Genomic DNA, 102,751 nt, shown 5'->3' with positions numbered 1-102,751 from the left:
GCTAAGGGAAATTTCACCAAATGGTACCGGGGTGCATAAATGTTTTAGTTTTTCTATTTTTGGAATAGCAAAGAAAATCTGCTATAAATTTAAATTAATTTGTTTTTAAAATTCTCTAAAGTTGTTGGTTGCCTGATCATAATACCCGACTAGAGAGCTGCAAAAATAAATTATTAAAAGGCTTAGATTAAATAGCAACATGATGATGATGAGTGTTTGTACATTTTTGTTTGTTTAGTTAGGTATCTCTCCATGTCCTATCTCTGTTAGTACACACAACACACCATGAACATCCACAGCAGCGTGGTGTCTTTGAAAAATCCCAAAATTGGTAAAAAAAAAAAAAAAGAAGAGTGTTATCAGAGATACTGTTGCAGATAGTGACCCTGCTGCAAACTGAGAGGCCTGGCAGCCGTTTGATACCCTGATCTGAATCAGTTTTTTTTGTTTTTTTATGGAGCATTAAATATACCCCAGGAGGGAAAAAATTGCAGATATAATGTTTTCTCTGTGTGTGTGTCCATGTTGTAAAAGTTTTGCAGATTTATGAGATGCTTTACTTGTGGACTGGACTTTTTTCTCCCATATCCATGTCTGCTGTGGTTAGTGTACAGGGATGCACCTCTGCAGGCCTTGAAGAACGACTACCTGAAGCCATTCTGTCATCCAGCATTTTCATTTTTCTAATTAAAGCAGGCTCTAATGTGTCTGTGCATTTTTGTGGATACGCCTGTGTGTTGTGGCATGTGTCTGGACAGCTCATCCGCAACAACGTCTGATTAATGACTCCTGTGGGGGTGAGTGAACTCAGGCGGTCAGCCATGTCTGATAATTCTAAACTGACCCAGTGTGAGAGGGGCCTCTGTGGACAAACAAAGCCTCAGGTGATCTGAAAATCCTTCAACATAATCTCACCTGTATATCAGCTTTAGAACTGCTGGGGTATTTTCACTTGCTGAGAGGTCACTAGGGAAAGGATGCACATTCTTTTCCAGGATGTTTTGCCAGCACTGGTAGGCATCTGTTTTTCCAGGGTTCCTTCAAATTATAAAATTTGGTGTAAATATTTTTTTTTGACCCTGAGTAGTACAGGAAAAGAAAATGGAATAAGGACTAATATTTGTATTTCTAGACCTGCATCGTCATGTGAATATTGTGAATTGCTAAAAAAAATTCACTGAAAATCCAGATTGTTGTATGTTCAAAAAACCTCTTAACGTTTCCTGAATAGGCCTATTTCTGGAGGCAATATAGAACACGTGATAAATGGGATGTTTTTTTAAAGAAAACGGAAGAATGTACCCATCTATCTACACTACATCTGTGTTTACCTGTTTGTCCATACATACATACATCCGTCTCAAAAACAATGGATTTGTTTTTAAATGAAAAGTGTCAGAAACCTAAATTAGCCTAAAGGTTAAAATGGCTCTCAATGCCCAGAAATACCATAAACCTGTATTTGCGTATTGTAAAAAAATAACAAATTACCTGGCAATAACTGGATATAAAGTAAATATCTGAACCGACTAAAACACACACATCATCTTGCAGTGCTAGCTAATTCCTTGTGTGTAGTCATACATAAATCAAATTTGTCTTTTTCAACCTATAGGCTATGTTGAGTTATGTTTAGAGACCTCAGCAGTACTCATGCTCATTCTCCAGGGAAACCAAACCTTAATTAGTGTTTGTTTGTGTGTGTTCGTGTATGTGACTTTTTTTTCCTCTTTGTAATCAACGGTAATAAAATAAGGAGAGGGGAAATAATCCTGGATTAACAGCTTTAAAATGCACGTGTTTCAAAACAACAACTTGATTGGATCCTAATCATTCAAATTCCCTAATACAGCCAATAAGCATACTCATACACACACACCAGCTGAGCAAAGCAACCAACAGTTGTACTTGCATCAGATAAGTGAAATTTGCTAGATGTACAGTATGTGTGTGGGTGTGTGTGTGTGTGTGCACTGTTTATCCTGTATTAGTGTGTCTCACTGACTTAACTAGAAAGTTAAGCGAGGAGCTCCTCTGAAGGGATTAAGGAGGAAATTATCTGAATATGGAGACTTAAAGCTGAAGCCGTTTAAACGGAAACAGGAGGAGGGAGATCTGAGCTGAGAGGACAAAAAAGGAATGTGAGAGGCAGCTCTAATGTTTGTACATACTTTCATATGTTCATTTGTGGAAAAAGCCTCCTTGAAGTCACACTCAACCACTCGCATTTGCTTCAAGACCTATAAACAATTTGTTCAACCTTTCAATGAGGCCGTTAAGGCTGCTCTGTGAATCATGGATACTGTGCTTGGTTGCAGGAGCAGTTTATGAATATTCTCAGACGTGACAAAGAGCCTGGAAAGGAGACAGAAATTTAGACAAGCGGGACAAGAGGATGCAGAGGATGAAATTGACACCCCTGACTTGTGCATCGACAGGAAGCTTTGTCTCATCCATCTAGATTGATGTATTTTAGGATGTGGCCATGCATTCTAACTGAATTAATGGCATAATAGGATGGATTGTTATCTAACCCAAGAGGTTGACAGCCACAGGGTGAAGCCATGTATCAAATGATCTTTATCTTCTGCTGTGAATCCTTGTCCTGCAAGGAAAACTTTCTTTAAGATTAATAGTTTTTTTCTCTTTTGTTTACTCTGCAGAAACACATTGTGTCCTTTAATGAAGCACAGAAATGTTATCTTAATCATTAATCTCTGTTTTTGGTCAATAAAAGTATTTTAAACTGTCCCACTGTCCATTTCTCCATGTTCACACATCTCTGCATTTCCCCAGTTTGTGTGTGAGTTTTGTTTTTCCTTCTTTGTCTCGTGTGTGCACGCGCCACAATCTTGGCTGGGAACATCTGTCTTTCAGAGATAACACAACCAGGGAATTAGCCATGCTGTCTTACAACCAAGCATCACATCTCACTATTACAGCCTCCTTAATTCTCCTCTATTACACCTCTGTGTTTGTGCAGATGAGTGGAAGCAATGTGCTGACAGAGTCAGGTCCTTGGGGGTGGGTCCATGCCAAGTTTAAGAATAATACCATACCAAGCGTGCTACATCTAATCTGTTAATGCATTATGGACACTCCACTCACTGGTTGGTTTATTAGGTTCACATGCGAGCACCAGATTGGACCCTGTGCTTTGGCAACAGAACCTTTATTTAGATTCTACAAGGCGCAGGAAACATTCCTCACATTTTGATCAATATTGACACGATAGCATCATGCATTTGCTGCACATTTCTCAACTGCACATCTGCAATACAAATTTGCCATTATGCCATATCCTAAAGGTGCTTTACCGAATGGAGATCTGGAGATTGCGGAGGCCATTATAGCACAGTGAGCTCATTCTTGTGTTGAAGAAAACAGTTTGAGACGAGTGCAACTTTGTGACATGGTGAATTATCCTGCTGGAAGTACAGATCAGAACCATGCAGTTATAATTTTATGGAAATGGTAAGAAACAATAGTAAGGAAGGCTGTAGTGCTTAAGCAATGCTCAGTTGTTGCTGAAGGTAGTATTAAATATTCCTGTCTTGCAGTAGGGGGTTGTGATACAGACTTTTTAAATTTTTGGGTTTGCCCCCTAGTCTCGGTGAAAATAATTCATTTTCTGTAATGTATAAAGACATTTTTGACAAACTCTGTCACGTTGGGGCTTTGTAAAAGATCCAAGTGCAGAGATCGACTGTGGCAACAGAGTTCTTTCATCTAGAATGACAAGGTGAACTTAAGGGGGGATCCCAGAAAAAGAAGATTCTTGAACACAGCCAGAGCGAAGGAAGAATCCAGCAAAGAAAGACGAAAAACTAGGCGCTGAACTACTGAGGAACGGGCGGAAAATAACAAAGAAACTAGATTAACTAATCATAAAAGATGTGGAGCAGCTGTAGCAGAGGGAAAGCAGGGAAACAGGGAGAGGGAAACAACACAGGGAGCTGATCTAAGACTTAAATGGATCTACATACCAAGGGATATAGACTAACACAAATCTATGAGAATACATGAGAACAAAGAACAGAACCCAAGATTAAACAAAGAAAAGAAAAGGATTCAACCTGTATGGCAACAGGTTTCTAACAATTCTGAACACTGAGAAATTATTGTAATAGGCCAAGAGCTGTAAAAGAATAAGACGAAGTTTAAAACACAAAAGACAACCAAAATCTGACCAAACAAGTACCACAGCATTCATAACTTTGAGAATAATAAATATCTTCATTATCATTGCAACGAAATTAGGATAGAGTATGTCTGTATTACGACAGTCAGAAAGTAACACCCACACTATAAATAAACACTTTTACCCCCAAACCTTGCTTCTATGTGCTCAGTCAGTAATGAAAAAAGGAGCAAAAATTTAACATAGACATGGACAAGTTTGCTATGAAGTAATCTGTGTGGCCGGCGTAGAGTTTTGACCTTACCTGAGTTGAGCAGCAGGTCACAAATACCCTCCTGGAAAAATGACAAAATATTCCCACGAATATCTTGGAGCTGGAGCTCTTAAAGGTTGTTGAGCCAACATTATATTAAATGTTTAAGAATGGGATATTATTAAACTCTATTTGTGTGCAAAGACAAGTGTCTCAAAAACTTTGACAACATAGCCGCTTTCTACATTAGAGAAAAGTCTTACAGAAACATGTTTTGGCTCAGTGGCAGAGAGGAGTAAATAGCGATTGGATAAAAAATGAGGTGGTGTTCTGTTGGATAAGGGTATAATTCAGAGCTTTTTCTGGCTCTGAATTATACATAGTGATGCATTGTTTTGAAGTAAAAGCTCTAAACAGTCAGAATCCAATTATCTCTCCACATATCGCACCTGCAGGCAGAGCAGTGTCTCTCGACACATCAGCAGTGGCAGATTACTCTTTGAACTGTACTTTTAGGGGAAGTTCAAAAGCTCAGGAAGAGTTAACAAGGTGATGCATGAAAAAGAAATCATGGGAGGTGCAGAAAGCAACTCAAAATAACGACCCAACTAAGAGGTCATCGACTGTTTAGGTAATGGAGATGGATTTTTGCTTTAACCCTGTCATTTGGGTTCTTTTGAACTTTTATTCTCACTTATTGGTGCAGCTGCAAAGATGAAGGAAAAAGGGGATACATTGAAATTGAACAGTGTGAACAGTGTGTTTTCTGTGCATCAGAACTAAATAAAACTTTTAATGAATGTCATTGTGGGAGAAAAATAGATTTTTTTGAAAAGTGATAATGTTGTATGCTTTGCAAGTCCGTACAGTAAAAACAGCATTTAAACAGTTTTGAATGAGTGGCATTGAAGGGATGACGATTCCTTTTCTTTTGCACAGCCAGAGAACACAGTGGGAGTCCTGCTCACATGGCTGAATCAAAGAAGGTCAGATTCAAACCATAGAAAATAAAGAAAGGAACTAAATCAGAGATGTTACACAACCTCAAATACAGTACCTACCAAAATAATTGACTTCTATTAAACTTTTGTCATGCAAAAACCATAAACAATTTGCCTTTGAGATTCTTAGGGGACTCAGCAAACATGCTGTATATATGGGGTCTGCTTAAATGTGAATACTTTGCCCTAAATGCAAACACTGGACTTCTCCGTGAACTTGCCATCATGATGGTGAAACTTGGTAGTGGCACTAAAACAGCTATCAGCTACCTTAGATGACTTTCATGTCTAAAAGTCAACTAGTTTCGTTGGTTATCAAAAATGCAATCACTTTCATGGCTCATAAAACTGAATCATTTTAGGTCGAAGACAATTTCGAGGGAAAATTTGGAAGAGGAAAAATTTCTATATTACAGCAAAATTCTCCCAGCAATTTGTGTGATTTATACTCGTATATAAATCCACTCAAGATAAAAATAAGAGAAAACCTTTTGGGTCTGATTTGCGCTATAGAAAAATGATAAAGAAAAGAAGAAAAAATGTTCCTCAAATACACCTTCTGGCAGCTGCTACACCGTTTTGGTCCATTTCATAAAATCAAAATAAAATACAATTAAAAAACTGTATAAAGGATTCAAAATATGTTTGCGGCACTATGTTTAACATAGCAAGTTTGGATAAGCTGATAGCCTCAGTCACAGTGAGGGGCACTTTTTCCTGATTACAATCCGTGGCGTTCCACACTGCAGACTAACAGTCAGATGTGGTGCCAATAAAATGAATTTCTGCCCAAGCAGAGAGCTCTTTGGGGCTGCTGATGTGTCTGACTGAGTGCCAGATTTAGTTTTTATTCCTCATTAGTTCTCAGAAGCTGATTGACTGAGCAAACTGCTTCCTCTCCATCATAAATCAACCTGCTCTCTGGGAGCGTGCACACGCAGCAGCAAAACATGAACTCACCAGGGGGCAAATCTTGGGGCTTAGGTAATGGTTTAATCAGTCACTGACAGGAAGTACAGTGATATTGTGATTACTAATTTCCACATGACCGCATTGCGAGAGTGTGGGAGAGCTGGATTCTTTCTTCTATAATAAAAGTTCTCGGCACCACCTTATTATTTTCTTCTAAAGAACCCTTTTTTGGCTAATGTGTAATTTTTTCAGCATTTGCTCTTAGAATGCTGCAGTAATTTGAATTCCTATGAAGTGTGGAGAAGAGGGGAAAAAGAAGCACTCAGTTGATTTTTTATCATCTTCCTTATTATCAGTTTGAGAGCACAGAGAAGTTGCAGCACAAATCTGGTAGATCTCTAAATGAAACTTGTAGAGAGACTGAACAGTGGGTTATATATATATATATAAAAGTTTATGTTGAAACATGCTAATTAATTACTGCTCTATATTTCAAGCAGTCTGTTTGATCTCTTGTCCCATTGAGAGAGACAGTGGCTCTTTGTCTCAAACTTAAAGGGTCAGAAGGAGGAGAAAACAGACTTAGGCTCTAATTACAGAATCTCTGCAATACTTTTTGCCACCACCTCCAGGCAGGGAGTACATATTTTGTGCCTTGTCTTTTTCTTTGCATTCATGTTGCCCTCTCTGCTATACCCACCCCTAAAACTGTTTGCAAGGCTGTGCTCAGTGATATCATGGAGGGAAAATCAATTCAATTTCTCAAAGCACTCTGGGTAGTCTGAGTCCATACGCCATCTGGATGCCGCTCTGTTCTTGTCTGTGTTCTGTTCCCTGGGAGCCGGCCGCTGCAGCTATCAACTATTTGGCAAGCAGCTTTATTACCAGCCTTGAATGCATAGCAACAGTTACCATCATCCATAACCCTTGGCAAGAGATACAAGAATTAAACTCATCTATTTTATTAATGATGCAAAAGGTTGGTTTTTTTCTACCATTTAATGTATTTTCTGCTGTTCTAAAGCAGCTTGAAGTGAGGCCGGAAAAATATGTCTTTAAACAAAATCACTTTAATGTTTGGCAATAAGATGCATTCCATACACAAAATGTGTTAGCCTGTAAAGGGCAGAGTTGTCATTTGCGTTTAAATTTAGAAAATGGGTTTCACAACTTTCTAAATTGAAACTTTATGATTCATTGGTACCAAAATATAAAATATTTTACAAGTGAATAAAGTGCTTTGACCTATTTTCTGAATATATACTCTGAATATATATACTACTTCCACAATTCTACACTTCCATATAAAAGTGGCCTAACAGTTGTACAGTATAGGATCTAAATCACTGGTGCTACAATTGTTATTGCCCTGTTAATATCTTTAAATTATATGTAACTGTAAAAACAAGTTAAGTAAATGAAAACACTAAATATGAAAATACGCACCCCAACATTATTTTATTTTTTTATCCTTAATTTCTTTTGAGTTATTTCAGTTGTTCAGTGCGATCCCACATCAACCGCGAGGTGGCGTATGTCGCATTGGTGGCATAGAGAAGGTTGGGCACAGAAGAAGAATAAACCTTCCTAGATGCTAAAGGAAGTTCGACATGTGTGTTTCATCTTTTCTCAATCGCAGGTCAGTAAAAATGTATTTTGACGCATCTATATTGGTATCCTTTGAGTTGAAGAGGTTATTAAATCGAGTGTCACATAGTGAGTCTCGTTGTTCAGTTTGTGATTAGTATTGTGTACAAAATGTGACATGTTTCTGAAAGCTAATTAATTCTAATGCTAGCGGCCTTTGTACGTGTGTGAGCTAACCGAGGGGCAGCTGAGGGACTGTTGAATTGTGTTTCGTACTTCTTGAGACGGTTTCCACACTAAGGACATTATTTTAGTGTCTTCATTTGTAAAATTGACACTTCTGTATAGGTTATTGCAAAAAAAACCCCCCAGAGAAACAATATTGTTATGACATCCAGTGAGTAAGTAATGGCTGCCTATATGTGAAACTTTGTAAAGAGACACAGCATTAGAGACGAATTACACCTTATTCAGTTTTGTGGTTAAATAGTAGTTTTTGTGTAAGAAATAACACACTGTTATTGTTTTAAAACAATGAATACAATTAAAAGCTAAAATGCTTAAATGTTATAGTACGTTTTATTTGTGCAAAATAAAAGTTGTAAAAGCTATTTAATATGGTTAAATATATTTATTTTGATAATTAAAAATACAAAAAATTCTGAGAAAAAAATTTGAGTTAAAGCACTAACTAAAAAAAGCTAATATGGTTTTGAGAATTAAAAGCCATTTGTGAATAGATTTTGTCATTTCATAAAATTCATAACGTTAAATGGAGCATGTTAAGAGAATTCTCGTTTGTGATGTGCTGAATCAAAGAGTTATCTGTTGGAGTTACTCAGTGATGCCTGAAGTATTTGATGCATGAAGTATTGTATACGGATTATTTTCATTGTGCAGAAGACGAATAAACCTTCCTGTTAGGTGCTAAAGGAATCTCAACGTGTGTGTCTCATCTTTTCTATGTCGCAGAGTCGCACATTGAAAGAACGAAATTTACACTTCAACCTGAACCCGTCCAAGGTTGGTGGGTAACATAGCTAAACTGTATGCTTCAAATTTCTAATTTGTAATCCATGACTTCTTTTATTCTTGGAATATAAAAATGCTTGTAAAGTACGACTCAGGGTCTGCTGTGTTTTGGGCATGTTTTTCTTTCAAAGGACCTTGAAACCTTGTTGAAATGGATTCTAACACTGGATTCTATCTGAAAACTAAAAGCTAGTAGTCATATTGATTTATAATAGAACTTGCCAAATCTGCGCAGAAATGCTTCAAAAAGACACAAATTTAATCTTTTCTCGTGGCAATTTCAGTTCCCAGAAATAAAGAAAGCTGAGTAGAGCTGAAGAAATCATGAGAGAGGACGCAGGGTTCTGAACGATCAAGAGAGATTCTCTAAAGATCCTGTTTCCTATATACTCCAACAATGTGAAATGTTCTGAGTGCTTCTCTACTGTCAGTAGGTGGTTGCACAAATTAGTAACAGCAAGGGTGCCAATAATTGTATCTACAGTGATTGTTTAAAAACTATTATTACTTGTATGGATTTTTTTCCTTATTGATTTAGTACACTCAATTTAAAAGTTGGATCATTCTACAATTTTCAGTGGAAGATTTGCTACTGCAATACTGCCTTTATTTTATTGATTTATTTTTTACCAGGGATGATATAAATGTAGTTGGCTCTGTACACATTCACCCTGTGACAAGGAGTCAGAGGAATATCCTGCTTCAAATGAAAAAGACAAAACCAAAAGTTGGTTGACTCACACATAAAAGGTGTTAACAACCTCGCATATTGTGAATTTGTTGCTTTTTAAGCATGTTTCACCACAGAACTGATTAGCATGTATAATCTCCCATCAAAAGACTTTGTTCCCAATACAGATCTGGGTAAATCATAAATAGTCATTTAGCCTCAGTCTGATACTTCTTTAAATAATTCTCATATATGCTTGAAACCTCAGCAGCTTTAAAGTGCAATGAAGCAACACACTGCATTTCATCAGTGTTGCATGCTCTTCATCATTATTGCGATTGTGTCCCATTTAGTTCACTCACCACCACTGACGTTCCAGTTACTGCAGTCTCTCTTGTCCATTTTTATTGACAGCTACAGACATGTTGTCCCACTGGGAGTTTCTGCAGGACAGCTTTGATTTGCTGCTCCATTGCAAGGCAGGCTATGTTAAGAAAGGTAAGATATTGTTCTTCTGACAACATCTTCTAAAATGTGGATTGCTTCATTATTTGTTTCTAAAATTGAAACCACTCCAGAAGCTTCATGTTTACCAGCTTCATCCAGTTCAAATCAAGTTTTGATGTGTATTGGGTGATCCTGTTGGAACTCACAGTTGTCAAAATTTCAAACATCGATAATTAAGCCTGAATTCATACTCAAAAATGTATCAATAAAGTCATCATTTCTTTCTCAAAATGTATCTGATTCATCAGCCACAGTCTTCTGTAAATTCATATCTTGATTTTGCTGATGTTTTCATGGGCAGGTTGCTGTCATGGTACGTTAATTCTGGTATGTTTATGCTCTCTTAATATAGCTTGTTGATAATTTGTATCATGTCACATTTCAGTACTGTTTCAGTTAGCAATATGCAGACAACTTGCAGCAAAGTATGTTTTATATCAATTAGAGTTTTGCTTTGAGACAAAATGTAATGACTGATTTTTCAGCTGGACACTATATAGTTCTCCTTCGCAAAAAAACTGAGCAAACCATGTCGACCAGATCTCTCCTTTAACTGTGAATATCATTGCAGAGTCAGATGCTACAAGGCTTTCTTTGTGTGTTGGAAACAGTATGTGTATATCAACACAATAGTGGGCATGACTTCAATTCAGACTGCTAAGGTGTTCATGTGAAAATAGATTGTGATTTATTTTTAATTGGTGTGCAAATTGTGACCACATAGCTTACTGTAGTTACAGTTTACATGAAGTCTAAGACAGTAGTAAGGGAACAAAGTGGAGTTGAGCTTCAAAGACTTTTATTCCAAATTATTTAAAAATGTCTTTATTAGGAATCTAATTGGATACAGATCAGATTCTTATTTGTAGTTGTGCTGTGTTTACTGCTGTGTTTAAGTGCATTAAATACAGCCATGTAGATTAGTATATTCTGTCACGAGTGTTTCACTAATCACTAAGCAAAAGAGCAAGCAAATCCTGTGGTTCTTTGGATTTGCAACCAAAACATACTGAAGTTGGATGTACTGCCAATTAGACTTCCAATTTCTGAAGTAAACGGAGAACAGCATTAGCTACTGTGTGTTATAAGACTGTTGGGACTTCTGTGTCAGAGGGCACACATTACATAGATGTTGTTGCAAAACATGACATGATCAGCAAGAGTCAGACAGATTTTGGAAAAGCATGAAAGTCCCTTTATTGTCACTCACACTTTAATATAACATCAGCTTCATGAACTGTTAAATGCACTGTGACAAAAAGAAAACGCCATGTCTCTGATTTTAAGTTGTAAAAGGACATCTATTAACAAATGCATTAAGTGGGGATTCATTAGTGTATGAACATATTTTATTTTAATGATTTCAAATATATAAATCTGTGTCCTTCATGATGTAAATTTGTCTTTGGACAGGATTACTCCTATCTCACAGAGAGCTCACATAAGGTTAAAATGGCCATGCCACATCCCCCTCTGGTCCTTGGTATGTTATCTGTTTGTCGAAAGTCACAGCCTAACCCAGATAACCTGTATGAAATGGAGATAAGCGGGGAGTATTATCACTTTCTCTTGTTACCCTGTCTCTGGATTGAAGGGTACTTCAAAAGGCAGCTGGTCTGCCTGTAGCTCTGTAGGAAAAAGAGAGGATGACACAAGCCCAGCTTGTCTTTGAATAGCAGGTGTACCTTTTCCTTTTATTCTGGGCCTGAATGAGAAATGATGGTCAAAGCACAGAATCAAAGTCTGTTTTTTTCCTACTGTCAGTAGCAGCAGAGCAGAGGCTAACCGGAGATACAAATTTTCATTTGATATCAGTCAATACTTGTTGGTGTATATGCACACATAGAAGTGTGTATGTGAGTAAGTGTTGGCGCTGATACGAGGAAACCAATAACAAATGCCTAATTTGAAATAAAAAAAGATTTCAGACTTTTCTTTAAGCATTCCCCCTTGTCCTCTTGCTGCCAGGAGAGATTAATAACCATGGCAGCAACTCTGTGAAAATCATATTGCCTTCTGTTGAAAATGCATTGGCCATGATTGGTCTATGAAAGGCCGCGAGTTCAAGGGTTGCAGGGATACTGGGGACAGTGGAGTTAGAGGGGATGTGTGGAAAGCTGGGGCATGTGAGAGGAAGGGAATGGGATGATGGGAAAACAAGATTGAGGGAAGCAGGGAAGTGATGGGGAAAGGAGTAAAGTGAAGAGGATGAGGAAGGGAAGGAGAGAGTGGGGAAGAATGTTGGTGAAGAGAAGTGGATGTGCTGGAAGTGGAGGCTACATGGGGGTCCATAGAGAGAGCTGTGTGTTGTAAAATGATATGGTGAAGATTGGAGAGAGCAGGGGAAGGTGGAAGTGGATTGGGGTTAGGAACTCCCAGAGTCACAGGGTGTGTAAAGCTCTCCTGTGTCAGTGGGAGACTGACATGGAATGAGTGCTGAACTTGTCTTTGCAACAAATCTGGATGAATCAACTGAGGCTCCATCAGGCTGTGAAGGGGCACAGGTTTATATTGTTCTTGTGAAATAAAGCAACTATCTGTCCGTGTGCCATGTGTGTAGCTTGTCTCTGTGTGAATATCTGGACTTTCTTGTATCTTTTCCAGGACTTTCTGCATGTGCTCTCTTGCTTGCTCCTGGAGGACACGATATTTGTCCATCTCCTCTGCTGAAAAGCTGATTGGTGTAGTGGTCTCTACATCTGTGTGTTTGTCATCCGTCTTAATCTCCTGCAGACAGAGATTTTGGATACTGCTGGCGTTTGACTCAGCAGTGTTAAGAGGACATATTGAACTGACACCCTCTGTTCCAAGGGCCTCGTGGATCTTAGCTTCTTCCTCTCTCTTCTTTTCCAGACTCCTCTCCAGCAGACCCTTTTTTTCCTTTGCCTTTCTTTGGATTGCAGGAAGTTTTCCAATGAGAGGTAAAGTCAACGTCTTGGACCCTGCCTGTGGCAGAGTCTTACTAGGATGTAACTCTGGAGAAGCTGTGTCTGAGATGCTAGTTGCATCGGAAGCAGAGGGTAAGTGGTCTAGCCGTGAACTTGTCTCCTTTAGCAGTAAGTGATTTCTGTCACAATTGAGGTTTGGCCCTTTTAGCCGTAAAATCTGGGGGAATGACTGGGAAACTGACAACATGGAGGGAGTGAATTTGGGGTTGCTGTGCTTCCTTGTCTCCAGGGAGATGTCTGCAAACATTGACGATGCTTTGCATGAGCTGACAGACAACCTATCTACAGTGATTCCTGAGCAGGTACTGCTTTTGCTCCACTCACAGCTTAGCTCTGACAAGCTGGTACTGCTACAGGGGCTGCAGGAACGTGGGCTATGGCATCTACTACCCTGTGCACCTATTGCAATATGGCAGTTGGAAGGATGTTGGCTTGCCCACCACTCAGGGCTTGAGAAGTGCCTTGAACTTGACCGCCTTGAGCCTCCACACCTCCATGTGCTACATGGGCTGTCTCTGTTGTCACAAATTGACTTGGTGCATGAAATGGACCTACTTGTTTCCCTGTCTTCCCAGCTATCACTGCTGCCAAAAGTCCACCTGTCAATGCTGCTCCTGTCCCAGTCTACATCCTCTGGCTTCTCATGTCTCTTGCTCCAGCAGCAAGGACTTGGGTTAAGCCTTCTCTCATGATCCCACTCGGCTGATTTATATTTTGGGCTCCATCCAGTCCTTAACCTGCCTTCCTGACTGCCTCCAGCAGAAGCACCTCTTGTCCACTCCCTCTGTTGGGGGTCTAAAGTCAGGCCTCTGTCTCTGCAGCCTGAGCGCCTCCCTGATTTCCAGCTCTCACCATGAATGAATTCTCTGTCCCTGTGGAAGAGTTTTTTCTTTTTCATCGGGCCGCTACCACAGCTGTTGTCAGGGTAACAGAAGTCAATGAAACTCCTGGGGTTGCCATGGTGACCCCTTTCCCAAAACGGTGTTGAGTTGCATCCCGGCGACAAGGAACGAAAGGAGAAGTGGGACCGCCAGGGAAAAGCGGCTGTATCTCCTGCTCGCTCTCTCTCCCCTACTGTTTCTCTGAGCCTGGTGAAGACTCTGTATGGTTCTGTCTGCTCAGTGTCCAGCTCTGACTTGAATTTACCACAGTGGCTCCTATGAGACCTCCTCTTTCTGACAGAGACAGATACTGGCTCTGCCACACATCTCCCCAGGAGACAGTCGCTGCCTGCACCAGCCACCCCCCTCACCCTTTTCTTTCTTTGTCTCCTTTTCTTTGCCCATGTCTCTTCAGTGTCTACTGCTCTACAAACTGCAGAGACAACACTCCTTACTTTGCACTTTGCTAATCGCTGGTTTTTTGAGGACCTTTCTTTGTTATCCTTCTTCTTCTTTTTCTTTACCAGTTTGTGTTTCTTTGTGTTGGTCTTCCTCTTTCTGGGTGACACTTTTGGGACACCCACATGTGACTGTGGCTCTCTGGCAGACTTGTGTATTGTCTCACTCCCACATTCACACCTGGACGGGCTGATGCACATCCCTTGTGTGCCAGGGTGGGTGACAGACTCTAATTTACAGCTCAGGGTTGTGATGGCTCTCTTCCTGATCCCTTCTGCACCCTCTAATCTGCCTCCCAGAGGATTCTGTGAGTTTGTGTCAGAGCTGTCACTCTGAGTAGGGTCAAATGGATGGGGGGCTGCCCCCTCGCAATTTTCCTCACTTAGCATGCACTTTCCTTTGTCTGATTCTGTTTCAGGTGATGGAAGGTTTTTGTTTTCAAGGAGCAGATGTGCTTCTGTCTCTACATTGATATGTTGCTCATTTTTTACCTGTCTGTGTGTTCTAATCTCATGTCTTTCTTGTCCTTGCAAACAGGAATGTGTATCTGCTGTATGAACAGATGGCACAAATGGATTTAATTCACCTGAAAGAACACACAACAATTTTTGTTGCGACTCTCGCAGATCTTCACTGAGTCTTTCTGCAGGTCGAAGATTTGTGCAGAGCGGCTTGCAGCTGTAGGAGATTTGTGGTTGAGACTTGGTAAATTTAAGCAAACTGACAGGCCATCGTAGTCGGGTTGAACCGTCTTTGCCTTGCACGTATAGAAAATCACCTCCCGCCCTCTTTCTCAGTGTCTCTTGGTGTCTTTCTGCAACTCTGTCTTTCTGTTTGGTGTCCATGTGAGACACTGCCAGTGCAGTGCTACATACGGTCATCGAGGTCTGCGACTGTGAGTCTAATAAGTCCTGGCTGTGATTATCACTGACTGCAGCAGAAATAGGAAAACGTTCCATCTGTTCCTCTTTTCTTGCAAGCTCTCTGGGGATTGGCTGCGTGTCCCTTAGCAAGACACTGTCAGAGCTGGACTTATCCTTTTCACTTTCATCTGCTTCCCCTCGTTCTCTGCCGATATCTTCCATTATAGCCTTTACTCTTTCCTTCATCTGTTTTCTCTTCTCTCTCTCCTCCTCCTCCAGGTCAGAAAAGACAGAGGCAGAAGGCTCTAGTCTGGGCCCTCTCCGAGAGAAACAGAAGGACACTCCGAGCCTGCCTCCCATCCGCCCTGTTGTAGGGGAAGGCAGTTGGGGGCAAAAGCTGTGGCAAGACTGTGGATGCAGTGCTGGAGAGTCTGTGTGAGATGGTGAATGGATCAGTGGAGACTCTTGTAGAGCTGTGGCTAAAGATATTTGTGAAAGAGATTGGCAAGAATGATCAGACTGATGGCTGAAAGTCCTGGAGTCTGTAGTAGTGATTTGCTGGAGTTGGTCACAGGCTTTAGAATTGTCCTCTGAGCTGCAACTTCTTTGGTCCACATCTTTTTCTTGCATCTGACTAAAAGCTTTAACTGCACGCCTTAGCCCATAAGTCCTTCTTGGAACTCTGCAACAAGATAAAAAACAGAAAAATATTTTATTTACAGCTTGATTTTTATCAAGATATATGACTTAACAGTTGCTTAAAATCTAATCTATGAGCCTCTTGAATTAAATACTACTTGATGTTCACGGTTCCTATTCCTGATTCCCAGTATGCATTAAATTAAAGGGGCAGTATTATGCATTTTCCAGGCACATAGTACCATTTTATAGCACAATCAAGTAACTATGTTGCGTTCACTTGTTGTAAAAAGACTGTATATATCAAACAACTCAAAAGAAATTTGACATTGCAATTTAAAGCAATGAAATTTAGCCTCTGTCTCTTTAAGAAGCTTCTGCTCTTTCTGACAGTCTGGCTTCAACACATTTGTACATTAAGCCGTTTACAACGTTATTAGGAGCGTTGCACTGTGAAGTAGTTCTTATGATAAACTCAGCAGATGCACAAGTGTTTGCTAATTGCTGCTGCCACTAGTCTGAAGGAGGTGAGTGGCGGGGTTGCTGGGTAGAGGTGCTCTGTGAGGCTGAAGCTCGACTTGGAGACTACAGCTTAGAGTAAGAGCTATGTGGAAAAGGAGTGCTCAGTGAGAGCAAGTACCCTCTGAATGGCTGCCATAGGAGATTCAGTAATTTCTCAAGCAAGCATAAAATAATGAAAGCAACACTCCAGGTATTTTTTTTCATGCGGGAATAACATAATATGATGTAAAGCTCAAACAAGTAAATTTTACAAAATACCCCCCCCATTTAAATACAAAGCCCACCCATCTTTGACATTTATGTTTTCGTATAACATTTAAGTGAAAAATTTGCAGCAGAAAAGCAGTGGGATACAAACGCCTGGGAGCTGAGGTCTCAGAAAAAACTTTCACTGCAATCTTAGAAATAATTCTAAGAATTATTCTTTCTAAAAATTTATTTAAGGTATTTTTGTTTGCCATTAACTTAGGCAGATGGATAGTGCCCTAAGTGCTATATAGGCACAAACTCGTTAAAATAAAATGGAACTAAATGACAGCAGAGAACCATTTTAAGTCAGAAGTTTGAAATGATAAAATCTCTGGAAGAATGGTGCAGTCCAGTTAATTTCTTCGTGGTTCTAAATCAAGGTAATTAATGTCCAAAGTGATACGCCAAAAGCAAACCAGAGCACACCCTTGCAACTTCAGGACAGGCTTAACTAATGCCACCCTTGCCAAGTTATTTATATTTATGAGGGGCATGAGAAATAATCATGCTAATGTTTGGCCTGCTTTACTCAATCATGAGCAAGCATAGGAATGCATATATTATATATGAAACAATTAGAAGGTAAAAAAACTCACATTACACAGATCCCCTTTTCAATTGTGATATACAGTTGTGTTAAAAAGAAAACAGTGCATTTAAAAAGGGAGAATTCCCAGCATGCAAATCCATGAGGAACACTGCAGTCTGTTCCAAAGGGAAAAATAGCAGTGTCTGCAGTTTTTCTCACATTCTCAAACCATTAATGTATAAACTTAAAAAATTTTGACCATTCAGCTTTGTGAATTACTAATATTTAGTTGTTTTAAATTATTATTCATCTGTATTTGTGGTGAATGGGGTCAACCTGTGAAACATCCCTTGGCACGATATCTGCAATGGTTTAGATGTTCTGTGTTATTTTATGATCTTTTGGATGAGTAATTGATCTCTCTGCTCCTGGTAAGGTTAATCAAGGTTCAACATTTTCTCCATTTACAGACAATTCCTTTCACTGTGGTGTGGTGCAGTCCCAGAGCCTTAGAAATGCCTTTTAAAACTTTCTCCAAACTTATAGATGATAGTCATTTTATTTTTCATGTGGTCTCAATTTTGTTTTTTGTTTTTTTTTAGATTTGTGCAGGATGTGTTGTTTTTTGGCCTACTTCGTGTTGTAAGACCAGTTGTTATAAATGATTTTGGGAATCTACAGGTTTGGCAGTTATGGGAGATAGTTTTTGTGAGTCAATCTAAACCAAAAGTGTAGTTATTTACAGGTATTTCATGTTTTAACAAATCCTCAGCCTAATGGCATAATTGCCCAAGTCCCAATTTAAAGATATAAGACTTGGGCAATTATGCTATTAGGCTAATGAAATGCAGTTTGAAGCTGTGAAAAATGAAAGATGTAAATAAAAAATTTAAATATGCTCTGAACATTGAGGCAGAAACTGATGCAATCTCAAAGGATTAATCTGACATGAATAACAAAAACAAAAGTGCAAAAGAAGTTTTTCTTTCATAGCAATGTCATCCACGTATTTCATCTGTTTCTGAAAAAAAAACCAATTTAATAGCAAAGAAAATAAACACAATCAAGATGATTATTAAGCAACGTACACTTTCAAACCTGCAGGCAAGTTTCATTTATACACTTTGTTTGCCAATATCATTAATTTTAAGTTGCTCCACTCCTCGCTCTCCTCTAAAAAAACTACATCTCCTTCACCTACAAATCATCCACTCTCCACGTGTCAGCAAGAATGTGTCTTTATGTTATATTTACTTCACCTGTGGCCTATCTAGGCCAGCTGAGTGCTCTCAAATCTGCGCTTGCATCCATCAAGTCTAAGAATCGTTGACTGGATGTGACGCACTCTAACCCCTCTGGACTCCTGCCACTGGTCTCATTACACACAGACTGCTGCAGTTGGACACACATAAACACACACGCCAACACACACCCCTCCCGCTCACCGCTGGCTTTCTTGCTGCAGCTGTGCAAGTTGGTGAAGACGCCTGAGAGCCTTCTCCTGTTTGCGCTGGTCCTTCCATGATTTTGAGGCCACGTTGCGAACAAACTCTCTGTGCTGCAGTTCCTTTAACCTCTGTGGGAAGCGGACAAATAAAAGGGGTGGGTGGTTGGGGAGGAATAAAGATGACAGAGGGAAGGAGTGAGAGAGAAATTAGTTTTAGAGGTTCTCTGCAGGCAGCTGTCTTTCAAAGCTGTCAGCGAGCTCTGTTTGCAGATGTTCTCCCCCAAAGCTCATGGGCAATTAACTTCATTCAGCTTGCAGAAAAAGTATTTTTTTCCGTTAACACACAGCTTGAGCCCAAAACACTACCAAACAGTGAAGAGCGTCCTACAGAAGCAGTTCACAAGAAGGAGTCATTGATGCTGTTTCTGGGCTGTTTCGACGACTTTCATTTGTATTTTACTCGCTTCAAACCAACCGCACAACTTTACGTGAAATAATCAGCCACTTAGCAGCTTAGTTTTAAAAAATTTCTCCACTGATTACTGCTTTGGAAACAACCACAAATATTTGTTAGTTGTTCTCAAAAATGCCTATCAAAAATTTAAATAAAATGACAATTGAAGAAGTCCACAACTATAAAAAAAAAAAGGATGGCAAATGCAGAATAAAAAATATTTATTAAAAGCAGAACAAAAATGACATTCAATTAAAGCTAACTCGGATATGAAGTAATCCAACAGGAGCACAGCAGAATAGCAGCTTTCTGTTCCCTTAAAGTCTTGACATGTTTTGGTATTTTATTTTCTAAGAAGTTACTTTCTTTTCTTTTTGATGGTCTGCTCTGAGCATTTTTCACAGTGTGCTTCTTTATTGCTTTTTGCTTCATAATGCCACCTTACTTTGACCACAGCACAGACATTTGCACTGGCTGCCTGTATCTTACAGGATGCACTACAAAATCCTGGTACTGACTTTTAGAGCTCTTCATGGACAGGCGCCAGGCTATATTAAGAACCTCATCCAGCCTTATGTTTCGACTAGGAGCCTCAGGTCGTCCAATCTGAACTTGCTGATGGTTCCTCGGACCCTTTTTAAGACTCGAGGAGACAGATCTTTTAAAGCTGTGGCGCCTCGCCTCTGGAATGAGCTACCTTGTACCATTCGATCTCTGGATTGTATAGACACTTTTAGGAAACAACTTAAGACCCACTTTTTTAAATACTGTGTTTTATTGTTTTGTATGTTGCTTTTAATTATTTTATTTTTTACACTTTGTGCAGCACTTTGTGACCCTGGTCTGTGAAAAGCGCTATAGAAATAAAGTTTACTTACTTACTTACTTACTTACATTGTACATCTGCTGACCATAATTTAAGGGTGGTGTTAAATGATTACTTTTTTTGGTGAAGACAATTGTTTAAGCTTAAGCTTTGATGCAGAGCCAGTTACATACAGTCCATCAGGTATAACACAATGTAATCAAATCTACTTTATCATGAAATCACAAATGGCAACAGACCAACTGTAGTTCTGCTGAGATTAAATGACAAATGCTAAATACTAAATCACTGACTTCTAAAGACAACTGGTTGCCCTAAATTGTATCAAAGTGAAAGTCTTGAATACTTGAAGCTTAATTAGATTTTTATTTATATATATTTTTTAAAAGCTATCCTTTTTTCTGCTTCATGATTAGAACTCTTTGTGATAGTCTTCAAAATTGAATTTCAACAAAATACATTGAAGTTTGTGGTTATAATATGAGAAATTATATAAAAAAAGAGTTCCTTCCTTTCATTTTTCCCCTGAGGAGAGAACAATATTCTCATTATATGATTAGCTTACCTAAAAAAAGAATCTCCAGCTTTGTAAATGGTTTATCTTCACACGCGGACAGCCTACATCAGGCAGTAAAACTCTAAAAGGTCACTATGCTCTATAATGCATTTTAAAGCCATATCGGGGAATCAAAACTGTTTTTGGAGAGGAAGACATAATTTGTTCAGTGCTCTTAGAGGAGAAAAAAAATACATGCTTGCTTAAAATGTTGTGCTGTCAGGTTTTGAGGGTTTTTACGGATTGTGAAGGGCTTAAAATAGACTCCTTCATTATTCCTGCACATTGAATAAAAGTGCTAAAGGGGAACAAGTGACTTACAATGTATTGCCAAAAGGGCTTTGACAAACATCTGTATGTGGGAGTGAGATGAGGCATCATCTCTGCTTGTTTGGTAATGTCAAACAGATCAAAACAAATGCAAGAGGTGGGGGGAAAAATTAAGTGTTTTTTTTTTTTTTTTTAATGTGGCAGGTTAATTAACTTGGTCATATCTATGTGGGTGATATTGTGTGTTACAAGATTGTGTATTTATGTGAAGCTGTAGCAATGGGTGCACTGGTTCTTCCAGGGAAACAATGATTCATGCCCCTCACTCCGGTTTCCTTTTCTGACATGCTTTAATCCTTCTTTTATCCATGCTTGGCAGGTGTGTGTGTGCACAGACTTTTTGTCTCCATGTACGTTTGAAGGGTAGGGATGCGACTCAGGAGTTTGGGAATAGATGCAACCTTGTGCACTGCTTTTTCTCTTGCTTTCCAGTATATTTTATTTTTTCTTCTCTGTGAACTCAGGGTTTGTTTATCTTATGTATTTGTGAATTGAATGTTGAGGTGTAATTTTCAACAGGATTACGCCAGATGTACTTTTAGATTGTGTCACACTTATTATCTGCCCATACAATATGTATCGTACACATGCACTCATCAGATTAGCTCCTCACTCATCAGATTTATTTATATACTCACTCATTTTTGCAAGCTGGATCTAATGCAGGAGCTGACAGTTGTCAGGTTAATCTCAGCTGAGTCTTACACAAGCTGGTGTCTTTTTACATTATCGAGTGATGCTTAACCTCCCACTCTGCGCTCACTGACGATAGCTCTGTGTATATGCCACTAGGACTGCGGGTTTTAGATCTCTGATACATGTGGATGCCTAAGCGGTGTGGATGTTCGTCATTTGTGTGGCTGCGAGCGGTTATGATGCCAAGCTTATTCTTTGGCTATTATTAATCATGCTGATTTAAAGAGGCGTATATGATGAACCACTGTGGTTGGTAAAAAAAAAAAAAAAAAAAAAGGAGAAAGAAAAGATCGAAGTTTCTGCACTGTTTGTAGCAATCAGTGATTTAAACAGACCAGTCTATGAGAGAACAAATATATGAGGACGAATACCTAATGCTCTTCTCTTATAAAAACAATGCATGTAAACTAGTACTTTGCAAGCAAAAAGTCCTTTAGTAATAAGTAGAATCCAATGAAATCTATTGGGAACTTACTAAAATAGACAAAGAAGAGAAAGAGAGTAAGGTGGTTAAAGCAATAACTAAACAAAACCTACAGCTGATGGACAATTTTAAAACCAACATCCCCTGTTTTAATAAAAAAAAAGCATATAGATATGAAAAACAACATTATTACAATTAGTCACAACTTTTATGCAATGCAACATCTGAGGATAAAGCCTACATTTCTATTTTTCTTTTTTTTTTTGTTAAGCTGTTTTTTTTGCAATGCCCTTCTGGAATTTTCCTTAGCTAAAAAACATGCACAAGATTTACAGAAAGTGGTAAGGACAAATGAGTACTTTTTTGTTAAAGTCTTTGCATAATCATACACTTCATTACACAACCTTTTGTTCATTAAAGCAACGACTGATGGGGAACCTTTAGGTGTTTTTGTGGAGCTCCAACATCTAGCATATTTAATATCTATGTTTTTTTTGTTCACTCCTTACCTGTTAAAGTGGAAAAGAATGTTAGTTTTGTAGTTGCAATAACTAAAGGTTAACCTCAAGACTCTTTGCTCTCTAATAAAAATGTCTCATTATTTCTTTTAGCCATCTGGCTGATGTATGTCACCTTTCTGACTTCTGAAATAATTTAATATGCACAGTGATAGAACTCAAAGAATTGGGCAAAAGTTACACAGTGGAAGCATTTAGACACATACATTACTGGTTTTTGACTCTTAAAGAATTTGTTTGCATTATGAAGACACAAATTTGACAAATTCATTTCAAATACTTCTCCTGGTCCAGAATTTTAGATTTGTACTAATGTTTTATGTTTATGATAATTTGTATTTGTTTTGTGGTGTCAACACGTTTAAGAAATACTCAACTATGGATGACTCAAAGTTGGTTCCAATCCACTTGGAGAACATAAGGGGTGGCAGTTTTGGAAGGCATTAGAGGAGACATGCTAATAGGCTGATTGCTTTTTCCCCCCCCCAAAAAAATAAATGCAATGTATAAAAGATCAATGCATATAATCAGCACTAAAGGCTGATAGGGCCCTGGATTCAGATATATTTACCCTGGAATCGATGACTAGAAAAAGGAGACAAAGCAAACGCAATCAGCTTCCATTCACCAAAGCCAATACTCCTGCAGGGAAACTGTCTTCAACTAGAATTTCATCTGTTTGCTCTGCAGGCAGAGAGTACATGCATCCTCTTTTTTTCTGCATGTGTGTGTGGAGGTGGGGGTGTCCATGTGTGTGTTCACACAGCACCCCTAGCTGCTGTCAGCTCAGTGCCGCATGCAGCTCGTTTCATGTGCCTGCCGTCGGCTAAAACAAAGCATTAACATTGGCCTGCAGTTGCCTCAATTCATTTCCAAAGAACAATGACAGAGGAGGAAAGGCCCCTACTCAATGTTTATTTCATGATGCACAGTGTGGGCGTTCAGAAGTGGGAAGCGCTTTGGCTTGGTTGAGAGATCGCCTTGTGTTTGCGGACAAGTGTACAAGGGTAAATGCATGTCTGAGCGCTTTAGCGTGCAAGTATATGTCTTGGCATGACAAGAGATAGCTTTAGGAGAATGGGCTATCAGCAGAACCTTCAGCTTGTTAGTCCAAACTGGAGGTGAAGTGGATGTAGAAGGAGGAGAAAACCTTTTTCTAGTGGTCCACTGGCTTCAACTTGTCCAAATCAGAATAACAAAGCTGTGCTTTAGCCATGATTATTAATGATGCTTATTTGTTTTTTTCAAGAAAGCATAAAGTGATGGAAGAATAAATAATATGCATTCTTGTGTACTAGATGCATAGAAATTAGTTGTTTTAAAATTTAGGCTTGAGGGGAAGAACGGAATATTCTTGTATAATAGACTTGTGGCTTAAGAACTTTACATATTATTATGTTTTTGTATTCCAGTTGTTTTGATAACTGTTTATTTATCAATTGTTTGAACTATTTTTCATTCAAGTTTAACAGTTTACTCTTTGGAGCTCTTCTTTTCAGCTCAAGTTCATCACAAGAGAAGACTAAAGTTTTCTCTTTGTGTTCTGCAGGAAATAGGACAAACCAGCACAGTGATTATGAAAGATGGTGAAGAGCTGGATCTCAGTTAAAGGGCCAGCTCATAAAATAAGACTGGGATATATGCAAAAAATGTGCTAAAGTTGGAGTTGCCCTTTCTTGTAAGCAGCTATAAAACGGACGCCCTAAATGTACCTATAAACAATTAAGAGATGCAGGGATGGAAACTAAAGATTGTAGTGTGATGTGCTTTAGACCTAAAGGGGATTAATGTTTATATAAAGCAATAGCTTAATGTTTTTTCCCTATTTAAGGTTTGAAGATTTCAGTTGTCAAAAATATTTTAATAAAGTACAATTATAAAATATTTCCAATATGGCAATATTGTTAAGTCTGTTATGTTTTATTATGCATCTCAACTACTTTACACTTAATTATTTTCGAGTTCTTTCATCAAAGCAAAGCAAATCTTTTACTTGATTAATACAAAAAATATAAATCCTAAGAATAAATTCTGCAACACTTTGTATAGTAGATGAGAGAGAAAGAAGCGCTACAGTTGTCACACTCTTTCTGCTGGGAAACAACCAATTGGGCAGACTGTCATAGTAATAATAGCACAGCTTTCCATCAGCACGTAAAAATGCTATAGTAACACATCCAAATTCTACTCTAGGAAATAAAAAATGACGCCTATTTGTTTGTCTATATATTGCCAGATCGAGTTCAAGTGTGCCAGGTGCATCTTTCTGTACCTGCTTGTGCGCGTGGTCGTAGGAGTTGATGTGGTTGTCAAACTCCTGATGTCTCAGGTACTGCTTGTCACACAGTTCGCAGTAGAAAAGTGATTTCAGATCCTCGACCGAGCAACCCAAAGCCCTCTCCGTGCACTCCTGGAGGGAGAAAGATAGAAACATTCAAAATGAGAGCATAAGGGGTTAGAGGGGCATAGAGAGTGAGAAGTGGAGCGAATGGCAGACTGTTATCCATTTACAGCGAATCTGCATCCCAGAGACATCAGCAATAATAGCCTCTACATGAGCTCTGCATAAAACTGTTAAACGACATCCTATTAAAGAGAGTTGCCTTTACTGGCACTGCTGGAGGCTGAACAAAGACTCTGAATCCCCATGCTTATGGCAGCTCGAGCCTGGGGGTAGACATTTAACACAGCCACAATAATATTAAACCTCCGTATGTACCGTGATGGCAAATACGGAGAGTCCGACTGTGGAGGAAATAACATTGGATAGACAGGAAGCATAGCCATCTGAATAGTACAATTTAGACTTCTGTACAGCGGGAAAATCTTGGATATGTAGAAAAAAAGTTTCAATGCACACAAACGGGTAGGCAGAATAGCACAAGGACGGAGACATACACACAGTCACACATGTGCTGTGTAAATGGCATGTGGACCCAAGGGGATAAATTGCCTGTCTGCATGCTCGCATCAGCCAGCAGGCCTTCTTGGACCCAGAACCTTGCACAGTGCTGTCTGTGTACAATAGGTGTGTGCACTTGTTTGTGTACTGCTGCGTCTGTGTGTGTATGCATGTGTTGAAGTGTGTGTGCATTCATGCCATGCTCTGCTTCAGAATGTAATTTCCCTGAGGCTAGGGGCTGCCAATAAACACTATTGAATTCTGTTCTACACTGACATGATGGGAATTTAATTTGAGGTTGTCACTTCTTTCTCTCATACTGCCCTTTTTCCTTCCCTCTGTCCATTCTCTTCCTCCTCACATTCCCCAGTCTTTTTTATGCTCCTCCTTTCAGTCAATTAATTTTTTCTTTACTTCTCTTCTCCCTTTTATTTGCTCTATTTCCATGTTTCTTACTTCCTGGTGCTCTTCTTTTCTGTTTGTGAAGTCTTGGGTCATTCAGTGAGAGATTCTTTTGGCACCAATTGACTTCGGTAAACACCAGTTCAGACTCCAGAAATTGGGCAGTTATGTATCAAAAATATTTTGTACACGTGAAGCAAGCCTTGTTACCTTGTAGAATAAAATGTCTGAGAAAGATGGGTTTGTGTATTTGTAGAGAAGCATGTATGAGTGTTCAAACAACTTGTGTTTACGATATAGTCCAGTGTAGTCTGTGAATCTCTTTCTCAACCTGATCAGACTCTTGAAGGGGATGAATTAAAACAGCTTATGTTGCATTCATAGATGGTGCTGATCCAATTGAATATTAGTCTTAGACTCAGTACTGAGGTCATTTTTGGATTGGATATCAGACTGAGGCCACCAATCTACCTGCAAATCCAGACTCTGTTGTTTTATGCGACTGTTCATGTTTCGACTGATAATATTCTGGAAGTGTAGTCAAAAAATTGTTGCACTTAAAATGCATATAATCAGATGTTTCAAAGACATAAATGGAAATATATTTTTTAAATTTGACAAGTTACTGAAATTTCAAACTAAGGCAGAGTCAGTAATGGCAGCCTGCAGTGAGTTGACAATTTGTAGCTGCAGAATGAAAAATATGCTGAGCATCAATTTCTAGAATAACTGGAGATATTTTTTGTCTTGCAGACAAAACACAGGACAGATATTCGCTATGTATTTTGTGCAAATAGAGTAGAGAAAGTTCTCTGAACTTGCTATCAGACAGAAAGTGGCTTTATTTAGTGTTTTTTTATTTATTTTACTTTCATTTGCCATAAATCATAACAGATTTGGAAATATCAATACTACGGAAAACCTTTACCTAAGGTGGGTTCTTTAAAATGTTTAAATTACATAGAGATTCCTGCAAGACTAAGCGACCTTAATGGTTCTATCTATGCAATCTGGCAGGGAAGTGGCTGCAGTCCAGAAAGACGGTGCTTTGTGTGGCTCACTGATTGTTCTATGGGGTTAGATTATCCTGAGCTGTCTCTGTAGCTATGCTGCTATAAGCTTAGGCTGCTGGCAGACCAAATTATCACTTTTCTTCACTCTGCTACTTCCTTCTTCTTCTACTCTTCAATTTGTCTTATTTGCTGTTAATTCATATGCTAAACTTTACTTTTTCTCTCAGTTTTTTTTCTTTATATGTAAGATACACTGGTTTGGCATTCGGTTTTGGCTGCGGTCCTTTCCTGTTGGAGTATATCGACTGAAATAATGCTGCCAGCAACTAAATATTCTCTCTCTGCTATAAACTTTTTACCTTTCATTAACATAGAATTAACTACTATGTCTGTCAATCTGTTGCTTTTTTGAGTATTCTGCTTTGTCCTCTTAAACCCTCAATCATGGCAGATGGCTGCTTGTACAGAGCCAGGTCCTTGTGCAGGTTTCTTGCTTTTAACAGGGAGGTTTTCCTCTCCACTGTCGCTACATACATGCATGGTAGGAGGAATTGCTACAGAGTTAATGACATAATGCAAGCGATTGGCTACCGTCTACTGCTGGGTTTCCTTAGACAGAAAATGTTTTAAGCTAATTTGAATAATGAACTGAACTTAAACACTGTTTGATAAGTAGGATTAATTGAAATGTATATGATTGAGCCAAATTACTTTTGTAATAAAGTGCCTTGAGATGATGTGTTATGAATTGGTGCTGTATAAATAAACTGAATTAAATTGAACAGAATACACCAATTCTGTAACCTTAAATTCTCAGGTATTACATTCTGCAAAGCTACAAAGCTTAAGTACAAAATCCTTTTCTGCCACAAACAAGAACGCCTCCACACGTTTATCCATTTCTTTTTAACCGAATACGCACACATCATGGGAAAGACAGCTTGATCCTACCAAGGATCAGGCTGTCGGTCAGTTTCTTATAGACATAATGGGTGAAAAGTAGGGGTGGACTGACAGGACTCTTTCAGACTGAAATCAACCCTGGTGGAACTGACATATATCGATCCTTTGTCTCTTGAAGTGTGTATGTGTGTGCCATGATATTGATCTGACCTGCAAGCTTAAGTCACTTCCAGGAAATGATCCAATCACAGAGAGCAGCCTTCACAGGAGACAGACTGCAGTGATGAGGTAGAAATAATGCATGCGTTTGTGTAGATGCACATGGTTCCATGTGTACTTTCTAGAAGTATGTGAATATGATGTATTTTTGGTCTGGCCTTTCCTCGGGATATACTTTAACACCGTCCTCTCACTTCCCTGCATTCTGTCAGGATAATTACTTTTAACAATGAAATATAGAGAGGAGTGTACACACGTGAAAAAAAAAAAAAGAAAAGGTGCGAAGGCATCAAAACGGAAAGGGGTGTATATGTGTGTGTGCACTCAAGAGTAATTTGTTTGTGTCAGCGGCACCCTGGAAAACCATTTTTCTGGTGTACACTGGAATCAAACATGAAAACTTTAATTGGCTCTGAAGATGCAAACGTCTTGTGATTTCTAACCCTTACCCCGCACGCTGATGCGCTTAAACCCATTTATAGAACTACATCAGCAGTAGGAGCATCCTAACACACACTGAAGCTTGTCCAATAATACACAGTCTGTCAACCTGAAATGCCAGAGCCAAATTAATCTTGACCTCAATTTTCCTCACTAGTGTAAATCTATTCTCATCTAAGCTACATTGATATATTTGCAGGCTTGAATGGACATTGAATGTGTCATGTTTTCTGATTATTCTTGCAGGCTTCTGAATGTTAATCTGCTTCAATATTACTTGTTTTTTTTTTCTTATCTGGAGTCTGTCGAGGAAATGACACTTTAATTTCTGAAACTGACATGAATAAGAGTCATCACTGACCCTAACCAAAGTATCTGAAAAGATGCATGTCATTTAATATTTTCAGGTGATGTGTAAAAGAACGGCTCCTGCTTGTTTTACTGAGATAATCAGTCAGTCATCGCAAGTGTTGGCAGGACACTAATGACACACAGAGACAAAAATACGCTGATGTATTTCTGGGAATTTTCATAACTGCAACTGCATTAGCACTATTTAACTTAATTTAGACTAAATTAAGTATAATTTTATTTAATTTTTCAGGATTAGTAATCTTTCAATAGCATGGGATGTGGTGGTGGTTCAGGATATAGAACCACCACCACAGAAACTAAGTAAAAGATTTTTAGTAAAAATGAGAAGTTAATTGTGCTGTTAGAGAGGTTATGAAGATAATTCAGCAGCAGTGAAAAGTACGAAAACATCATAGTTGGTCATTAGCTAAGGTTTTGACAGTATTTAAAACATGCTAAGGACAAATTTTCACTTATTGTGCCTGATTTTGTTCAACTTAGTATTAGCACCTCAGTACAGTTGCTTATTTGATGCCGGTGTTGTCAGGGGAGGTTCTTTTAACATTTGTGATTATTACCTACAATAATTATAAGTTGCATCATTAAAATTAACTATATATTCAAGATGTGCTGTCTTTACATTCTTATTTTATAAAATAAATATCAGGCAAGGGTGTCTAACTCCAGTTTGTAAGAGTCTGCATACTTGTTTTAAGTGCTAACGAACCTGAATCAAATGAGTGGTTAATTATGTGGTCCCTGCAGATTTTGGTGACATACAGAGAAGGTAATTCAGCCCTTAACTCAGGAAAATTATCTGAAACATGTAGGAAGAAGGCTTTTTATGGCTGGAGATTAAGCCCCGTACTTCAGTGTTTGTATGCATTGATAAATGTTTCGATCCTTTTATAAGTGACATTACAGAGATCATGTATTGCAAAAACCATTGGGTCATTTGCCTTTCCACATACATGAACTTTATTTGACCTACCATTTTTATTACAAAGGCTTTAATATGATGTCGGCCCAGAGACACATCTACTGGATTCCCAGATAGATTGCTGCTCTAGAGGCCAGTGGCAGTGTGCTTTACACCTCTGTCTGTCACTTTGCATTGCACTTGGAGATGTATGGCTTGGATGCAGTTGCTCGGCAATAGTAACACATCCATCAAGCTCTCTACACACTGTTCCTGAGATAATTTCTTTCCTGAGATACTGTAATTCCAAGGCCACATGAAGTTTCTCCCACTTTGTTATAATACCACTAACAGGTCATGATGGGATATTTACTTGCAATGAAACTTTATGACTGAAAATATTTTAAAGGTGGTATCCTAACCTAAAATGGTATCATGCTGGGATTCATTGACACTCCCAGAGAGCAAGCCATTCTTTTGCAAATATTTGTAGAAGCAGTCTGCATGTGTAGGTGGTGCATGTTATGCATGTGTGGCCTTGGGAGGTGTAGGAACATGTTAATTCGATGATTTGGAAGGATGACCTTTGGCAATGTAGTGTTTATCTCACAAGTTACTGGACCAAAGTAGTGTGTTGGCAATTTCAATTTGAGTCTTTTAAATTTGATCAAATTAGCTAAAGCTGGGAGCTCATACCTTCTACCATTCTGAGCATTAATTTACGTTTTCCACAAGTGAACTGTAATGAGACTCTTCTGCCTAAGGTTAGGGAACATTTACAAATTATAACTTTATAGCTTGATTTCAACATAATCTAAACTGTCATATTAAGCTGTGGCAGAAACAGTCAATAATCAAATAAAAATAATAAAATATAAAAGTAACAATAAAAATAAAGTGAATAACATTTTTGTCCTTTGGGGGTTTGTTTTCTGCTTTTGGGTGTTTTAAAAACTGGTGATGTTTTAGGTCAAATATATTCCTGTAAATCCTTAGAGGTTTGCAAACTGTGAAGCACCACTGTACGCTAAGCCCTTACAAGTAAAGATGAGGTGTAATCCCTATCCCTTTCCACCCCATGGACTTAAAAAAAGGGGCTTGTGATAAGGATACACAGTATTATGTGTTCTGCCTATCAAAGGGGTCCTTGGGGAAACCTCCAGGCAAAACTGAAGTCATTCATCTCATGAAGTACCATCTTCTTTTATCTCAAAGCCCCAGCTCATATCAGAACCAGAAACCTTTGCTTTATTTGGGAGATAAATGCGCCTCCTTATCTCAGTAGGTTCATCTGTACCAGAGGCATCTTGAACATGGCTCTTTCACCATGTTAACACAAATGCGCTGATAATCAACATTTAGAGAGGATATGTGCTAAATGCCTGCAACATATCAGTTTGAACTCTAAAGGGCAGGTTTTCATTTCCACAAATGTCTCCTGAAGTATCCAGGAAGCTTGTCTTAGCATCAATCCAAAAGTTGACTAAATATATCTCTAGTTTCTATATAGGTATCTCTTAGGTCAGATGCAGTTATTTTATTTATTTGCATGCTAAATAAAAAAGATTTAAAAGGTTGTTAAAAAAGAAATACTTGAGAGTTGTAATATCCATACATCCTTCCTATACTGATATAAAATTGCCTTAATAATAGAGACACTTCCAGGCTCAGAATCACACATCAAATGCTTTGCAACAATCAATGTTTCAGAGAATCATTTAGAAAAATAGTTAAATGTTGCCAGACTGAAGTACTGTATCATCATTGAAATGATCCTGATTATCTGAAAATAGACAGTCTCTGTACTCTGAGCACGCAGAGTGATGATATGACCAAATCCATCAAAGTATTTGATGGAAATTTATTGCAGCTGTTTGTAGATTCCCTCTCGGGTTCTGAATTTGGCATCTTTGTTCTTCCACTGCTCAGATCCCCCATTGAGCGGGATCCTGCCTGGGCCCCACTGAGCAAAACCATGCTGTGGCAATCATCTGTTCTCTTGATACTAATGTCTTATCTTTCAGCATTGTTAGGACTTTCTGTGGCTTTGGCTTCGGCTGCATCCTCTCCTTCAATGTTTCTAGCACTGTGTTCCTCACCTGCTGAAAAAGATTTCATATATTTCCTTCTTTTCCCTCTTTTATTACAGTTTCCTGATGGTTGATCCATTTACTTTTAACCAATTAGATTTTAAAATCTAATTTGTCATTTAATCTTAGCTACACTCTTCAATAGCATTTTGTCCTTTTAAGATTTTATGCTAGGATATGAATACTTACACTTTAACAATTTGAAGACTATAGAGTTATCTAACTACTGCATTTTATCCTTGTTGTGAAACTCATCTTACCTTTCTTTCAAAAAGTAGATATCTTACATTGGTGCTGACAGCAGACACTCCGTTTTATTGATGAAATTGTTCAATAAAATCCTAAAAAGAACTCAAAATCAAGATTGAAAATGGAAAAATCAACAACTCAAAACAGATAAACACATTGTTTAGAAGGTTGGTTGGATCTTAATGAATAATTCACTGTATCTCTGGTTCCAAAAGTCAGGACCAGAATTGGAACAAAAGTGGGTTTTGAGATCTCCCTCAGAAATCAATCAATAAAATGGGAAAGCATGTTTATATGATTCTCAACACAATGAAGAAGAAAAAATCCAGCAGAGTAATGCTGTTTGTGCTGTCATGACATCTCTACTCAACTGTATTTCTAACATTGCTTATAGAACAGAAAGCAAAGGTCATAACTTTTGATATGCTGTTATTTTGTGGGTCGGGTTTGAAAATCACTGCAATTTATCACAAATAAACTGTTTTTTGAACTGTAATGTCAACCATTTCTCTTATTGACAGATACGACTGTAGATCTCTTGACTCCACCAATTTCCAAGTAACATTTGAACATTTTACAGGAATATAATAATAATAATACAGATTTAACTAAATGTAACCTTTGGGAAGTCAGTTAACAATTTTGTTCACTGGGGAAAGTTTAGGGAAACATTACACACAGCTGAATAACCTGTGTATTTGTGGTTAGGGGGGATGTGTAAGCTCTATGAATTTGCTGGCCCAACTTCAGCCCATTCTGCCTTAAGCATTCTGTATTATGAATAGAGAAAGGATATTTACCTAACATTATGTCATCAATGCCACAACTCACCACTTTTAAAAGTAAGAATGTAACTATAGGCCTTACACCCCGAATCCTGTATATAAAATATTACTAATAATTATGTTCTGTCATGGTTGTTTTTCTTTTTAAAGAAGGAACCTGGTGAATGAGTGTTTTAATAAACAGACCTCAGGAGAGCACAGGAATAGATTTACGTAAACAGAGTATCTGACACTGATTGACAAAACTGACACAATTTAGATTGCAACGTTTTGTTTTTAGGAATGTAAACCTTACTTCCCCTCTTTACTGAAAATGTTGATAATCTCTACATTTCATTTTTTGCTTTGACCCCTAAATAGCATAACATTCCAATAGATCCAATCAGATTTTCTGATTTTTTAAAAATAGCTCTAAAGAATATAAAATATAAAGGAGTTATTAGAGAACAATCCCAGTCAAGCTAAAAAAAACCCACAATGATTGGACAGCTAAATATAGCTTTGTAAAATGTTAGAAGCATTAAAACACTTTGCTATGCCATGCTAGTTTTTAAGGAAGATGAACGTATGTGAAGATGTTGGAATAAAGAAGGTATAAATATCCCCAATTTTTGTGTTTTCTTTCCTTTTTTGTATAATAATGTTTAACTCCTGGCTTTATATTAAAACAAAAGTGCTTAACATTCCTCCTTTGAGTCAATATCAGTGAGAAAAAAAGGGTTGAGTTACCTTTTCCTTTCCAGTCTACATGACTGAGTGAATAAATTGTTATGATTTAATCAATTAAGCCTAAATAAACAATTAACATGGCTCCCACCAGCCAACTACTCTTGAGTTAAATTGCTTCTCTCATCTCACTGGACACTCTCTTGTTGGCTGTAATTAAATATTGAACAGTATTTTCATGGATTGCTGGACCGACCTTAGAAAAACTGAGGATTCGCTCTGGGGTTTGACATGACAGATAGTTACTGCAGCACTGTATTTTGAGAGCATTTTGCCTCCTTAATTTGATGATGTTTGGATGAGACACAGAATGGGGAAAGATCATTAAAACCATTCCCTAACGCAAATTAGATGTGACTTGAGAAGAGCGAAGCAGTTTTATTTGATGAAGAGAGCAGGGAGGACAAATAGAAAACAACATTTACACCAATTACGTGATAAGATATTTCTAGATAAACACAGAATCTCATTAGAGCATCATTACAAGTAAAAAGATATTCAGAGAGAAGTGGTGAGTACAACTATTTTTTAGAAGGATGTGAATTTGCGCCTCTCCAGGCTTATTAAATATTCTGGCTTGGACATTCAGGGATGTAACTGATCAGATGGTATAATTGTTAACAGCACCCAAACATGGGTTTTAATTGCATTCTTGGTTCAGTGTTAAATTCAAAACAGAGCAGAACTAGCGAAAAATAGGACAGAACAACACTCATGCATGCATAATCAATGCAGATCGAGAGTTTGGAAGAACACAGCCAATGGTTACAAATTCTCTCTGCTCAAATATAGAAACTTCCACTGAATAAAACTCCTAAAACAGAGGGTAGAAAAGAAAACAGTAAGATCTTTATGAACATTGCAACTTTTGAAGAAACTATTCTTAGAATAAACTGCAGTTGCAATGTCTCTCTGTAGACCCTGAAGTGGATTTGGTATCAATCTAAGAGTTAAATATATGATTTAAGTATACTTTATTTAGATATTTTTTTCATAAAAGCTTGTCGCCAATGCCCTTAATAGTGCTCATTAACACCTAGAAGGGGCCTGCAGTTTGTTAGCCACTCTGTTGTTCCAGAGAACAGGAATAAAACACTGCTTGTTGTTCCACAAGCCAGCATTAACATTGGAGCACAGCCAGGTACTGCAAGAAGTTATAAAAGTAGAAGTTTGAAACTCTCATTAACCATTGCTTCAAAGATTTTTTTATGAATATTTATTATTCTTTTTATGTCATATGGCAAGAATTGTGATGCAAAATTACTGTTGTTAAATATAAGTAGGGCCAGATAAAAAGGTCCTTGGTCTGGACCTCGAAGTGTGTCGGTCAACTTCAACTTCAAGCTTTATCCCTGTCTTTTCCTAAAATGCTGCCTTCCCTTTTCTCCAGCTGATTAATGATACAGGCTTCCCTTAGATACAAATATTTCCTTTCTATAAATCAAACATACTTGTTGCTGGTTTTTGAAAGCTATTTAGGTGTTGAATGCAATAAATCTGGCATCAAATCACAAGAACACGTTACTTCAGATTCACAATCTCCTTATACAATGTCAGATTTAAAGTATAATTCTGTCTGCCCATTTTTATTACCAATCCAAGTGCTGCAGAAATGCTAGGTGTTGCAAAGATGTACCTGTTCACGTTCACATACTTTAGTGGTGCACAATTAACTGCCACTTGTTCAATTATAATTCAAGAACATAAGTCCTGAATGGTATGGATTTGGTCTCTGCCAACATCTATGAGTGTTGGCATAGATGTAGAAGAAGAAAATCTGTGTAAACATACTTTAATGCACAGCTACCAATTTAAATGTCAATTCACCAAGAATGTCTAACCAAAAGCAGTCATGAAAAGCTTGCTCCTCCCAAACCATTTATTTTTGTAGTATTAATGCTTTCATTGTTAATGTTTCCTTCGACACATTAACAATAATCTGTTGGTGGGATGTTAGACTCATTGTTAGTTTCCAAATGGTGAGGACGCAGTGACACCTAGAAGCTTTTTATTCAAATGCCTGCTGGAATATAAGCTATTTACAGGGAGCTGTTGTAATAGTTGGCTGTTAAATAAATGGAATATACTGAACCCATTTAATTGATGCATAGGCACTGGTTGCATACCTGTTCATGTATCATTACCCTTCAAAAAATTCAGTCCCAGAATCAGGCACTTTAGCAGGTGACATTTTGACTAACAGCATAACGTCACATTGCTTTGGATAGAAAATTTTTTCTTTCATTATCTTGTAAATCAAGACTGAGCTGAAAGGAATAAGGAAAAATATGAGAAGAGTCTGACAAACACAACCTGTAAACAAGAGACATTTGTCAATTCACAGAACTTCTAATTACCACTACGCCTTCTGAGAACAATTCAATAAACTATTCAGAACTGTTTATCAAGCTCAATTAAGTCTTTAATTATCTCCACCTTCAGCACTGTAATGAATAGAAACAACTCCATCTGAAGTGACGACAAAACCGTCTCCAAGCACATTTACTGTTTCACCCCCACCTGCCTCTAAAGCGTTCCTCTGATACTTTCTGTCAGACACATTTATTCACGCAAGTTTAGAGGCTGTGACAGCACAAGAGTCTGGCAGAGCAGCAGGGTTTTGTGCTATTCTTTTGAAGCTAGTGACAGTTGACCCACAGGCCAAATTGCTCGTTACTGTAATAACCTGAAGATGTCTGTGGCAGGCATACTCATGCATGCACTCAGACACGGAGTGCCAAGCAGGATAGCAGAGTGTTAATGAGCTGATATTTGCAGCCCTAATGCATCTCCCTTGGCTGCCTGTAATACGCCTCTGCGGTCTGCCCAACCCTTTTCTTCATCTGATGAATCTGTATCTGTCTTCATGCATCCTCTAGTCAGTGTTCTGGTCTATTTACAACTGTCTAGTCGGGTTTGTGTGTCTGTGTGGGTGTGATTATTTATTAAGTCAATTAGGAATTTGGTCAAAGTAAGTGCATTCAATGACCATAATCAGAAGTTTGGTGAACATATTTTTTTTTTTAAAGAAAAAAGACATGGAGACATGCAACATAATGTTGCTTTTAATGACTAAGGCAAAAATACTGTCATGAAGTGGTGCGGGTGAGGTGGTGAGGCAGAGGCAGCGGACCCAGGAATGATGAATAATGAATTTAATAAAGAATGTCCAGAATAACACAGTCCAAAATAACGGGCAGCACGGCCGAGCGGAAACCAGGGCTCGACACCGGTAGCAACCGTAAAAAGGAATGGACACGGAACAACACGAACGCACATTAGACGAGGACCCGACAAGGAACAAAGAACACAGGTGGAGTTAAATACACGGGAGGGTAATCACAGAGACGAGACACACCTGGGAACAATCAAGGGGAGGACAGGACAACGAAGAGACGCAAGGACACAAAAAACTCTAAATGAACACAGAAAACACAGATCCTGACAGTACCCCCCCCCTCAAGGGCGGCTACCAGACGCCCAAAAAAAAAACCACAACAAGGGTGGGCGGAGGGGCGCCGGATGGGGGGCCAGAGTCCAGAAAAAACAAAAACACAACAAGGGTGGGCGGAGGGGCGCTGGACGGGGGGCCAGAGTCCAGAAAAACAAAAAACTACCCACCATCGTGGGCGGAAACACAAGAAGGGCCAAGAGTCCATAAACAAACAAAAAACTACCCACAGGGTGGGCGGAGGCAAAGGAGGCGGGAACCACGGAGGTGGTCTGGCGGTCGTCCGCAGCGGCGGGAACCACGGAGGCGGTCCGGCGGTCGTCCGCGGCGCTGGAGGCGGGAACCACGGAGGCGGTCCGGCGGCCGTCCGCGGCGCTGGAGGCGGGAACCACGGAGGCGGGAACCACGGAGGCGGGAACCACGGAGGCGGGAACCACGGAGGCAGTCCGGCGGCCGTCCGCGGCGCTGGAGGCGGGAACCACGGAGGCGGTCCGGCGGCCGTCCGCGGCGCTGGAGGCGGGAACCCCGGAGGCGGTCCGGCGGCCGTCCCCGGCGCTGGAGGTGGCGATGAGTCCCGGGGGCCGTCCACAGACGGCGACGACGAGCCCCCCGAGGCAGGGTCTCTGGTGGAGCACAGGGGGTCTCGGTCGGAATGCTGGGGGTCTGGGTCTCGGGTGGAACGCTGGGGGTCTCGGTCTCGGGTGGAACGCAGGGAGTCTCGGTCTCGGGTGGAACGCAGGGAGTCTCGGTCTCGGGTGGAACGCAGGGGGTCTCGGTCTCGGGAGGAATGCTGGAGGTCAGGGTCTCGGGAGGAACGCTGGAGGTCAGGGTCTCGGGAGGAACGCTGGAGGTCAGGGTCTCAGGAGGAACGCTGGAGGTCAGGGTCTCAGGAGGAACGCTGGAGGTCAGGGTCTCAGGAGGAACGCAGAAGGTCAGGGTCTCAGGAGGAACGCAGAAGGTCAGGGTCTCGGTAGGAACACTGGGAGTCTCGGAAGGAACACTGGGAGTCTCGGAAGGAACACTGGGAGTCTCGGAAGGTGCGCCGGCTGGAACGCCGGCTGATTCGGCCTCGGGTGCGCCGGCTGGAACGCCGGCTGATTCGGCCTCGGGTGCGCCGGCTGGAACGCCGGCTGATTCGGCCTCGGGTGCGCCGGCTGGAACGCCGGCTGATTCGGCCTCGGGTGCGCCGGCTGGAACGCCGGCTGATTCGGCCTCGGGTGCGCCGGCTGGAACGCCGGCTGACTCGGCCTCGGGTGCGCCGGCTGGAACGCCGGCTGACTCGGCCTCGGGTGCGCCGGAGCGAAGCCTTGGAACCGGCCGCGTAGGCGAGCCGCAGCGAAGCCTTGGAACCGGCCGCGGAGGCGAGCCGCAGCGAAGCCTTGGAACCGGCCGCGGAGGCGAGCCGAAGCGAAGCCTTGGAACCGGCCGCGGAGGCGAGCCGCAGCGAAGCCTTGGAACCGGCCGCGGAGGCGAGCCGCAGCGAAGCCTTGGAACCGGCCGCGGGGGCGAGCCGCAGCGAAGCCTTGGAACCGGCCGCGGGGGCGAGCCGCAGCGAAGCCTTGGAACCGGCCGCGGGGGCGAGCCGCAGCGAAGCCTTGGAACCGGCCGCGGGGGCGAGCCGCAGCGAAGCCTTGGAACCGGCCGCGGGGGCGAGCCGCAGCGAAGCCTTGGAACCGGCCGCGGGGGCGAGCCGCAGCGAAGCCTTGGAACCGGCCGCGGGGGCGAGCCGCAGCGAAGCCTTGGAACCGGCTGCGGGGGTGACAGCTCCGGAAGGCGACGAGGGGCCGGGTCCACCGGCGGCTCACATCGCTGTCTCCGGGCTGACCGTGGAGGTGGCGGCTCCGGAAAGCGACGAGGGGCCGGGTCTGCCGGCGGCTCACGTCGCTGTCTCCGGGCTGACCGTGGAGGTGACAGCTCCGGAAGGCGACGAGGGGCCGGCTCCACCGGCGGCTCACGTCGCTGGCTTCCCGGACGAAGGAATCGGCGGGGGCCATATCCGGGGGGTGCTAACACCAGCCTTGTTCCCCGGAAAAGCTCCCGCTGCAGGTCGGCGAGAGCCTCCGCCAGCTCCCTGTCCTCCCTGCCGGACCTCCGCCACGGGCCGCTCTGCCCTTTAGGGGGAAACCCCACTCCTGCTGGGTCCATAATTGGGCAGCCTCACCGTTCGGTTTGGTCGGGTCCTTCTGTCATGAAGTGGTGCGGGTGAGGTGGTGAGGCAGAGGCAGCGGACCCAGGAATGATGAATAATGAATTTAATAAAGAATGTCCAGAATAACACAGTCCAAAATAACGGGCAGCACGGCCGAGCGGAAACCAGGGCTCGACACCGGTAGCAACCGTAAAAAGGAATGGACACGGAACAACACGAACGCACATTAGACGAGGACCCGACAAGGAACAAAGAACACAGGTGGAGTTAAATACACGGGAGGGTAATCACAGAGACGAGACACACCTGGGAACAATCAAGGGGAGGACAGGACAACGAAGAGACGCAAGGACACAAAAAACTCTAAATGAACACAGAAAACACAGATCCTGACAAATACAATGCTACAGTCTTAAAAAAAAAAGATTCTAGCATCTAGATACAAGTCAAAAAGCCTTCTTACTCATAGTATCTTCAGCCTTATCTGTTGAACCATATCATTTCAAATACTTTACTAATAATAGCACATAAAAAATTGCTAAAATCACCAGCTAAGACAGTTTGCCACATATTTTGTAGACATACCAGAAAGTTCTTCCAGCATGAACAAGCCACGTCAGTGTTGTTAGTGCTAAATATGGTTTACAGAAAAGCTTTTGCTTCACAACAGACACAAGTAATATATAACTGTTCCAGCAATAACCCAACAGTAACATTGCTCTATCTCATACTATCCTATGCATGTGCTCTGTCTGGATTCCAAAAGTTCAACTCATCTCCAGGTGATTTACTTTGACTAACTCTGATTAATTTAGCTAATACTGATTTGTACACATGGGAACATGTATATCCTGTTTTTTAATTTAACTTTTATCTCCAGATTCTGAAATATGGATGAAACCTTTCAGACTAACACTAAAGCAAAAATAACATACCATGTTCTCACATAAAACTATCAACATAGTTTATCAACAAAACCGAAACAAAACTATCAACAAAACCGATATATCTGCATTATACAAAATGGAGTCGCATTAAGACACAAACATTAGACTTGAAAAGATGCACCACAACATGCTCTTTCTTTTCTCACAGCATAAGATAGATTTTAGTCACTCCAGCATAAATACTAAAGTAAGGATCAGTGTGACAGTAGCTTAAATAAAACCATTATCAAACATCCAAAGCAAAGCTAAAATTTTTGTGACAGGCTCCAAGCGTGCTGCATATATGAACACAAGTTCCCAGGAATTCATTCTGGACATCTTGCAGTTAAATTGGATGGCGCACTACCAAGCGAGAAGCCTGGAATTTGAACAAGTAAGACTATGGGTGAATACAGCTGAAAATCCTCAGGAGGATTGAAGGAGTGAGTGTGCATGCTGATAGGAGTTGCTGCTTCACACTGTTTCCCCTGTTCTAATGTTGCCTTCCCCTAACCTACTGATATTGTAAATTTGTCCAGATTTATGTGATGTTGATGGCGCCATAAGACAAAAATCATTGGGGAGCCTCAGCTGCCATTCTCAACAAATAGTAAACAAACCCCAACAGCTTCTTGTGAACTTATCCCAGAAGCCACTCAAGAATTGTGGGAATGCATCTCCAGCAGAGAATCTCGTTTTATTGACTGCATATGGAACTACCTACTGTAGAGAAGACAGAAATTCTCTTTTTCTTCTGCAAATACTCTGCAAGTCCCTGGTGTTCATGCCTGAAAAGGGCTTGTGTGTGAGTGAGGAGAGATCTGCAGATGGAGAAACCAAAACTGTCAAATTATTAAATTCTCTGTCCCACAGCATCATTCTTAAGTGACAAAAAATGCGTACCAATGGAAATGTGCCATTTATATGTCATGCCACTTGATAGAAGACCACCATGCAGTGTACGCCTGTGTTTCCTATGGAAGCTGCAGGTGTCCTCATCTCTTTAGGGTGAGGAACTGGAGGATTATTCACAAAAGCAAAAAGAGAAACGTTTCCAGGTCAAATGAGTTGAAAAGTCACAAAGTTGAAAAGAGCACAACAAAAAAAACAACTTTCCTTTTGAGTTTTTTTTATATTGTGAACAGATTTTCTTGCTCTTCTCATTTACATGTCTTTGTTGCATCTCCAAGCAAGGATGTGAGAGGCAGATGTCTCAGTTTCTCCACTCTCCAGGGGCCTCCTCACTTTTCGTCTTCATGGCTTCTTAAGAGGCTCTTAAGGATTTTTGAGGACAGACGGCGATGGCAGTATAAACAGTTTTTAGGTCATTTGAGGAGGAAGCTACCTTCTCCGGCCAGCTAATGTGTTGCACAGAAACATCTGGAAAGTTGTTTGTGGAAAATATTTTGGAAAGGAGTCGCACTTTCCCAAAAAATACTTGATGAATGGTAAATGGTCTGTAGTTGTATAACTCTTCCAGAGGACCCCAAAGCACTTAAAAAAACTATGATATGAGTGAATGGATGAAGTACTAATGTAAACAAACTTTATTGAGATGGATTAATGAATATTTAATAGTTGATTTAATTGATAAACCATAGCTTCACAAAACCCAACCTGAAGAAAAGTAACACAGATTTTAAATGTTTTACTTTTTGTCAGTATTTGTGCTTTTCATCTATGAAATATGTTCTGCTGTATGTGCTTCTGTAGAAATATACTAATCAGGTTTGAAATTGTGATTATTTGCTATCAGTATGTTGATCCTCCTCTGCTGCCAAAAATAACCTAACCTATCAATGCATGGACCTCAGTAAACCCTTGATCTTGTACTATATATGACACCATGATGCCTACAGTAGATCCTACAACTCCTGTAAGTTGTGAGGCACATCCCACAGATGCTCCATTAACAATGAGATCAAACTTGCCCAACCATTGTTCCTAGAAAGCTCTTTAGATCTCACTGTTGACCAATCATTAGTTGTGCAAAACTGATTCCTCTTAGAAACAGAGTGAGATGGGCATCGACACTAGCATTTGTGTTTTCTCTGATTGATAATTATCTCTCATACAAGTTTCTGAAGTGCCACTGTCCTGCAACGTTTAATGCCTCCCTACTCCAATAAACCCGAATCAAGAGGCTAAAACTGAAGACTTGGCATATTATCAAGTTTTACAAGGGCCTGGTCATGAACTATTAATTTGATTCAGGAGTGTTGGAGAAGATATGCTTCCAAAAGTTGCAGGACAGTGGCACCCAGGGACTGGAATCGCTGACCCCTGTCTTAAACAGTCATCATTGTTGGCTGTTTTTCAAAATCAGAACATTCCTGCCATTGAGGACCACTAATCAAACAACTGCCCAGTAAGCATGTTGTGATTGTGGTTCTAGTGAGACTCCAGCTGCCTCCAAAGGAAAGCTGAGTAAAGCGTTAGTTTGCAAGATAAAAACCACTGTTCGTGTGTCTCCAGTGTTTTCCTGCTCCCTTTGTGTCTTTTTATTTCATTTGAATTGCTTTTTCTGCATTGCTCAGCTTCACCTGTGTCTCGTCAGCTGGCCCTAAGCGTGTAAATATAGACTAGTTGCTCCGCCTGCTCTTTGTCTGTTTCACTTCTTTATGGGGTCCTGGTTTCAGATTAAGCCTTGTTTTTTTAACAACTGTACAGCAGTGTAGTTGAAACTTTCCTGGGAGAATATTCTGTGCAGTTTAAGCCATTGCTAATTTCAGAAATGAGCATGTTATTTCATGCTTTTTTCATCTATAGTCTGCACTTGAGCTTCTCTGTCCAGAGCACAAGGCCACAAGTAAAAAAAAAAAACTACACAGACTAGAGTAGAGCTAATTAAAGGGGATACTTGCAGGTTGGAGAGGATATCTTAAGTGGTAGCGCTTCATCAGCAAATTAATACTATTTATCTTTATTTTATAGTGAAATACCTTTTTCTAACTTCACTTTGTCAAAGCTGCTTTTATGATTCCAGTAACACTGGATGTAACAAAGTGTAATGTTAACATTTGAATGCCCATGCATCAGAAACATCTTGTTTTATTCATAGATTCAAAATGTAAAGATGTTGCTGAGTAGGCATGCATTACAGTTTTCAGAATTTCAAACTTTCTTTCTAAACATTGGCCACTGAGATACATTTTTCAAGCTGTTTGCCATGATTCTTGCAAAGTCAGGCATTTTTTTCAGCTCCAGTGTAGATACAATAATGATAATCTCATGGGTAAATAATTTACACTGTTGCTTTGAACCCAAATGTAATAAACAATAAGCTAGGGACTGAATAACATTTGGGAAACCCTGATTAAAATAGTCTAGGGCTGTGGTTAAAAATGTGACATTGGCATCCTTCATCCCAGTACACATGCAGTATACAAAATTGTTGTGCAATACAATCAAAACATACTTCAAAAATATGACAGGACCACATGATTCACAAAATGATCATTTTTCCTCCTTTTTAGATCCATGTATAAAGCATTTTTAGTGACTCCAATATAAAGGACAAGAAACAGTGTGACAGCAGCTTTACACACTGCATGCTAAGTATTGCATTTATTTTTAATTAAACAGAGTTTTGATTATAAATCAAATCTGAATGCATTTAATACATTGCATAGCTTCAATTAAGAATAAAAAAACAGCTCAGCCCTGTTTAATCTGCAGCATATTGCATTCAAATACAAAAGAAAATGAGAATAACTACTGAATACTCATCAAAAATAATGAGACTGCTTTTGTTTGGAGGCGACAACAGAAAGCCAGGAGCATCGACAAACTGCACCACTTTCTAGCCGAAGTCATAAATCTAGGATTTGTCGCAAGGCCTGACCAAACGATCACTCAGCAGGCAATCAAAATTTAATTCCCCGTCCATCACACTGCAAGGCCGTAGGAGCGACTGTGCCGATCTCACCACCCATCGCTGCCTTCATCCCCCTCTCTCTTTCTCCTCTCAACTCAATAGGGCTAACTTGTTTTCTCAGAGTTAATCATGCACTGGACAACTGAACTACCCTGTGACACATTTAAAATATGCCCACCACTCGACATACTGTACATGCCCTGCTCTCTCCTGTCCCCATGTTCCTGCCATACTGAACACAATTTGAGCTGACTCTTTGGCCTACGTAGGACAAGTTAAGTTATTTTAATGGGAATAGCTTAAAGAAAAATAAAGATATCTGAAGACATTTTAATTTACTAGAAGAAATGTGCTGGATAGATTTATGAAAGAAAGAATGTGTTTGTGCAAATCCCATGGCAACTCAACTGTAACCTTGCTCTGGCTGCGGCCTCTGTTTTCTCTTTAAAGTTTAAGTTCCTATCACTTATTCACTGAAGTATGGAGGGACTAATGTAAGTTGGGTTGAACTTTGGGCTTTTTACTGCATTTTCTGAAGCTTACAGCAAGGAGTCCACCTTTTTGCCCTGACTTAACACAAATTCTCTAAAGGGATGAATGCGTAACAAGAATCTTCGATGGACAGATTAGTAGTATTTGATCATCTATTATCCTTTCTCTTTTTGTCTTTCCTATCATAAAACCTCCCATTCCCTGAGGTGTTTTTTTTTTCTACCACTTTTACCTTTTTCCAATGTTGCAGATTCCTCCCATTTTCTGATTTGTATCCACTTTTCTCTTTAGAGCTCTAAAAGTACTTGTCAGTTATGTGTCCTTCCATCTGAGTGCCTATCGAGCCGCTCTTCGTTCATGGTAAATGTCACCTCAAGTATTAAACGTTTTCTCTCCCGACTGGCAGATAAAAAAGAGGTATATGGAGCATTCACTCTTGACATTTAAAGTACAGACACAATTGAAAACCATGCCTACATACAGTAACAGGATTTGCAACATTGTTGAGTTACCTCATTCTCCCATCTGTCCAGAAAAGCAGCTCAAAGACAGCTTTAAAAAGTGATCACAGTGTAATCTGACAAGTTGCACTGGAAAAGACTGCAGTACTAGTTTGCAAACTTTTCAGGAAACATTAAGCTCTTCAAGTGCTACCTTAATGAGAGGCTGTAAGATGACTGATTTTAATTAATTTTATTTCCCAATTTTGCAAAAATGCTAATTGCTGCTTCATGTTTTGTTGAAGTGTGTTTCGCTGTGTTTTACTGGGGTTACTGGAGTAACACAAAGGAACTCTGTACTGTGTGAAAGAAAATGGATTGTTTCAAAAAAATTTACATTAAAGTATTTCTTTACCCTGCCACTCTTAACAAAATCTAATGTAGCCAACTGCCTTCTGCTAGGAAACATTAGTGGACATACAGCATCATGAAGTCCAAGGAACACAGTTGACAAATCAGTAATGATGTTGAGAACAACTTCAAACTTCACCAACTGCAAATATGCCAAGACTTGTTTGTTAAACTGTCTGGCTTTATTAGAAGAGCTTTTATCAGAGACACAGACAAGAGATCCATGGAAAATCTGGAAGGGTTTCAGAGATCCACAGCTTAGATGATATTATTAGTTGGATGCTGTACAAATTCAAACTTTATGGGAGAAAGACAAGAAAGTACGTTTATAAATGTCACAATCAACTGTATGGAAGAAGGCGCTCTAAACCGATCAGAAGGAAATAGAACATTTTAGTCTCGTGCAAAAAGCCCATTTAAACTTTAGTTTAAAACTTCATGGAAATCAACCTGTAAATACTTTCCTCGTAAAAAAAACTGTATATTGGTGGAAATTGAATGTGGAACAAGGAAGCTGCAAACATTCAACAAAAAGACAATTTATTTAGCATTAGCTGTTAGGCAGCTACAGTGGGTGCTGGAAGCAAACAACTATTGACTGTAGTGAGAACGTCTTTAAGTGGCTTTGCTTATGCAGTTATGATTCCCGAACACAGCTACATTTAACACTGGATTTTCTGTTATTTAAATATACCCACTTTAGTTTCTTCAGCAGGTAGTTCCCTTTGTTCAAGTCTTAAAAACATCTGAATTTTCATTTCTTTGTAAATCTCTATTAAAATAATAATGCAGACTAAATATTAAACAAAATATTGATTGTTTCCTCCCCACAATTACAAAGTTAGTTTCTAAAGCAGAACTAAAGTGAGCAAAGTATCTATGGGTACACAGCACAGTTTGAGCTTTATGAGATTAGAGTAAAAGGCAAGTTAAGCAGTAAAGGTAATCAGTTTGTGACAGCTACAGCTTTCAAGAGCAGACCTAATATAAACAAAGATTACACACAGTTCTGTTACACCTCATATAAGTCCCAGTAACTAGGAAACTAACAGACGAGGGGCGAGGACGGATGAGAGCGAGCGATGGGTTGCTGATGCCGCTGAATTGAGGAATGATTGCACCCTTTCAAGCTTTTATGATTGCAGATTCTTTTGAAGCCTTCGGGTGCGTTGCGGGTGAGCATTTGTGCCTGTGTGCTTGTTCTCTTTGTGTGGTTCATTTGTGCTATATCAGGGGGATAACACAAGTGTGTCCAATAAAGGTGAGTGATCTTGTTCCAGGCAGATTACACAAGTGCATGGATGACTAATAACACCTCTGAAGAGGAAATTAACTGCAGGCACACATACGCAGACTCTGAATTTTGTCCAACTTTGTAGGGCCTGTTTTTTTTTTTTTTGCTTTCCTGCTGTTCTGCTACTCTGTGGTGGATAGGATCTTGCAAATTTTCTCAGATCTAAATCTTCCTCTGTTCCCTACCACCCTTTCTTTTCCTGGATCCTTTACCATCATTCTAACTTCTCACCAACCGTCTGCATGGCAGCATTAGTATGTATGGCTGTGTAGCTCAGGGTTTAGAGGTTTATATCTCCTAATAGACAGAGATTTGTCCTGTCGCACTAACAGCCACATATAGCTTACAGCTCGACACAGGGGAGGAATGACTCTTTCCAGTCTGTGGGAGAAGAAGAGGCCATGAACGTTTGTGTTTCTTTCTTATCTCCAAGGAGAAAGCTTCCTTCTCCGTTTAGACCAAATGCATTTGATGTTCTCCTTACCCACTTTTGCTGCTCTCTTTTACTCCTCTCTTGCTGTCTCACGTTTAATAAGATTGGATTAAGGTTGAAGAAACAGGGTAAGGAGATGAGGAAGGGATGAGAGCCTATTAAGCATGTGAGAGGTGAGATGACATTAGGCTGCACAAGCAGAGATTGAGGAAGAGGCGTGTGTGCGACCAGATGTGCAGGCGTGCAACGGCGTGCGTGTGCAGCACATCTCCTGTATTTATCCCCATGGAAAGAAGGTAAGAATAGGGAGGAAGTGAGGCGTTTAGCGGTGGAGCGCTTTAATCAAGGGGCGAGCAATCCTGCATGACCCACTCTGTCATCCATTATTGATGCCTGCCTCAGCCTGGGCTGATGAATCATTAAGCCACTCATCAGGCCTGGGAATTCTGCCTCCTCCTCCTTTCTCGGCCGGTGACACTCATTTACATAAATCACACGCTGCTGTTTTTCACATGCCACTGCATAAACGCAAACACTCACCCACATTCAGCTATGCATGCAAAGCTCATAGATTTTTCTTTCATCATTCTGTAAAAGGAGTAGCTTCCACTTTTTCAAAAACACACACACTGGCTGTTCTGCCTCGAAGTTAATATGATACCTCTGAAAACTCATTGAAAGTGTTCATAGAGCCAAAATATTCAGCAACTAGTTCCAGACAAAAAGAGCCACATACTGAAAATACCTTGTTCCTACTTTAGTATGGATGTAGGTTTAGGATAGATTTAGTCTTCTAGGACACCAAGAAGACCGGTCTACTATCTGATATAAAACCTTTGTTGAGTAAAGATTTACAACAATATAAACCAAACCTAGTCAGGTTTTAAAACCAGCTGGATCATATGAGACAAAAGTACCAACTCTTCTTAATACAAGTTAATAACAATTTCTTTATATTCTGTATAATCAAAAGCATTAGCAACGTGTTCAGAAAAGGGCACTGCATCTCTCTCTGTGTGTGAAAGATTTATGGACATACAAGTCAGATTTTTTTGTGGTTTTCTCTAAGTCTTAAAGGCAAGGCGACCATATAAAATTTTGAGGTCAGGTTCCAACATTTTCCACTTTTCCCCTTCATTATTTACAATCTTCTAATTAAGAACAAAATTCACTTCATATTTTAACCAATCAAATTATGCCAGTAAATTTGAAACATTTTTTTTCCTCTTTCAAAATTTTGTTTTACTGCTATTTTAATATCTGTCCCACTATTGATATCTGTACAGTAGTGGGAAACTACCAAGGGTGTTTTTGTTATAAAAAGAAGCCATATTCACTAATTTCACTAAATCTTTAATGTTTTTGCAAATAAGAATAGACAGACATTAATGTTTTTCTTTCACATTTATAGCTTTCAGATGCTATAGTTATACTGAAAAACCTACAGTGTAACTCTGATGAATGTTCTAAAAAGTATTGACTGAGGGGAGCTGAATGTAAAGATAGTGGTTATATGACAACAAATTGCATAAAAACTAAAGAAGGGTTTTTGGCACTTTTACATGAAAAGAACTTAGCTGCCACAACATAATACATGAATGTCAAAATGCTACAATATGTTTTTCATGTTTCTCTTTAATTTGGAGAAGTGTTGCATATGTAGAATTATATTATTTGTTAAACGGAAAGAGGCAGACAAAAGCAGAATCTTATAGACTTTGTGTTTGTACTCTATGCCTCTGGGTTTTGCGGAAGTGGAAAAGTAGGGAATCTCGGGTAAATTGATGAGTACCCATGCCATGCATATGCTTTTGCTCACAATCCACCCACACATTGCTTCTCATCTTTGTGCTATTTCTCTCCCTTTTTTCCCCCTTCCCTCCTGCTGTTTCTATGTCTTCCCATTCTCTGTTATGACTAATCCTGTACCACGGGGTTAAGAATATACCTCACAGCAAGGGTAAGAAGGCCACCAAGCAGACTTGAGCAAAAAACGCAGAAATGCAATCACTGCAAACATACATACACAAACAGACAGCAGAGTCAGGCACTCTGCCCATATGAAAAGAGTTTGCCAAGGACTGGTGGTATAGTGGCTGGTAGCTGGAGGCTGCTTGCAGACCGCTGTGATCCTGCCATCCTGGCAGCATGCAGCCAGGACATTTCTGCACAGCGCTAACCTAAGCTGAGCTCTTGGCATCTTCAATCTGCTAAACATAGGAGCGCTGCATCTCATGGTAATTGCAGCAGGTTGTTTTTACCATGGCGGGTAATATGAAGACCGGTGGAAGCAAACAGCATGAATTATTAGTGTGATCTCGGCTCTCGAGGCTGGTGGAGGTAAAAAATTTTATAATTTGATTTATTTCTACTGATGCATGACCAGCCCTTTACTATCAGAATGTCCTAGTAGGTCCTATCTGCTTTGATACATAAAAATGAGCTCATACTAGACCGAGTGTACATGGTAATACATGCAATATCATAATGCAACATATAATTCTGCTCTGCTTGTGCTATTTTTGTTTTCCCCTTCAGTTTTAAATTAAGTAAATAATACTGACTTAGATGCAAAGAGATTTGAAACCGTAACCGTTCTGTCATGCCCATTTAATTGCTGTGAATCCTTGAACCTCACTTTGACTTTCCCAGCACCTATTTTTACTCAGGGAAGTTGGTCAGGGGTCAGAAGGGAATATGGAGCATCCCGAGTACAAGAATACAGCTGAACCAGCAGAAACATAAAAGCTTTACTTCATGATTCAGCAAAATCCCCTATAATAAATAAATTTATAAATTCCAAAGAACCTCTTATTCAGGAGGATTTTATGTGTTTGTATAATAATTTAACTTCTTAACATGATCTCCTAAAACTCCTCCTAAATTAAAACTTAAAAGGTAATGTTATGATTTTTTTTAAATGACACATTATAAAGCTATTTTCAGTTTATTAAAACACTACCTCATGGTTTCTGGCATTGCCATGAATTTTGGTTCACCTTAATGTGGAAGAATGAAAAGCATTTTGTGGAACATCAAATCCTATGTCATAAATGAAATATGTGTGTTGATGCCTCCCTGTGTTGTATAGTGGATGGGCATACAAATTAAATGTGTAAAATTCACAATGTTTTGCTCTGTCATTACTTTTGCTGTCATTACCAAGTGTGATCTGGTGATCTGAAGAGGGACATTCTATGTTTATATTATCTATGAGTGACCCAAAGTCTCCAAATTCTTCATATAATAATTATCTCATTATTATTGTTTTAACCTATGTGGAAAGAGACAGAGAGAGAGAGAATTAGCTAAATTGATAAGAAAGTAGATATTCCCTACATTAAGCATACCATGGTGACCAAATCTTCATCAGTGCAGACTGAGCGTCTATACAGCTTAACAGTACATTACGTAAATGTTTATTTTGTTATTGATATTGACATTTGTGTTGGGGTTAAGTACATTTCACTACAGTGGAACATAGGTGAAGGCTTCTTATTTACATAATTTCAGCATTGCAGAGCAACTTAAACTGAAAATAAGCAGCATTCAATGCTTTAGTAGTGGATATGAGAGTTCCACATTTAGTAAATAAGTAATTTCCATTTATTTGGACTGACTTACTGCTACCTATGTGAGAATTTTCCTGCATCCAGTAAAACCTGCTATAACGGCCTATTCTATCCAAGGCACAGCAATGCAAAACATAAAAGCCTTGATCTTATGTCAACGAACTCAGTCTCAGAGAAATAAAACTTGTTCATATGCATTAAAATTCCTTCACCGCTTTGATCTATAAATGCAGTGCCTGCTCAACTTCTCTCAGACACATTCATTTTTATAAATAATCCTCATGCACATCCAAAGTGGAAGAAAAATGTGACGTGAAGATTGAGCCGGGAAAGAAATCCAAGCTGCTTTATTCAGAAGAAGCCCCCTCGGTCTCTGATAGGCTGGGAGTATTTCCTGGGCTCCTGCTCTGCCAGAAGGCACTGTGAGTCATCTCTCCTCCGGAGAAGAGATAATTAATTTGTCTGAGCTGCTCTTAACCCCGGCCTGGGTGTCAGCGGTGGAGATACGTGGGCACTGGAAACACACAGGTGCAAATACGCGCAACGCACACACCTGGGCGTGCATGAAGGCACATCAAAATATGCAAGCTGTGGTTAATGGAGCTATAAATGTAATCTCCACAACCGTTACTATGTGAAGGCGTGAATCCAGATGGACCGAAAAGAGGAAGAAGAAGGAGCAGAATGGAGATGTGAAAATTGAGGTTATTGAAGAGCGGGAAAAAACTGACCGTCAAATAAAGCACACCCTGACTTCCCTTTCATTCCTTCAAGGACTTTTCTGCAATATTGCTACTTCAATATTAGTCTCCTCACCCACACCCAAACAGCCATACTGTACGCGCACACACCCACACATTCACACGAATGATTCAAAGGCCTAAACAGCTGCACCTTTGACCTGCTAAAAAATGAATGGGCTTCAGAGATGAGATGAAAAGCAAAAGGAGAGAGCAGTGAGAGAGGTGTCAGAAGAAAGAAGTGAGACCAAAGGTTTTGGCTAGAGAAATGGAAGTGGAAAATTATAGATCATAACTGCAAACGATAGTTTGATAGAAAAGCAACAAGAAAAAACATTTACACAGTTCAGAGTACAGGGACGAGTGGCTCCAAGAAAATAAAAGAACACAAAAGCTCTTCAGAATTGTTTATTACTTAATTTCAGTTGATTACTTAATTTCAAACATATTCTTGATACCATCAGAATTTTGGGACTATGATTTTCTTTTGAGCAAATCAGTTCATCTCTGCCTTAGTTTGTGTTCCAGATGGTTCATCGAGCATCCTGTAATTATCAAACACTCACTAATTGTGTGTGAGTGTGTGTTTATGTGCTGGTGTGTCTCCAGGTGATTATCTGATGCTGTGATCACTAATGACCACACAGACAAACATCTGTCCTGAGGTGATGTGCAAAACAAGAGGTTGGCCATCTGCTGCGCCTGCCGCGAGCGTGCATGAGTAAGTCTTTTGTTAGCTCGTGTGTCACTCAACACAGATCTAACACTGGAATGCACACTTTGTAAAGTTTAGGTTGGATTATTTGAAGAGGTTGACTGAAGCAGTCCTCTATAATCAGTACTGATGGTGGTTGGCATGCCCCCAGTCTGGAGGAAGAGGCGTTGCTGCAGGCTGAAAACTAAGCAATGTTCTGTCAAGGATGTCAGCAGAAAAATAAAACGCATTCATCTAAAAATACATATATTTTAAATTTAAATTAAAATAAATTAATAAGTAGGTAAAGGTTGGTTTTATATGAAAAATCTCCCAGTATCTACTCGGGTTATTCTGGAATAACCCATAAATTTCAAGTAAATCACATTAAACCAAGAAGTGTATTTCTGATAGGAAATGAGGCAGGCATCTCTACAATGGTAGTAAAACATTATGAAAGCAGAACTGGTTGTGAATAAATTATATTTTTGGTTTACCTTCTGAAGGACTAACAGGTTTGTCCAGGGAATGTATGAACTAGATAAAGGCTGGATGGAAATGCAGACAAAAAAAATGATTACAGAACAGTAAATGTTTTCTTTGATTTGCATTATCAGTGTGCATCCTTATTCAACAAGGAACCAAAGCTGTTACATAAGCATTTTACAAATATCAATGTCAAAAGTCCGTATTTGACCTTCCATCAGTTACAGTGACCATACTTATGACTATATTTATGATTTGCTAAGGTGTTAGAGGCTTTTGAAGAGAGCCTAATGTATTTTTTCTCACCAGAAAGTCTTGTGTTTGGAGGCAATTGAGAAGGACCAAAACGGCTTGAAGATGTTTTCAGGCGCATGGTGGGGATGCAGGATTTAAAGTTTGAAGCTTACAGAGACTAAAGGAAAATCAGCATGGCACCCAGGACCAGACCAACAGTAGAACCCAGCAGTGAGAGAAAGAACCAAGAAGCTGAAATAATGTGGAGATCTAATGAGTAACATGGACACCAGGTGAGTACAAGCAACAGACGGCAGAGCAGCAGGAAACTGTGTGAAGGATGAATGACTGATTACAGGAAGATTTGAATGGAAACACAGAGGATGTAATTAACCAAAGCTAAAGACTGACATTGTGGAAATAAACCAAAACACACATACATAAGACAGAAGAAAAACGTAAGAAATTCAACAAAAAGAGCTAAAAAATAACTAGATCTAAATGCAAACATGAGGGAGAGCTTAAACAGAACTGTGAATCATGACCGAAAACATGACTTTAAAACATGGAGTGATAATAATCTGAATGTAGATTTTAATTTTGGCACATGTTTGAATTGCTTAAATGGATCATTTTCACCTTTCCTGTCAATACCTGTCCAGTTTTTAGATTCCATGACTACATTGGCCTGATGCTGTCAGTAATCAACTGTCGCAAAGTTTATCCACAAAGTTTGATGTGTACTTCATGCAACTTCTAAAACTTTGAAGATGTTTGGACCTTTCATGATGAAATATTTAAATCAGCTGAGGCTGTCTTCATGTTTTCATGTCGAAAAATCCAGCCAACTCTCAGTCCTTCCAAACAAGTTTGCACGAAGAAACTCTGTGCCAATGCAAGTCAGTTTAACCCGTCATGAATATTTGTGGCCATTATGCAGCACCTTCCACTCTCATTGGACCACAGAGGTATGAAAATTCTCAAAACAGGTTGGGAAAAAGAAAATTATCTTTCAATAAAGCATCATAATGTCAAATAAAAAATATTTCATAAATGTTTAATATAACCATCATTTGGGTACATTTGTTCAGGAGGGAAAACAAAGCAGAGGAAAAGAATTTAAATGACTTCGTGACACAAATTTATCTTGCCACCATGCACACTGAGGAGCAAAAGATAAATAATAAGCAAAGAAAATGAAAAAAAAAATCTTGTAAAGTCTAAGGTCACAAAGTCTCACTAAGGATCAGATGCTGTCTACATGGCAACTGGTTGCTAAGGAGTTATTACATAATTAAGTTTCACAGTCTTTCCTGCTTAACCATCACCAGCATAAACATGACATTTTCTGTACTCCACTGGGACTTTAACTGGATATTTCTGCTTTGCAGATGAGGCTAAGATTGAACTTTTTGGTAACAAACATTCAAGAGAGGTCTGGTGTGAACATTTGATAAATATGTGGAACAGCACCTTTTGATTGCTGCTAAGTATGGTGGAGGATCTGTGTTGTTGTGGGCCTGCTTTGCTTCCAAAGATCCTGGGAATCTTTTTAGAGTGCATGTCATCATAAGCTCTTTTAGATAGAGTGTAACCCCGCCTATTTATGAGGGGCCGTTTAGGACAAAATTTACGTTTTGTCTCTCACACACTACCAAAAACACTCGCATACTCCAAAAAAGTAGCCACGCACACTCCAAAAAATTACGTTTTGTCTCTCATACACTACCAAAAACTCTCGCATACTCCAAAAAAGTAGCCACGCACACTCCAAAAAATTACGTTTTGTCTCTCACACACTACCAAAAACTCTCGCATACTCCAAAAAAATAGCCTCGCACACTCCAAAAAATTACGTTTTGTCTCTCACACACTACCAAAAACTCACGCATACTCCAAAAAAATAGCATCGCATACTCAAAAAAATTACGTTTTGTCTCTCACACACTACCAAAAACACTCGCATACTCCAAAAAAGTAGCCACGCACACTCCAAAAAATTACGTTTTGTCTCTCACACACTACCAAAAACTCTCGCATACTCCAAAAAAGTAGCCACGCACACTCCAAAAAATTACGTTTTGTCTCTCACACACTACCAAAAACTCTCGCATACTCCAAAAAAATAGCCTCGCACACTCCAAAAAATTACGTTTTGTCTCTCACACACTACTAAAAACTCACGCATACTCCAAAAAAATAGCATCGCATACTCAAAAAAATTACGTTTTGTCTCTCACACACTACCAAAAACTCACGCATACTCAAAAAAATAGCCACGCACACTCAAAAATTACTCACGCACATTCAAAAAATACTCAAATTGCGTATACACACACTACTAAAATGTCACACACACACACACAAACGTTAACTTTCTCGCTCACATACACTACTATCAGCTCGCTCACATACACTGTACTAACAGCTCGCACATTCACAAACGTTAACTTTCTCGCTCACATACACTACTACCAGCTCGCGCACATACACACAAACGTTAACTTTCTCGCTCACATACACTACTATCAGCTCGCTCACATACACTGCTAACAGCTCGCACACACACAGACGTTTATCTCTCACATACACAAGACTAAAGTTGAACACACACACAGTACTAAGACTCGTTTTATGTATGTGTGAGAGCGAGACTTTTTATGAATGTGTGAGAGCGACACTCTTTATGAATGTGTGAGAGCGAGACTCTTTTTGAATGTGTGAGAGCGAGACTCTTTATGAATGTGTGAGAGCGACACTCTTTTTGAATGTGTGAGAGCGACACTCTTTTTGAATGTGTGAGAGTTGTCACGGAAGAGGCGGGGCATAATTTTTGGATCAAACTGCGCATGCGTAGATCCTAAACTATAAGTTTCGATTGTTGACTCACTGTATGTTCTATTACTTAGTATATTTGTGCTTTTAAATATATATAGAACGTTTAACTTTCTTGTAGATTAAATGTGCTATAGAAATAAATGAATCTGATTGATTGATTAAAAATAGCAAAATTGCTGTAGTACAATCTGTCCACTGGGTGCCAGTATTACAGGAATTATTAACCGGCGCCAACTAGTGCCGAAGAAGAAAGAGTTTGCTATACCGAACATGGCTAACTCTAATTCGAAACGAGAGAGAATTGGTCAGGCAGCTGCCATTTTAAACACCATTCTATCTTCTCCGGAGGCAACCAGCACTTTGACAGGCGCATTAAACGATTCAACAACTGCCCGCAGTGCTACAATCTGGCACCCAGTGGACAGATTGTACTACAGCAATTTTGCTATTTTTAATCAATCAATCAGATTCATTTATTTCTATAGCACATTTAATCTACAAGAAAGTTAAACGTTCTATATATATTTAAAAGCACAAATATACTAAGTAATAGAACATACAGTGAGTCAACAATCGAAACTTATAGTTTAGGATCTACGCATGCGCAGTTTGATCCAAAAATTATGCCCCGCCTCTTCCGTGACAACTCTCACACATTCATAAAGAGTCTCGCTCTCACACATTCAAAAAGAGTCTCGCTCTCACACATTCATAAAGAGTGTCGCTCTCACACATTCATAAAACGAGTCTTAGTACTGTGTGTGTGTTCAACTTTAGTCTTGTGTATGTGAGAGATAAACGTCTGTGTGTGCGCGAGCTGGTAGTAGTGTATGTGTGCGAGAAAGTTAACGTTTGTGTGTGTGTGCGAGCTGTTAGCAGTGTATGTGAGCGAGAAAGTTAACGTTTGTGAATGTGCGAGCTGTTAGTACAGTGTATGTGAGCGAGCTGGTAGTAGTGTATGTGAGCGAGAAAGTTAACGTTTGTGAATGTGCGAGCTGTTAGTACAGTGTATGTGAGCGAGCTGGTAGTAGTGTATGTGAGCGAGAAAGTTAACGTTTGTGTGTGTGTGTGTGACATTTTAGTAGTGTGTGTATACGCAATTTGAGTATTTTTTGAATGTGCGTGAGTAATTTTTGAGTGTGCGTGGCTATTTTTTTGAGTATGCGTGAGTTTTTGGTAGTGTGTGAGAGACAAAACGTAATTTTTTTGAGTATGCGAGGCTATTTTTTTGGAGTATGCGTGAGTTTTTGGTAGTGTGTGAGAGACAAAACGTAATTTTTTGGAGTGTGCGAGGCTATTTTTTTGGAGTATGCGAGAGTTTTTGGTAGTGTGTGAGAGACAAAACGTAATTTTTTGGAGTGTGCGTGGCTACTTTTTTGGAGTATGCGAGTGTTTTTGGTAGTGTGTGAGAGACAAAACGTAATTTTGTGGAGTGTGCGTGGCTACTTTTTTGGAGTATGCGAGTGTTTTTGGTAGTGTGTGAGAGACAAAACGTAAATTTTGTCCTAAACGGCCCCTCATACCTATTTGCAGTTCAATGTTCTCTGACTCACCTATCCTCCAACTTTTAGTGGAAAGTGGCTCCAAATTATTTGAAGAAGCTACTTTTATTTTACTTGGCACTAATTGGTTGCGTCCCCTAAGAGCAGAAATAAGGAAGCTCGCACATGTTAGCTGAGTTGGTTTCCAATTAATACATATTAAATTATGTTGGGAGTTTGAACTATAAAAATTGACAGCTATATATGTTATAAGCATTTTTAGAAAGGGTAAATTAGCCATAACGTTAGCGACAGTGAATATGTAATGTTTGCAGGATACCAGAGTAGCAACTACTGCAAATTTTTTTCCCCGGAGTGATCAATAAAGCTGGCTATTAGAGTGCTTCCCTGGGAATATGCTGTGCACATGTAAAAATAAAACAGGTGACCATTATTTTTTATTCATAAAGCCACATTTCTCATTTGAATTGCATATTTACAGGCAAAAAATGCTTTGATTAGGCTTGCATCAATATTTTTAGATTACGTTCTTGAGTAAGAAGCTCCCTAGTAACGCATTGTACATTACAACCTCAATCTGGAAAAGGATAAATTTAGAATTAAGAATATTCAGTTTGAACAGTGTGCACTGTAGAGTCTGCAGTGGGTAAGAAAGTCATACAAGAAATACTCTGTTCTTTGACAGATATTAACAAATGAAGTGGATGATCATAGCTAGATATACACAGATGTATATCAGCCTAAATAGGTAACTTTGTTACTATAGCAGATTTCTCTGATACAAAACACACAACACAAGTGATGTAGAATAAAAATAATAAAATGCATCGCGATAACATCAAAGACATGAGACTGTAGAGAAGACATTAAGAAAATCAATTGTATAAAAGCTCTACCATACTAAAAGTATGTCTGATTAAAAAGGTATGCTTCTTCTTTGTAGAGAAATAAAGACTGAGTGTTAAAAAGAGAGGGAAATTAATTCCACTTTTGGAGAAAGGCTCCTTTAGTAAAAATTCCCCTGGGGTTTTAACTCTGGTCTGAGGAACTCCTTATCTTCTCTGGTTAGATGACCACAGACCCACAGAAATGTGAATTTATAACAAGTCAGAAAGATACTGGGGCACTTGATCTTGGAAGGTTAACAATAACACTTTAAAATGATTGCCGAAAATACACTGGTAACCTTGGAAAAAAATTAAGAGAGATATGTTTTAATTTCTCCAATTAGGGGTTCACCACAGATTGCCATCTGCTATGTGTTTACTATTTGCAAGAGGGTATGACAGAGGTGGTTTGCCTGCTTGTGTTGCCGTAGTTAAAAATAATGTTCAATTAAAAGTTGAAAAGGTAATTTTTTAACATAATTAAAAGTCTTTTATAAACTAAGCTTTTTATAATGTGAATTTTTATAATTATTAACATTTTTATGTTGCTAGAACAAGTTCTGACATGAATATTGCAACAATGACTAAAATATCTTCGACTATGCTACAATTTATGAACATTTCAAAAAAATTTAATAATCAGAGTAAAGTTAAATGAAGATCTTCCCAACTACGCTCATCTCCTGATACCCAATACAAATTATTTGGGAGGGCCAAACAGAGTAAATATGAATCACAACATAAGTTTGACAACATTCTCAACAAAGCACTTTTAGCAAATATGGGATTAATTTAAAGCTATGTCAAATTAAGACTTTGGGCCTGAACACAATCCACAAGAACAAGAGTTTTCTGATTTTGTTTAAGTTGCAGGACAAACAACAGTGAATATACTTATCAAGACATGTTATACCTTAGAAGAACTGAAGTGCAACTTATTGCTGAATTTTTCAGAGAAGCCCTGGAAAATAGAAGGGAGCCAGCGGGGTCAGATGTCCAGGGCCCACAGGAGAGGGTGGGACTAAGAACTGGATTTTCCAACCAACAAATTAGATCAAGATTACTTTATTGATTCCCAGAGGGATTTTTTAAATCGAAATAACAAAAACTATAGAAAAAGTACAAATAAGAGTTAAAAAAAGGAGAAAAGGGAATGGAAAAGTAAGTACCAGAAAGTATCACATGTGCATTATAAAACAGATTGTACAATACAATCAGCCATATCTAGTATCTCCCATCATTATGGGCAAGTTTTTTTTCTCCAAAGTAGGTCTGTTAGGGAATAAAAATGTAGCCTAATACTAATTCTACATAAACCTTTTTTATTGTTATTATCTTATGCATAATTGCCCTTGCAATTAGTAAGTATACCCTTGTGTGTGTCCCCAAGTTACAGCTACACTGTGACTGACACAACATTTGACTATGTGTTCATAAAGCTGCTCCATAAAAAGCGTGGTGTGCTGCTGGAAAATATCCAGCCTAAATCTGTCGCTCCATTCTGGATCAGGCAGCCCTCCATCACTTTGATATAAGTAAACGGTACCAGGTCTGTTACTAGAGGAACACAACTCAAGCCGCAGGTGCAGCCAGTCTTCGGTTTGTTCTCCAATCCAGTTTCACCTGCAGACAGACCTCCCTCAACTCTGACCTCTTCCGATAAACCCAGCAGATTTCTTTCAGTTGTGATTTTTTGTTATAATTAGACCAGATTTGACAGGAAAAGTTTGGAGGATGTTGAATGTTAATGGCTACGCTGTTTTGTAATTTTCTGTAGATTGACGTTTCTAGGTGCGTCCTCCCCTCTGCAGACAGGAGTTGTGGCTGGATATGAGTGACCAAAAATTAAACTAAGATCCTCCTGTAGAGCCTAAACTAATATGTCGCATCTGTAGAAACAATGTTGAATGTATTAATGAACACTGTTTATAGTTCATGCAAGCATGACATAAATGCTGACTTTTTATGAATAAGGGGAAGAGTAGTCATTTCTCCTTTGTCTCTAAAAGAGAAACAAGCTCAGACTGATTTGCTAAGGACAGTACAAAACAGAATATCAACATAGAGAAATTATTCTTTTCCCTTTTACCACATCAATATGCTTAGACAGGATTATAGAGGTGAGCAAAGTTTTACAAAAATAAAAAAAACATATGGACTTGTTTATCAGTAAACCTTATACAGAATCAACCACCATCTTTATAACAATCTACATTCAAAAATACAACTATATATGGATGATGTTTAAGATGTTTGTACACCTAGCATCTGCCTCAGGGCATGCTGTGTTGTTGCTGAGAGACTTGCAGGTTACATCACCTCAAACAGCAACTTTTTTCAAAAGTTATATAACGAAGCACAAACAAACGGTTAGAAAACTTTGTAACCATAGTGAAAATATACTAAAATAGAAAGCAAAACAAAAAAAGCTGACAAGAAGTAAGCAAAGGAAAAACAACTGGAGCAACAGATCACAGACAGCACCTCTCCTATGGGGAACCAGTTCACTTATATCAAGCAGAGGTTATTATGCTATGAGGCACTAATTAATTCATTAGTTAAATGAAATGCCAATAAAAGCTTGAGAGGGTTTTAATACTGATGCCAACTGTCTTTTCCCCTCCTTTCTCTCCTCCCTCTCATCATCCCCTCTCACCCATCTGTCCAAATTATCCACCTTTCTCCCCAACACACACTTGCTTACATGTCATCTCCAAGGCGCTGAGTGTGTGCGGTGATGGAGGACATTAGCCGTGATCAGCAGGAGCACTTTGCAGCGGTCAGCAGGAACGGTGCAGTCATACAGGACTTTAGCATTCAGTAGCACTTACCTGCGCTCTCTCAATCTGTTCCTCCTGGGCCTTTTGGCCAAGTTGGTGAGCAGGTGAGTGCATTGCCATTAGCCTTTATAAATGTGAACATTACAGGTGTTGACTGTGAAACAGTAACTACTCATTATTTAGCAGCTGTCTCTGGGCTGTTATGGTAAAATTCTTCTACCTTTTAAGTCAAGACTTTTTCACTTCGTTGCTAACAGGACAAAGACTTAATGAATGTCCAGATTTTCCGCTGAGAGCTTTTTGATACTGATCCTCAATCACTCATAATTATGACTTTAATTAAAAGTGGCAATTAGATGCTCAGACTGCCCTGCCAAATGGCCCTCTAGTTGGCTCTGCTTGTTTCTGCTCCTTCATAAGTGGCCTGATATTTGTAGCTTGCAACATGACTCACTCTGAACATTGTAGTCTCTTTTGCTGCTGAATAGTTTTTTCAAGGTAATTGTTTAGGGCATATGTTCAAATGAAGCCTTATTTACATAAACATTGCTTAGCTCCCTCTGGAGCCAATAAGAACACAACAGTGAAATGTGAAGGGAGAGACACACACACGCACACACGCACACAAGCCCATTTCCACTCGGTCTGACACTGTATGACATTATGAATTGAAATCCTCCTCTTCAAGCAGCTGTAGTAAAAAGTACATCAAACAGGTCTGGGGTGGCAGGGTGGACACAAGGCATGCTAATAGGGAGTCTGGTCTTCATTTGACTAAAAAAATACCATGGTTTGTTAGGGTTTCGTATGCAGAAAAGCATCCATAAAACTATGTGGTTATTATTTGACCAGCCACCTCTCAAAGAAAGACACCAATTCAGTCTTTTGACTACAAAATGCCTAGTGGGAGCACATAGTGTGTTTAAAATAAGAATACGACTGTAGCATGTAAAAACTGCGATCACTTTGTTTATGTCTGAGCTTATTTTTCAAATAAGTCATAGTACAGATGGAAGTGTCACGCCAACCTAAACGTCCCATTTAGGTTTCTGGAGAAAACTTTAAACTACTTTAAGACACTTTGGTGATTACAAACAATTACTTCTGAAAGATTTGTTGATTCATAAATTATGTTAATCTCTAGCAAAAACATTATTTAAATGCCCTACTATTGACATCGTTTTTGTTTACACCCAATTTAAAAATTAGACCTCAATGGCTAGATTTGATTACTGATTTCTGCCATTAAATGGAAACTAATTCAAAATAAAACTGTCTAATTACCCATGACCTTTGGCTACACTGGAAACAGACACCCCGCCCCACTTTCTATACTTAAATCTGACTTTTCCTGTTTTAGGTCAGTTAGCGAGATTATTTATTTGTCTCATGCCACAAAAATTGAAGAGACTTTTAAATAATTGTGCTTAGTATTTGTAGTATTGCCTTTTTAAACATTTTAGAGGTATTGTTTTGGGTGTCCTTCCACAAGCTTTTTAATAGTTTGCTGGAATTTTGACCCATTCCACCTGACAGAACTATTTTATATGGGAATGACTTTAACTTTGACTTTGCTGCCCTGAAGACATATTGTAACTAATCTGGATACATGCCTGAAGCAGCAGGCAATGAAATCAGCAGCCTGAGCAGAAAACACACATCTCCCTTTCCGCAACTACTATTTTTCCAGAGGGACTCCTGGGCATTCCCAAGCCAATCTTGAGTCGTAATCTTTAATAAGTCCTTGATCTGCCCTAGGGCTCGTTTGTGTGGGACATGTCAGAAACACCTCTGCTTGGAGATGCAGAGGTGTTATAGGGAAAACATCCCTATAAGATGTCCAAACCACTTTGATTGGGTTATATAAATAAATCTCTTTTCTGAGCGCCTCCTTGAAGCAGCGAGCTCTCAACTTGGAGATGGCAGAAAATCTTCACATCACAGACTTAGAGGCATTGATTCATCTTTAGGACAGAAAATTGTGCTTATCCTTGATGGCCCACTTCATCAAATCTAATCAGTAATAATATCTAAGGTCATGCAGGCAACACTTTTCAGAGTTGACGCTTTTACTGAGTGAAAAATACTCAAAGTTAAACCTTTTCTGCTGTCAGGTGTTTAAAAATTAAGTCAAAGAAAAACAGAAAGGTGATTGGGAAAAATCATCATGATAGTTGCATGCCTTTCAACTCTTCTAATACACACTGGAAGCATCTTACACTAGTTCACTGAAGTAGAACACATCTGTGGATTTTAGCCAAATGCATTTCTCCATTTATGCCACCAAAAGGCATAGCCTAATATAGGAAAAATAAAAAAAATGCTCATTATATTCAAATTAATTAAATATTCAGTGAATTGCTGGCTATTTAGATCTTTTAAACAAATTCAAAATAATAGCTTAGAATTCCATTCCTCTACCATATTTCTCATCAGAATAGCCAATCTCATGACAAATTGATCATCAGGCAATATTTGTCACTGACCTGTCAAGCAGAGGATGTAATTCTAGATATAAGAAACCATAGCAAAATGCAAACATAGAAGCAAAACTACAACAGAAGAGCAGCTGAAGAGCTACTATTGGCAGAGAGAATGTAGTGGCAATTATTTCATTATATTCAGAAGTTTCAACAATAATCCTGAATAGAACAGATTCGAAGGTGGTCACTAGGTCCGATATCAGCCGCTGACTAGACTCTCACAGTATGCATTTTTTCACAGAAAATAATTTAAGAATATTTTTTATGTCAGATGCTGCCAGTGTGCGTTGCACTTCAAGAGCTAATTAGAGCAAAACTATTTTACACACGTGGAGACGTGTGTGATTTTTTTTTTCTCCCCTCACTGTGATGGAATGAGAGAGAGCGAGACTTTAAGTGGATAACAGGAAGAATGCATTACCAAAAAAAATTTGCTATGTTTTACTTTTTTTTTTTTTTTTTAGCTTTTAATCTGTTATGAAACATTGTGCACTTTTGCCCATTTTGGTGGCCAAGACCTTCTGTGCTGCATTAGCATCGCAATTCTTGATGTAAATATGACTGGTGACTTATGACAACGAAACATTGAATGTTAGGGTTCAACTGACAACAGCATATCATCTGTGAAGAAACAATTGACTTCCCTTAGCTGAATGCTTAGTTTCCATCAACACAGACTTGAACTGAATGTGACGATTATGTGTGACAATTGCAGAGAGCTTTGACGTATGAAGAAATGTTCAATATTCTAAATCATTTACTGTTGGTAATTCTTCCCATTTTTAGAGAGAAAAAGTGGGTTTTGTCTAGGAAGAAAGGGTCCAAAGAGAGAATAGTGACAGAAAATGGCTGGCTGCGTATCAGGTTGGATCTGTCTGAAATTAGCAATCCATTGGACGTGAAACAATTCCCTTTTCCAACACCTTTTTCTCTACTATCTCCTCCTGTCGTCCATTAATGCTGACGCCAAGAACAAAAAAAATCCTTTAAAGTGTTAATGAGAGTTTGAAGAATGACTCACTAGTGATGATTAGGTGATAATATACATACAGAATCCAAAATTTAGACACGTCGCACAAACCTATAATAATTACTAATTAGTGGTGATAAAGCAGTCATGAGCAAAAGAAAAAAAAACTTGCCCTTGACACAAAAGAGCACACTCCAGGGAGGCTAACTAAATAATATAACAGAGCACTTTTAACATACATAAGAGAATATGTCCTGGAGTTGGAAAATGGCTGCTGTTCAGCACTTATTAGTGTCCAGTATCTTTTTTTCATTCTTCAATGTCTTATCAAAGAGAAAACACAAGAAGTTATACTTGACAAATCCCAGCTGTGAGATGTTTCGTACTTCAACAAATCAGAGAGCAACTGTCTGTTGTAGCATTTCCCAGAATTGGAACCACGGCAGCAAAAAGACGCTACTCAGCACGTTTAACCGCCTTGAAAAGATGCATTAAAATCACTCCTCCTCACTTCACCTAAAACAAGGGGTCACTTTACGACTGCTCGACCACAGGCACAGACTGTTCATCATGTTGACAGGTTCATATATCGCACCTTGTCTACACTAATACAGATAAATCTGAAAGCATCTTTTTTTCTTCTACCTTTTGACCTTCCATACCTACCCAGCCAGCATTTTACAAATAGAAAAACTTCCCATATTTACATTTTGCTTCATTAGCTCTGACAGGTCTTTAAATGTTCCTAAAACAAATAACACCTGAAAAACACAGCTTGGAGAGAGCAATTTGTATGATACATGGCTTAAATTTGTATTTTCATCTAAAGGTCAAATTCAGTTGAGCCTGCAATACCCTTGCAGGATGTCAGCATTTTTGTTGAGCAAAGCAAAGCAAGGTCAGCCCTTGAACAGAGAATCTTTAGATCCATAGCTCCTTTAAGAATCACGTCAATGGTTTTGCTTGATCGCCACTTTTACGTTTTGTTTTTTTTAATATCAGTCTATCAATTTACACTCTTCACAATGAAAATATTTTGCATACTTGAGTTAAAAACAATCAAAGGTTGCCAATATGAAATCCCCCTTTGCCAGTCTTTGCTAAGATTTTGTTTTCTTAACTAATTTTTGGGACATTTTAAAAATTTGTTCTTGAAAAGTCAGATATATGGAATAACTCTCATTGCTCTTTGAATAACTACAGCCATGGTGGGTACAATTTGGTTTTTAAATTGTGTATAAAAAGCAGTAAAGATATTTCTCTGGGTTAGCTGAGAGAGTTTCCTGTAAGTTTTGCATATGTTGTCATGTTAGAACTATCAACTTTAATTTATTTCAGTAGCTTAATGTAATAAATTAAGCTACTGAAAGCAAGAGCAGGAAATCTAGTCAGCAATCATGGGAAAATGGATGAAGCTAAATACTGGGCAAACATTGAGGAAGGCCTTAAGGCTTAACACAAACAAACTTTCATCTTCCAGTAGGAAAACAGCTCTAAACATACAGTACAGTCAAAGCAACTTTTAGAATGGCTTCATCAAAGAGCTATTTTTTGTTAGAATGGTCTAGTCAAAGAACCTGTGGCAAAACTTGATATCTGATGTTTACAACCCTTTCCAACAAACATGGCCGAATTTTAGCACCATAATCCCCTTGAAAGAGGAAGGCTTTGTTAACAGATTGATGTAAATAAAATATTTAATGTCTACTCTTTATACAGTGTTGGACATAATGGTATAGTGACACTTTCAGAAATGAATGTAATAGGCCTTGTAAATGTAAACCTTCCTGTTTTGCTGCCACTGAGCACAGATTTGACAAAAACTGGCACATTTTAAGGGAATCCTCATCTCAGAGATGCACCGAGAAGCTTCAAACAACTTTCCATAAACTTGGGAATTAGCAACTGTTTGAAAACTTTGCATCCACCTCTAAATTTAGATGTGCCACTGAGCCATAAGTGTTTAGAAATTTGACTTTCTCTGATAAATTAGGCAGAGAGGAGACACTGTTGCAGGAGCAGCCAAAAAAAAGCTTTTGATGTTTTTCAGTAGATGAAGGAGCCCTGAGACAGGTGATAGGAATGATGAAATTCAAACACGGGCCCTAATTTGCAGGAAGTGAGATATGCACTGTGCAGTGTGCATCTAAAGACTTGATATGCACCGATGGTCTAACTAGATATCGTTTTCTCTCTTTACGCATGTGTGTGTTTGAGAAAGTGTGTTAAAGTTTGCCAGGATGGTTGTGAATGTGACTTATTGGCGTGTCTCTCCGCCAATCTGACTGCGTCTGCACCGCTTGCTCATTCCCATCACACAGTCAATGCGGGCAGAACATGACAGACTGGTAATATCTCGTGTTCACGCACATACTTGTGCACACACACCCCTACACACATACCAGCTGCTTCTTTCCTCCTTTCTCATCAAACTTGTCATCAGCTGTGCCAGTTTTTTCTCATCTCACATTAAGAGCTCATGAATAATATGTGATTACCCAGGCCCCTCCGAGAAGCCCCTGGATCTACTTATGACGTACCCAGATATATTCACACAACTCACCTAAATAAACGCGGTTCAAAATATCTTGCTATTTTTTGGGTGTTTTTCCTTCTTTTGGACTTTACTCCTCCAGATTTACACCACAGACCACAGATGTGGACGCTGGACACAGTCAAGTTTGGTGGCTAATATTCCCCGTTGACACAAAAAGAGTTTCTTTCTTGCACACACTCGACAAACAATACAGACCAAAACAATAGACTAGAGGTAATTAGGCCTATTTTTGTCTGCTCAACTCATTTCCTCCTCACAGAAGTAATGTGATTTGACTCATTTAATTCCCAAAGGAGAGGAAAAGGACTGTAGCGGACAATGGCTTCATGCTTCACTACACAATTTTTCCTCTTTTTGAAATAAAAATATTCTGGTCTTCTGTCTTCCACAAAAAGGGAGGGGGAAGGGAAAACGTTATTTTAATGCTCAGGAAAAGAAATTATCACTGTGCACAAAAAAAATTCTCATCTACCCTGCAGCTGTATTAGAGTGTTACTGGGTCTGATGAGCTTTTTATTCTTATTTTTATCTCTCCTACCTTCAGGTAACTTAAAGAGTTTCTTGTGAGGACACCCTTGTGGGGTTCCTACGACTTTTTTTTTTTTTTACATCCAAATTACATACTTTTTTCTCATCTTTTTTTTTCTTTTTTAGCAATCTTTGAAGAATGAAGTCTATTTTTTACAACAGTCTCTGTAATTATTATTGTTCATATTTAAGAACAATATGACTGACAAAAAGTAACTTGAACTGACATAATAAATTTGACGTAACTTGTAGAATAACTAGGTAAGAATAAGTTACGCTAATGGTTTTCAATCCATAATTTCTGTGCTACAATGCCTAGGCTATGCAACTTCAGTGCTTTCTCATACTATACCTTAAAAAGGTTACTGGGTTTCAGCCAACTATCAAAATCCAGCTATTCAGGCAAAACTTGGATAAACAGTTTTGTTTATGACAAAGAAACTTTGGGTTGAATTTCATAATAATAATAATAATAAAACAAAAGTGTAAAGTTAACATGCAACTAAATTTAATTGATTTAACTTAATTTACTATGGTCTGGATATATTTTAAATTGAGGCATCAGTTTTTGGGGCTTTTATTTATTAATTATTGCCATTCAGAAAACTCTGAAATACAGAACTTGTAAGGATGTATAGACAGGACCTTTAGATAACGGGACAGGGCAAAAAGTCAGAAATACAATTACCTTCCCATTGTTTTTTTTTTTCCTCAATGCATACTAGAAACCCGACTTTTGCTAATTTCGTCCTTACCATGAAACTTGCAGCTTTCAGCCCTTCAGTTTAAAAAAAGACTGAAGATGGCCTCACTTACTTACTTTAGAGTACTTTACATGCCCAAGTAGTGAAAAAAGTTTCTCCACAAACAAGACAATAAAACATGCACATTTTTCCTTCACTCAGCATGCTCTCCTACCGGTGAGTCGCTGCTTCCAGTTGGACAGAGTGGTCCTCTGAAGACACCCTTGACTCGCCGAAAGTGTCCATTGCTCAGGTGAGTGGAGCTGATAACCAGGTAGTAACACGCACTACACGCCATCCCGGGGGGATCTCGAGGCTTGGGGCCCATTGAACGAGTGCCAGTTGGTTCCCCCTCCACCGGTCTGAGAGGCGGACGATGCCCGGTCCTGCCCGGGGGTGCTGCAGGTGTGAACGTCTCACTCCAGTGTTCTGATGAGAAATGAAAAACGTGGGGCATGATAGCGTTCTGTGGGATAGCTGCCTCTACTCCTTGAAGAAGAGGGGCAAAAACAGAATAGATCAAAAACTAGGATGTCTTTACTTACCAAACTCTTCTGTCTGCGTTTGGCATGCTGTCCGTCGGTCAGGCTGGAATAAATGGGTGAGCGCCTGTGGAGCGCCAGAGGAAAGAGATGGATTCATCTAGGCACACATACACACACACACACACACACACCCACCCCCCCACACACACACACACACTCTCTCCTCTTCAACCCTCCTCTCGCCTCCTCATGCCCACTCCACTGTCCAGTCCAGTAAAGTGTAGCCTATAGCTGCGGCAGCTCGCAAATCGGACTTCTCAGTGAGGAGAGAAAACAAGGGAAGCAGAGACTCTCCGCAGGTGCGCATTCTGAAATTCCACGCACATCGAAAAGCGAAGAACGTTGGAAAAAAAAAAAAATCTCATAGCCTACTTGTCTAATTCCCCTCTGTATTGATTGGCTTCACAATCAGGTGTCTTGTGAACGAAAATCTGCGGTGCGCGGTGGGAGGGACGGTAAATCCATCCAGAGGAACAGCCTGCTAGTTATTATCGGGCTCCCGCGCAGGCAGGTTGAAGTGGTTCATTCTTTCTCCAAAACACACACGCACGCACACACGCACACCCACACACACACACCCATTCTCAGAATCTCTCTCTCTATTTCTCTCGCTCCCATTTCTCTCTCCAGTCAGTGTGTGTCTGTGGGTGTGTGTGTGTGTGCTGCTCTGGACCTGATTCCTTTCTGCTGTATAATATACAGCCCCAGTTGAAGCGTGGATCTGGGATAGAGGGGGATCACTCGGCTCCACGTTGTGCTTGAGTAACTCTCAAACACACCTCCTTGCACACGCCAATTTCTTCCACCAGTATATGTTTTCATTTCCCCCCCATTGCTTACCATTGCTTGCGCACAAAGAAACTTTTCTCGCCGACATCAGCTTAGTGTGTGGCATTCTCCCCCCCACCCCCCTTCAGTGTATCGGAGTTTGATGCCCTCAATCAAAGCAAACGCGTCACACTGTTGGGCTACATCCCCGGACTGAGGAGAGGGGGGAGGCAGGGTTCGCGTTGCTGCAGCCTTAGTGATGATAAAAGGGTCTTTTTTCCGAGCGGGTTGTGTCAAAGAGCAGCTCGGAACCAGCTGCAGCCGAGTCCGTCAGGCTGTCTCGGAGACGGAGATGCACGGCGCTGTTCACCCCAACGTGGTTCTGAAACCGTTCTGCGTGTCACACCCTGCAATTTCAGCCCAGGACTGAAGTTCATTTTGTGCTCACTCTAACGGACAGCTCCGTGTTCCAGCAGTAAAGTCGGTAAAAAAGTCCACCGCTTCCCCCCCGCCCCTCTCTTCCTTTTTGCTTTTCACTAACAGGCTGACGATGTAACCACCCTGGTATAACCACTTCATTATTTTTTTTTTCTCATTTTGCCCCGATACACAAACATGAAGTTCAGTGAAAACAGTGGTTGTCTCATGTTTGTTTTTACAAAAGCTGATACACTGTGTTAGTAATATACACCTAATATGGTTCACCCACACACCTTTGGAAGTCCCATATTTAGTAAACAGAATCCACTTACTGTCATTTATTTTCACTATAGATAAATCTGCTCTAATAACATTAGTTAGGAAACACTATCAATAATACCAGGGAACAAATCAGACAAGTCACAGATAAATTTGCAGAGAGATTTCAAGCAGAGTCAGGATATAAAACAACATTCTTTGAGCATTTCACAGAATCCATCATCTGAAAACAGAAAGAAGATGGAGCAACTACATGCCTACAAAGTTAAGGGATCTGTGGAGGATCTGCAGAGATCCACAGCTCAGGTGGGAAAAATTTATGGGACTGTTGTTATTTATGAACTCCAAACATTTGTTGCTTTTTAAGAGGAGACAAATTTCCTTTCTTGACGCCTATAACAATTCTAGTTTATTTGCCAGTGGGGAACCCAGCAAACACGTGGAAGCAAGTGCTCTGGTTGGGCGAAAAAATAAATAGAACTGTTTGATCTAGAAGAAAACCATTATACGTGACAGAAAACCAACACTTTGTATTAGCCTGAACAAAGCTGTTCTCATGGTTAAATATGGTGATGAGTGCATAATGATGGGGTAATGCTTTTCTTGAGCAGAATGACAAATCATTTTAGATTTGTATCTGTAAAGAAAACTGAAAGCCAAGTCTTTCTTTTGCTTTATTATTATGCCCTGCTTAGTGTTGGTCTGGCATATAAAGTTCCAATAAAATACATTGAAATTTATGTTCCTAACATAACAAAATATGAAAAATATCAAGTCCTATGGATACTTTTGCAAGTTACTGTGTATTTCTGGTTAGCATCACTTGTAATTTATTATCAGATTCAGGAGTTATTTAAGGTTGAGGCACTTGTCACTTGCTGGGGAGATGCAATACATCTTAACAAAAATGTCAGGCTACTCATCCTCCAACTTTCAACAGATTTAGCACAGCTATCAATTCAGCCTGAGAGTTTGTGAAAATGGGCCACCCGGAGGCAGAGTAAAAACAGAAAAGTTCTGGCGTTCTTCTGCACCAAAACTGAACTTTCATAATTATTATTTTAATCTATTTTACTGTTTTGTATCTGATACACTTTAAAACATCTACCTATTCTTATGACTCTGTGGCAAACTTCTTATTCTCAGTAATGTATCTCTCTTGGTCAAACCGTTGCTTCTCTTTACCTTAGCTGCTGATTCAGCAGTCTTTTAAGTCTTTGACAAATTATTATCTGGTCCTTAAGGGCCCAGCTTCTGCCACCTCTCACTACCCCAGATTGTGGGCTGTATCACTACATAAATAAGCCTCAGAGCAACAGCATTCAAAGCTGCCTTGCATCTTTGTTTTGATCTGCTATGATGAGAAAGCATGTGGTCGTGCTGTTTTTAATCTGGATGTCCTCCTACATGAGAGGTTTGTTCCTTGTGGGATTTACACTTCTTAATGCAGAAACTGAGTCATGAATGCATAGGTCCACCTTATTCACCATGCACAGGACTGTTGCTATTATCATATCTTCCTCTTACAGATCGGCAGAGATGTTTGTACAGTGTAGGGGGAATGTGGACATATGTTGTTGAGTGATTAGCACACATCTACTGAAACATTTAGGAGGGAATTGCACATATTTTAATAGTCCTATTTAAACAGGATTGAAAGCAGGGTCTGTGAAGAATAGAAGCCCGCTGCTTTTATTTGACACATTTCATTCGTTTTCATGAGTTTGTTGGATGCTGACGTTGATACAAAAGATGAAAAAAAATATTTTCAGCATTTTTTCCTAACAAGTAGCAGATCTCTCTCTCTCTAAAAAAAAAAAAAAAAGCATTACTTTTTCTCCCTCTTTGTTAATACCAAACACATGTAATGTTCTTGCATCTGAAGTGAATGCCCCTAGGTGCCCCCGCCTATAGGCAGACTCAAATCAGCTGCAAAGGGCCCTGATCAACTCAGGACTGGAGGGATCATTTCTTCCAGCTGGCCTGAGCACAGCTGGGGATCCTCTAGGAAAGGTCGGAGAAAAATGCTGGAGAAAAAGTTTCCTAGACTTCTTGGCTCGCAAGAGCGCGCAGGAAATTGTTCTACCAAAATTGTTTTTAAACCTCAGGGGATTTACTTTAATATCTTGTTAAATGGATTTGAATTCTGGATTACAGTTCTGAATATGAATGTCTTCTAAAATATTATAGTAAAATATTTTTTAAGCTGCTCAGTGGCATTGTGCAGTTAGAACATTTAACATATTTGAGACTGAGAGGATAACTAGAAGAAATAATAATAAAAATATCAACAGGAAAAAACAGAAAGAGGATGAGAAAATAGCCAGTAGTTACTTCACTGGTTATGTGAACATCAGAAATGACCAAGAAACAAGGGAAGGAGGTGATCAGATCGAATCAGTCACTTTTTGTTTTACATGCAAACATAAGGTTCTTGCAACTGTTGATACGCTATATGCTTGATAGTTTTCAATATTGTTTTTTTTAAATATGGACTTTAAAAATTTGCCATGTATTTTTATTCAGGTCCCCAGGTTCAATACTGTACAATCAGATTTTGCTGTAATTACAGATGCAGGTCTTTTGGGGTGGGTCTCTATCAGCTTTTTAAGAGCCAGATAATTGTCTCTTTGCAAAAGCAGGTTAAAATTGTCAGGTTTGATCTTGCCGAAGATTTTCTGGACTTTGACTGGGACATCCAGACATTTATACTTTCATCTGAAACTGAAAGCCTTACTGAAAAGTGAACCTTTGCCACTGTCTCACGATTTATGTAGGATTGTCCTGTATTCAGCTCCATCTATGTTCAGATAATTTCTGATCTTTCAGCTTTCCATCTTTCCCTGCTGAAGAGAAACAGTAGCATTGCCAATCGAGAAACATAGTCCCTCCAGCGTTTCCTAGGTCTTCCTCTGGGTCTTCGCCTGGTTAGACATGGCTGGAACACCAGGGAGGCATGCAGGAGACCTATTTTAGCTGCTTGTATCCAAAATCTCATTCATTTGGTCACTACTGAAAATTTGTGACCATAGATGAGAGCAGGAACATAGATCGGCCAGTAAATTGAGAACTTCGCCTTTTGGCTCAGCTCTCTTTTTGCCACGATACACCAGGACAAAGCTTTTTATTGTTGCACACGGGGGAATTAAAAACAATACTGTACAGTTGTTAGAAATAGAAATATCAAACTCACAACATATCATCTATACCTACGCATTGTTGCCTGCCCAAAAAGTACAAGCTCTCTTTAGAGTATTGAGGATGGTGAAATGATGTGCTCTGCAAAATGTTATAGCTCCATATTTTGAGAAGCACACCAAGACTGATGTATTCAGTTAGCTCTCTATCTCATAGAACTGGTGGGTATCGTGCTAAAGCTAAAGAAAAATGATTCCATACTTAGGTTAGCTTTGAGTTATTTAAAAGCAGAAAATTTCCTACTGATCATTTAGCATGCCTGTCAGGACATGCCAAGATTTATTATAACAGTATTCCTTAAATTCAGGCCTGAACAGTTTCTTCATTCAACTAAGCTAAGAATTTGTACTATTTATATTATATAAAGTGATCGGTTTCACGATGCCCCGCTGTTCTATAGTTCTAAACTCTCTAACATCATGCTGTTGCTGTAATTTACTCCTGAGGCCATGGACTCACCCCTTCACAGATGAAAGCAAAACAGCACCTTAATGTGAATGCCTGCAGATACGTTTTCACTGTCAGATGTCTGTTGGATGGAAAACAAACTTCTTTTTTTTTTCTCTCTCATCGGGTTCTTTAGAGAACAGAAAAAGAAGAAGAAAAAAAAAATTTCCTCTCAGAAGAAGAAGGAAACCAGTTTCACACAGGAAATTACCAACAAACTGTTTTCCGACAGATGTTTTATTTAATGTCTAATACACTTAAACACCGCTAGTTAATGTACTTTCTTTTTCCCAGCGTGCCTGTGAGGACAGAAATTGTGTCCTGAGCAATCTGGTGATGCAAAAGACAACTCCAAAGATTCCTTGACGGTGATTGAAAAAAATGAGCTTCTTTGATAATGATACTGTTAAACTGTCAGGGATTTGAGAACCCACAGTATGAAGCCATGTTACATGCTGGTTTAATACCTGCTGGGTATCCGGGGTGTGTGTGTGTGTGTTTCCAAGAGGAAAAGGTGTGACGGGGCTTATTTGCACTGATCATCCACTTGAGGAAAACCGTTGTGTGTATTTTAAACACTCTAATTCCCTAAAGTACTGCCCCCCTCTCTTTGCTCCCTCCTTGCTCCTGATGCACTCATTACTGTTAGAAATGATGCAGTGATACAGAGAGGAGAAGAGGAGAGCAGGAGTCAGAGAAAAACAGAGAGAAAAAGTGAAAGAGAAGGGAAAAATCTTGGTGGTATCTGTTTTTCCCAGTTGTTGCCTCTAGGTCTCCTTTCTCTCATAATTCTTTGAAATATTATACTTTAGGTGTTTGGCTCATATTGCTGTCTTTATGCACAGTGAAAGAGGTTGGCTCTGAATGCATTGTAATATTTTACGAAACGGTAAGCTGGTGAGGAACTCTAGAAGTTAGTTTCTCTTCCAAATCCACTGTGCCATTATGGTGAAAACACTTCCTGAGGAGTATCACACTCCCTGTGTGGTCAAAGATGACTGCAAGTTTTACAAAAAAAATATTTCTGCAAAGTATACATCAACATGACCAGAGTTTCACAGAGAACACAGTTAAGGCTGATTTTTTAAGAAGATGAGCAATGTACAGTTAAAAGTACAGCAACAAGAGTACGTACTGAACATTTACAAAGAGGCTAACGTCACATCAGATGTCCATGACAACCTATAATAAGCATGTAAAGATAAACCAAAAATAAAAAAAAACTTTAAATTATGTGCAATAAAATAAAATAACAAGGTATAAGGGTTGAAGAGGCTTTCTGAAATACATAACATGTTAAATACATAGTAAAAAGACCTTTGTTGATAACTTCAAGATGTCTCCTGTGTTTAAAAAATAGATGATGATGCACTGCTCAGCTGGGATTTTGACCCATTCTTGCAAGTAAGCTGTCTTAAAATTTTTATGGTTCTAGGGTAATTTTTTTAATGTATTTTCCCATGCACCCTTCCTCTAATAAATTGAGTCTCTCAGAACCCTACGCCATGATGTTCCTAACTTCAAACCAATCTATAATGTTATTTGGGTGATGTATGTGTAGATTTCTCCTACAAGTTTTGGATGCATCCCTACTCCAACACACCTGAATTGCTTTCTTGACATTTTGGAATCAGTGGTCATTGACAACTCACTTGATTCAGGTGCATTGGAGCAGGGATCCATCCAAACATTGCTGGACTTCTGCTGACCCCTTATTTAGACATGAATTAGCCCCTATTGACAACTCCTCTAATTCATGGTTTTCAAAACTTTTTTGTTCAAAATATAATTCTTTATGTTCCTTTTACATTTTGGATAATTTTTGTGTTTATTTGCAATTTAGGAAATAGAAAAATATGAAAAAAACAAACATTGAAAAACACTTTTCACTGGTTTTCTTTACTATGAATAAACATTTCCTGAAAAACATGTTGATGTATTCAGTAGTTTTTTTTCCAATTCCTAACAAATATCATTTCGTAGGCACTTAAAAAAAATCCTTTCACATCAATCATACATAAATTCCAATTGATCCTAGTTGTCAGACAGTACAGTTTTCTCAGTTTATTATTCAAATTAGTTTAGATTCAGATTGCATCGAGTCATTCACTTGCAGCGTTCTATGCCAAGCATTGCATTCAGTTTGTAGGTACAACATATGCATGAGCCCATCATTTACGAGTTTATCTGACACTTTTTTGCACACAGAGAAGCATGCAGGCATTTACTTTTTGATTATTACATGTGCATTGTGCATCTAGACCACAGGTGTCAAACTCCAGTCCTCAAGGGTCGGTGTCCTGCAGTTTTTAGATGTGCCACAGATACAAAATACTGGAATGAAATTTCTTAATTACCTCCTTCGTGTGTAGATAAGTTCTCCAGAGCCTTGCTAATGACCTAATTATTCTATTCAGGTGTGGTGCAGCAGAGGCACATCTAAAAGTTGCAGGCAGTGGCCCTTGAAGACTGGAGTTTGACACCCCTGATCTAGACACTCATGAGCTCAACTGGTACATTTGTCTCTGTTGGTTGGAGAGTGTGCCATTTATGTCTAACTTATCTTCATAAGAGTGCTCTCTCATGTACTTTATGTTCATTTATATTTGAGGGCATCCCGGAGCTGGTTTTCATACCCGCGGTTGTGCATATATGGACTGGGAAGAGTATAAAAATGCCACAAACTGTTGTGTCTACACATGGGCATAGCCATGCACAGCGTGGACTGGTACTGCAGATTGATGGGAGTGAAATTGTCACGAATTACGGTGCGGTGTTGGTGGTGAGGCAGACGCAGCGGACCCAGGTATGATGAATGATGAATTTTAATGATAAATAAGTCCGGGAACAAGCAGCAGGCACAAGGAAACACAGAACGACGAAGAAGCTAACATTGACGTTGACGAAACATTGACGAGGACCCGACGAGGAACAAGGAACACAGGTGGAGTTAAATACACGGGAGGGTAATCACAGAACGAGACACACCTGGGAACAATCAAGGGGAGGACAGGACAACGAAGAGACTCAAGGACACAAAAAACTCTAACTAAACACGGAAAAACACAGATCCTGACAGTACCCCCCCCTCAAGGGCGGCTACCAGACGCCCAAAAAAAAAACCACAACAAGGGTGGGCGGAGGGGCGCCGGATGGGGGGCCAGAGTCCAGAAAAAACAAAAACACAACAAGGGTGGGCGGAGGGGCGCTGGACGCGGGAACCACGGAGACGGGAACCCCGGAGGCGGGAACCACGGAGGTAGTCCGGCGGCCGTCCGCGGCGCTGGAGGCGGGAACCACGGAGGCGGTCCGGCGGCCGTCCGCGGCGCTGGAGGCGGGAACCACGGAGGCGGTCCGGCGGCCGTCCGCGGCGCTGGAGGCGGGAACCACGGAGGCGGTCCGGCGGCCGTCCGCGGCGCTGGAGGCGGGAACCACGGAGGCGGTCCGGCGGCCGTCCGCGGCGCTGGAGGTGGCGATGAGTCCCGGGGACCGCCCACAGACGGCGACGACGAGCCCCCCGAGGCAGGGTCTCTGGTGGAGCACAGGGGGTCTCGGTCGGAACGCTGGGGGTCTCGGTCTCGGGTGGAACGCAGGGAGTCTCGGTCTCGGGTGGAACGCAGGGAGTCTCGGTCTCGGGTGGAACGCAGGGAGTCTCGGTCTCGGGTGGAACGCAGGGAGTCTCGGTCTCGGGTGGAACGCTGGAGGTCAGGGTCTCTGGAGGAACGCTGGAGGTCAGGGTCTCTGGAGGAACGCTGGAGGTCAGGGTCTCTGGAGGAACGCTGGAGGTCAGGGTCTCTGGAGGAACGCTGGAGGTCAGGGTCTCTGGAGGAACGCTGGAGGTCAGGGTCTCTGGAGGAACGCTGGAGGTCAGGGTCTCTGAAGGAACGCTGGAGGTCAGCGTCTCAGGAGGAACGCTGGAGGTCAGGGTCTCAGGAGGAACGCAGAAGGTCAGGGTCTCAGGAGGAACGCAGAAGGTCAGGGTCTCAGGAGGAACGCAGAAGGTCAGGGTCTCAGGAGGAACGCTGGAGGTCAGGGTCTCAGGAGGAACGCTGGAGGTCAGGGTCTCAGGAGGAACGCTGGAGGTCAGGGTCTCAGGAGGAACGCTGGAGGTCAGGGTCTCAGGAGGAACGCAGAGAGTCTGAGTCGGAACGCAGAGAGTCTCGGAAGGAACACTGAGAGTCTCGGAAGGAACACTGGGAGTCTCGGAAGGAACGCCGGCTGGAACGCCGGCTGACTCGGCCTCGGGTGCGCCGGCTGGAACGCCGGCTGACTCGGCCTCGGGTGCGCCGGCTGGAATGCCGGCTGACTCGGCCTCGGGTGCGCCGGCTGGAACGCCGGCTGACTCGGCCTCGGGTGCGCCGGCTGGAACGCCGGCTGACTCGGCCCCGGGTGCGCCGGCTGGAACGCCGGCTGACTCGGCCTCGGGTGCGCCGGAGCGAAGCCTTGGAACCGGCCGCGGAGGCGAGCCGCAGCGAAGCCTTGGAACCGGCCGCGGAGGCGAGCCGCAGCGAAGCCTTGGAACCGGCCGCGGAGGCGAGCCGCAGCGAAGCCTTGGAACCGGCCGCGGAGGCGAGCCGCAGCGAAGCCTTGGAACCGGCCGCGGGGGCGAGCCGCAGCGAAGCCTTGGAACCGGCCGCGGGGGCGAGCCGCAGCGAAGCCTTGGAACCGGCCGCGGAGGCGAGCCGCAGGGAAGCCTTGGAACCGGCCGCGGAGGCGAGCCGCAGCGAAGCCTTGGAACCGGCCGCGGGGGCGAGCCGCAGCGAAGCCTTGGAACCGGCCGCGGGGGCGAGCCGCAGCGAAGCCTTGGAACCGGCCGCGGGGGCGAGCCGCAGCGAAGCCTTGGAAACGGCTGCGGAGGTGAGCCGGAGCGAAGCCTGGGAAACGGCTGCGGGTCCGGAAAGCGACGAGGGGCCGGGTGCACCGGCGGCTCACGTCGTTGTCTCCGAGCGGGCAGCGGAGGTGGCGGCTCCGGAAAGCGACGAGGGGCCGGGTGCACCGGCGGCTCACGTCGCTGTCTCCGATATGGCAGCGGAGGTGACGGATCCGGAAGGCGACGAGGGGCCGGGTCCACCGGCGGCTCACGTCGCTGTCTCCGGGCTGACCGTGGAGGTGGCGGCTCCGGAAAGCGACGAGGGACCGGGTCTGCCGGCGGCTCACGTCGCTGTCTCCGAGCGGGCAGCGGAGGTGGCGGCTCCGGAAAGCGACGAGGGGCCGGCTCCACCGGCGGCTCAGGTCGCTGGCTTCCCGGACGGAGGTATCGACGGGGGCCATATCCGGGGGGTGCCAACACCAGTCTTGTCCCCCGGAATAGCTCCCGCTGCAGGTCGGCGAGGGCTTCAGCCAGCTCCCTGTCCTCCCTGCCGAACCTCCGCCTCGGGCCGCTCTGCCCTTTAGGAGGTAACCTCCTGAGTGCTGGGTCCATGTTAGCAGCCTCACCGATCGGTCTGGTCGGGTCCTACTGTCACGAATTACGGTGCGGTGTTGGTGGTGAGGCAGACGCAGCGGACCCAGGTATGATGAATGATGAATTTTAATGATAAATAAGTCCGGGAACAAGCAGCAGGCACAAGGAAACACAGAACGACGAAGAAGCTAACATTGACGTTGACGAAACATTGACGAGGACCCGACGAGGAACAAGGAACACAGGTGGAGTTAAATACACGGGAGGGTAATCACAGAACGAGACACACCTGGGAACAATCAAGGGGAGGACAGGACAACGAAGAGACTCAAGGACACAAAAAACTCTAACTAAACACGGAAAAACACAGATCCTGACAGAAATATTCTTTAATCTAAATGTAAATGGAAGTGAAATTTACCGGTGGGTTCTATGTAATTACCAGTGCACGATTTATTAGAGCTATGTTTATGTAAGGTGGACAGCCAAAAAGAGAGAATATGACAGACAGAAAATAAGGCAAAGCGAGTTTGGGGGGAGGGGAAGAAAGGGGTCTATATGAAGAGAACAAATGAGAAAGGGTGGTAGACATATCGGAATGAAAGCGTAAAAAGAATGGATGATTTATATTTAGTTATGGTTACACGGTGAAGCTGTGTGGGTGCCGACTGCAAAGCGAGAGGGAAATAGAAAATGAGAAGACAAAATTGACAAGAAGAGGAGAGGAGCTCTGTATATGATTCTTCCAAGATGGAGCAGACAGGAGACAATGGGGAACCAGAATGGGGTTAAAGACCAGTCTCTCAAAGCCAGAAACTTAGCTTCTGAAGTGGACCCAACCCTGTGAGCGGTGGTCAATTTGTCACTCTTTTCTATAGTCTGCCCTGATTTGAATCTCACAAGCCCTGGAACTGCAACAAAATGGTATCGTGAAAGGGATCATCGAGTCACACCGCTGTGCCGATGCCATTAATAGGTCTGCAACTCACACTCATGCAAATGAAGAGAACGTGTGTATCTTTTATGTGTGTCAATTTCTCTTTCAGTCGGACTGGATTTGCATGCATTTGCTCAAACTCCCTGTGCCACATTCCAGTGGGGTATGATTCATAGTGAAGTTTTATTGCACTTTGACAGAAGTTCATTTCATATATCTCAAAACCCTCTGACCACCCTCACCTTGTTCTTTCACTCCCACACCTCTCTACTGCCCCACTACCTCCCTCAGGCTTCCTCCCTGCAGACTAATTAGCATTTTTAACCTACAGTTTAGAAAGACTCAAACTATGGAAGCACATTCTGTTCCCAAGATTTCTTCCATAATAATTAGTATTCTTCTCATGTAATTGGTGGTAAAGTTTTCTGTTATTATTGTATGTAATATTGTATTGATTAATTATTATTATATTTTTATGTTTCTGCTTTAATTTGGAAATCAATGTATTTTATTGGACCAATTCACAACAGCTGTAAAGGCACAACAAAACATATAGTATCAAATGTCTAAAAGTATACAGTAAGATCAAACCAATGCTGCCCAATATATGGACATTTGTATTCAGTTACACACATACCAACTTGACTTATAATGCTATGCCACCTCATTAGTTTAGACTCTAAACTAAATCCCTTAGTCTGAACAAGCATGTGGCAACGTTAGACAAAAACAAGCCCTTTTAACATCAAGAAACATTCAGCAGAACCAGTCAGTATAACTTTTCATCTGCTGTGAGCCACTTGGGATCAAAAGAACAGAGCAGAGAAACAGAAAACAAAAAAAGACAACAACACTGGTCTAGAAGTACTTTTTCTAAGATGAGGAAAATGACGAAACTGAGTGACTATATTTTTATGTTGTTTTCCTGTTGAGTACGTTTTGATTGAATTTATGTTCCTTAGGCAAAAGCTGACAGATTTTGACCTAAAAATAGCACATTGTCTCTATCTGGTTTCATGTTTGTCATCATTCTAAATGAAGACATTAAGCATATTCATTCCAGTGAAATGAGATTGAATCAAACTCAGGGGCTTTCACATCTGTACACAACAACTACAAAAGTCTAGGAACTCCTATTTTTTGTCTGTTGGCTTTATTTTTATTCCTATATTATTGACTGATGTTTTTTTTACACATCCACGTTAAACTCTTTTCTTTGTTGCCCTTGAGACATCCCATCAGTGCTGCATCATCTGTGTTATGAGGGCAACTTGGTGAATTAAACACTCACAAGTGGTTCAGAGGGTTTGCTGTTTTAAGAGATTCAAGCTGAATGACTTATTTATCTTCCATGAAAACACATTCACTTTAGCTTCTGTAAACCAGAAAGTTCACAGCCTGTATATAGTTCACATTGTATTAAATTATTTTAATGGGCTTTACTTTACAATCTGCTCAAGGTTGCAGTCATTCTCGTGTCTTGTGCATACTTTGGCCTTTCATTTTCATTAAACCTTTCATTAATATGTTTAGGTCTGGCACTCTATGAACATCTAGTTTTGTTAGCATTGGCCTTTTGTAGCTTTCCCTCCTAGTGGCTTGTGTCTATTACTGTCTCCTGGAAATTTGTCAATGTTTCCTTTGTTTGTAAAAACAATAATACAGCTATAGTATGATATTAATAGTAAAAAATATATATATTTTGACTCTTTATAATTGGCCAGTTTAACATTTTAAATGGAATTACTGAAGTAAATGTTAGCATTTAATTATTAAAAGCGTTTGATGCCTGTGTTTTTCATACTGACTGAAATGATGTCTTTTAGTTTTGGCTTATGCTTTCTGACATTTCTGCATGATTTATGAAGTTTGTGTTTCTTATAAATTTTTAACTGTTTATGAGGAACATATGAATGAACTTCTAGGTGTTAAACTGCTGAGTTTAAATGTGGGCCATCTGTGGCGCACACCATAAATTATGAAAGTTTAATTTAGGGCTAGAATATAGAAGTTGCCTCAACGTTCTAACTAGGTCCTTTTTTGGTCTTTTGGACTCCACAGATTTTAGATTGACATCACATCCAGCTCCTGGATGGACCAAGAATAATGTTTTGTTTAAATGTCAAGTATTGCCCAAAGTCATATTTTTTTAATGCTCTCAATATTCTCATCAGTTCTTTTCATTCTTTTTGTACCATGTTTGTCACTGCATGTTGACTAAGTAGATCCCCCACTTGTTCAGCACTGTAACGTATTTCTTTAGAAGACATGTTTTTCTTTTTGTGACAGTATTAAACTTTTTAGACTGTATATTTGAGTTTCAGTGCCGCTTGGTAACCAACAGATATTAGCCATTATTGCACCCTCTGATTGAGTTAGAAGAGTTCCGGAAAACACATTCAGATAATTTTTAGTCAAACGTGTGAGCACGCTCGAGAGTCCTTACATCTGCACTTATTGCACTTCAAAGAAATGGCAGAAAGGATTAAATTTGGTGTTACAAGGAGCGCAAAAGCTTTTTGCAGCTCTACATCAGTGGTTGTGGAGGAGGAAAGGAGAAGAGAGCAGAATTGATAGAAAGGGAGGAGAGCTATCATTGTGCTCCAAGCTGATTTGAAGGAGTCCTTTTCTGGCCTGGCTTCATGCCCTTGTTCTGTTGGCTGCCAGCCACAGCGAGCAGCTCCTAGCAGGGTCAGAGGAGGTTAGGTCATGTGTATTGCAGAAACAGTTAAAGATCCACTTGGCAGCAAATGGCAAACTCGGCAGTGAAGGTCATATATGTGGAGCACGATGGGCAGCATGTGGAAAGAAAGAGAAAGGAGCCAGACATGAGGATGTAGGTGGGGTAGGAAGGAAATAAACATCTTTCATCTTTCAATTTATTGTCCTTTTTAACTACAGAGGGAGAAGTGCAAGTGATGCAGCAAGTGGGATATAGGAGCTGACTTTGCTTGCAGTAACATATAGCCCACACAGGAGCTTTATAGTGTTGTTCTGGTGCTAGAAGGCAGAGACACCAAGCAGACAAACAGCAGCTGCTCCTCTATTCATTCAATCCTCTCTTCCACCCAGCTGCCCACAAATATCTCTTAATCTCTGAAAAGGATCATAATTCCCTGAGAATTAAGCACAGCAATGTTCGGGATCTGCAGCTCAGCCACTGGTGTATGTCGCACTGGTGGTGAGAGCTTTGGAGCCAGAGGACCGGCACCGTGACCCATCTCAGCTTGCTTTAATCTAATCAGTCTCCTCAACTTCCTAATAGGCTGATTTTCCCAACAGTATGCTCCTCTGGGACAGCTTCTGCTTTTATCTGTTGCACGGCTGTTTACTGATCAGAGGTCAGCAAATGGCCTCGACTTCTGTTGAAGAAAACCAAAGCTACATCACAGCACATTACATCCAGAGTAACAGTGATTAATGTGCAGCTTGGGTATACAATTTTGTGTTTATTTCAGTGGCCAAGTGTGTGCGTGTGTGTGCATGTGCTACAATGTGCTCACCTCGCTCTGTCAACTAGACTTTAATCTAATCTGGTAGGCAGGCCAACCATGGTGACCTGTAATGATTTAAAGCTGACCTCAGCTCTCTAACTCAATACACTCTTTTCTGCTCAGCTGCAGGGTGCATACATGTGTGTTTGTAATTGAGCATATATTGTGCATCAACCTTTTCACATTTTGTCACGTAACAGTCATAAGTCCTGATGCGTTTTGGGACCTTCATATGTGGGGAATCTACTCTAACACTAAGCCGTGCACTGTCCTTGAACACCTGGTATTTTTGGTATTTCCATTTATTTTGTCTTGTTCTATCACATAAAATATAGCAGCTGAGGTTTGTGGTAAAGATTATCGCTGGGGATATGTTTGCAAGGCACTGTAGGAGCATTTTTTTTAACCTCAAAACCATAAAAATTAAGGTAAAGATGTGGAGATTGTGAGGGTGACTTATAATACCACCTTCACACTGACTCTGTGCCCTCCCCCCACTTAGTCACATAAATATGTTCATACAGAAGCAAATGTCAGGTTGGCTGACTCTTATCCTCCAGCTGTCTGTTTCCTCACTCTTCTTTTTGACCTTCATTTTGAGTTTATGGGAGTAACCTCCAATCCTATAAACAAGGCTCTGTCTAGCCGCCCCTCTCACCAACACCACAACCATTTTGGAACACACACAAACCTGACCAAACACACACATCCGTGGCACACATACACACAATGGTTATTGGATTCATAACTGGGAGAGTCCTATCCTCCAGCTCACTGTGCAAGATGAGAGGTGCTGAAATGAAATTCTCCCTCAGAAAATCTCTACTCTTACCTGGGATTTAGAAAAGCTCTTGTAGGGCTTTCTCTCATTCCCTTTCCCTCCCTCACATGCTCACGTACACACACCCACTCATGTGCACACACACGCACACATCATGCCTATAAGAGAGTGCACGCACAAAGAGAGAGTGAAAAATAAGTAGAGGGAGCAAATGAGAGCCAGGGAGATGGAGAGGGATTACAATGGGGTACATCTGGGATGGCAGTGGGACGACAGGAAGGGGAAGAGGAGCTATGAAGGCACTTAAAAAGACATGGTGAGAAGTGAGTTTTTGAGCATATTGATCTGTCTATCTCAGAGGCTGTGGAGAAAGAGACAAGGGGGACCAGAGATGGTCAATGGGTTTTGAGAAACACAAAAAAGCAAAAAAAAAAAAAAAACAGAAACAGAAAACTTATCTGTTCCCATGGCAGCATTGATGTAGTTGTTTCTTTATCTCCATCAGTAAATGAGTAACTGAAAAATTATCTTCTCCGTGCTCCTCCTCCAAAAACCCTTTGATTCTGATGTTCTTACTCAGACATTCTTTATGGTCAAATATTAAATCAAGAGAGGTCATTCAGGTCAAATTATTTTTATTGCTTGATTGGTAAAGCCATCACAGTGACAAAGTTTATTAAGCTGCTGTTCTAGAGTCTTCAGAAAGCTTATCTGAGAATTGTAATTGTTTTCACAATATTTAAAGTTCACAACTGACCTTAGTAAAACAGCAGCAAATGATATGAACTCACTGGTATATAACCCCTATTTACATTACATATAAGCTCCAACCAAAGCTCAGTTTATTTCAGATTAGGTTTGGCTGGTGATAAAAAGAAACCAGAACAAACTGTATCAAGCTGTATCTGACGCACATGATGTCATGTCTCAGTTTGCTCTTGGCTGTAACACAAAGCAGGAAATGGTTTTCAAAACTGTATTTTCCATCTTCTACTGTCTATACATTTTAGTGATGTAATTATATGTATCTGAATTTTACCCCATCTGTCAGCACCATCTGATTTTAATTATATTAAAATGTAGGAAGCAGTTGGTGACACCTTTTACATGCTCTTTTGCAGTTTTTTCTGGTTTTGCTTATTATCACTAACATTAAACAAAGATAAACAGAGTAAATGCAAATAGTATTTTTTAAATGATGATTTCATGTATTACTAGAAATAAATTATCCAAACCAAATTAGCTCAGTGTAAAACCATATTTGTATATCTGATGAAAAGAAGTTTCTTCCTTGCACAATTGTGGCAGAAGTAGGAGCTAGTCCTGTGACCAGTGGGATGCTGGTTCGAATCCCCATTCTGTCTGTCTCAGTCATTGTGTCCTCGAGCAAGACACTTCAAGCGCCTTGTCTATTGGTGACCAGTGGCAGCCTTGCCATTTAGAAATGTTTTTGATTATGCCTTTTGGATCATTGTGATGCTGTATATCCCAAGTTCACTTAGGGTTAAGGCTTGACGTGATGTCTGTATATAACATGTCATGGCTCCATCGATTATGGCATCACCGCTATGTTTGAGTGTAGGAGTGCTGTCATCATGTCAGAACCAACAGGAAGCATGCTTTCCAAAACTTCCACTTGTGGCTTATCATTTCAGATGGTAATTTCTTAAAACTCTTGGGGATTAGCAATATATTTTTGTGAGTGTGAACATCTTTATGGACATCTACTGTATGTAGATTTTATTCAGCAGAGGTTTTATTCTTGGAACTCTCCAAGGGATGCAATTTGGTCCCTGTCTCTTTCTTTGAATACTAAACACTTAGATCAAGTCTTATAGGTGTTGTTGTTGGTTCTTTTGTGACCTTCAGAATGGTTTGTCTATCTACTTGTAGATTCACCACTGCTAGAATCCTAATGCTCTCTCCCCTCACACCTGCACCCTGTTAGTCAATTAGCCCGGTCTATTGTTCCAGCATTCACGCTCCCAGTATTCAACCACCTCTTTCTCATTCCCACTTGTTGGTTTCTCCTTTTTTATCCTGCTATCCTGCTATATTAGATCCTGATCAGTCATGTTTCTTGTGGTTTTGTTGGTTCTTGATGTTTTTGTTGTCCTTTGATTCCCTGTGCTCCCATAGTTTTTTGTAAGTCTTTGTTCATATTTTTTTTATTAAATCTTCAAATCAACTCATTGCCTCAGCTTATCTGAATTTGGGTCAGTGCAAGATCAGGGATCTCTGTTGGAAGATGGAAGTGGAATAAAGAGATTCAGGCAAGCCCACGTGCTTTCAGGCCTTCGCTGAAAAATTGGCTCATGAAGAATCATCATTGCATTGTCCTCATAAGTTCTTTGAAGTAGTTGCATTCGCCAGTGCCCTGCATGCAAAGTGTTAATGTCACAAAGCAGTTCTTTAAACTGAAAAGACACAAAGACAAAGAAGGTTCTGACCTCACTGCAATAACACAATGTAAAAGGGTTCTCCTCAAACAAAAGAAAAGAAGAATCATTTGGAAAAGAGAGAATAAAAAATACCCTGAAAGCTTAAAAAGTGATTTATGTAAACATGAAATGAACTAGAACATTGTTTGATTTTTGTTTTCACATGACAACCCACAATGACTCTGTTAATACAGTAATATGTAACAAATAACTACCTGCTGGGGAGTTTCCTTTGATTAAATTGAGACAATAATAAAACAACAAATTTTTCAATTAGATGCCTTAATCAATTGGATAGTTGCCCCGATTGTGCTGGAAAATATTCTGTTTTAAACTACTTATCTTTCCTGGGATTTTTAACACAGTCATCACATCGCTGCAAAATTTTCTTGGATAGCATAAAGCAAGGTCTACAAAAAAAAAGAATGAATGAATCATGTGAATGATTTCATAAAGCCCCTATATTAATTATGTCAGAGCAGGAAGAACAGAAGATGAGGCCCCAGTGGCCTTCTCTGCTATCGCTCTATCTTTTAATTATCTGCCACTCCTGTATGGAAAGCAGAGGTTGGTGTGGAGAGGCAGAGATAAGGGGGAGCTTATATTCCCTCATCAGCTGCCTGATAGAAGTGTATGCTGATATCACACTTTTTTTAATCTTTCCTTGCCTATTTATGGAGGGGGAATTGTCTTTCTTTACTGTTTTACACATTTTTTATATAACAATCTCTCCTCAGTTTCCTTCGAGCAACTGTAGAGTCACTGTGTCACTATGTATTTGCAGTGGACATTTGCTGGGGAATAACATGACTTGAAATTCTGACATTCTTGCTTTGCCCTCAACAATGAGTTACTAGACAGGTGTGAGGAGTTAAAACAAAAGAAAAAAGGCATCACTGTGGAGCAAACACCACAGGGATGCATGAAAAATCCTTCATATACCATCAGAATATAGTGTGTAAACAAGTGATTCTTTTTACAAGAATATATGGAAGGGAAGCATTTTAAAATAAGTCATCAAGGTGTGAATCACTCGTGCTGACTTGATATTTACTTTGACTGTTGAGCCGCTGCAGCTCATTCATTGTGCCAATGTGAAGAAGTCAGCAGAAACAGATCGCTGTTTCTCTTCATTAACACTATGTGCTTACATCCATGCAGTTCTGCTCTGTTTCTTCTATGTTTACGTGTTGAAAATGCTTGAATCAAGATTTTTAAAATTCAGTTGGATGATAGATTCAACTTGCTGTGTGACCTGTCTAACTATCAAGCCAATATACATTTGTATCAGCCACTTCAATGTCAGTGTCATTTATATGCAAATTAATTTATCAGATTCAGCAGTGCAGTATCAGACATAAATTAAAAATAGTGCTGAATTAGTGTTCCCTGTGATGGATTAGAGTGTGGTGAGCGTCTGCCAACTGATTGAACTGAAACCAGTACCTTGTTTGAGTTGTGCTTAAAGGGGTAGTTTTGTTTTTCAAAAATAGATTTTTTCAAAATAATTTTCTGTAATACTTCCTTTACCTTTAAATGGCACGTCACAGTCAACTTATAGAAAATGAAAGAACTCCTCAGAGTGGTCAACTAACAGCTAGTCAGACTGATTTTAGCAGAGTTTGACTATTTAAAACAACTACAATGGGTTTTATGATGTTTTACCTGTTGGATAAAACATTATAAAACATAACAAGATAGTAAACATCAACTCTTTTATAAGAAACTATTGTTGACTCAGTTGCTTTTTCCTTTGTTGAACACTGTTGATATTGCTATGCAAAGTTACATGGGATTAGGTTGCCAGGTTCCTCCACCATCATAGCTGAGACTAGTCAGCCGCTGTTTGAGTTCAAAGTCCTTTTAAGACTAAAGAAACTTTTAAATGTGCTACATTTTCCTTAAAATGTGGAATCACTTCATATTTGACAGCTAAATTCTGCATCCTGTACAGGTAGCAGTTCAATACAGGACTGGTTTTGCTCTATATTTATTACATACAGGCTGAGAGATTTGCTGTGATCAAAGGAGCTGATTGATAAATACTTATTTAGGATAAAGGTTAGCACTTGAAATCATGCCCATTCTGATTGCTATGAATAGTGGTTTGTTCCTTTGCTGCAGTCTATTCATACATTCATTGATTATGTTGTAGAAAAGGAAAGGCAATGATACTATGATTGAGCTTTGAAAACTGGCTTATTTAGCTGCTGAGCATAAATAACAAACACCTCATGCTTGTTGACAGTGAGCTGAAAACAGTATGCCAGCCAGTCACACAACTTTTGAATTGAAAACAATTGAAAGGACTATTTGAGGTTTTTGAAAGTCTATATTATCAGTGATCCATTCAGAATCACAGAGATATGGATTTTGTGTGGATGATTTCTTCTAAATGGACACACTGAAATAACCTCACACTTTCGAGTTAAAACATTTTTAGCATGTTTGCATTACATGTTTGCAACCAGCAGAGTGGTATGCTCTGGTATCGTTCAGCTTGGCACAAAGCAGCCCCTCACTGCTCTCTGGTAAAGCATACACAATAATGGAGTTTGAGTGTTTTGTGACATGGCTGCCTCCTATGAGAATGCAGCCTTTCTTTTTGTGGTTATTGCCCTGGTAGATGTAAAAATGACCCCTGTCCAGGCAGTGGACTTATATGTCTTTGCATTAAACGTGGCATTTCCAGCTGTATCTTGCACAATGATATCAAATATGGCATGTTGCTGTGCCTTTCCCAGCTGCATTGATGTAGCAAAACCCTGGTTACCCTTTAGATTTTGTCATATTTCATTGACAAGTTGCTGCTTGATTTAGGTGACCAATATAGCCAGAAGCTGAAGCATGGATCATTTTTTGTGGTGTTTTTCAGTTAAGGAAATAAGTGACATACATGATGGAAACATATCTGGCGATTTTGAGTTCAAATCTTTTGAACTCCTATTGTTCTTGGCTGCACATTAAATCTGTTTAACCTTCCACAGCTCTGGAGATTTCTTCCCTTTTCTGCAAAATCCCAGAAATGTACAACTTTTTTACAACAGGTGAAAGAAGAATTACTAGTAACTTAATGAAACCTCATTTAAAAAAAAATAATAATAATAAGCCCTTTAATGAATATACACAGTCCAGGACCCAGAAATCTTCTTTTTAGCAACCACAATGTATTATGTTTAAGAACTTTTGTTTGATATTGCTGAAAACTTTCTTTTACTTTTCTTTGGCATCAGCTGAAGGGAGAAGTCAAAGTGTTTGGATGAGAGGCAAGAAGTTATCACCCCAAGCCAGGACTATGTTTGCAGGGAGCATCTGTATTCTATGTTATAGCTGCAACTGGGTGTAAGGGCTGGCCTATTCTTGTCTCCAATCTATATGTGCTATTTATATGCTGCAGCAGTCGGTGGAGGCAGACAATGGTAGTAATTGAGACACCTGGACTCTGCTACCTCCTTTTAAACCTTGCCTCCCTGCAATCAAGATGGGCTCTTGTCTTTGTTTCCCTCCTCAAACAATGCAAACATTTCTGCATTGTACACAGAGGAACAGTAACCACTTATTATAATATGCCACATCTCATATTCTATTTATGGTCTGTGATTTGTGTTATTGTCTTTTGTAAAATAAAAAAGCATGATTTTTATAGTGTTAAAATTGTGTTAGTAACTGTAAAATATTTTGAGACTTCTCAGTCAAAGAGGACAGAAGAGTCATGGAAGAGATGGATAGCTGATCCATTTTAGGCCCAGTTCACTTTAATATGAGTGAAACATTTAACTGTTCACTTATTAAAATGCCACAGTAAAGTGAAGCACAGAGAAACTGTATTCCACAAAGAACATCACAAGAACATCGCCATGAAATTTCTTGCATAATGTGAGTTTCATCATCCGTGTAGTACTGATGCAGTCAGTCTGTCTCGGCCATGATGATATCATGTTCTGGTTTCTGTCATAACTTGTCAAATGAAATCATGTCCAGCTTCAAACTGACACAGAGGGTGGATCGGATCCCGAGGCTTTTTCACAGAGTGTGCATGAACATGTTTGTGTTGTATTGAAAAAAGGCTGTGCAACCCAGACATCGTAGCAAAAATATAATGCAGTCTGGTCTATGAAAAAAAAAAGGTGCAAATACACACATAGTGAGACACATTTGCAGACACCCCGACGCACACTCAAATACTCCAGTGTCAATCTACGGCTCCAGAACTTGCAGACTAATTATGGCCCTCTGCTGACACAAAGAAATTCTTCTGACCCTCTCTTTGAATCCCTGCAGCTACCTGACAGCCTACGTGACCTGAACAAAACTGAGAGGATTAGAGTCCTCATTAACACACGTTCACTCCAGCACACATTAGCAAACAAAAACACGTGAGATGGCCCACTGTCATTATTTGCCTTACAGAAAATGAAAGATAAAAGCCTAAATTACTAGAAAGAATTAAATACACCTGAAAATGTTTTATAATCAATCGCACAAGTCACATTGGCTGTGATTTTAATAATTGAGAAGAGCATAAATAACTTTTGACATTCATTCATAAATTATAAATAAATCAAATAAAGATTGTCTTTAACTGCATTATTTTTATTACTGTTCTTTTTTTTTAACTTATTATAAAGAACCACCGTATTCCTGGTTAGAAGTAACACAAGCATTAAATACTTTTTCTGCAAAACTCTGGGAGATGCAGTTTCCAAATATATTAATTTGAAATTAAAACAGAGAGAACTCAGTGCAACAAGGTATTGATCCAAATGCCATCAGGAAAAAGGCAACACCATGCTGAACTTATTTAATGAGGAAGCAAACATACAGTGGAGGGAAAAAAAAGCATCATCACCAAGGAGAAACCCGGCAAGGAAAATGCAAGAAACAGGAAGAGCTGACAAAGGAGGGATTAAACAGAGATTGTTAAATGTTGGGGAAGTGGGTAACTGAAATTCAACACAGCATAGTCTAATTATTGGCTGCACTGGAGCTGAGGGAAAATAACTAATTGACATAAAGCCATGTAAACAAAGCAAGGTACAAATGGAATGGCCTAAATAAAACACGACGAAAGACTAATAATTATCACAAAACTGAAAAACAAACGAATTACAAACCTCAAAGTTGATGTTGTCATGAATTTTAGAATGTCAATACCGTAATCATTTGAACTTTAGGTAATGGTATGCAGTTTGAAGCCTTAGTGCAGCTGTAAAGTTCACAGTGTGTAACAGCAATTTTTCATCTTCTACAAAAGATTCAGAGGCTTAATAAACTGAGAATGACAAAGTGTTGCTCAAAATAACTAACTCCAAGCAGGCTTGACAGGAGAAGGTCATTAACAACAGAATTTCTGTCACAGTCACACACAATCACCTGACGTGCTTTGGGGGTTGCAGTCATTCTCTGTTTTATCCTTTGCAGTTAGAAACAATGGATCCATTATGCTTTAACTTTAAAAATTTTTTAAATGTGAAAAATCTAACTTTTAGTAAATCTAGGGAAACTTAACTATATAGCACTTTTAAGCATACAAATAGTGATTCACAAAGGCATCAGAAGTGTTAAAATACAAAGAAATTAAAGCATGTTTAAAAAGACGGAGAAAATACAGGATTCAAACAATTAAAAAGACACATTTCTGTATTAGGAAAGACACATTTATAAAACAAGACTGTCTTCAGCTGCTTTATAAATAAGTTCAGACTCTCAAGACAATGTTGAAACATAGGAAGCTTCTTCCACAGTTGAGGTCTTGTAGTCTGTAAAGAGGAAACTCCTACAAGTTATTATATCTATGACGTCTAGGTTTTCCTCTAAGGACCTGAGGGACTGAGGGAAGGTACTCTCTTCACAAAAGCTTTAGTGAGAAATCTTTACATTTCTTTAAATTTGTTTACAAAAACAGGTTCAGTGTGAACTAATGAAGCAACATACAACTTCAAGGATTTCTAAAATCAAGAATAGTGAAGAGATGACAATAACAGCTTAAAGCAAAAATGTGAAAAGTAGAGCTCATGCAAGGCACCAAAAATATATAACATTCTATTGATTCATTTGCTTAATTTAATATCATAGACAACATCTTCTGTCGATTTGCATGTCTTCCACCCACTTTTCAATAACATGACTGTTGGGTTAATTGGACTCTCTAAATTGTTTAGTTGTGAGTGTGTGTGGGTGTGTGTGCATGGATGGTGGTTTGTCCTGTGTGTCTCTATGTTGCTCTGTGATGGACTGGGGATCTGTTTAGACTGTACCTCACCTCTCGCCCAATGACAGCCGGCGATAAGCACCAGCCTTCCTGTGACCCCACATGGATAACTGGATGGATGGAGTTTGTTCTCCATTCATTAAATTTTAGACAGTTGTTTTATAGAACAAACACTTATTTTCCTGATTCTGCCCACCGTCAGGCTGTCCATTGTTTTTACCTGCTTTTCTTTGCTGGCTCACAGGGGGCTTGGTCCTGTCTTCAGCAGTCATTGGGCAAGAGGAGTTCTACACCGTGGAAATGTTTTCAGGTCTTTACAGATTGGGGTCCCACACCACTATAATCTAAGACAGTCAAATATGAAATTCAACAAAGTAAACAAACTACTTTGGAGAATTTGCCATATGTTTTTCTATATCAGAAGATCTTAGGCTGATGAAGTTGCATCAGATTAAATTGATCAATTTATCAATTAAATGTTAGGATAAAATGTGCAATATGATATTTGGCCAAAACTGAAAACAACATATGAAAAACACAAACTGTAAGGAGATGTCTCATGATTTTGCTTGCTAAAAATATTGTTGTTCTCATTAAGTTAAAATTTCCAACCAGGTTGCAAGTTTATTCTAGAGTCAAATGTGATGACACTCTGTGGAGATGGCATAAAACTGGCAGCAGCAAAATTATCTTAAGTCTACCAGAGGACGTGTAAAAAATAAAACAATGAAACAAAGTACAGACTTTAGCATGACTCAAGTATTTAGAAACAAGATAGTTGTGCACTGACAGCTTAATAAGCTGAGAGGAGTGCAATGGTTTTATCACAAATGATTTAAGAGACGATAAGATCCAACAGAAGGCCTATATTTTAAGTGATTGCTTTTAAGAGTTGCTTTACAACCTGCCATGTGACAGAGTGCAGTTTGCTTTTCAAAACTGCTTTGCTTTTTGTTTTTTGTTCAGTTAAATATATTATGACATAACGTAAAATGTTACTTTGGATTTTTCATCCGAAATGATTAGAGATTGTATTAGTGTCGGTCTAAAACCTCATTGCATGAACATTTTTATATCCTGAAACAACAAAACCACAGAATTCAAAGAATGCACTTATTTTTTAATAATGATATTGACTATAAGCAACAAAATAAAATTACTTGGCACTTTAAATTATGGTTATTTAAAATGGCTTTGACAAGTCCTTGTAGACTCATGGATAAAATATGAAAAAGATGAAATACATGGAAATATTTTCAGTAGTGGAACAGTTTATGTTATTTTATATATGTTTCTGAAATGTGTTCTGGTGAAAGCGAAGGTCATCAGCAAGCCTACTCGCACTAATTATACATATTCTTTCATGCAAGCCAATCAGAAAAGACAGTCCCCGACCCTGTACGAGTCAGAGTTCAATGCTCTCAGCGTGGTCATGCAGTAATTAACCTACACATGCTGTGCAAAACGGCTTTCCTTTTTTACTTTTTATGTCTGTTTCTCCCTCTTTCTCCCACACATGCACTCACACAGGAATACAGAGCAACTGCTGCAAATCTAAATTGCATTTCTCACTTGCCACCACTTTTCCATGTGTATTCTTACAACGGAGGTCAATTTTTATTCACTGGAATATTTTAATGCAGTCATTTGCACACTGACAGGATTCATGGAGAATATAATTCAGCGCTACTTTCCCTTATTCAATACTTGCATTAAGCTTGCTTTTAACCATAAAAACAAAATGTCTTATGTCTGTTGGATTTGAAAAGAATGATAAAAATATTTTAAAAGATTGTACAAATTATTATGACTGTAAAAATAGTTCAGAATGCTTATATCTACTGAACTTAATAGACTTTTTCCTGCTGCTATATAATTAGTGTTATTTGCTTCATGAATCAGATGCTGAGGCAGAACAGGCAGTAAAAATCTAAAGATATAAAAAATCTGGAGATAAAATCAGACTCCACTGAATCTGAGTGAATCAGGCCCAATGTGTGAGCAGCTGCTTCCAGACTTTTATTGCTGATGTGGCTGAAGAAACCTCTAAAACCTCTAAAATGGCTTACAAACCTTAATACTTTGTAAGCCATATGAAAGATTTTATAAGAATCTGAATTTGTGCCTTTTATTAGTGGTGGTTGAAGGCAGTCAAACAAAAATACAATATTTGAGAAGTCTTAAACAGCTAAGGAAATGTTAAGGTTCATGTTTGTGACTTCTTTACTTGCCAGTGGAAACAAACTGGGTGTGTTTTGATGTTCTTCAGGCTCCTGAATTCCCAGTGACTTTTTTTTTTTACTTTGCTCCAATTTGAGTTGTTTCTGATAGCTTCCTCTGGTCACTACTGAGATGAGTTGATTGTGTCTGTGTTTATAGATCAGCACCATTTTGGAATCTCACCAGCAAAAGAAGTGGACAGTTCACAAAACACTGTTTCTGAGCTGCAACCTGGAGTTTAATTGTCCCAGAAAGCAAATCTGGGCAGTGTCTCTGTTGGGAATGGAGTTTGTTTCCTCCTGGGAGCGCTAGAAGAGTTGTTTGGAGAATAGGAAGCCTGGGAGTCTTTGCTTGGATTGCTGCAATGTGGTCCTGATAAGCAGCAAGCACACACAAACCGATGGGAAGTGTGTTTCAGTGAGAAGCTTTTCATCTTTGTAGTTTAACAATCCATGTGTGCATTGGTTCAACAGTTTTAATGAGACATTCAGACACAAATCTACAAGATTATAGAAATGAATGCTTTATTTAGTCACAAACCAAAGATGATCTTGAGATAAATATTCTGTATTAAACTTGGATTTAAAAGTTTTGTCTGCTAATTAAAAAAATATTGTTGCTTTTAAACTTTCACCATGCATTTTTAAACCGGAAGACAAACTCACATTGACGTCTTTTCTTATCGCTCTAGTTATATTTTACACGTTAAATAAATAAATAAAGGACAAGGACTTATTCAGCGTTCTGCAACATTTAATATGGTTTAGTCTGTGTGTTACCCAAACACACACTCAGCATGCAGATGGAGGCACAATGCATTAAACATAGAACGATTTTCCCCATCTTTTGCTGCCTTTTCTGGTTTACCGCTTCTGCATTTTTCCAAACAAAGACTCCACTTGATGAAATGGATTGCAATTACATACAATCATACAATAACATATAACTGCACACATTTATCCTGCTTAAAACCTTCATTACTGCAATTTGTGAATTATTTGTTTTTCTCCATAAGTATATTTCCCTGCTAGACATGGAGACAGGCCTCTATATGTGTCCTATGTTTTTTGTATACATACACATTAGATCTGAATATTCATGTCAGTGAACTTATAAAAGAAAACTCCAGATTGAACAAGCTCCTGTTTATACTCATTGCCCAATGAAATATTTCTATGTTTCTTCAATTTATGTGTTAACTACTGTAGAATGTTCATAAGGAAACAGTGTAAAAAAAAAAAAGCTGTTATAGCAGTTTATGAACATTTTACATTACACTCTGTCATTATTTTTCACTAATATATCTGCAAAATGTTCTTATCTCTGCTAGCAAGCCGTGAGCTGTTATGTAATACAAAGCATTACAATATTCAAGACAATGGAACATAACTGAGATACAAAGAATGGAAAATAACAGTACAGCTGTACGAGATTACTGTAGAAGACAATGAGTGCCTCTCCATGCCAATGGAAAACCTACTCAAGACAGCAGCATGCACAACAATCTGCTGTGTCTTATCAGCACTGGCAGTAGGCTTGGTTGTATTCTTTCAGGAAACAGGATAATGTGAGGGTATTGCCAGCCCTCCACCCCCCACCACACACATTCACATCACAGGGAAACCTATTAACATTAGCACTACACCAAAAGTCATAAACCTCTTCAAAAATCTTAATGACCCCATCCACTGACAGTATAGAGTAGCAGCAGGAAGAACGGTAAACAACACAATAAGAGCAGAGAAGCGTAGCAACTCAGTTAGAGGTGCAAACCTCAGTAGTGAAAATAAGAACCAGGAAGCACTATTGCACCATCTGGTAAGCTTGGCAGTAGTTTTAAAATGTAATTGAAATTCAAGTTAAGGAAGTAAGGTAGATTGAAATGCTCAATTGATAGCAATGGCACAGACATAACATTTTTTATAATAAAAACAATTTTAGAAATGATTATCTAGCAGTTTGACCACTGACAACAAAATTCAAGTAACTCTCTTTCTCCAAATAGTTGACGCAATGTGATGTGGTTGTGGGACATTTGTGTTCGCACACACCTTTCACACACAGCACGGATTACGTGAGGACACACTCTCCTCTTCAGTATTCATCAGGCCCTAAGCATATAGGTAACAAAGAGAGCTTTGTTACCTATATGCTTTCTGCAGTCAACCTCCTCTGTAGAGCAAAACATGCTCTACAGAAGAAAATGTAGTCACTTGATCTTCTTTGCATGTATTTAATCTGTTTTCCAGTTAACCAATCATCAGTTAGGTCTTATCAAGCGTAAAATTGACAAGATTCAGTGACACCCCCCCCCCCCAAAAAAAAAACAATTCTCAGCTGGTTTATTTTTGACACACATTTTCTGACTTCTCCCGATGTCTGACATTGAAAACAAAATATCAGAATTAGAGCAGCTTTATTTCCAATATGGCCATAAAACACAATGTTATCATATATGAATAAAGAAATGCTTTTGATATTAGCAGTTTCACTTGGCCTTGTTGGATTTTTATTGGTTTAGTTCTTGTTCCTTTTTGGTAATCATGAGGGTTTTCTTAGAAATAACATGGCTCTTACTGGAATTTGTGACCAAGTGGGAAAACCTTGGAAAAGATTAAGAAAGCATTGCAAATACATTTGCTGACACACATGAACAGATTTACTTAAACTGAGAGTAGGTCTTGATTAAACTGACCATGCTGCTCTCCTAACAGACCTGCTGGCTTAAGCTTATTTTTCACTGATTATGGTTTCTTGAGAGCATAGCCTCTTGAAAGCACTAAATTTATGAAGGATATTTGAAGGGAAATGAGAACAAATGGCTTCTATGCTCGTTAGAGCAATTTTTATCCCATTGTCCGCTTCAGGTTTCAAACAATAACTCACCTAATCACCATTAATCATCTCACTGCTCATTACACTTGTGCAAATTGCGTGGTGCCTATTCCACACTTTTTTTTTTTATTTTACCCTCGATTGCCATCTCTAACAAAAATACCCAAAAACAGACCTTTAAATTGCACCTCTGGTAAATGTGGGCTGTTCATCCTTACAGAATTAGACTTCTGTGTCAGCCTTTTTCTACCTTGTCAGCTGTTTCACTTGACTGGAAGCATGGCTGAGGAGATGAGGCGAAAAATTCTTTAGGCATATTTCAGCCTCATAATGGGCTGTGCCTCCCCCAAGGAGGGGCTGCGTGGACGCATGCTATTTGCAGGTCACAGCTGTTTGTCAAAGATACCATTATACAGTATAGGATGACTGTGATATGTAGCAGATTTTAATCTGGGCTTTCATAGTAGCACAAATCAAAAAGGACTGTTCAGTTTCATCCTCTCCCCGTTCTTAAAAAGAGAGACACGAGGCGTGAGTGAAAGTGAAGAAGTCAGATGAAGCAAAAGGATTATCAAAGGCTTCTCTCCAAGCATCATCTTTGTGGAAGCATTCACACTTTCTCCCCTGTTTTTGAAAGGATGAACCCTAAAAAAAAAAAAAACAAGCAAGCCTGTGCAATTCGGCAATGATGTGCAGAGGACAAAAGAAGAAAATCTCTAAATCTGAAGTTTTATGCAGCTTCTTCCCGCCTTCGATTCCTGTTGCTTGGCCTGCCAGATAAGGTTCTTGAACTTCAAATGTGCTGCCTGTGCTCAAACTGCTAAAGCAGACATAGAGGATGAGTTGGGATATTCAGTGCAGCATGCATGCCTGTTACTGATTATGGAAGCAATAATTTTACATTTGCAGCCTGTGAACATGCACATAACTGTGCAAAGGTATCCATATCACTTGGACTTTTTCACATTTGATCATCTTACATCAACAATCTTTGATGTTTAATTGGGATTTATGTGATACACCAACACAGGGTAGTGTAGAAAGAAGTGATAGGAAAAAGGATATATGGTTTTACAAACAAAAATCTAAAAAGTGTGGCATGCATTTGCATTAAGCCCCCATTGATATAGCAACACAAAAACCAGGGTAATCATTGGCTTGAGATGTTTCCTAGTTTATAAATAGGGTCACATGTCTGACATGATTTCTGTGTAAAAATTGTTGTTTTAATTGTGTGGAAAAACCACACAATCAAAAACCTTCATTTGGTTTGAATCACCCTTACGCTACATTTTTAAAAGGGCCGCACGCTGCCTGGACAACGTTAGACAGTTATAACAGCTTCAATCCAACTCAAACATTAAATTGTTGTCTGTTTAGAAAATAAATATTTTCAGACTACAGCTAACATTGAAAATCATTCTCAAACCCACAAACAAACAAACAAACTTACACCTTCAAATAAATGTTCTAAACTCTTAGAATGAGTGAAACAAAAAACACAGTTAAGAAATTATCCAAATCATGTTCGCTCCTGGATGGAACGTAACATATTTTAAGTACATCTCATACATCATCTTGGACTTTCACAGAACTTTCACATGTACAAATTCTGAGAGTGCTTTGATCTGTTCCTTCAAATTGTCCCTGTCATAGGAGTTTCCGTGAAAATTTTGTGCTTCAGTTAGACTGGAGAATCCATGTTCCCTCAGGAGGTCCAGTGAAGTGTTTGATACCAAGTCTTTCAGTTTGTTATTGTGAACACTTAGTCATTTCAAAATTTGTCAAGACTGTAAAAGTTGTGTTGTGTGTTTGGAGCTTAAGAAGCCCAATTTACAGTTTGCCACAAATCATATAGATGAACAACAAATCAGTGGGAAAAAAACTGTCAAGATGAGCCTAAGATGTTGCTTTTTAGCCAAAATGCAAAAAAAAAAAAAAAAATCTATATGCACATTGCCCTGAAAATACTCTGCAAACGTTATTACATAGTGGTGGCAGCAACATACTGTGGGAAAATCAGCCTTCTTCAGAGAGGCTGGACAAAATTAATGGGAAGCTGGACAGAGCTCATTACTGATGAACCTTGACTTAAATGAGACAAAATACAAATGCACAGCTTACTTTATGGACCTTTATAAGCCACTCTTTGGTTTCACTTCATTGCTTGTTGTGAAAGGTTGCAGTGTTAATTTAATGTGAAAAGTTTAAGGAGCATGAATACTTTTGGAAGGCACCATAAAGTTTCTTTGGTGTCATCGAAAATGAACTCAGACAATCATTTGCACACAAGCTAATTAGTTTCTTAGAAGAAAAGTAGTGTATCCACAAAGAAAAAAAAATTCTTTAATCCGACTGTGTCTTAATCTCCTTAAAGCAGTTTCCAGTGTTTTATAATGACCATTCCCAATTTTCCTGTCTAGAAAGCCACTAATAGAATATTAATGGAATATTAATGTGAATGCTTTGGAAACTTCTGGCTATTATAATTGTCTTTGTTCTACTTCGAGAAATTTCTGTCCTGTGTAGCGTCTCTTTTTAGTGCACCAGTCTCTTTGAGATTTTCTGTGCTTTTTTTTGTACTTTGTACAGTATCTTTTATTACATTCCTTTCCTTCTATCAGTTTTTTTCTTTTTTTTTTTTTTACCAAGATACCATGAGCTCAGTTAGAACTTACATCTGAAGCTCATATGCAATGCAGTAGCACAGCAGCAATCATCAAACAGAAATTCCTCAAAAATCATGTGTCCTGCAGGCCTTTCCTTTGCCATTGTAGCAGCATGAAGCTATCCACCATATTCATGTTCTAACTGGAAGCTGTCTTAACAACTGCCCCTCATATTCCTCTGAGTGTCTTCTGATGGCTGGAAACAGCTGGAATCTCCCAAATAATTTCCGACTAGAACTGTGCATGGGCGGCACATCATTTCACTCTGACCTGTTCTTGCTGGCAGCGCAATCAAAATGTGTTGTAAATGTACAGTGTATTCTTCATTTTGGTCTCCTAAAATTGCAAAATAAACATTTCATATTCATGCTTTTTGGTTCTTAATGAAAGTCAGAATAACGCAAAGAGAATTATCAGAGTTTAGGGATTGTTCAAATAAATCTCAAACTGAAACTCTTTTATGATGTGTATAAAATGAAGTGTGAGAATATTTTATAATGGCTGAGTGCATAATTGTTAAATGTAAAAAGATAATTTGACATTTATGTCATGAGGTGGTGGTGTAGGTGGTGAGGAAAACGCAGCAGGCTCAGGATGAGATGAGAAATGATGGTTTAATGAAGTAAATCCAGAATTAACACAGTCCAATATATCCAAAATGCCAGGCAGCACGACCGAGCTGAAGCCAGGGCTCGACGCCGGTAGCAACCGGTAAACGAAGGATGAAACAGACTGGGCACACAGAAATGGAATGACAGGACGCCAAGAGCGGCAAGAAACGACAAGGACCCGACAAAGACACAGAGACACAGGTGACACTAAATACATAAGAGGTAATCAGGGAACGAGACACCTGGGAATAATCAAACGGGAAAAGACAGGACAACACAGAGACACAGGAAACTTGAAATAAATACACAGAAACACACAGATCACAACAATTTAACTTTCGAGAGTTAAGTCCAAACTCTCGGAAGTTTGGACTTAGTGACAAAATTGAAGTTGTCTATGGTCATTCCTGAAAAACGAAGAAAAAAATGAATGGAAAATAGTGCGGTACAAACCACGGCCTCCATGGGCCCCCAAGAGCTTTTTTTTTTCCTTTTCATCCATAAAATAATGATTTCTACATACATTACCAGATATATATTATTGTAAAAACAAATCACTTCATGATGAAATTGTGTGTTTTTGATATTATAATGACATAGAAATTATTACTAAAAAAATAAATAAATAATCATCTCCACTGAGGGGGCCCCTTGGTGGCCCTGGGGCCCTAAGCGGCTGCTTAGCTTGCTTGTGCCTTGGGCCGGCCCTGCTGCAGAAGAATGTATGGTAAGCACATTGATCAGTTTCACTTGTTTCAGATCAGCTGCTGGAGGCACATCTGCTGCACCAGTGGCTGAAACATTCAAAGAACATTTAATTTTGAAGTCAGATCGAGACGCATGTCAAGAAGTATTTGAAACAACTGAGAGTGACAAGGGAAGGTAACAGTCAATTTGTACACTCATTATAGAGGCAGAGGCCATGGGCTCAGATTACACCAAGACAAACATCTCTGGATACATTTACATAGTTGACTCAATAGATATTATCTTGTGGACATAGTGTAGAGGTTCTTAATTGAACAGCAATAGTTATAGAGGAAGAAAAGTGTCGCTGTGACGGCACAGAAAGACTGAAATGTGGGAAAGAACACGAGTAGATCAAGAGAAAGGAGTTTTCCCAGAGGCAAAGCAAGTAAATGAGTCATTATAGTGGATGTACTATCAGGTACATTCTAACAGCTCGACAACTGAATGAATGCCTTAAAAGTTAGGCATAAAAGGGTTTTTCATTTTGCTGCAATATCCCCCTAGGTAGACATTACTGCCTTAGTTATGGACCCGACTGTAAAACCTCCAGAGGTAGGCTGCTTATCGCCCATAAACATTGGCGGAGATGTATATGTATAATATGATTGCTGCTTTTATGGAAAAGAGTATTTTTGTCCAAAACAGTTAGTAAATTTGATGTGATTTTGTGTGTCGTTTCTGCAGCCAGGTTGTCGCCCTGTCTGCAGAGCCAGCTTCCCAGGTGCAGCACATCACAGCTGAGACCTCACTCTCTGATCGTTCTGACCCGTTTCACACACAAACGCAACCAGAAACTTATAGGCGCAT

General features: G+C 39.7%; 1 protein-coding gene across 2 annotated transcripts; it reads right to left on the bottom strand.

Moving 5' to 3' along the window:
* Positions 1-10,900: 10,900 nt before the first annotated feature.
* On the bottom strand, positions 10,901-69,511 carry znf804b (zinc finger protein 804B). Of its 2 annotated transcripts, XM_032559306.1 has the most exons (6): positions 69,320-69,511; positions 68,480-68,543; positions 68,110-68,363; positions 24,717-24,854; positions 18,639-18,769; positions 10,901-15,936 (listed from the first exon to the last, which is right to left on the bottom strand). In XM_032559306.1, exons 1-6 carry the CDS (start codon positions 69,320-69,322, stop codon positions 12,108-12,110), a joined length of 4,419 nt encoding a protein of 1,472 aa, XP_032415197.1. In that variant the 5' UTR covers positions 69,323-69,511; the 3' UTR covers positions 10,901-12,107. The 2 variants fall into 2 exon arrangements, with proteins under 2 accessions (XP_032415197.1, XP_032415196.1); XM_032559305.1 differs by lacking the exon at positions 69,320-69,511 and having other exon boundaries at positions 68,480-69,053.
* Positions 69,512-102,751: the final 33,240 nt, after the last annotated feature.

Source organism: Xiphophorus hellerii, chromosome 3, assembly GCF_003331165.1.
Source record: "Xiphophorus hellerii strain 12219 chromosome 3, Xiphophorus_hellerii-4.1, whole genome shotgun sequence".
NCBI classification, from domain to species: Eukaryota; Metazoa; Chordata; class Actinopteri; order Cyprinodontiformes; family Poeciliidae; genus Xiphophorus; species Xiphophorus hellerii.
Note: the sequence above shows the minus strand (reverse complement) of the source record. Positions and strands in the feature narration are given on the sequence as shown.

What these genes read in the sequence shown, in the direction of transcription:
- znf804b (XM_032559305.1), bottom strand. Translation starts at nt 68,576, where the DNA reads ATGAATCCATCTCTTTCCTCTGGCGCTCCACAGGCGCTCACCCATTTA. An exon ending in AACGCAGACAGAAGAGTTTG is followed by an intron (nt 68,364 to 68,479) that starts GTAAGTAAAGAC and finishes ATTTCTCATCAG; the next exon opens with AACACTGGAGTGAGACGTTC. An exon ending in CTGCAGCAAGAAAGCCAGCG is followed by an intron (nt 15,937 to 18,638) that starts GTGAGCGGGAGG and finishes ATCTTGTTGCAG; the next exon opens with AGTTCCAAGAAGGACTTATG.